Raw genomic sequence first — 144,179 nt, forward strand, 5'->3', positions numbered from 1 at the left:
AGTTTCGTAAACGATACGAACGCTGCGCAAAACACTTCACTGAAATGTATTGATCGGTGCGCGCGACGTCGCTATCCGGCAGTGTTTGCACGATTACTGGACTCCAAACAGCGCGTAGCATGCCGCCATACTCATTGCTGAGCGTGCGGTTGCTTGTAACTGACACATTATTGACTGAAAGCGTGGAGTTGGAGGGCAATTTGAATAGGAATCACAAATCTACGTTCTATAGAAGTGTTACTTCTACAGCTCATGATTTACGTCCCACGTTAAAAAAAATAAAAAATAAAAAAATAAACAACTACACCCATGTTCATTGAACAGTACCCATGTTCGTGTATATGTTAGTGTTAAGCTAGAATAAGTACTAATCTCTGTGAATTTCATTTTTTACATGTTTATCTTGCCCATGATGAGACAACAATGAAGCCCAGAAAGGACATTAGCAAAGATCCTGGTATAAAAGAGGGAGGAATTAGAGAGAATCAGCAACTACAAGGAAGAATTTCTCCCACTTAACACTCCAGACACCCTTGCAGCCATACAGTCTGGATCGATACACTAAAATATACGACTTTCTTGTAAAACTTTCTTGTTTTCAGCAAAAATGTAACTGTAGATTCATAGAAAAGACTTGTGAAATGTAATGTTATTGTCAACGTGCGATTGATGATGTTTTTTGTACGTATTGAACAATGACACCCTCAATCTTCGTCAAGAACTGAACTATAAATTTGATCTAAAAGACGATGTAATGTAATTTGCATGTATTTGATCTAAAAGACGATGTAATGTAATATCCATGTATTTGATGTAAAAGACGATGTAATATAATATCCATGTACTTGACGTAAAAAAAAGATGTAATGTAATACCAATGCATTTAATGTAAAGGACGATGTAATAATTTTTGTATCTAGTATGTAAGTATTTTGTGTGCCCTAGTGTGTACGCTTTGTTTTCCTTGCTAAGTACCAGTGCCAGCACCACAACTATATAAAGTGAGCGATGAAGAGAACTCCACTAAAGAAATGAACAATGCGATGTAAGCACATGCGTAGAGGGGTCAAGAACTACCAGTAAGTAAAGGGGTTGGGCTCACTGCTCGCAGTTTGACGTTTCTTCGGACAGTTCGCCCAAGGGGGCAACGTAAAGGAATTATATAAAAAAATTTATGAAGATATAGACACTAGTTCAACTACCAGAGATTAATGTGTAAAGCATTTGCTGATCAAAAGAGGCTTTACGCTCTTCGTTTATTAGTTTTAGAATGATTTACCTTTCGCTGTTATCCTGTCCTAGTGTTAAGACGTGTTGTTCCATTTATTACTGATAAAATTGGGTTAAATAATGAAAGTGATTTTGAAGCAGAGCGATTTCGTATTTTGTGATACCATGTGTCCCAGCTCCTGATATTCTGGAAAATTATTACTATTACTTTAATTTTATGCAGAGAATTTAGATGGAGACGACGATCTTCACGGTGACGCTGCTCAGCAATAGACGTACGTGAATGTGTTCATCTTCTTCCTTTCGTGGTCGCGACCGTCAATTTCAATATACTTGCCGCGACATTCAGAACCTGCAGTCTTTCTTTTCATTTAATTTCGAAGTCAACGCATTTACGTTCTGAGAAGAATAAATGCATTTAACTGTAATTCTCTTTATCCAGACCACGTGGGATGATTGCACTCAAAATGTAAGTGCCTCTATCCCGTTAGTATGTTCGCATTCATTTAAGTGTATACAGACGTAATTATATTTATGACTCATTTCCTACACAGTATTAACGCTTTTTTTTTTTTTTTTAACCACTCATTCGCGAATGTACGTGCCCTCCTATTTGATATACTCAGTCAGTCGTATTCTTTAATAACATTATTTGTAATATTCAGTCGCTTAGTTACCACAATTGATCTTTGCCTGTGTCGCAACAGCGCTTCACGCGAAATATTTGTTACGCGACATCCACAATAACATTTATTTCAAAATTTCGATAACCGACTGAAATAAGATTTTTCGAACAATAACACTAGCTAAACATAATAATGTAAGAGGACGTCTTACAGAACATAAGTATATAAGAAGTTATAACACAAAATAATGACAGACATATTACATTTAACACATTCGCTGCCTGTGCAATAAGTGTACGTCACTGCTTATTAGCTCTCTTTTCCTCATGAACAGACTTATTATTTCCTAAAGGTTATGGTGACTGCTTCTGGGCATTTAAATCAAAATATGCAGATGAATTGAATGAATTCGATAGAAAAAAACAGGCGCTAGTGTGAGAAGGAGACAAAGTTCTACTTCAGTTAGTTTATTTTCAAGATGGCAAAATCACAAAATAAGTCGTTTAAAGTAACCATATGATAAACCATATGATAGAGCAAAGATGTACGACATTGAATGATACTGTATATAAAACAATAACACCGAAAAATAACAATATTCATAAGAGAATACCTGAATACCTAAGTTGTTAATATAATAAATTTCATTTGGTGCCACTGTCAGAAAATCATTTCCATGTCCTATATATGCCCTCACATTTCAGTGCTGTGTAACGGATCGCATATCTTTAAGCGCCACAGTCTCGATGTGGAGAAGGTATGGTGCTGCACTTGGACCCCATCGGCACACCTGATATGATTGGCCCTAAGGTAGGTGTTTACCATGTTTTGCGTGGAACTTCCAAAGCATTTATGATTATTGATATGCATGACATGTTACAAACTAGTGATTGGGCTACTTGGGCTCGTATCTGCCTCACTCATTTACTGGATTGGCATTATTTGTTCTTATGCAGGTCTTTCTTGAGCGCAGTCTAGTTCTTTGTATGTCTCTGCTATCCGTATTCAATTATAGTTGTGGGTTTTAAAGGACCTTGTTGTACTCCATGACAATTGCAACGAGTTTTCACATCGCATAACGTGGAATACAGCTAGAACGGCTAACCAGTGGCTTGATATAGATCTAAATTTGCCGAAGATAATTAACGGCGTCTAGTGCAGTTGGGTGACAACCATTTTTATGTGAGGTCAGAGTTACACTAAAATACAAACACACAGCTAGGGAAGCTTCTTTTAAGCGATTTCATCAAAACAGGCAACTGGGCCCGATGGACATCTAACAGATTTTGACCTTCAACCTGCCTTTAAAGTAAAGAAAACATGTGAGAATGTTAAAATGCGTCAGAACCGAGAAGGAAACAAACTTGACGGGACTAGCCCAGACTGCACAGCAACAAGGACATACAAAAAACAATAAAAGAAAAATATCATCATCACATGTACAGACGCATTTAGGAACGCAATCGTGCAGAAAGAAAAAAAAAATTATTACAGTTTTAGGTCCTGTTTACAGGTCGGTCAGTACAGATGGAAAACGAATTCAGTTTGCGAAGCGAGGGGGAAAGATATCGGCCGTGCGCTTTTCAGAAGAATAATCCTAGCATTCACCTGGGGCGATTTTGGGTAAACACGGAAAATCCAAATCAGCTTGGCCAGATGGGGATTTGAACCCTCATCATCCCAAATGCAAGTGCTCAATGGTAACAACTATGTCACCTCGCTCCGCGCAAGAGCGGACTTACGAACATGTAGCATGGTAAGTACAAGGGCAGTTCAATAAGTAATGCAACACATTTTTTTTCTCGGTCAATTTTGGTTGGAAAAACCGGAAATTTCTTGTGGAATATTTTCAAACATTCCCGCTTCGTCTCGTATAGTTTCACTGACTTCCGACAGGTGGCAGCGCTGTACGGAGCTGTTAAAATGGCGTCTGTAACGGATGTGCGTTGCAAACAACGGCAGTGATCGAGTTTCTTTTGGCGGAGAACCAGGGCATCTCAGATATTCATAGGCGCTTGCAGAATGTCTACGGTGATCTGGCAGTGGACAAAAGCACGGTGAGTCGTTGGGCAAAGCGTGTGTCATCATCGCCGCAAGGTCAAGCAAGACTGTCTGATCTCCCGCGTGCGGGCCGGCCGTGCACAGCTGTGACTCCTGTAATGGCGGAGCGTGCGAACACACTCGTTCGAGATGATCGATGGATCACCATCAAACAACTCAGTGCTCAACTTGACATCTCTGTTGGTAGTGCTGTCACAATTGTTCACCAGTTGGGATTTTCAAAGGTTTGTTCCCGCTGGGTCCCTCAGTGTCTAACCGAACACCATAAAGAGCAAAGGAGAACCATCTGTGCAGAATTGCTTGCTCGTCATGTGGCTGAGGGTGACAATTTCTTGTCAAAGATTGTTACAGGCGATGAAACATGGGTTCATCACTTCGAACCTGAAACAAAACGGCAATCAATGGAGTGGCGCCACACCCACTCCCCTACCAAGAAAAAGTTTAAAGCCGTACCCTCAGCCGGTAAAGTCATGGTTACAGTCTTCTGGGACGCTGAAGGGGTTATTCTGTTCGATGTCCTTCCCCATGGTCAAACGATCAACTCTGAAGTGTATTGTGCTACTCTTCAGAAATTGAAGAAGCGACTTCAGCGTGTTCGTAGGCACAAAAATCTGAACGAACTTCTCCTTCTTCATGACAACGCAAGACCTCACACAAGTCTTCGCACCCGAGAGGAGCTCACAAAACTTCAGTGGACTGTTCTTCCTCATGCACCCTACAGCCCCGATCTCGCGCCGTCGGATTTCCATATGTTTGGCCCAATGAAGGACGCAATCCGTGGGAGGCACTACGCGGATGATGAAGAGGTTATTGATGCAGTACGACGTTGGCTCCGACATCGACCAGTGGAATGGTACCGTGCAGGCATACAGGCCCTCATTTGAAGGTGGCGTAAGGCCGTAGCATTGAATGGAGATTACATTGAAAAATAGTGTTGGGTAGCTAAAAGATTGGGGAATAAGCTGGTGTATTTCAATGCTGACTAAAACAACCCCTGTTTCAGAAAAAATTCGAGGGGAAGTCAGAGAAATTCACCAGATCAATGAACTACGCCCCTCAGACTACAGGTGAAGCCGGGATTGGGGACAATACAAGATTTTAAAAGTGCTGACACGAGAAATGTTTACTTGTATTAACTTTTATCAGAATCGCAGTTTTGTTCATCAAGTGTAAAGTATAAGTCTCACGCATGGTCAAAGATTTTGTTTCGCGATAAAATTGGTATTTTCGTTGGTGGTGGCTCCTGGCATCAGGCGGCGTTGAAGTACTACTTAGTCCATACTGAGTGTACACAACAACGATGGTAATGCGATACAAACCAGATCTTTTAACCCAATCTGCGTGTGTTCAGCGTCAATTTCGTTTTGCTGCTGTCGAATGCTAAATGACGCTAGGCTAATATCTCCATAATACGTTCGACATATATGCTCAAAAGAATTCACATAGCTATTACGGTAATTTTAAATTATTGGCCGAAGATGTATTGCAGCTTCAGTTTCTAATCGTAAATCTCACTGGAGCTACAAAAACAACTTTCTTTATTCAATTACATCTTTCATCACAGGTTAGTAAAACAGAACAACTTATACTGAATACAGGCCCAAAATAGTTTCACTAATTTGGCTATTCATGATCACACAGACTTGATCTTTAGACACTTTGCAAAACTCCACAGGTGGTTGAAATCATTAAAGTGACTAGAAAAATTAAATATGAGACACACATTCCTTTAAGTGCCAAGCTGAATTAAAGTGGGCAAACAGTTTTAATAACGCGAGGGAATGTTAAGGCCCTAGCTGTGGATCCTGCGGCACAGAAATGTATCACACTGAAAATGTGGTTCACTGAGGGTGTCAACAAAAACAAGTATTAAATGAACACATTAATTTCTTGTCGTTTCCGAGTTAATTAGCACTGATGATAGCCAGTCAGGCTCTGTGCACCTAGATTCAAGCAACTCGACAGAGAAATCGTCGCCGAGCTTGTTTTCCGTTTGATTTCTTCAACGACAATTAGAGCGATACAAAAATTGAACTTTGTGCGGTAATAGGCGTTGAACCGAGCCAAAGACTGAGCTGTCTCGTGCTCTATCACCTACGCTATGAGAAAAACTGACGCTAACTGTATCGGGCGGACCACTCAATTTGTACGGGCAACGGCCTGATTGCAGTCTTCAGTTCGCAACTCAGAAACGGCGTCAGGTATCGAACTTCGTTTTTCTTAAGGATAAACTCACAATACAATTTACCCAGCAACACACTTAAAGGCTTTTAGACTGTTACTGATCACCCTGTGTATAGTTTATACCAAGTGAACCTGCTGAGTCCGAGGGTTGCATGACGGATTTTTAGAGCTTGCCTTATATACACAACTGACGTTCTGAAATGACAGATGAGACTCTAATTCATCGATTACAGTGACTCGTTGCCTGACTGCTAGACGGAAAAACACATACATTTACCATTGCACTGGCGGACCTAGCACAGATAACAGCAATGGTATGACAAAATTTTGAACGATGATTGTCCTAAGGTGCCTGAGCTGTAAATAATGCTCACGTGAATTGTCAGTATGAGACGCGCAGATTGCTGCAGTTGCGACTGGCTCTCTAAAGTACAGACACGAACATTTGATCTGCGATCGGTTACTCAAGCGGAGACCGCAGTACACTGACGTCCATACAGCTGAATGACACGGATCGATCTCCTCAATTTTCTATCTGAATCGTACAGCCTGCTCTTTCCTTCACGTTGAACAGTCCGCCAATGAAAAGTGCTTATTCTAGAAAAGTCCCGCCAAGAAAAATGCGTCATGTTAAGACTCCAATGAGTTTTCAGTCCAACCCCGTTTGGCAAAAAGCTTTTCCTTGTGATATGTCCTCTTGATGTAACAAGCATTTTCACTAATCACACGGTTTTCTTCCAAGCAGCTATCCTGGCATCATAGGTTCTATGAAAATAAAATAAAAAATGGACTGGGATCGAGGCTAGGCTCTTATGTTGCGGCATCCCATGTTGCTTTTGGAAAAGATGACGATGCACCGGTTACCCACAATAATAGTACTATCCCGCGTCACTGTTCAGCCGTAAGGCAGAAGATGTATCGTAAATAACATTGTTTTCCGAAGAACTCTCTCAGTGATACAAGTTTCACAGCGACTACATCTACGCCACCTACTCGTTGGCTGTGAATGCCAGAATCCCTTTTGGTTGCTCAGGCCTGGTTTTACCTTTACTTCGGAAACTGCCTTTCCTGTCGCAAATACAGCGTGCATCCAGTTCCGAAGAACCCTCAGAAAACAAAGAAAATGAGAAGGCCCGCGTTGTGTTAAATATAGTTAAGACGTGAAGTTAGTGAGAGATCACTACTGTCCAATTTGCTATTATAAACTATTATTGTAATATACTGTCTCCTCACAACTACCTAGTTGAATGTAATTTCCTTATCACATGGAAACGGACAAGCCACATGACTAGCTATTCTACAACTTCAGCAGGTGTGCAGACGACAACACACGCCTACTAAAGAAACATCGTTGGACACAAGCGGATGTTTGTTCTTCCATGTGGCTAGCGTAAAATTTTCAACCGTTTTCATTCTTAAAGTTTCATTTTCAGTACCCTGTAACATGCCTCTGTCCAAATTATGACTTTTCTAAATTGATTGTCATACATGATACCTCAAATTAATTTCTTTCAGAAGATGTATAGTCCATCCACATCCATCCTGCATGATGACCATAACAAAAAGCTTTATTGCCACATCTGCAAAATTGTTAGTTGCTTTTGATATATATATATATATATATATATATATATATATATATATATCAATATAATGGAAGGAAACTTTCCACGTGGGAAAAATTATATATAAAAACAAAGATGAGGTGACTTACCGAACAAAAGCGCTGGCAGGTCGATAGACACACAAACAAACACAAACATACACACAAAATTCAAGCTTTCGCAACAAACTGTTGCCTCATCAGGAAAGAGGGAAGGAGAGGGGAAGCCGAAAGGAAGTGGGTTTTAAGGGAGAGGGTAAGGAGTCATTCCAATCCCGGGAGCGGAAAGACTTACCTTAGGGGGAAAAAAGGGACAGGTATACACTCGCACACACGCACATATCCATCCACACATACAGACACAAGCAGACATATTTAAATTGGGTACATTCTTTGATATTGCCCTGCCTAGGGAATAATAGACAGAAAACATTTGAAGGGTGACAGTGTAGGATAGAAGCGATAATGTGCACTCATAAGCCGTGGGAAGAAAGACATTCCTCTGCGACAGTCAGAATGGATATTTGGGCTCTGAGTTATTATGCTGGCAGCAGAGGCGTATCTTGCATAGGTGGACAATACATTGGTAGTTTGGGAGTTTCTGTAGCTACTGGAAACCGATGATGAGCCCTGGAACAAAAACAGCCAGGGTCGACGCGTAAGAGGTTCATTTCATTAGAAAATTTACCCCTTTGCGTAAATCGTCGTGCCAAACTTGTATGCGATGTACGTGTTACCAGCTTCCTGTCGCAATCACATGGAAGGCTGAGGACGAGTGGCTGCCAGAGGCAGTTAGATTCGCTGAAATGCAGGGTACTTTCCACGTCATTTAGTCTTCGTTTTTGGGTTTGGACTTTTATCGAGTAGTCACATTTTACTACAAAAGTTTGTGGCCAATTATGATTGTTATCGTAACTTGCCAGATTCAGACTGAAGTGATTCTTCGGATGTCTCAATAAGCTACTCGCGTAGTGTGACAAGTACCTTAGATATCTCCAAGATGGTTGAAAATTGAAGTCATCATTCATGTCCACCGTGAACGTTGACGTGTGTGACTATGAAAACGTTCAAATGGCTCTGAGCACTATGGGACTTAACATCTGAGGTCATCAGTCCCCTAGACTTAGAACTACTTAAACCTAAGCAGCCTAAGGACATCACACACACTCATGCCCGAGGGAGGATTCGAACCTGCTACCATGGCAGAAGCGCGGTTCCGGACTGAAGCGCTTATAACAGCTCGGCCACATCGGCTGGCTGTATGACTATGACCTTCAGACTACATTGATGTTTCTAGAGCTATGTACCTCTAATGCGTTCAACAAAAGATACATCTCTATACAAGACGTTTTCAAAAATTACTTGTAAATTACTAAAATATTAAGTGTTGGACTTAATAAATTTTTGAAATAATTAGTTTAAATTTTTTCTGACTGTTTCCAATTCAACATCCAGGTCAGCTATCACTGACCCATATTATGTCGTACCAGCTTGGCCAAGACAGTTATTCTCTTTGCCCGAATAGACCAGTCGTGTGAAGTTAGCACCCCTTTTTCGAGAAATATACATTTTTTTCAGAGTTTTTGATAGATATGGCATAGTTCTAGAGTTCTTTGTACAAAATTTCAATAGTTCTGCAGAATTTAGCGAAGAAAACAACAAAATTCGAAAAAAATTTCGTATCGAAGACATTCTTCGTCAATTTTCGCAAATTGTAAATAAGTACAACAGTTCTGAGCACAGTTCTTAACAGAACTCCAAGAGTTCTATCGAAAACCCAATTAACATTTTTTTGTGCAGCTAATAGTTTACGAAATAATTGCAATTTAAGGAGAAAATCTTTTCATTTACTGTGAAGTTGGCACCCTTTTCTTCAGAAATGTATATTTCTTTCTCAGTTCTTGACAGGTATGCCATAGTTCTAGAGTTCTTTGTACAAAATTTCAATAGTTCTGCAGAATTTAGGGAAGAAAACAACAATACTCGAAAAAATTTTTCTATCGAAATCATTTTTGGTCAATTATCGCAAAAATTAAACTGGTACAACAGTTCTGAGGACAGTTCTGAACAGATCCCCAAGAGCTCTATCGAAAATCCTAATAACATTTTTCTATGGCGATAATAGTTTGTGATAAATTGATTTAATGTGGGACACACTTTCTCTACAGAAAATATAAATATATTCGTACAACAGTTATGATGACAGTTCTGGACACCACTTGAAGAGTTCTATCGAAATTCCTAGTAGAATTTTTTAGTGCAGGTAATAGTTTAAGAGGTAATCACAACTTAATTAAGAACCCCATAAGAGCTCCTACTGTGAAGCTGGCACCCTTTTTTTCAGAAATATATATTTTTTTCAGAGTTCTTGATAGATAAGTCATAGTTATAGGGTTCTCGGTACAAAATTGCAATAGTTATGCAGAATTTAGCGAAGAAAACAACATTGTATAACAAAGCTGATTCAGGAACCCTTTCCTTTTGATACAATTCTTCCTGTTGCCACAATAAATCACTTGTGCATAGATTCCAACTGTACTGATCATTACAAAAATACAACCATTGACCAGCGGTGCACATTTCTTGCAGCGTTGTACAAAGCATTCGGCTTATCCGCTGTGAAAATACCACACTTAACGCTATTTTAAAATTTACGGTGGATGGCTTCCGTTTATCTACAATGTCAGCATCTATCGAATTATCTTCATGCAAACGTGATGCCTGGATCACTCATTTCCCCTTTTAGGTACGGAGGAAACTAAAGTTCAGTCTTGTGGAAGTCAAAAAAGGAAATGTGGGCAGCCCTTCTTTTACTGATAGCAAACTCTAGAGAAATCTCCACACTTGTTTTTCTTCATCATGCCAACAAAAGAAAAACTCTCCCTTCATAGCTCTATTATCATTCCAGTACTAGTAAACCAGTTGTCCGCTTTCACATTTCGACCTGACTGATATATAGGTTTACACAGTCACAGAACAACATCAAATTGTTTATTGCTCAGTTGGTAAATCCTTCTGGTTGCAACACAGCGTATATTTCCAAATTGTACAGGTAAAATACTTAAGAATCCACACTTAAGAATCCATACTCGTTTGTTTTGATTGATACATATTGGCGAAAACTGTACCTTCCACAGAATCCTTCCAGCTTCTTGCCTACTGTAACATTTTCTCCAAGGGTGTAATATTTGTGGTAGTTGCGTACAAACACAGTAAATATTTCCCGAATAGCTGTTAGCTTGTATAATTGTCTCCTTTCATCACGAATAGCGCGACTGTAAAATCTAAGTCTCTTCAGAATAAATTTGAAACGTTTTATGTTCGTTTGCGAGGTGAAATTTTTCAATGCCATCACCATCAGTTCCACACAGATCTTCCAGGCTTTATCTGTTACTTTTGTTAACAACAATTAAAAACAAGAGACTGATGAAGGCTTTCAATTCTATATCATCTATTGACTTTACCCCTCTCTCACGCTGAAATGAGGCTTTGATGCTCTCAAAATTCTGATTGGAATACAAAACTACAATAGACAAATATCGTTATCTATGAGGTAATTACAGCATCACTAATGCTGCTTTGGCTGCACCTATTGGTACAGGTAAATTTCGAATAATATTATGCTCTTCGAACAATTGCTTCGAATTTCTTCAACATTATCTAGTACTTCCCACTTAAAATAATAAAATTCCTATAAAATAACGCAACCAGGCGCAGTGTATTAATCTGATATTTGACGTTCAGACAGCGGACACTGACTATTAAACAGTTCAAACAGAATTTAAGTGCAGTTTATATTCTGGATTAGCTATGTACTACTTACTACGTTGATAAACAAATAAACTAATCGCTGAAATGAAATACGAAAGGGCACAGTGGATAAAAACGAGCAATCGGCTCATATCTCATCAAGAGAGCATTAGCGTCGATACTGAATCATACATACAACAATGAAAGGCACACATGAAGTGTATATTTTTAGAATCAGGAAGAACCAGATGAGTTTTATCACGTAAAACAGTAATTGTTTTGAACTCTCATGACATCCAGGACCCACTAACAGCTAAAAATATGCCCAGGACCCTCATGGATGAAAGTTATATTGCAACATCACCAGCCGCTAGGATACATAAAAACATGTGATGTGTGTAACGAATAACTTTGAAATTGATGTCGTTAATATTGTTGCAAACATTTGTTCTAGTTAGAAAGGAAGAGTGGAAGTTTGATGAGTTACACTACAGCGAGAGTTAAAAGTCTTTACAATGTATAGAAATGTAAGTATATTTACTGAATATATCGTACAAAACGAACTAAGTAGTATGTTTAAATCCTAATTCAATACATGACTGATAGAGGTGTTATAATGTTGAGGGGATACAGTATTAAAGTTAATAAGAAGTTCGAAATTTGTAAATAAGAACCTCGTTTATTTGGTCCTCAATAATCCGGATTTCCGGTTTATCCGGATTCATATTTTGTGTCCCTTGGTATTTTTCTCTTTTTTTTCTTATAACACGAAGATGTGTAGTCGGTGAGGTACATAGGCTGCTTATCACCAGGCCGGTAATTTAGTCTAGTACTGAGTGATAAGGAACTCGGAGTGTGTGAATGATATTGTTTCTCAAGTATTGTACATTAATATAACGGTGTACTGATGCCCATCAAGTAAGTTGCATAGTAACCACGCCAACAGCACTCCACCACAGCTCATTGTACCTCTGGTGCGATTCTCGACAGGTGTGACACCATCTGGTTAGTGGCGCGTGTGAATGTATCTGCTCTCTCAGCCATCTGTTTGTTTTGCACTGACGAGCCTTCTCTCCTTGAATCATCTAAGCGTGCACATCCCACGCTTCCACCTACAGTTAGTACAGTCAGTCTTAAGAAGGTGTACTGGCATTTGTATAGTGCTGAACATTTAGACTTTTTGTATTTAGTAGAATATACATCCGGTTTTCGATTTTCGGTTTTCCAAAATAAAAGTGAGAATTTACGATCGTACTCATAGCTGTACTTCCAGCAGTACTTCATCTCCTGCGTTCCCAATTTCGTTGAAGTTGTCCTACGAAAATTGCAGAAGAAGCACTCCTGGACGAAAGGATATTGTGACGATATTCTTTGGTCACAGCCTGGGGTTAGAGACCCGGTCCGGCACACAGTTTTTATCTGCCAGTAAGTTTCACATCGGCGCACACCCACTGCAGAGTGAACACACAATCTATTTCATAATCTACTGGCACCATAAAAATGTTATGAGGGTTTTTAAAAGAACTCTTTCGGTGCTATCCAGAACTGGCAGCAAAAGGGTTGTGCCAATTTATTATAATGTAGACCAAGTGGGTCTCTCGAAAATGCTATTATCTCATTAACTGTTATCCCCACAAAAAATGTTATTACAGTTGTCGGTAGAACTCTTAGGGTCGTATTAAGAAATGCTGTCAGATCTTTTGTACGAATTTATTACTTTTACATGACAAAAGTGAGTCCCACATTAATTATCTCAGATAATGTCATCGTCACAAATAATGTTATTATAGTTTTTGGTAGAACTCTGTGGGTGATATTCAGAACTGTCATCAGAACTATTCTACGAATTTTGCTATATTAGATAAAGTGAGTATCAGATTAAAACAATTATTGTATAAACTATTATCGCCACAAAAATGTTCTTATCATTTTCAATGCAACTCTTCCGGTGCTATCCAGAACTGCCAACAGAACTGTTATACAAATTTATTTTTTCCAAACTGACAAATAATTTTTTACCATACCAAAATTTTGCCGTGTTATTGTTTTCTTCCCGAAATTCTGTAGAACTATTCGTGTTTTGAGCAGGGAAATCTAGAACTATTGCATATATATCAAGAACTGTGAAAAAAATTTATATTTATCGTAAAAGGGGTTCAAACTTCACGGGAAATGCTCATAAGCATTCCTTAATAATGGCAGTTACTACGTAAACAATTACCTGCACAGAATATGTTACTAGTTTTTTTCGATAGAACTCTTACAATGCTATCCAGAGCTGGCATCAGAGCATACGAACAGACATAATTTCTTTTTTTTTTTTTGAGTAAGAGTGCCCCACAATTAATCAATTACCATACAAACTATTACAACCACAAAAAATGTTATTATGATTACAGATAGAAGTCTTGACGTGCTAACCAGAACTGTTCATCAAAACTGTTGAACGAATTTACTTTTTCTGTGGAGAAAGTGGGTCTAACATCAACATCATGTTATTAGGATTTTCGATAGAGCTCTTGGTGTTCTGTTCAGAACTGTTGTACGAATTTACTTTTTGCGAAAATTGACAAAGAATGTATTCGATACGAAAAATTTTTCGAGTATTGTTGTTTTTTTCGCTAAATTATGCAGGGCTATTCAAATTTTGTACAAATAACTCTAGAACTATGACATTTCTATCAAGAACTCTGAAAATATATATATATTTCTGAAGAAAAGGATTCCAACTTCACAGTAAGTGAAGAGGTTCCCTAATTAAATTGCAATTATATCGTAACGTGTTAGCTGCACAAAAAATTGTAATTATGATATTCTATAGAACTATTGGGGTTCTGTTCAGAACTGCCCTCAGAACTGTTGTCCGAATTTACTTTTTGCGAAAATTAATAGCGAATGTTTGCTATACGAAATTTTTTTCGAGTATTGTTGTTTTCTTCGTTAAATTCTGCAGAACTATTGAAATTTTGTACAAATAACTCTAGAACTATGCAATATCTATCAAAAACTCTGAAAATAATATACATTTCTGAAAAAAAGGGTGCCAACTTCACAGTAAGTGAAAAGATTTTCTGCTTAAATTGCAATTATCTCGTAAACTATTAGTTGCACAAAAAAATGTTACTTGGGTTTTCGATAGAACTCTTGGAGTTCTGTTCAGAACTGTGCTCAGAACTGTTGTACTTATTTACAATTTGCGAAAATTGACGAAGAATGTTTTCGATACGAGAATTTTTTCGAATATTGTTTTCGTCGCTAAATTCTGCAGAACTATTGAAATTTTGTACAAAGAACTCTAGAACTTCGGCATATCTATCAAGAAATCTGAAAAAAGTATACATTTGTGAAAAATAGGGGGCCAGCTTCACAGTAGGAGCTCTTATGGAATTCTTAATTAAGTTGCAATTACCTCTTAAACTATTACCTGCACAAAAAAATTTCACTAGGATTATCGATAGAACTCTTCACGTGGTGTCCAGAACTGTCATCAGAACTGTTGTACGAATATATTTATATTTTCCGTAAAGAAAGTGTGTCCCATATTAAATCAATTTATCTCAAACCATTATCGCCATAGAAAAATGTTGTTGGGATTTTCGATAGAGCTCTTGGGGTTCTGTTCAGAACTGTACTCAGAACTGTTGTACAAGTTTAATTTTTACGAAAATTGACAAAAAATGTTTTCGATACGAAAATTTTTTCGAATTTTGTTGTTTTCTTCGCTAAATTCTGCAGAACTACTGAAATTTTGTACAAAGAACTCTAGAACTATGCGATATCTATCAAGAACTCTGAAAAAAATATATATTTCTAAAAAAAAGGGTGCCAACTTCACAGTAAGTGAAAAGATTTTCTCATTAAAATGCAATTATCTCGTAAACTGTTAGCTGCACAAAAAAATGTTACTCGGCTTTTCGATAGAACTCTTGGAGTTCTGTTCAGAACTGTGCTCAGAACTGTTGTACTTATTTACAATTTGCGAAAATTGACGAAGAATGTTTCCGATACGAAAATTTTTTCGAATATTGTTTTCGTCGCTAAATTCTGTAGAACTATTGAAATTATGTACAAATAACTCTCGAACTATGGCATATCTATCAAGAAATCTGAAAAAGTATACATTTGTGAAAAAAAGGGTGCCAACTTCACAGTAAGTGAAAAGATTTTCTCCTTAAATTGCAATTATCTCGTAAACTATTAGCTGCGCAAAAAAATGTTACTTGGGTTTTCGATAGAACTCTTGGAGTTCTGTTCAGAACTGTGCTCAGAACTGTTGTACTTATTTACAATTTGCGAAAATTGACGAAGAATAATTTCGATACGAAAATTTTTTCGAATATTGTTTTCGTCGCTAAATTCTGCAGAACTATTGAAATTTTGTACAAAGAACTCTAGAACTATGGCATATCTATCAAGAAATCGGAAAAAAGTATACATTTGTGAAAAAAAGGGTGCCAGCTTCACAGTAGGAGCTCTTATGGAATTCTTAATTAAGTTGCAATTATCTCTCAAACTATTACCTGCACAAAAAAATTTCACTAGGATTTTCGATAGAACTCTTCACGTGGTGTCCAGAACTGTCATCAGAACTGTTGTACGAATATATTTATATTTTCCGTAAATAAAATGTGTCCCATATTAAATCAATTTATCTCAAACCATTATCGCCATAGAATACACCCTTCCAATGTGCCTTCCCCCCGATGTCGCCAAACAGGGATGCGACCATCATGATGCTGTAAACAGAACCTGTATTCAACCGAAAAAATGACGTTGAATCGTTGAGTACATCATCGCAGGCGCTCCTGTCTGTGATGCAGCGTCAAGGGTAACTGCAATCATGGTCTCCGAGCTGATAGTCGATGCTGCTGCAAACGTCGTCGCACTGTTCGTGCAGATGGTTGTTGTCTTGCAAACGTCCCCATCTGTACACTCAGGGATTGAGACGGGGCTGCACGATCCGTTACAGCCATGGGGATAAGATGCCTGTCATCTCGTCTGCTAGTGACACGAGGCCGTTGGGATCCAGCACGGCGTTCCGTATTACCCTCCTGAACCCTCCGATTCCATATTCTGCTAACAGTCATAGGATCTCGATCAACGCGAGCAGCAATGTGGCGATACGATAAACCGCAATCGCGATAGGCTACAATCCGACCTTAATCAGAGTCGGAAACGAAATGGTACGCATTTCTCCTCCTTACACGAGGCATCACAACATCGTTTTACCAGGCAACGTCGGTCAACTGCTGTTTGTGTATCAAAAATCGTTTGCTAACTTTCATCTTGTCAGCACGTTGTAGGTGTCGCCACCGGCGCCGACCTTGTGTGAATGCTCTGAAAAGCTAATCATTTGCACATCACAGCATCTTCCCACTGTCGGTTAAATTTCGCGACTGTAGCACGTCATGTTTGTGGTGGAGCAATTTTAATGGCCAGCAGTGTAGATGTTTTTTTTCTTTTTTTAATTAGTCGTCTGACTCGTTTGGTGGGGCTCGCCACAAATTCCTGTCATCCTGTCCCTTCTCGTTATCAGTGTATTCCACATACTCCTTTTCTCTCCGATCCTGCGTAGAACCTCCTCATCCCTTACCTTATCAGTCCACCTAATTTTCAACATTTATCCGTAGCACCACATCTCAAATGCTTCGATTCTCGTCTGTTCCGGTTTTCCCACAGACTATGTTCCACTACCATACAATGCTGTACTCCAGACGTACATTCTCAGTAATTTCTTCCTCAAATTAAGGCCGATATTTGATATTAGTAGACCTCTTGGCGAGGAAGGCCTCTTTTGCCATAGCTGGTCTGATTTTGATGTCCTCCTTGCTTCGTCCGTCATTGGTTATTTTACTATCTAGATAGCATAATTCGTTAAATTCATATACTTCTTGACCATTAATCCTGATGATAATTTTCTCGCTGTTGTCATTTCTAATACTTCTCATTACCTTCGTCTTTCTTCGATTTACACTCAATGCATACAGTACACTCGTTAGATTCTTCATTCCGTTCAGCAGATCATTTAATTCTTCTTCACTTTCACTCAGGATAGCAATGTCATCAGCGACTCGTATCATTGATATCCTTCCACCTTGAATTTTAAATCCACTTCTGAACCTTTCTTTTATTTCCATCATTGCTTCTTCGATGTTCAGATTGAACAGTAGGGGCGAAACACTTCGTTCTTGCCTTACACCCATTTTAATATGACCACTTTGTTCTTGGTCGTCCACTCTTATTATTCCCACTTGGCTGTTGTACATGTTGTATATGATCCGCCTCTCCCTATAGCTTATTCCTACTTTTTTCAGAATTTCGAAATCCTGCACCATTTTACAATGTCGAACGCTCTTTCCAGGTCGACAAATCCTATGAACGTGTCTTGATTTTTCTTTAGCCTTGCTTCCATTACTAACCGCAACGTAAGAATTGCCTCTGTCGCGCCTTTACTTTCGCTAAAGCTACACTGATCGTCATCTAGTGTATCCCCAATTCTCTTTTCACTTCTTCTGTGTATTATTCATGTAAGCAACTTGGATGCATTAGCTGGTAGGCTGATTGTGCGATTATTCTCGCACTTGTCAGCTCTTGCTGTCTTCGGAATTGTTGGATGATGCTTTTCCGAAAGTCAGATGTTATGTCGCCAGACTCATACATTCAACACACCAACGTGAATAGTCGTTTAGTTATCACTTCCCCAATGATTTTAGAAATTCTGATGAAATCTTATCTATTCCCTCTGCCTTATTTGACCTTAAGTTCTCCAAAGTTCTTTTAATTTATGATTCTAATAATGGATCCCCTATCTCTTCTAAATCGACTCCAGTTACTTCTTCTATCACATGAGACATATATTCCCCCTCATAGTTGCTTTCAGTCTATTCTTTCCACCTTTCCGCTCTCTCCCCCGCAGTGGAATTATAGTTGCACTCTTATTGTTACCATCCTTGCTTTTAATGTCACCCAAGGTTGTTTTGACTTTCCTGTTTGCTTAGTTTGCCTTTAGCGACAATCACTTCTTTTTCTATGTCTTCACATTTTTCCTGCAGCCATTTTGCCTAAGCTCCCCTCCACTTCCTATTTATTTAATTCCTCAGCGACTTGTATTTCTGTATTCCTGAGTTTCCCAAAACATTTTTGTTTTTCCTCCTTTTATCAATCAAGTGAAGTATTTCTTCTGTTACCCATGATTTCTTCGCACTTTCCTGCTTTGCACCTATGTTTCCGTTCCCAACATCTGTGATTGCCCTTTTTTCGAGATTTCCATTCCGTTTCAAGTGTTCTGCCTACTGTGCTATTCCTTATTGGTGTATCTATAGCCATAGAGAACTTCAACCGTGTGTCGTCATTCCTTAGTACTTCCGTATCCCACTTCTTTGTACATTGATTCGTTCTGACCAATGTCATAAACGTCAACCTACTCTTCAGCACTATTATATTGTGATCTGAGTCTATATGCACTCCTGGTGTAAGTAGGCTGTTTATGTTTTCTCTATGTAAGTAGGCTGTTTAGGTTTTTTATTAGTAACGCCACCTCTAGGCTGTGCTGTGGGCAGTCTGTGGCTGCTTTGCATTGTTGTAATACTCGCCATTGTAGTGTTAGGCAGCTGGCTGTGAACAGCGTGTAGCGTTGCGCAGTTGGAGGTGAGCCGCCAGCAGTGGTGGATGTGGGGAGAGAGATGGCGGAGATTTGTAATTTGTCACGAACTGCTATATTTATACATGATGATATCAAGGTAAATACATTGTTTGTTCTCTATTAATATCTTTCATTTGCTAACTATCCCTATCAGTAGTTAGTGCCTTCCATAGTTTGAATCTTTTATTTAGCTGGCAGTAGTGGCTCTTGCTGTATTGCAGTAGTGGGAGAAACGAAGATTATTGTGAGGTAAGTGATTTAGTGATTTGTGAAAGGTATAGTTTAATGTTAGTCAGGGCCATTCTTTTGTAGACATTTTTGAAAGTCAGATTGCGTTGCGCTAACAAAATATTGTGTGTCAGGTTAAGCACAGTCCCGTGCATAATTGTTTAAAGGGGACTTTCATATGTCGACCCTTAGCCTAGGATACCTCACTGGAATCTTCTGATTTTTTTCTTGTAGTTTGTGTAATTAGTGTAGATTTTGTTTATTGCTAGCGCGTAATTGTAGAGAGAATCTCCTTTGTAGTTGTAGCCTTTCATTGTTGTATAGTAAAACAGTTGTGGCATGCATGTAGATTTGCACCAAGTATTTCGCAGCTGTAATTAACTAGATATTATTTTCAGTGTTATGTTAATGTGTTCTCTTATTTTTGCTCTTCAAATTGTGTTTTTCTGTGTTATCGTGTGAAATATTGTGACAATTATGGCGTGTGAAAAACGTAACACTAGGCTCCAAAGTAAACTGAGAAATGACAGTGAAGACGAAGGCAGTGTGTTAGCGCCGCAGAGTAATGAATTAACAGACATTCAAAGTAGTAATTTGGTAACTGTTCATAGGGAAATGGAGCAGGCGGCAAACAATGGCACGGACAGTGAAACAATTAGTGAAGAGGGAAGCATTATCGATCGACCGGTCGGCAATAGCTCGCCTCAGGAAGCCGAAATGACACGACACGATCTCGCAAATACTGTAGATTCAGGTTTTGGATCCTCACCGTTTTCTCGAATAAGTCAAGACACATTTTCTGCTTGTCAAAACGTGAATGTTTCCGCTGTAAATTCACTGCCGAAAAGCACTGAGGAACATGTTTCAGACACCAATGCATTGTTATTACAATTAATACAACAAATGGGACAAACACAGCAAAAGCTTCAAAAGTTAGACACAATGGAACAATACCAGAGACAAACACAGCAACAGTTAGACACAGTGGAACAAAATCTTAAAAAGTTAGACTCATTGGAGCAAACTCTTGAACGAACACGTGAGGATTTAACTGCTGAGTTACATAACATTGAATCGAAATGTCAAAAAGTCTGTAATGACGTAAAAACACAAATTTGTGAGCATTTCCAACCTATTTTTTCGCGGCATGAAAATGCACTGCAGAATCACGAAGCAGCCATAAAAGAACTGCAAACTATTGTTCATGAAAATCACAACACCTTGCAAGCTAAAATTGACGCAGTTGCATCTACCGATTCGGTTACGCAACTTGCAAAAAGTCAAGAAAACTTAAAGGACACAGTAGATTCGATTTCAACACAAATGGACACTCTGAAACTTGGTTCAGAAAAACACACTGAGGAAATGTGTTCATTATCAGAGAAAGTAGTTGAACTTTCGGATCAGCTAAATAATTTATCTACGAAGGTAGATGATAATCTGAATGACGCAAAACCGGTAGTCTTTAATGACACAGAACAGAGCGAACAAATTAGGAAACTGAAACAAAATCTGAATCAAATTGATACGCAACACCAAAGAGAAATCCGGGAAGTACAAGATCAGCTGACACAGGTAATACAAGAATTACGTATTTCAGAAGACACTCGCGCTCCAACACGGGAAGAGGAACTTAGAAATACGCAAAAGCCACAAAATAATAACACAGGGCATTTCGGTAATTATGAAAGAAATTGGCAAGGTACACCGAATTTTGAGATGGAACGGCCGACACGACCTAACAATGACCGATATGCGACTCGCCGACATGATGATTTTGACTATAAGCTGTTCATTACTACACGTAAATTCAAAACATTTAAGAATTCTGGCAACGACATTCATCCACAAGCATGGCTCCATCAATTCTCTCATTGTTTTCCTCCCAACTGGCCATTGGAGCACAGATTAGAATTTATGTGTGGCTACTTAGAGAATGAACCAGCTGTAAGAATGCGATCGGTCATTCACGATTGCCACAGTGAAGGAGAATTTTACCATGCCTTCCTCTCAGCATATTGGTCTCAAGCCACACAAGACCGCGTAAAACATGGCATCATAATGATGAAACATTTCGAACAATCTGAATTCTCCAGTCTTGTGAAATATTTTGAAGACATGTTGCACAAGAATCAGTACCTGTCAAACCCATACAGCCCCTCAGAACTCATCCGCATTTGCTTAATCAAATTACCTGAACATTTACGACATATTATTTTGGCAGGACGTTGCAAAGACGACATTGAAGCTTTTCAGGGACTGTTACAAGAACTGGAAAGTGACACTGACAATCGCGGAACGCGAAAACAAGGACACAACAATTACAGGTCACATCCGTCGCAATTCCGCGATGAAAGAAGTAATAACTGGACACGACAAGGCTATTCTCACAACACATATCGTGACCAAAACAGACACCACCCGTATGACAAGCGTTGGCAGAGTAGTAATAGTTACAGAGAAAGATCGCATTTCCGTAGAAATGAATATGACAGAGATAACCATAGAAATAGACAATATGGTAACCAAAACAATTATTATCAAGGGAGGCAGAATAACTTCAGACGCAACAGTTCGGCGCAGAGTTACGATTCAGGGAGAAATTCTCCACCACATGACCGACAAACAAGAAACTATGTAAACTACCGACATAACGACAGACCTGAATTCCATCAGAACTGGCGAGCTTTAAACAGAGCTGGGCCCTCTCGAGGAGGTGAATTTGTGGAAGTTAGGCCTCCTAATCCCAGTAACGACGCGCGGCAACAAAGAGACAGACAATGACTCACACCGCAGGCAGCCGCGTGCGCCGGCTGGCTCAGAGAAAAATAACATTGACGCTAACCTTGAGCAAGATTCCAGCATTCTTTACGGACGAATACCGCTTGATAATTGCGTTGAAGTTGAAACTCTGCGTACTAGGAATAGTAAAGGTTTACACCACATTTCTCATGTAAAACCATTTATTGACAGATAATCTGCCTTTTAACTTTGTCTTTGCCATAAAACGTTTCACTTCACGTTACTAGTATGCTTTAGAAACTGTTACCATGCAACAATGTTTGAAGTTAAATATCCAATCAAGAACCAAGAGAACTTATTTAAACAGAAATGACGAATGCATTGTTATAGTAAACAGACGTCACAGTGTTATTGTGTGTGTACATTCTTGCTTGTTTGTTGCACGATTACGTAACGACTATAAGGCTCACATGCTAATGCTACTGCTAATGAGATTTTAATGCAACATTTTGGTTTATTTGAAAATACATTCTGAATTTAAAGTGCTTTCTGAGAGATACCAGATGACACAGAGGTTAGTTTATGTGACAGCTACACGATTTTTATCACGACGCTACTAATGAGTGACAATTTACAATGTTGCTTTTGCGGTGTATCTGTTTTATATCTGCACAGTTTTCTGAATTCTTCTGGAAATCAAAACATGTTTTATTAGTAACTTTTGTGGTATAGCTACAAGGAGACAGCCTTTTCCATAGCACAACAATACGTTACAGCACAGTACTTTCATCATCACAACAATAAGCGTAATAACTAAGATATCTCTACGCAAAGCATTTCACTTTTGTTTATCATGAGGTAAGTACATTGGCTTCTGCAGAACTTAGCTTTCGGAGGAAAATAACTACGACACTTCCACAGAGATTATCTTACAACAAGATGCACATTTAGCGCTACAGGACACGCATTTCAGTGATCAATTTTATACTTAAAACATTTATTTTTAAAGATTTTTGAATTACAAAGAAAGTTTTCCGTGATATATTTCATTCCATTGGTGTAATCTGTAACACCTGAGGGTATAATTACATTAATCCTCAGGGGGGTACACGTTTACTTTGTGTACCATGTGTGTGGCAACCACAAGGAACCCTAGCTAATATGGTATTTGCTTATACAACTTTACACATCGGTACCATATTTCTCTAACACAGAATTACACAGCTATCTGATTAGTTGACAGAGAAACAAACATTCTTTTTATTACATCAGTGACATATGTTTACGCAATTACAGAGTTGGATTACTTCACACTTATGAAATTGTATTTTGTCTGTACTGTGTGATCTGTTCATATTTTTTTGGAACCATTGTGATACTATGAGAGCTTTGAATGATGTATTTGGTATGAGATCATGATTTTTAAAGTACGTTTGAGGCAGATGACACTATTGAAATGAGCAGAGAATTTTTTTAGGCTCAGAAATTATTGGAGGAAGTTACGACGATTTTGAGATTTGACTGAAGTGTTATGATGTTATTATTACGACGACGATGTGTATCATGTTGTTGAGGAATGTTTATTATGCTACGTATTTCTCATGATGAAATATTGAAGAAGTGTCGACGAATATGTATATGTATAATGAGGTAAGGAATAATGAGTAGTGTTTAGGGACTCTGATTTATGAAAAGGTTGTTGGAAACCAAGAATCGTACTTTAAGAGTTATGAAATGTGTGACTGTATCACAATGCTGACGAATATTTTTTTTGGACACTTATATTTATAGGATTTTGTTTCTACAGATTTGCAACGCTAATTCTTGACCTGTGAATTATGTGAGACTGTTACCGTAGCGGAAGCTGGTGTCGTAAATATTTCCGTAAGAAAGTTAAGTGACCACCTGCACATAATGCGTCGCGGGCACCCACCTGGGCGACAGCCGCCCGAAAAAAAAAAAAAAAAGCCATTAGCCTTTCCGGAAGCACAGGTAGAAAAAAAAAAAGAAAAGGGAAGGCCATTATCCTCGGTATTGACATTTCCTTGTTGAAAGTATAATGTGGAGCTCGTAATTTATGATATTTACTGAAATGCCTAATGAAATGACGAGAAATATTCGTACATCTGCACACCTGATTACGACAAGCGTCTTTCTACGAGAGTTGAGAGAATTTCTACTAACTTATGAAATGTCACATGACTATTGAATGATATTTTTATGCTTTGGTTTGCGTAATTGCTTATTTCCTTTGATATCTGGTTTTCAGCTGTGTTGCAGCATTGCTTTTATAAAATAAAATGCATTTGCTAATGTGAACACTTTCTGTCAACAGATCTATTAAATAATTATTTTATGATCCAAATTCTTTAAAAAAGGAGCACTTGGAAAGGAAAGAACAATAAGAAGGAACTAGTAACTGCATTCATAATTTTCTTTTCAAGTAATTGGTAACTTTTTGGTAGAATAACTTCTTGTGGTGCACCACTTTAATTACTTAGACATTAAGATGTGATTATACATTTCCCTTATCTGCATTGTTGTTTTTACTGTAATATCTTTTTTGCTTGAGCTATGTCATGTTTTGATATAAGTTATTACATTTGCTGCTGCTAGCTTTGCCAATCTGTATTTCTTGTCATTGCTGCTTATATTAATTGTTTTATGTGCTGCTGCATTGCCTCGTCCCTTAGTTTAGCATCTGAGCTCAGTAGATTTAAGTTAGCTTAAGAGGGGGTAGACTATATAAGAAACTGACTATGGAGAATAGGTAAAGAAATGCATTGAGAAAACAGGTTTAGGTAGGATTTTCTTGAAATAAATGTTGAGGTAAGAAATGTGTGAACATATAAATACAGAAAGCATGCTTAGATAGAATTTTTTTGGTGGAAACAAAGGATGAAATAAGAGGAAAGATATATGAAGTTTTGGGTTGGACTGCAGTACCAAATGTTACACTGAAAACGAACCCTGTCCTTTCCTATTGGTGTTATCCCACTATGTGTTTGTGTACCCTTGTGTATTTGTTTTCTTCCTGTCTTTGTGCAGTTTCATAGAATTTTTTCTTCTATTAATATTAAGCTACATTCACTATGATGAGGAATACTGTTATCCTCAAATATAATTGGCATTCATAATATGTTATTTACCTTATAAATATGCTTACACATTATTTATTCTGTTTAAATGCTCATGTGTGAAGTTGATGTTTCAGTAATTATTCGGATCTTCTATGTATGTACTCATGTCATAATTCCTGTAACACTGATGTATATGTCTATATCTATTCTTTTGTAAAGCCTGTACTACAAATGTTATCCGTATTGTTATGTTCTTTAATGATGTATTTTGTACCTTTGTTATTGTATTCTTCTGTTATAAAATTGTAATTGTCACCAGTTCATGATATTATTAACTTGTAAGTTACATTTCACTGCACACGTTTCTGTTGGTCACAGTATATGGACAATATGTGAGAAGTAGGGACTGATAGTGTTTGCACGTGTGTTGGTAATTCAGCAAGGGACTGGATAACAGCATTGCTGGTTCTAAGGACAATTCCAAAAACTTTGTGAGTGCACAAGTGGTGGTTTATGGACTTGCTATATTCTCCGCAAGACTCTTCGAGGGTGATTGTGCACCTGCACAGTCGCAACAGATGGCTGCTGGCCGTCTCTACAAGGACTCCAGTGGGTCTGCACCTCTGGTGGCCCACCAATACCATTATCTCTACAAGGACTACAGTGGGTCTGCATCTATAATGACCTACCAACGCCATTATTTCTACAAGGACTGCAGTGGGTCTGCACCTCTGGTGGCCCACCAATACCACAATCTCTACCAGGACTCCAGTGGGTCTGCTCTGTGATGACCTACCTACCAATACTCTTCAAAACTTCGAATGACTCTGCTGTGGGTTTGCTCCATTGTGGCCCATTACCTGTCTGCATGTCGAGTCAGCACTGTCTTTCCATTGGAAGGACAACACTACTTCATCAAGACTGCATGGAAATCCACTACTTCCGTGTGCATTTTCTTTTACTAATGAGACTTTGTAAAAAAAAAAAAAAAAAAAAAAAAAAAAAAAAAAACCTGTGATTACCGTAATGAACAATGTGGACTGTCTTTATGGACTGTGAGAAATTTTAGCTTTTGACCAACATAATATTAATAAGTGTGTGCATTTTATATCTTTGTTACTGTAATTGTGAAATTTTTGTCAAATCTGTATTGGCCAGTGCCCAACACCATTTGTAAAAATTTTTGTGGGGAGCATGGGGGCTATGTAAGTAGGCTGTTTATGTTTTCTCTATGTAAGTAGGCTGTTTAGGTTTTTTATTAGTAACGCCACCTCTAGGCTGTGCTGTGGGCAGTCTGTGGCTGCTTTGCATTGTTGTAATACTCGCCATTGTAGTGTTAGGCAGCTGGCTGTGAACAGCGTGTAGCGTTGCGCAGTTGGAGGTGAGCCGCCAGCAGTGGTGGATGTGGGGAGAGAGATGGCGGAGATTTGTAATTTGTCACGAACTGCTATATTTATACATGATGATATCAAGGTAAATACATTGTTTGTTCTCTATTAATATCTTTCATTTGCTAACTATCCCTATCAGTAGTTAGTGCCTTCCATAGTTTGAATCTTTTATTTAGCTGGCAGTAGTGGCTCTTGCTGTATTGCAGTAGTGGGAGAAACGAAGATTATTGTGAGGTAAGTGATTTAGTGATTTGTGAAAGGTATAGTTTAATGTTAGTCAGGGCCATTCTTTTGTAGACATTTTTGAAAGTCAGATTGCGTTGCGCTAACAAAATATTGTGTGTCAGGTTAAGCACAGTCCCGTGCATAATTGTTTAAAGGGGACTTTCACTGGGTACGCCTTACAATCCAGTATCTGATTTCGGAATCTCTGTCTGACCATGATGTAATCTGCTGCTGTTAATATTAGTCTATACTCATCTGATCATAAATACTTCTTTCCACTTTACTTCACTGACCCTTACTGTATCTACACTCCTGGAAATGGAAAAAAGAACACATTGACACCGGTGTGTCAGACCCACCATACTTGCTCCGGAAACTGCGAGAGGGCTGTACAAGCAATGATCACACTCATGGCACAGCGGACACACCAGGAACCGCGGTGTAGGCCGTCGAATGGCGCTAGCTGCGCACCATTTGTGCACCGCCGCCGTCAGTGTCAGCCAGTTTGCCGTGGCATACGGAGCTCCATCGCAGTCTTTAACACTGGTAGCATGCCGCGACAGCGTGGACGTGAACCGTATGTGCAGTTGACGGACTTTGAGCGAGGGCGTATAGTGGGCATGCGGGAGGCCGGGTGGACGTACCGCCGAATTGCTCAACACGTGGGGCGTGAGGTCTCCACAGTACATCGATGTTGTCGCCAGTGGTCGGCGGAAGGTGCACGTGCCCGTCGACCTGGGACCGGACCGCAGCGACGCACGGATGCACGCCAAGACCGTAGGATACTACGCAGTGCCGTAGGGGACCGCACCGCCACTTCCCAGCAAATTAGGGACACTGTTGCTCCTGGGGTATCGGCGAGGACCATTCACAACCGTCTCCGTGAAGCTGGGCTACGGTCCCGCACACCGTTAGGCCGTCTTCCGCTCACGCCCCAACATCGTGCAGCCCGCCTCCAGTGGTGTCGCGACAGGCGTGAATGGAGGGACGAATGGAGACGTGTCGTCTTCAGCGATGAGAGTCGCTTCTGCCTTGGTGCCAATGATGGTCGTATGCGTGTTTTGCGCCGTGCAGGTGAGCGCCACAGTCAGGACTGCATACGACCGAGGCACACAGGGCCAACACCCGGCATCATGGTGTGGGGAGCGATCTCCTACACTGGCCGTACACCACTGGTGATCGTCGAGGGGACACTGAATAGTGCACGGCACATCCAAACCGTCATCGAATCCATCGTTCTACCATTCCTAGGCCGGCAAGGGAACTTGCTGTTCCAACAGGACAATGCACGTCCGCATGTATCCCGTGCCACCCAACGTGCTCTAGAAGGTGTAAGTCAACTACCCTGGCCAGCAAGATCTCCGGATCTGTCCCCCATTGAGCATGTTTGGGACTGGATGAAGCGTCGTCTCACGCGGTCTGCACGTCCAGCACGAACGCTGGTCCAACTGAGGCGCCAGGTGGAAATGGCATGGCAAGCCGTTCCACAGGACTACATCCAGCATCTCTACGATCGTCTCCATGGGAGAATAGCAGCCTGCTTTGCTGAAAAAAGTGGATATACACTGTACTAGTGCCGACATTGTGCATGCTCTGTTGCCTGTGTCTATGTGCCTGTGGTTCTGTCAGTGTGATCATGTGATGTATCTGACCCCAGGAATGTGTCAATAAAGTTTCCCCTTCCTGGGACAATGAATTCACGGTGTTCTTATTTCAATTTCCAGGAGTGTAGATTGAGCGTTTGCATTTCTCTTTTCTGTTTTTCTAGCTTCCCTACCACGTGCAAACTTCTGACATTCCACGGCCCGACTCGTAGAACGTTAGCCTCCCGTTGATTATCAGTGTTTTTCTCATGGTAACCCCCCGCCCCCCCATTGGCACTCCCCTCCCAGAGATCCGCATGGGGGACAATTCCACTTGTGCCAGTGGAGAGATCATCACGACACTTCTTCAATTAGAGGCCACTCGTCCTGTGGATACACGTCACGTTTATTTAATGCAGTGGCTTCCATTGCCTTCTGCATCCTCAAGCCGTTGATCATTGCTGATTCTTCCGTCTTGAGGGGTAGTTTCCCACCCCTAGGACAAGAGAGTGCCCTGAACCTCTGTCCATTCCTCCACCCTTTTTGACTAGGCCGTTGGCAGAATGATGGTGACTTGCTATGCCGGAGGTCTTCAGCTGCCAATGCTGATTCTTAATCAAAGATTAAGCAGCGGCGGGATTCCAACACGGGACCGAAGACTTTTTGATGATATATAAAAGACGCTAAGCCTTTTTTTACATTCTTTGTTCATCTCAATTTGTTCTATCTGGTTCGTTGTACATGTTCGGGGCGGACGTCTCATGACACCCGTTCAGGTTGTTCGTTGATCCGTTCACTCAGTTTTTTCATTACAGTGGATAGTTAATCCACTGACGGTACACGCTGAGCTACCGTGCCGGCTCCCCTAGACCACGCGTGCAAGACGCTTATGATCTCCTATGGACAGACGATTAGCCAGCTCACACTGTCCGTCTCTGCTTAAGTTAAGAGGCTTGCAGCTAATATTCATACTACATAACTTTTATTTTCCTTCTGACAACCTTTTATGATTCGGCCATTAGACTTTCCATACCGAGGTAAGATTTTGCCTCCGATCTTAGACATTAATTACATACCAGTTACATACCAGTTATGCAACTTACGTGGATATGTACTTATACACACATATATACTTAATATCTTTCTTTATTTTACATGTCCATAGACGTTTAGATTGATTCAAATAATAGGCCTACTTCCCTGTGAGAAGAGTATGTGGAACACATAATCACATCTTCTCCACTCTCCATCAGCAGTCCTTTGTGTGTGTTGACGAAGCACTGGATTAGGAATAATTTCACTCGTGAGGTGGATCACGATTGACACACACATGATTGTAGCGCTTCTCTGCTTTCCAGTTTCTGCAATAGAGGTTATGAAGTTGCTGGCCGTTACTGACGCACAGACGGAAATGCAGGTTTTCGAACTGGATCTCTCAGCCTCAGTTACCCTTTTGTGTAGTCCTAACTTATTTCCCAATTCATGCATAGTCTTCCGTACCCCATTCGTTGTCTCCTGCTGCCAGGACCAGGCTAATAGAGGCGAAATGACAGTGTGCTGGCCTGTCTTGCAGGGCTGATGAAAGTGGCTCCCTGACATATACCTTTCGAGTTCCTACATGTGTAAGGTGTCAGGCAAATCCAACACCTTCCATGAAAACGCTGACATGATAAGAAAATCCAGTAGTATGTCACATAGCTACGAATAAATCGTGACAATAAATTAACGAAAGTAATACGAGCAACGAGTGAGCAAATGGAATACCATAGACTAACACAAGAATGCCTAAATGCATGTCATACCTTCCCACCGTGAGACAGACGCAGTTCCGAGGGGAGAAACGAGAGCGGAAGCCGAGAGCAGAACCGTGTTAAGCGAGAAGGCCCTACGATGAGGGACGGACACCCACGTTGCCAGCTAACCGCTACGACCACACCACCCGCAAGTTTTTAGCGTGAGACTTTTTCGCGTCTCTGTTACGCTAGGACCACCCCCCAGCCCATGTTAAAAGCTAGAGCCCTCCAGAAGAACAGTATAGATCTTACGATAACGCTAAAAGGACCACACCAGCGGGTAAGATTTAGCGTGAGACTTTTTCGCGTCTCTGTTACGTTGCTAACTTTAAAAACATTGCCCCACCACGAAAAGTACAACGTTTCTCATTGGATAGACAGAATTCTTGTAGGCGGAGCTTAAGGTTAACATTGAGACCCTGATTGGTCAGATGAAAACACAGCCAGATAGTTTTTTTTAAACCAACTTCGGTAAATTGTAGTATGGAGAAGTTAGGAAAGAGTCGCTTCCGAGACGGCGAGGTGGCGGAGCTGTGCTGCCTGCCGCCCCCTGACGGACACCAACAAGGTAATGAACGCACGCGATGCCGCATAACAGCGCATAAGGCTTCACTGAGAACTGCAGAAGTCTCATCTGTTACATCCCTTTTTTGCGTAATACTAGTGTCGATCGTCAATTTAAGCTCATGGTGTTCACATTTGCCACTTGAAGTAAAAATCTGAAACGCGATGATTTTTCTGTTATATACTTATTGAGAAGCCACATCAGCCACTGTAATTTACGACAAGTTAGATAAGTAATTGAAGATAATTGAGGGTCACTTAATTTAAACCTAGATTATGGATCTGATATGGCATAGGTCATCCTTCGATCCATTGTAGAACTTGGAAACCCACTCAGGGAATATTAGTTCACATTTTTGTTGAACGCAGTTGGTTTTTACCATCCTGTATCAAAACATTTCCTTTTATCAATAGTGCAATTTATAAACGATGTTTTGTGAGTATAATAAAATTTCCAATGGTAAACTTAACTGCTTTTTCGACGTTATTTTACCAGCTAACTAAAAATAGGAAGCCTTGAACCCCTTCCACTAAATTTAGTTGGTATTAAGATTCTTTTACAGGGAGTGCAGTGGAGCTGACGATGAAATCATTAAGTATTTGGTTATATCATCGCTAGTCTCACTGAACTCTTCTGAATTCTACATGTCATGTGTGGTCTGACGTCTCCTTACCAGCAACAGGTCCCAGGTTCAAACAAGTCAATTCCCTAAAAAACACGCTCAGAGCGTCGTTGCGCGAAAGTGGTAGGGAGACACGATATAGAACAAACAGACACCACGCAGAATGTTTAGACATGTAACGCCCTCTTTTATCAGTTTTAAGATATAATTTAGCCTATTCTTTCTCTTTTACATTAAAAAAACAATGATTTTACCTGTACCTCAAGTAACTAACATTGAGGTAACCCTTTTAGACTGTTACGTGTACTGTATGAGCTTATTATTCTTTAACTGCAGTATTACGTTTGATCCACAAGTTCTTACGACACGGAAAGGCTTGTTAACTTATTTGGTCGCTGCCTTCTCACACTATCGTCATATAATAATATTTTGTCTTCAACCTTGAATTCCTTGCGGTTATGAATGCCATCATATGCGTAATATTCCTTATTCTTCTCCTTACATTCCTGGCTGAACCCAGTTGACGAATGCGATATGGCTTTGTATACAAAAGTGGCAAAATGCATCCATTGATCACAATTTTCCTTCTCCGTTCACACGTAATGGCGCTGCCGAGTGCGCCATTCGTTTCCGGATGGTATGCAGGAGATTGAACCGTCTCTATCTTCAGTAAGGGACAAAGGCTAAGAAAGTCTGTTCCTGGGTCACTCAGTAATACCGGCGGTATTCTCTAATAGCAAATTATTTTCTGTATTAACCGTCCCGCTAATGCGTCTACAATAGGCGCTATTACAACGTATTTCGTGAGGGCATCGTGAAACGTTAGGATGTATGTTCCCTTCCTCTGTTATCAGAAGCGATTCGACTTCGTCGATATCACAACGAATAAATACCTTCTTAGGTGTTTCAGTCAGCACTAAGAGTATCTTCACCGTATTCTTAGTAACCTTGGTGCTCTGACAACTCTCACAACTTCGAATGTACTCTTCCATGTCTTTCTACATACCTTTCCATGATCCGTACCTTTCAATACGGTAATATGTGTGGCCTCTTTCCTGTTCCTTGGTGTCCACTTATTGGCGACTCATGAAATTACTTGAGAACGGTTCGTTCCTCTTTTACAATCTTGCTGGTCGTCTTGTTCATCCTCGTCGATCTCTTCCACATTACTAATAACTGCATGCGGATCTTCTGCTATGCGTGACCCTAGTTCTTTTTCCACTCAAACTATACCACGTACGAGGTTTTCCTCGCCCTCTCCCATAACAGGTACTGCTCCTGTCTCCATTTTCGGTTATTCGAATACAGCTTCTTTGTCTGTTGTATTCAGAATACTTGTGACACAATTACCTCTCAGCACGGTCACCAACGCCGGTCTTGCTCCTTCTGCGTTATTCTTTCGGTCAGATCTGTGTTCTACACTTTAAACCTTAAGATCTTTTAACTCGTGGGCCTATTCGTATAACGTCACACAGGCTTTCCTTCCCTTCAGTCTGCTGCTCGTCTTTGTTCCTTGTTTCTCGTAGACTCGGCGCCCTATCGCCTTTTATTTCAACTGCTTCCTAAATCTGCAGGTCTCTTTCCTCTCTCGGCTCTTGTCCACAAAATCCGACGGTTCGGCTCCTTCTCCGTCTGTAAACACACTGGCCTTCCTTTGACGCACAGCGTCTTTGCTACTTAATCTATGATTATTTTTAATCTCTCGCACTAGTCTCTGCCGAAAATTTCTTTATGCGAAACAACTATTTTGTCCTCCACAATATGAAACTTGTGTTCCACATACACCTCCTCATTTATCCTCAGGGTTAACATCGCGTCTCCGCACGTCTCCGTTACTTCTGTTATAGCACACAATAATGAGTTGTACAAATACAATTTTTTTGTGAAAACTCACTCGCATTGCCTCACGCAAATTCAAGTCGTGCCAGAGACAGAGTCGGAAGCAGGAAGCGAGACAGTATGTCGCAAGTGGGTCAGGTCAACGACGGTGTTTGCTGAGTAAGGAATAAGCATTCAGGAGACAGAAAACGAAAGGAAGAGGTATAAGCCTACTCCTTAGCTGCAATTTACTAGAAGCTGCCTTTATTTAATAAGAGCACACAGCAAGCAACCGATACAGCCTTCTAAGTGAATGTAGCAAGGACACATTTAGTCACTACGAACCGAGTTTTGCATCATAGCCCCACGCCAGGTCACTTTAAATACCTCAGCTCTCCCGCGCTAGTCATGAGTTGATCAGTGGGATCGACGGCATTCACAGTAATAGCGCTTCATTATATGATTACGATACTGTAGTGAATCTACGTCCTAGACGTTCCAGCGCAGGATATGAACTAGCCGAAGGTGTGTTCAAGACGATGGCCTTCACCTGATGAACATCATGCTACTAGCCGCCTAAAGAGTATGCTGATAAAATAGCTCCATATTTAGCAATTATATACAACCACTCGCTCACAGAGAGATCCGTAACTTAAGACTGGAAAATTGCTCAAGTCACACCAATACCCAAAAAGGGAAGTAGCAGTAATCCGCTGAATTACTGGCCTATTTCACTAACGTCGATTTGCAGCAGGGTTTTGGAACATTCGAACATTAAGAAGTAGCTCGAAGAAAACGATTTATTGACACATAATCAGCACGGATTCAGAAAATAATAAATAAATGAAGTAATGAGTGCTATCTACAGTGGATGTCAAATTGATTCCATATTTTTAGATTTCCTGAAGGCTTTCGACACCGGTCCTCACAAGCGTCTTCTAACCAAACTGCGTGCCTACGGAGTACCACCTCAGTTGTGCGACTGGATTCGTGATTTCGAGTCAGAACGGTCACAGTTCGTAGTAATAGACGGAAAGGCATCGAGTAAAACAGAAGTTATATCCGGCGTTCCCCAAGGAAGTGTTACAGGCCCTCAATCGTTCCTGATCTATATTAACGACGTTGGAGACAATCTGAGTAGTTGTCTTTGATTGTTTGCCGGTTATGATGCTGTCATTTATTGTCTTGTAAAGTCATCAGATGATCCAAACGACTTGCAAACTGATTTAGAAAAGATATGTGTATGGTGCGAAAAATGGCAATTGACCCCTAATAAGGAAAAGTGTGAAGTTATTCACATGAGTACTAAAAGAAATCAGCTAAATTTCGATTACGCGATAAGTCACACAAATCTGAAGGCTGTTAATTCAGCTAAATACTTTTTACAATTACAAATAACCTAAATTGGAACAATCACATATTGTGAGTAGAGCAAACCAAAGACTGCGATTCATTGGCAGAACACTTAGAACGTGCAACAGGTCTACTAAAGAGACTGCTCACACCACGTTTGTCCGCCATATTCTGGACTATTGCTGCGCGGTGTGGGATCTGCATCAGGTGGGACTGACTGATGACATCGAAGAAGTACAAAGTCGAGCAGCTCGTATTGTATTATAGCGAAATAGGGGAGATACTGTCACAGACATGATACGTGAATTGGAGTGGTAATCATTAAAACTAAAGCGTTTTTCGTTGCAACGGTATCTTCTCATGAAATTTCAATCACCAGTTTTCTCCTCCGATTGCGAAATCATTCTGTTGGCCCCCACCTACTTAGGGAGAAATGATCATCACGATAAAATAAGAGAAATCAGGGCTCGCAGGGGAAAATTTAAATGCTCGTTTTCCCAGCGCTCCTTTCAAGAGTGGAACCGTAGAGAGACAGCTTGAAAGTGGTTCACTGAACCCTCTGCCAGGCACTCTATTACGAATAGCAGAGTAATCCCGTAGATGTAGATGCGGAGTGAAGGCAGTACTGCACTTCGACGCGGAAGGCAGCAACAGGGCCTCTTGGGGTCCACATTCCTGTTCAACATTCAGGCGCATTCGGGTGCTGAAACTTATCCGGCGTAGGGAGCAGATCAACAGATCACACGACTAGCAACACCAGGTACATGGCGAATGGGTCATCGAAGGTCACTGTAGGATTCAGAGTGGAGCCGAGCACACTCCCTACTCGTTGACGGCCGGTACGCCGCCAGGGTCGCTGACTCGACGGGCGTCAGCTAGAATCTAACACACAGCTTAATTAGCAATAGCCGAGGCTGCTACAGAACATTGTGACTAAATAACTGAACACTTATGATGTGTTACTGGTGTCGTTAATACACAATTGGCTATTTAAGTTGCTACACCAAGAAGAAATGCAAATGATAAACAGGTATTCATTGGACAAATATATGACACTACAACTGACATGTGATTACATTATCACGCAATTTGGGTGCACAGATTCTGAGAAATCAGTACCCACAAGAACCAACTCTGCCCGTAATAGCGGCCTTGATACGCCTGGGCATTGAGTCAAACAGAACTTGGATGGCGTGTACAGGTACAGCTGCCCATGCGGCTTCAACGCGATACAACAGTTCATCACGAGTAGTCATTGGCGTATTGTGACGAGCTAGTTGCTCGGCCACCATTGATCAGACGTTTTCAATTAGTGAGAAATCTGGAGAACGTGCACTCCAGGGCAGCAGTCGAGCATTTTCTGTATCCAGAAAGGCCCGTACAGGACCTGAAACATGCGGTCGTGCGTTATCCAGCCGAAATGTAGGGTATAGCAGGGATCGAATGAAGGGTAGATCCACGGGTCGTAACACATCTGAAATGTAACGTCCACTGTTCCAAGTGCCGTCAATGCGAACAAGAGGTGACCGAGACGTGTAACCAATGGCACCCTATATCATCACGCCGGGTAATACGCCACTATGGCGATGACGAATACACGCTTCCAATGTGCGATCACCGCGATATCGTCAAACACGGATGCGACCATCATGATTCTGTAAACAGAACCTGGATTCATCCGAAAAAGTGACATTTTGCGATTCGTGCACGCAGGTTCGTCGTTGAGTACACCATCACAGGCGCTCCTGTCTGTCATGCAGCACCAAGGGTAACCGCTGCCATGGTCTCCGAGTTGATAGTGCATGCTGCCGGAAACGTCATCGAACTATTCGTGTAGATGGTTGTTGTCTTGCAAACATTCTCATCTGTTGACTCAGGGATCGAGACGTGGCTGCACCGATCCGTTACAGACATGCTGATAAGATGTCTGTCATCTCGGCTGCTAGTGATACGAGGCCGTTGGGATCCAGCACGGCGTTCCGTATTACCCCCCTGAACCCACCGATTTCATATTCTGCTAACAGTTATCTCACCTCGACCAACGCGAGCAACAATGTCGCGACACGATAAACCGCAATCGCGATAGGCTACAATCCGACCTTTATCAAAGTCGGTAACGTGATGGTACGCATTTCTCCTCCTTACACGAGGCATTACAACAACGTTTCACCAGGGAACGCCGGTCAACTGCTGTTTCTGTATGAGAAATCGGTTGGAAACTTTCCTCATGTTAGGACAATTTTTTTTTTTTTTTTTTTTTAATGGTTCAAATGGCTCTGAGCACTATGGGACTTAACATCTGTGGTCATCAGTCCCCTAGAACTTAGAACTACTTAAACCTAACTAACCTATGGACATCACACACATCCATGCCTGAGGCAGGATTCGAACCTGCGACCGTAGCAGTCGCGCGGTTCCGGACTGAGCGCCTCAACCGCTAGACCACCGCGGCCGGCGCCTTCATGTTAGGACGTTGTACATGTCGCCACAAGCGCCAACCTTATGTGAACGCTCTGAAAAGCTAATCATTTGCATATCACAGCATCTTCTTCCTGTCGGTTAAATTTCGCATCTGTAGCACGTCATCATCGTGGTACAGCAATTTTAATCGCCAGTAGTGTACTTCCCAGCTTCCCTGCAGCTATCCAGATTTCACGCAGACGGTCCCTCCGTTGGCTCCTCTGTACTTCTTTAGTAGTCCGTTTAAATTTTTCTCTTTCGTCGGCGTTGCTGGATGCCGTATTATTGCGTGCAGATTCCTTTATTACGCTTACCTGAGCGCCGCTATTTACTGTGTAACTTGTGGTTCCTGTGCTTCCCTGCTCCCATCTTCGATTTACGTTATCACTGTTGCACTTGCCCCCTAGTGAGTAAATAGGTCGTCTGCATACTCATGCCGCTCTTTCGTTTCGTTGTTTCTGAATCCTAGTCTGCCATCGGCATTGCATTGTTGAACTAAGTGTTCTGTTTTTTTACATACGCGTCATCAAGTGTTTCGCCTCATCCCACGGCTATGGATGCCCTTGGTATGTTGTGATTACCTCTGCATAATGTTTCCTCTGCCTTTTCGGTAGCGCAGGATCTTCGCGTGTCCATTTCTCAGCTCGACTAAAACTCGGCTGCATGGTGTCTACTTTAGTGACGTATTTCTCAGTAATGCAATTCCTTGCATGATTGTCTCCTCTCTTGAATTTAAAACAGTACTTTCTCAGGCTACTGGGTTCACCGAACATCTCCCTGCAGGTGGCGCGGGAGGCTCCTCCAAAATGGGTGGGTGTGAAATCTTATGGGACTTAACTGCTAAGGTCATCAGTCCCTAAGCTTACACACTACTTAACCTAAATTATCCTAAGGACAAACACACACACCCATGCCCGAGGGAGGACTCGAACCCCCGCTGGGACCAGCCGCACAGTCCGTGACTGCAGCGCCCTCAGACCGCTCGGCTAATCCCGCGCGGCGAGGCTCCTTCCTTTAATGTTAGATCCACTGCTTAAGCTGTTGAATCATCTTTTCTTGCTCGCACTACCGTTTTAATCCTCTCGTCTTCGATTTTGTGAATGAGCTCAGTTCACGCCAACATCCCAATTAGAGCTAAACTTCCCGGAACGTCTGATTCCCTCATCAACCCAACTACGGCTTCTCTGAATTAGTAATGCAATGTGTCTGTGTGACTTACGATTCAGATGTACATTTGGCTCGGTTGTGTCTATTACAAAATAACAAACTTGCCTGATAATATAAAGTTTGGCAGCGCGGGGTAGCCGCGCGGTCTCGGCGCCTTGTTACGGTCCTCGCGGATCGCCCCGTCGGATGTTCGAGTCCTCCCTCGGGCTTGGGTGTGTATGTTGTCCTTATCGTAAGTTAGTTTAAGTTAGATTAAGTAGTGAGTAAGCTTAGGGACCGATGACCTCAGCAGTTTGGTCTCATAAGACCTTACGACAAATTTTCAATTTCCAAAATTCGTTTTGACTCATGATTCTCCAACAAAATTCCCTTCACATCAGCCCAAATTGCTGTCAAATCGCGTACGGGTAGTTCACCCCCAGAACCCTAGTTTTAAGGAATTTTAGTTGCCAATGGCTAGGAGATAGTTCGAATGCTGGCTCACAATTGCCCTCTAATTGTGTAAGTTCGTTTTTATTTCCAGTAAAAGTTTTTATATATAACCTAAACGTGTGAAACATGACTGTATGATGAACGGTATCATCCAGACTCTATTAGGCATGTTTTCGCCCTTGTTTCCGTACTATATTGTAATTTACTCACCACATATGCCCGTCAGGCGGCGGTTGTGCTGTGTTGACGTCTTGTGTAGTCTTAAGGACGGAATATGGTGAAGTCAGCACACCTGTGGCACTGATTCAGATGCCTGTGGCCCCTACCCCACTTATCATAACTGTGGTGTCGTAATTGTCCAACACAGTATGGAGACTTCTCCGCCTTACTTCTTTAATCCTTCCTTGGTTCTCTCCTTCTATACATTAAAACGGACTACTCTGCCTGCACGCTGTCTCTGATCTGTTTCAATGGCTCAAGCCGATTCGTCCCAAGACGCGGCTTGCTTGTTCTCCTAAGAGGAAATGCTACCTTCCGTATTGTAAGGTACCCTACTAGATAGGAAAGGTACACGCTCAGGAATCGCAGTCTGTACCCCATACATGGAAACAGTTTTTATATCTCCGAACCCAGCAAGAATTGTAATAATCTTATTTATAGGTTCACGCTCAGGTCAGAGGTAACGCCGGATATAATGTCATCTGCTTTGTTTGTTGGTGCAACATTGCGTACAAGAGTGAATGGTGACGGTGTCAAGCTGAGACTTTTCAGGTCACCCCTGCCTACAGTTTTTTTAAGTAAATGCTAGATTCTGTTGATCTAATCGAACCGTTAAGTTCAAAGTATTCGTCAGAATGAAGGTGACAGAGATGCACCATGTACAAATGTACGATGGACACCAATGATGATAGAGCGGGCAAACATCGCAAGTTCATTTTAGTGTACAAGCTTAGTTGAAGACAATGCGCATTCACGTTGGGTCCACTCTGCAGTCTGTCGGTCATGCAAGGCTGGAACTCTTCTGATCGCTGGACTCCAGCACTCTCGATTCTTTCGAACACTGCCTTGCTTGGCGTTTGTGGGCCTCTATATACGGCGTCATGAGAGAGTGCCACGAACGTGAGACGCGAGTTGGGTTGGCACTCACTAAGAAAAGGAGATTTTTGTTGCGATGACGCTATTCACGAAATTTCAACTACCAACTATCTCCTGCGAATGCGAAGATATTTTGTTGGCGCCCACGTACTCAGGGACACATGATAATTTTAGAATAAAATAGGAGATACAGAGCTCGCAAGCAAAGAGTTGCGTGTTTGTTTTTCCCGCGCGCCATTCGAAATAGCGAAATAGCTTGAGCGGGATTCGATGAACCCTGTGCCAGGCAATTAATCTTGCATTTTAGAGTAGTCATGTACGTATATTGACAGATTCTTCGCACTGAACACGATTGAGTCGTTTAATAATCGAGCGTCTTTCCGCAGTCTTCCTGATATTGAGCCAAAAAAGAAAATTTAATTACAGGCATGTCGTATACATTACCTTATCTCCATCTTCCAAGACAGATCTGAACGAGCTTTTCTATTCCTTTGACAAAATAATTGAAAAACAAGACTGCAAATAAGAATATGGAGTAAATAATGATTTCAACTTCCGCTGTCAAAAGAATAAATGCCAAACTGTAAAAATAAAATATAAACAGACTGAAGAATTTAACAGAACTGACGTATGCCGAGATCCATCAATAGGAATGTCCACCCGGAGAATTATTTACGAAATACAGTACAAATTTCCAGACGATAGTCTGGCCCACAATTAATTAGATAAGTTAAATAAGACAATACGTAACATAACGTACCACTTTCCTTCATCAATAGCTGCTGTAAAAGTGAATTTGCTGTGTTCCATGTTTGTAGATTCTCGTTTCTCTGTATCGAACTTTGTCCAAACCACGTAAATTTTCTTATGAATTGTTACAGGAGAATTATTCCAGGTGCTAAAGGTGCATGTAACTCACGCAGCAGGCTTCACTTCAGTAACATGAGAGACAGACAGAACTGTCAATGGTGTCATACGTTCCATTAATAATTAACCGACTCGTTGAGAGAGTAACACTGTATGTTATGGTTGTAATTTTCAATTAAAACGCGTTATAATATGCAGATTCGCTTATGAATCAAACAGATGCCAACTATGTATGCGGCGGGGTAATATTGTTCGCGGTGTGATAAATTATTGCAGCGCTTTTGTAGACCTGATGTTTAGTGAGCCGTGGAACTGCTACAACAAAGCCATAGCCATTTTATAAATTACTAGCAATAATATTAAAAGCTAAACAAGGAGAATGATTGTGAAAAGACTCAATCATATTTTTTTTCTTTCTTTGACAGAAAAAACTTCGTTTGAAAAGACAGTGATGTTAAACTGAAGTGACTAAAGGATCGGATGCTACTTGGACTTAAACCGTAATAACGCTGATTTATTATCTCCATGAATAACAAATGAGAATGTCTGTCAGTATAGTATCACTTGTCTTAGGTCTCTGTTTTATTCAGTTCTTATCTTTACCTTTGGCTCGTAAATAAAAGGATATGTAGTACATGTAAGTTATTTTAAATTATAAGTTGTGGTAAAAACAATGCATTGAGTTATGGTACAAACTTTTAAAGTCTTAGGAGCTCATTTCAAAGAAAAAATGGCAAGATTTTGGTGCTTACTATCTCTTTAGCAGTCATTGCAATCATCGTATTGAGGTAATAGTTACTTATATTTATCATGGTTGATATACCTATAACGAAATCCGATTTGCCTTTGCGGACAGAAATTGTGCACATATAACTCGAAATTTCACTCTCATACAATATTTTTAAACAAAACTGTTAATACAGAAAAAAATACTTCGTGTTCGGTCTACTGAGTAACAGTTTTATAAGGCGTCTCTGATGATTAATTTGAAAGTAATCCTCTGTCTCACCGATGTGACGTGCATCTTATGCAATCTGAAACAGCCATTCGTTAACGAATCAATCCGACTTCGGACACTTTTTGATCAGATCACATGCAGCGGGTGTTATACTAGAGTGTAAATGTAAAACAATGTAATCTTTTGACTGTGTAATTTTATTACCAATTGTATGTTTCATATCTGTTTACTGGTGTCCCATCTAATCATACGAAGCGCGTGAGATTTGAACCAAGTATAAATGAACGAAAAAAATACTGCAGCAACGTTTCATCGTAATTTGGATAAACAATAATATCTAATAGACTGAACGAAACTGGTAAAATATATAACAAAAAATTATTAAAATCACGAAAGCGTCATCGACAACATCACAAGATAGAGCATTTTCACACTTGTTAAGGATCGAATCGTAGCGTAGCCTCCCGTAGTAGTAAAATCTGCTCATCAGGTGCCCACCTTGTGTAGAGAATTAGTTATTATCCACAATTGTAATTATTTTTGTAATTATTGTAATATTTTTAAGTTGATCACAATATTGCAATATTTTTAAGTTGATCACAAGATGGTGGATGTTCATCATTAATTGCGCACAGTTTGTAGTAGTGATGTGCTGTTGTTTTCAGAGAAATAATTTCCATCAATATCTTTGTGCTGCACACCATCTGTGACTTGTTTACGTGGTTATCGCAATTCGATAAGCTGTAAGTTCAACCACATATCCTTTTACTTTAATATAGTTAATAGTAGACGTCAAGTTACTACGACTGAATCGTCAGACACAGGGACTGCAGATCACGTAGCAGAACTTAAGTTCGTCAGCGAAAATGTAGATGAACTTCCACTTCAGCGAGTGGGACAATGGCACCGGCTGCGAGTGAAACAATTGCTGAGTCTATTGCTACGACACCGGACCCTGTTACACAAACGCTCAAAAGACTAGAAGCTATGTTGGGTAATATGACCCAGAAACGAAATTCAATACTATTATTAAAAAGCAAGACAATTTGGCTAACGATTTATTAACATAATTCAAAAACAAGACTGTTTGCCTGGTCACGTTGCACACACGACTGAATCGGTTGAAGATCAAACTGAACAGATAACTGAAGTCGATACCAAGCAAATCATTTCAGTATAGACGGTTAAAAATGAGTTAGGACAAATACACAAGATACTAAAACAAGGTTTGCCTCTGTGGCAAGACGGTGTACAGCCTCAGCTTAGAGATCAACTAGGTCACATAGAAAAGAAATGGAATACTGTTAAGGAACAAGTAAGAAGTGGAGCAGCTCATGTGGTTGGAACTAGTGATGTCTGTCACAGTGACTGTCACAGTCCAATGTTGCCTGGAAACATGTATCCCGATGAAGTATAAAGCAGTGAACTTTTACCACGAAACCTTACAAATAGGAGAGTGGGGGGAGGGGGGGGGGGGGTGCGAGCCCGCTATTTCTTCTGGTTTGTTAGACGAAATCATACCAAAACACAAAGAGTTTCAGATATAGACAACTGTGATAAATAATAATACTAGCAAAAACTACAACAATTGCGGCGCGGCTCGTTTCTCGTAGCTGGTCTCGAAAGTTTTGTTGCCGCGGTTCGTCACAAGACGAAACCAGCACTCTGGTAACGCAACCGATAACACCACTGCTACGTTACATCCCACACACAGAGTGCACCCCGCCTTTTTTAATAAGGCACGATGTAACAGAAACCCAATCGACTGTTATCGTACCGATCTGGGACAGTGTTCCGATCATAGCACAAACATAGACAAAATTTTAAACTGTACACATTTACTCGGTGTTTCAGTACGATACAGTAATTGTAGTGTGAACTGGAAAATAAAGATCGACCCAGCAAGTAAGATGAGAGGAGTTATCCTTCAACATAGCCCACAAGCAAGAAGATCAAAGGACTTTATCTTTTAGGGATAGTAAGAGAGACCTTCACTAGTATTCGCAAATAATTATTCAGGTGGTAGGATGTATCAAGCCTTACTAACCGTAATTCTTTCTTTTGCTATGTTCATGACTAAGTATACAGCTGGGTACCACTAAATACTTTAAGACAATAAATGAATTCAAAATAAAACCAAATGAGAAGGCCGTTACTCTACTTTCATAACTGAATGAAATCCTGTCTTTTATCTGAGGGGCTATAGTTCAGCCCTTTCTTGTACAGGTTATTATTCTATCAAGCTAGTTACTAGTGGCTGTACATCAACACTTGGCCGGCCGAGGTGGCCGAGTGCTTCTAGGCGCTACAGTCTGAAACCGCGCGATCAATACGGTCGCAGGTTCGAATCCTGCCTCGGGCATGGATGTGTGTGATGTCCTTAGGTTAGTTAGGTTTAAGTAGTTCTAAGTTCCACGGGACTGATGACCACAGAAGTTAAGTCCCATAGTGCTCAGGGCCATTTGAAGCATTTGAAACCCACTTGTTTTGGTGAGTGAAAAAATGTAATACGACCACTATAGTTTTAGGTTAAGTTTATTTAATGAGACGGGATTCGGTTTACACGATGCTACTCTAGGCTTAACTTAAGTTCATTTAATGGGACCGGAGTCGCTTGGTGGTGGATAAACAAACAACTTTATAAGATTTTATGAGATATGAAATTAGTAAGGCAGATGCTGCTTCATAGGAACATTTATAGAATAAAAATCCCATTCAGCTGCCGGTAATTTCGTAATTTATACCACGACCGGTTCCGAAGTATAAAGCTTCGCCTTCAAGTGCCACCAACTGTGAAGAAGAGGTGGGGCGGCTATCGTACATGTACTATTGCGTTCACAGATGTGAAAAGTGGTGTACTTAAATATGGGGAAGTAAATGTGTGGCGGTCGGGACAATAATTCATGGCGGTCACACCCACGTCAAAGAAACGCAAGGGCATGGAACAGAAATGCTAACTTTGGGGATTGTTCCGAACAGAAATGAACTTAGTAATGGCCGGCCGAAGTGGCCATGCGGTTAAAGGCGCTGCAGTCTGGAACCACAAGACCGCTACGGTCGCAGGTTCGAATCCTGCCTCGGGCATGGATGTTTGTGATGTCCTTAGGTTAGTTAGGTTTAACTACTTCTAAGTTCTAGGGGACTAATGACCTCAGCAGTTGAGTCCCATAGTGCTCAGAGCCATTTGAACCATTTTTTTGAACTTAGTAATGATGTAAATAAGTAAGTTCCTGAAATCGCTGGTAGGACCAGCAACCACAGCGCCCGCCTGGATAGAGCGACACGGAGGTGACTGATGCAGACGGCCGGGAAGCAAGCTGACTATGGGGACAGAGGCGACTAATGCAGAAGCCATTGAGGTGGGGAACCGTAGCACGTAGTAAACTGGGGACCACTCGTCCGTCCGGTTACGTAAGTGTGGTTCACATGATCGATACAAAGTAGAAACACAAATCCTCTGACTCATACGCAGTTAAATATTTGTTTACCTTAACCGATAACTAAATAGCAGCACCATCAGAAATGTAGTTAGGTAAAGAGTATAAAGATTACTCAAGGAAATGGAAGCAGTATCCTCAGAAATGTGGTTGAATAAAGAGTGTAACGATTACTCAAGGAAGGGTAGCAAACTACTAACTACTGAAACAAAATACTATATGTGATCAAAAGTATCTGGACACCTGACTGAAAATTACTTACAAGTTCATGGCGTACTCCATCGGTAATGCCGGAATTAAATGTGCTGTTGGCCCACCCTTAGCCTTGAAGACAGCTTCCGCTCTCGCAGTGTTAGAAGGTTTCTTGGGGAATGGCAGCCCATTCATTACGGAGTGCTGCACTGAGGACTGTTATCGATGTTGGAAGTCGGCGTTCCAAAACATCCCAAAGTTGTTCTGTAGGATTCACGTCAGGACTCGGTGCAGGCCAGTCCATTACAGGGATATTTTTGTTGTCTAACAACTCCGCCACAGCACGTGCATTATGAAGATGCTATCGCCATCCCCGAATTGCTCTTCAACAATGGGAAGCAAGCAGGTGCTCTAAACATCAATGTAGGCCTGTGTTGTGATAGTGCCACACAAAATAACAAGGGGTGCAAGCCCCCTCCATGAAAAACACGACCATACCATAACACCACCGCACTCGAATTTTACTGTTGGCACTGCATACGCTAGCGGATGACCTTCAGCGGGCATCCGCCACACCCACACCCTGCCATGGGATCTTCACGTTGTGTACCTTGATTATTCACTCTACACAACATTTTTCCACTGTTCAATCGTCCAATGTCTACGCTCCTTACACCAAGCGAGGCGTCGTTTACATTTACCGGTGTGGTGCGTGGCTAATGAACAGCCGCTTGACCATGAGATCCACGTTATCTCATCTCCTGCCTAACTGTCATAGTACATGCACTGGATCCAGATGCAGTTTGGAATTCCTGTGTGATGGTCTGGATAGACATCTGCCTATTACACATTACGACCCTCTTCAACTGTTAGTGGTCTCTGTCAGTTAACAGACGAAGTTGGCCTGTACACTTCTGCACTGTACGTGTACCTTCACGTTTCCACTTCACTATCACGTCGGAAACAATGGACGTAGTGATGTTTAGGACTGTGGAAATCTCGCGTACAGACGTGTGACACCCGACCACGTTCGAAGTCCGTGAGTTCCGCGTAGCGCCCCATTCTGCTCTCTCACGATGTCTGACTGCTGAGATCGGTGATATAGAGTACCTGGCACTAAGTGGCAGCACAATGCACCTAATATGAAAAAGTATTCTTGGGGTGTTCGGATACTTTTGATCACCTAGTGTAGGTGTCATGGCTAGCAGCTTTGATAGTAGAAACTTAAGGTATTGACCACGTATGGTCGTAACAATATAGGCACTCCTCTTGTACGATGTGAGATAAAGTAATCTTGCCGTCTCGTGATCAGAAAATAATAAACTACGTCTAGTGAAATTAATATGACAAATGAGATATGAATTGATGAACGATAAGTTAATTTCATTTTAATGTAGAGGTGACATCCTCATACAAGAAGAAATAACTTATAAAAGTGCTTATTGTATAACGAGTATTACTTTTCTCCTATAACTTGTTACTTTTTTTAAATGTTAAATGGCCATTTGACAGTGTGTTACTTTATTTATCTTCTATAATACCAAGATTTCGGATTTTATGCCATTATTAAGTACAGTACAATGCTAAAGGTTGTTACACCGTTATTATTTCATATGTGTTAAGATTAAGGCAGACTTTACCTGCTCTGGACTGCCTTAACAGATAGACGTAATAATGGTCTAACAACTTTTATCATTGTACTTTATAATGGCACAGCCACGCGTAATGGCCACGTGGTTTAAGGCGGCATGTCAAGAAATGCGCGGCCCCTCCTGCCGGAGTCCTGAGTTCTCCCTCGGGCATGTGTGTGGGTGTCGTTCTTACCATAAGTTAGTTAAGTAGTGTGTAAGTCTAGGGACCGACGATGATCTCTGCAGTTTGGTTCCATAGGAATTCACACACATTTGAACACTTTATAATGGCACCAAAGCCCAAATCAAGATATTACAGAAAATAAATATAACAATACGCAGTCAAATGGCCGTTTACTCTTTTAAAAAAGTATTGCACGACTGTGGCTCAACACCATCGAGAACTTTTCTCCTTTATCTTAACGTGGAGTATTGCTTGGTTGTTACCACTGTGAACTCCACGCAAACGCTGCTGCTATCGGATGTTAACTCGGCCACTGCAGTTGTCCGTGGCGAAACTTAATACTTGAAATTTCGTATACTCCGTACACTCTTGACAATGAGGATCTCGGAATACTGAGTTCCCTGATGATTTCAGAAATGGAATGTTCCATGCGTGTTGCTCCTACTACCGCTCCACAATCATAGACAGTTAATTTCCGTCGGCGGCCATGATCACACTGAGCACCTTTTCACATGAACCACCTGCGTATCAATGACAACTCTACCACTGCACTGCCTTTTTATACCTTGTGTCAGCGATTCTATCGCTATCCGCGTATGTGGATATCACTATTCCATGTATTTTGTCAACGTTGTGTAATATACGTTAAGTTTTAACATAAGGAAAAATGTTTCTAGTTGCTTTGGACACTGAAATGTAACCGCCCCCTTCCAGAATGAAGGGAACAGTGAAGGGACTCTATGATATTTTTTTCGTTTTTTTTCGTAGTCTTCAAAAGCTAATTTAAAGACATTGATGTTTCATTGAAGTGGAAATAGTACAGTTCTCTCAACAAAACGACTCTGATGCTACTTAACCTCTGGCTTGTAATTGAATGAGCATGTAGTCCATGTAACCACAGTTAAATAATAAGTTATGACGAAAGCAGCGTATTGTTGCGGCACATCATTTTAATATAATTATTGCATTTTAACAGCTCATCTAAAGGAACAATTGGTGAACTTTTACTGAAAAGAATTAGCCAGTGTGATCACGATTTCCTCAGCCGCCAGTGAGGTCATCTTATTTATCACATAGGACCCGCATCTTTTTACGAAGTCTCATTTTCCAGAGCGATCAGAATTTGACTCCCTTGTTAATAACTTCAAGCTAATCTTTTCTCTCGCCAACGTGACATATGTCTCATGTGATGTGAAACCCCGATTCGTTAATGAATCACTCCAACTTCGGACAATACTTGATCGGAAAGATTTTTAGTAATTTTTTTCTCTGCTCGGATCGGATACAAATGGCGTTACAACTGGTGGTAAATTGAAGCGTACACTATCTGAAATTACACTGTAATCCCCGTATTCAAAATAAGACGTATCTATCGTAACGTCTGATACTGCAGTTAGATGAGCAATTCCGAAGCACTGTCGTTGCAATTGAACCAACCTACGACGAATCTTCTCCTATTGATCGTACCTCATAAGAGTCACCTGCTCATAAACAGCACTCTAGAATCAGTCGAACGAAAGATTTGTGGCCCTCTTCTTTCATGGTGAATTGCATTTCCTTAAGATACTTTGGAGAAAATACTTACGTGGCCTTCTATTTTCCGACAACTGCATTTACGTGGCAGTTTAGTTCAGGTCGCGCTGGTCGGTTCCGCGCAAATAATTTACGTTTACTGTGTCCTGTGACTTGTTGCCGAAAATAAATCTAACAGTGTACGTCATATGAAGACGTTTTGTAATTCAGTGTTGAATCTAGATGTAGTTTTAATTTTTGTGCCAGTTCATTGTTGTAAATGCGCTTGGCACATGGCCTGTGCTGGCATGGCGTGTACTTACTCCAACAAACGTAAATGGAATGAGACGCCTGTAGAGACGGATTTAACATCTCAGTGTGATTGAAAAATAAAAAAAATGTCAAAATGTATTCTAGGAGAAATATTTATGAAATATAGTACAAATCGCAAGACTGCTCTGGTGGACAATTAGTACGACTGGTTAACAAGACAATTGCAGTGGTATTAAGTATTTGCAGGGACCTTAACAGGCGACTACTTTAGTCTATTGTGTAGACAACGGCTCGTCAATAACACTAATTCTGTATGGATGGGCATTTAAACATTTACGGGGGGGGAGGTGGGGGGGGGGGGGGGAGTGGACAGAAATATGGAAAGACTCTTGACACAACACACTACCATACCTATTACGGTGTAGGGAAACTGTTGATTTCGAAACAACTTCTCGGAATAGTTACTTACAGGTCCCGAATGGTTTTCAATGAAATCTTGTGCCTTTATTACTGCAGAATAGTGGAAATTTCAAGTAACAATAATAGAGCTGAAAAGTGATTACGCATCCTCCCCTCAAAATTAGGCCACAAAAGCTGAGTTATATTGAGATCTAGTGATTGCGGTGGCTACCGGAGATGCAACAATTCATCTTCGTGCTCACAGAACCAGTCCTGGTCGATGTGAGCTGCGTGATCAGTGGTCGTTTCTGTAGTACGTGCCTATCAGTCCTCGGACACTACCACCTCCCATACTTTCAGTCCCATGTGTATGTCGAGCTTAGGTGTCCCAGGACTTGTGCTTGACATTCTTAGCCCATGAACGGCAAATATCCTGGGACTATTCCATTTACAGCAAGGGACTACGTCTTTTTCAGAGACATATTTGGATTTTATTCTTGTATCTCCTAGGAAAATTCTATTTTTAGTCTATGGACAAATTTTTTCCTCGGGCATAATTTTCAGCACCTGTCCTACCTATTTTCTGGGACACATTCGAGTTCCAATTTTATTTCAACTACTGTCAACTGGGACCTACCTATTTTCCTGGACTGACAGCCAATGCTCCAGACTTATGTGTCCTTTTAAACTGGCGAAAAGCGCCTGAGGAAGGACTTTCACATATACATATAAGCTCTGCAGTTCATCAATGTAACTAGAGTCCAAGCAACGTTGTTGTTTGAAAATACGTTTTATTTAACGACTTGCGGTCTAAATTTGTTTCTGTGCGAAAAGCGCCGGAGACCGTAATACCTAATCTGAGAAATGTGCAGCTGCGACGAAACGCTCAATTAATTCAAGTAGAGTGCACTGGTTATGTGAGAATCTGACATATACTAAAGGGAACACAAGCTTATAAGATGGATATCAACATTGTCTGTAGAGGCACAATCCGTATGGCCGGTCGCGGTGGCCGTGCGGTTCTAGGCGTTCCAGTCAGGAGCCGCGCTGTTGCTACGGTCGCAGGTTCGAATCCTGCCTTGGGCATGGGTGTATGTGATGTCCTCAGGTTAGTTAGGTTTAAGTAGTTCTAAGTTTTAGGGGACTGATGACCACAGCAGTTGTGTCCCATAGTGCCCAGAGCCATTTGAACCACAATCCGTATGAGGTGGGTACCAACATTTTCTCGAGTGGCAGAATCGACGCCAGCAGACGTAGCACCAGAGGTCGCGTGATTGGTTCCATAATAACAGTGCTTGGTGGCACAGGGTTAAAACTAAAGGTCTGTAGTAATAACCACAGAATAAATATAAAAAACAAGTATGTCTAATACACGAAATGCGTGTAGCTTAGTCTCTTATGTAATTGATAATGTTAATCAACTGTCAGTGTGGCTATGACAGATAATGCCGTCGTCGAATACGTAATACATCACAGAGGTCTTGTTGGTATCGAATTAGACAAATACACAGCTACATGTGATCAAAAACATACACACATGGAGTTTGGCTCAAGTGGCTCTGAGCACTATGGGACCATCAGTTCCCTAGAACTTAGAACTACTTAAACCTAACTAACCTAAGGACATCACACACATCCATGCCCGAGGCAGGATTCGAACCTGCGACCGTAGCGGTCACGCGGTTCCAGACCGAGGCGCCTAGAAACGCACGGCCACACCGGCCGGCTACACATGGAGTTCAAAATGTATAAAAGAAAATGTAAACAAAAACAGCAAGCGTTCTTGTCTTGCCAATGGGTGTCATAACAAATAGATGAGTATTTATTGGAAAAATGTGTTTACGAAACTAAATAAAATGAATAAGTTATTTTAGAAATATAGGTGCTTAATTTCCAATCCAATACTCATGTACTGTTACATATAAGAGACGTAACTCTAGATTGTTATAGTGTTCTATGAGAGAGATGTGCAAGACTGCTCCTTAAAAGATGCGTGCAATGAGCTAACACAAGCTTCATACATTCTAATATCTCCAACCTGTAAAAAAATAAAAAAAAATAAAAAAAGTAAATAAATAAAAAAAATCTGCTGTGTTAGTGTAACGTGCCTCAGTGCTCATACAGAAGTGCAATAAAAAATTATCTGTAATGTTGATTCAGTTAACGGTTTTCTTTTCTTTTATAGTACAATCTATGTGAGACACTCACATCTCTGTCCTATGATGAAGAAGGGTTCAGTTCGATATACACAGTTTGTTGTTATGATGCCGCTTGCCTGAGGATGACATTGGCTGTTAGCCGTGTGGAGCCCAGTGCCAGACTGGTGGTTTGGAAATCTCATTATTGCTTTCTGTTGCAATACTTCTCCACTACTAATGATCAGTGGCCACGTACCACTCCAGCGAAGCAAGCCAGCGACAGTCAGCGGATGGCTACTACCACCCCAGTGGGACAGTATTTATGTCTGCGCCCAATAATGCTGCCGTCAGGCCTGGGAAAGGAGCGGGCAGGCCGAGAATAGACCAGGGTTCTGACGTAAACGTCACTTTCCTTCTTGTTGCGTCGTCCATCTGATATAGAATGCCCATGCCCAGGCGACCCTTGCATGGCTCACATCTTTGGCAGTTATAAGGGGCATGAATTGCTGCATGCTGGCAGGAGTTCGGTAGTGGCCAGCATAAACGACAGGTCCATTGCTCTGTGGCATCAAGGTGTCCCAGAGTGGGCTTAGTGTAACAGGCTACTGCTCCACCTTGGTCTTGAACCAACGGTAGCAGCTGGCTGTGCCCAGTCATATCGTCATATAAAGCAGTTCTGACATCGTGGTAGTGCTTCTGGGCTCCCAATGCCCCTCTCTCAGAATTCACAGTTATATAAATTGCTCAGAGTTGTATTAGTTGCACTATTGCCCAGCTGCCAGTCACATAGCTCATAATATACACTTCTCGATCTGGTGTGGTGTTACAGTCCTCTCCAATCTGGCTACAACCGGAGTGAGGTGGAGGTATTACAGAACGTAGCTAGATTGTCTCGCAGTCCTTTTCCATACGTGTTGTTATAGTCAACGTGTCGCCACAGTCTACTTGATGGCCATTTATGAGGTGAGGTCGTTGTGACTTCGCTTCTGAATATCTCTGAATGCAAGTTTAAAGCTCCCATGACTGGAAAATGGACTGAAGCGTCCTATGTGGTAATAAGAATTTGCTCTTGATAGGTAGTGAAACAATTCGTTGTTGTTGTTGTTGTGGTCTTCAGTCCTGAGACTGGTTTGATGCAGCTCTCCATGCTACTCTATCCTGTGCAAGCTTTTTCATCTCCCAGTACCTACTGCAACCTACATCCTTCTGAATCTGCTTAGTGTATTCATCTCATGGTCTCCCTCTACGATTTTTACCCTCCACGCTGCCCTCCAATACTAAATTGGTGATCCCTTGATGCCTCAGAACATGTCCTACCAACCGATCCCTTCTTCTGGTCAAGTTGTGCCACAAACTTCTCTTCTCCCCAATCCTATTCAATACTTCCTCATTAGTTATGTGATCTACCCATCTATTCTTCAGCATTCTTCTGTAGCACCACATTTCGAAAGCTTCTATTCTCTTCTTGTCCAAACTATTTATCGTCCATGTTTCACTTCCATACATGGCTACACTCCATACGAATACTTTCAGAAATGACTTCCTGACACTTAAATCAATACTGCATGTTAACAGATTTCTCTTCTTCAGAAACGCTTTCTTTGCCATTGCCAGCCTACATTTTATATCCTCTCTACTTCGACCATCATCAGTTATTTTGCTCCCCAAATAGCAAAACTCCTTTACTACTTTAAGTGCCTCATTTCCTAATCTAATTCCCTCAGCATCACCCGACTTAATTCGACTACATTCCATTATCCTTGTTTTGCTTTTGTTTATGTTCATCTTATATCCTCCTTTCAAGACACTGTCCATTCCATTCAACTGCTCTTCCAAGTCCGTTGCTGTCTCTGACAGAATTACAACGTCATCGGCGAACCTCAAAGTTTTTATTTCTTCTCCATGAATTTTAATACCTACTCCGAATTTTTCTTTTGTTTCCTGTACTGCTTGCTCAATATACAGATTGAACAACATCGGGGAGAGGCTACAACCCTGTCTTACTCCCTTCCCAACCACTGCTTCCCTTTCATGTCCTTCGACTCTTATAACTGCCATCTGGTTTCTGTACAAATTGTAAATAGCCTTTCGCTCCCCGTTTTTTACCCCTGCCACCTTTAGAATTTGAAAGAGAGTATTCCAGTCAACATTGTCAAAAGCTTTCTCTAAGTCTACAAATGCTAGAAACGTACGTTTGGCTTTCCTTAATCTTTCTTCTAAGATAAGTCGTAAGGTCAGTATTGCCTCACGTGTTCCAGTGTTTCTATGGAATCCAAACTGATCTTCCCCGAGGTTGGCTTCTACCAGTTATTCCATTCGTCTGTAAAGTATTCGTGTTAGTATTTTGCAGCTGTGACTTATTTAACTGATAGATCGGTAATTTTCACATCTGTCAACACCTGCTTTCTTTGGGATTGGAATTATTATATTCTTCTTGAAGTCTGAGGATATTTCGCCTGTTTCATACATATTGCTCACCAGATGGTAGAGTTTTGTCAGGACTGGCTCTCCCAAGGCCGTCAGTAGTTCCAATGGAATGTTGTCTACTCCGGGAGCCTTGTTTCGACTCAGGTCTTTCAGTGCTCTGTCAAACTCTTCACGCAGTATCATATCTCCCGTTTCATCTTCATCTACACCCTCTTCCATTTCCATAATATTGTCCTCCAGTACATCGCCCTTGTATAGACCCTCTATATACTCCTTCCACCTCTCTGCTTTCCCTTCTTTGCTTAGAACTGGGTTTCCATCTGAGCTCTTGATATTCTTACAAGTCGTTCTCTTATCTCCAAAGGTCTCTTTACTCTTCCTGTAGGCAGTATCTATCTTGCCCCTAGTGAGATAGGCCTCTACATCCGTAAATTTGTCCTGTAGCTATCCCTGCCTAGCCATTTTGCACTTCCTGTTGATCTCATTTTTGAGACGTTTGTATTCCTTTTTGCCTGCTTCATTTACTGCATTTTTATATTTTCTCCTTTCATCAATTAAATTTAATATTTCTTCTGTTACCCAAGGATTTCTACTAGCCCTCGTCTTTTTACCTACTTGATCCTCTGCTGCCTTCGCTACTTCATCCCTCAAAGCTACCCAATCTTCTTCTACTGTAGTTCTTTCCCCCATTCCTGTCAATTGTTCCCTTATGCTCTCCCTGAAACTCTGTACAACCTCTGGTTCTTTCAGTTTATCCAGATCCCATCTCCTTAAATTCCCACCTTTTTGCAGTTTCTTCAGTTTTAACTTCAGTTTTAATCTACAGGTCATAACCAATAGATTGTGGTCAGAGTCCACATCTGCCCCTGGAAATATCTTACAATTTAAAACCTGGTTCCTAAATCTCTGTCTTACCATTACATAATCTGTCTGATACCCGTTAGTATCTCCAGGGTTTTACATGTATACAACCTTCTTTCATGATTCTTAAACTAAGTGTTAGCTATGATTATATTGTGCTCTGTGCAAAATTCTACCAGGCGGCTTCCTCTTTCATTTCTTAGGCCCAATCCATATTCACCTACAATGTTTCCATCTCTCCCTTTTCCTACACTCGAATTCCAGTCACCCATGACTATTAAATTTTTGTCTCCCTTCACAATCTGAATAATTTCTTTTATTTCATCATACATTTCTTCAATTTCTTCGTCATCTGCAGAGCTAGTTGGCATATAAATTTGTAATACTGTAGTAGGTGTGGGCTTCGTATCTATCTTGGCCACAATAATGCGTTCACTATGCTGTTTGTAGTAGCTTACCCGCATTCCTATTTTCCTATTCATTATTAAACCTACTCCTGCATTACCCCTATTTGATTTTGTGTTTATAACCCTGTAGTCACCTGACCAGAAGTCTTGTTCCTCCTGCCACCGAACTTCACTAATTCCCACTATATCTAACTTCATCCTATCCATTTCCCTTTTTAAATTTTCTAACCTACCTGCCCGATTAAGGGATCTAACATTCCACGCTCCGATCCGTAGAACGCCAGTTTTCTTTCTCCTGATAACGACATTCTCTTGAGTAGTCCCCGCCCGGAGATCCGAATGGGGGACTATTTTACCTCCGGAATATTTTACCCAAGCGGACGCCATCATCATTTAATCATACAGTAAAGCTGCATGCCCTCGGGAAAAATTACGGCTGTAGTTTCCCCCTGCTTTCAGCCGTTCGCAGTACCAGCACAGCAAGGCCGTTTTGGTTATTGTTACAAGGCCACATCAGTCAATCATCCAGACTGTAGCCCTTGCAACTACTGAAAAGGCTGCTGCCCCTCTTCAGGAACCACACGTTTGTCTGGCCTCTCAACAGATACCCCTCCGTTGTGGTTGCATCTACGGTACGGCTATCTGTATCGCAGAGGCACGCAAGCCTCCCCACCAACGGCAAGGTCCATGGTTCATGGGGGGGATTTATGAATGGATCAGTGTAAAATCGCCCAGGATATCGTCTTCAAGCTGACTCCCTGACTGAAGGCGTATGCTTCACGTCATTCACTTTTGAAAAAAGAAAAAGTTATAAAGTAATGAACAACGTGATTTTCCGACAATACTGCAGAATATTAAGAGTAGTTGCCAAATTCATCTAATCAGGATGGGTGTTTTGGCGCTGGATATTAAATCGCCATGCCAACATTTAAACGGTCAACTAACTAGACGGTAATTTGTGGCTTTCGAAATGCCTAAGTTTTCAGCGCTGTTTACGATACCTATGTATGATGGTATTGGCTTACTATATCTAGCAAAACTCCACATATGATAGTTATATTATTAATCATTTTGATGACCCGAAATTACTTTATATGGATGTGGGCTGTTTAATGTCATGTGTGAAGGGTTGGCAAATGTATGAAGTGATAAGGTGCCAATCAATATGTCTGGATATACAGCTGAACAAATGCAGAAAGTAATGATGTTGGCTTGATGAAAGAGGAGGCAAACGGACTGCAAACTGTGGAGTACGTAGGCCTGTGATCTGAAATGTAGCATTAAGTATACAAGCGGGTCACACTGTATGAGGGGTTGAGGGTGTGAGTTGTTCAACCAATATGCGTCATTCCGATTGGCGACTACCGGGAGTGCTCGTATGATGATATTAGTGCGCAACACAGAGTGCGCCAGTTTTATTTTCGATAGAAGAATCATGTGATTTGCAAACTCGTAGAACTGAGAATCAGTCTGTCACATCACGACGATCAGAAGTTCATTTGTGAAGATGGAATCGGAATCCTGCCGTGCCTAGCACAGCTGTGGCAAGCCATATCCTTTCTTGCAGTAGTGCTAGTTCTGCAAGTTTCGCAGGAGAGCTTCTGTGAACCTTACAAGGTAGGAAGGAAACTGTGAGGGGAGGTTGTGAGTCATTCTTGGGTAGCTCAGATGGTAGAGTACTTGCCCGCGTAAGGCAAAGGTCCTGACTTCGGGTGTCGGCGCGGCACACAGCTTTAATCCACCAGGAAGTTCCGTATGAGCGTACACTCCGATGTAGAGCGAAAATTACACGTTGCTATTGACCTTAGTTTCAAAGCGATAAGTGACAGATTAAATTGTAGTACAATGGACGCTCAGTAATGCTCTAATAGTGAAATACTGAACTTCCTCTCTCCCCCCTCCCATCCAACACTAGCTAAACCAGTGACTATTTTATATATTTAAGGTATACCTAGTTATTCTTACATTAGTATAAATTACTTGTCTGTTAACAAACGTCTTCCTTTCAGCATAACGTATGTAAGTGCTGCATTATGTACTTCCGGTTCATTTGTGCAACTGTTGCATGTAACCAGATTGCGATGGACTGCCTGATATCTCTTTGAGATGAAACCAGAGTATGATGAGACATCGTGGCTGCAGTCTCGCTGACCAGTCTCACTACCCGATCGCGTGCCGTACGATGGGCCCTTGTGCAGCTGTCAACCGACCCCTGCATGATGCTCTTGATTTCATCTTACCTTGCCTTTGTCAGCTGTGCTCTCCAACTGCCCCGGCACTACCGCATCTCCTAATATCCATTGCCCTAAAATATTAAGTGAAATAATATTGTCATTGCAGTTATACTGCGTGTTTTAAATCATCGCCGGCCGGAGTGGCCGAGCGCTTCTAGGCGCTTCAGCCTGGAACCGCGCGACCGCTACGGTCGCAGGTTGGAATCCTCCCTCGGGCATGGATGTGTGTGATGTCCTTAGGTTCGTTAGGTTTAAGTAGTTCTAAGTTCTAGGGGACTGATGACCTCAGAAGTTAAGTCCCATAGTGCTCAGAGCCATTTGAACCATTTTTTTATAAAATCATCAGGCCATACTACTTGTGCCAGTTAGCGAACTCAAAACGAACGAGCATATTTAAGTACCTACACATCTAAGATGGTATCGTAAAACTAAAAATGTTCAAATGAGTATAAAATGCTTGTTGTTCTTCTTCGAGCCTCGCTACCAACAGGTTGTATCATTCCTGTAACATGAACTTCATGTTAAATAATACTGCAATTTATATCATTTCTCTTTATATTTGTAGCATAATACGAAACACTGCATTCCTGTACAAATTAACTTCGTTTTGTTTAATACTTGGCCTTTAAATTAATCGGAAGTAATATGTTTGGTGATGCAAACTATCGTGCACCATAAGCGCACTATCATCTTCTTATTTCAATATTTGTTAAGTCGAAATTGCAATTTATGTTATTAAAGAAGTCCGATTGTGATCACAACTAACTTTCTGCGTTATTGATTAAAAATCACACTGTTTTCCGTTACCAGGATCGCGGCTTTCCAACGACTACTGCATGGTTTGAAGCTGAAATCACTTTATGCCACCAAAAAAGACTCTAAATACATACACTTCTTACAAGTTTTACAATTACATGATTCTTTTTCTTATGGCAATATTATGTATCCCTTCTCTCGGCAACATTGTACATCCCGCATAAATTAAAAAAAAAATTCTTTGCTGGAGGAAAGAGGTTACATTACACATAGTTCAGATATTGTTAGTTCATCTGGCAATCTAATCGTCTGTCAGGCATCGAAACCTTTGAACAGGTACAAAATGTTGCATGACACGTTCTTGTAGATTGTTAACATCCCCGTAGAGGTTGTAACTTGAGACGTCAGGTGTTCTGTCATACGATTCACTCGTTTGCGGGTCATTTGCCTCGGCGTTTCCGTTAGAAGCGCCAAAGAAACTGGTACACGCATTCGTATACCAGATACGTAAACAGATAGAATACGGTGCTGCGGTCGGCAGTGTCTATACAGGACAACAAATGTCCGGCGCAGTTGTTAGTCTGTTTACTTCTGCTACAATGGCAGGTGATCAGGATTTAAGTGAGTTTCAACGTGGTGTTACAGTCGATGCACGAGCGATGGGACACAGAATCTCCGAGGTAGCCATAAAGTGGGGATTTTCCTGTTAGACCATTTCATGAATGTCAGGAATCTGGTAAAACAGCAAATCTTCGACATCACTGGGCCGCAAAAGATCCTGCAAGAACGGGACCACCGACGATGGAAGAGAATCGTTGAATGTGATGGAAATGCAACCCCTCCGAAAAAATGGCTCTGAGCACTATGGGATTTAACGTCTGAGGTCATCATTCACCTAGAACTCAGAACTACTTCAACCTAACCAAACTAAGGACATCACACACATCACTGCCGGAGACAGGATTCGAACCTGCGACCGTAGCGGTCCCGCTGTTCCAGACTGAAGCGCCTAGAACCTCTCAGCCACACCGGCCGGACACTTCCGAAAATTGATGCAGATTTCAATGATGGGTCATCAAAAAATGTCACAGTGCGAACCGTTCATGGATATGAGCTTTCGGAGCCAAAGGCCCACTCCTGTACCCATGATCAACGCACGACACAAAGTTTTACGCCTCACCTGGGCCCGACAACAACGATATTGGACTGTTGATAACGGGAAACATGTTGCCTCGTCGGACGAGTCTCGTTTCAAATTGTACCGAGTGGATGGACGTGTACGGGTATGGAGACAACCTCAAGAATCCATGGACCCTGCATGTCAGCAAGGGACTGTTGAAGCCAGTGGAGACTTTGTAATGGTGTGGGGCGTGTGCAGTTGGAGTTATTAGGGACCCCTGCTACGTCTACATACGACTCTGACAGGTGACTCGTACGTAGGCATCCTGTCTGACCACCTGCATCCATTTGTCTCCATTTTGCATTCCGATGGACTTGGACAATTCCACGAGGACAATGCGACACCGCACGATCCAGAATTGCTACAAAGTGGCTCCAGGAACACACTTATGAGTTGAAACAATTCCGCTGGTCACCTGACTCCACACACATGAACATTATTGACCATGTCTGGGATGCCTTGTAACGAGCTGTTCAGAAAAGATCCTCGCTCCCTCGTACTTTTACGGATTTATAGACAGCCCTGCTTGATTCAAGGTGTCATTTCCCTCCAGCACTACTTCAGAGATTAGTCGAGTCCTAGCCATGTCGTGTTGTGGCACTTCTTCTTGCTCGCAGGGGCCCTACACGATATTGGACAGGTGTAACAGTTTCTTTGGCTCTTCAGGTATATACAATGGCGTGTTCTCACGGACCCCGCAGTCAAAGAACAGCAGCATGCCGATATCAGCTAGAGAATCGAGTTTGATGTTTTGTGTCCTTACCAATTTTGTACCATGAGAAGAGGAGTACTTTTGTGCCACGTAAATCAAAGCGTACTGACCTGAGATATTAAATTCCTGCCAAACACTAACCACATGCATGTATTCTGCAACCGTTGTGGTTTCAACTGTAGTCTACATCTACGTCTACATCCATACTCCGTAAGCCATCTGACGGTGTGTGGCGGAGGGCACCCAGAGTACCTCTATCGGTTCTCCCTTCTATTCCAGTCTCGTATTGTTCGTGGAAAGAAGGATTGTCGGTATGCCTCTGTGTTGGCTCTAATCTCTCTGATTTTATCCTCATGGTCTCTTCGCGAGATATACGTAGGATGGAACAATATACTGCTTGACTCTTCGGTGAAGGTATGTTCTCGAAACTTCAACAAAGCCCGTACCGAGCTACTGAGCGTCTCTTCTGCAGGGTCTTCCACTGGAGTTTATCTATCAACTCTGTAACGCTTTCGCGATTACTAAATGATCCTGTAACGAAGCGCGCTGCTCTCCGTTGGATCTTCTGGATATCTGGTACGGATCCCACACTGCTGAGCAGTATTCAAGCAGTGGGCGAATAAGCGTACTGTAACCTACTTCCTTTGTTTTCGGATTGCATTTCCTTAGGATTCTTCCAATGAATCTCAGTCTGGCATTTGCTTTACCAACGATCAACTTTATATGATCATTGCATTTTAAATCACTCCTAGTACGTACTCCCAGATAATTTATGGAATTAATTGCTTCCAGATGCTGACCTTCTATTTTGTAGCTAAATGGTAGGGGATCTATCTTTCTATGTATTCGCAGCACATTATACTTGTCTACATTGAGATTCAATTGCCATTACCTACAACATGCGTCAATTCGCTGCAGATCCTCCTGCATTTCAGTACAATTTTCCATTGTTACAACCTCTCGATATACCACAGCATCATCCGCAAAAAGCCTCAGTGAACTTCCGATGTCATCCACAAGATCATTTATGTATATTGTGAATAGCAACGGTCCTACGACACTCCCCTGTGGCACACCTGAAATCACTCTTACTTCGGAAGACTTCTCTCCATTGAGGATGACATGCTGCGTTCTGTTATCTAGGAACTCTTCAATCCAATCACACAATTGGTCTGATAGTCCATATCCTCTTACTTTGTTCATTAAACAACTGTGGGGAACTGTATCGAACACCTTGCGAAAGTCAAGAAACGCGGCATCTACCTGTGAACCTGTGTCTATGGCCCTCTGAGTCTCGTGGACGAATAGCGCGAGCTGGGTTTCACACGACCGTCTTTTTCGAAACCAATGCTGATTCCTACAGAGTAGATTTCTTGTCTCCGGAAAAGTCATTACACTCGAACCTACATCTCGCAGGAAAGTGCGGAGGTATTGGGTAGCAAAGTTTTATTTGTTCTTCTATCACATCCTTGTATTAATATAGGAATAACCTCTTCACTGTAATTAGGTGAAACCGTAAATCATGGGGATACACAGGATTCAGGATTACAGCATGCTCTATTTAGCAAGCTTCTTCGAAAATGAAATGTAGTTCTTTACGCTCACAGGCAGGAAACTAAACTGTGCACTACGAATTTTTAAACCTATTACTTCCTCAATGACAAAATGAGCATCATATTCACTCACAGTATGGAAGTAAACCGGTATTAAATTAGGGAGTCGATATTTCAGGTTACGTGAGTTGTTGTTGCCCAAAGAAACTTGCCGCTCAGCTGGAAGTGACCAAATACCCATTTTTAATCGGAACTAGATAATGACTGAATACAAGTAGAACAGCTGATATCATGTTTAAGCTGTTTCAAAAGTTTCAGAATTTTAATTAGAGGTATGTCAAAGTGATAAATCACACCGAATTACTGTGCAACTTCTTTAAGGTCAGTGGGAAACCATTTCGCAAATTCTTTTCCGGTGTATGATATACGAAAGCTGAGACTCGAATCAGATGAGCAAACAGCTTAATTCACAGGTACAAATGGTATTTACCAATCTGTGAGAATTGTAAGAGATGTGATGTGCTACTCTCACAACCCGCCACAGGAACGAGGAGCCTTATAAAATCGGCTTAAACTACAAAACGGTGCTCCATCCTTGTGTTTGAAGTTATCATGCATTTAGAACTTTTTAGCGTTGGTGGGCCTATCAAGACTTACTGACTCCTGTGAAGAGGAATCCATAAAATGCTCAGTCAATTGATCACTAATATGAAATGCTTTCAGACGCCTGTGATAAATATATTACCCAAGGCCATCTTTAGCCAACTGCGTGAAAATTATTTTGGACAGGTTTTTGATAAGTTACTAATACTGATGGTAACAGTTAGATATGAGTAGCAACCCTATACGTTTTTTCACGCTGATCCTGCTTAAATTACACTAATCGTTGAATTGTCCACAAGTCTTGTGGACTAGTCATTCTTTGAAGCCATAGATGTGAACTGAAAAAGAAATTTGGAAATTTGTGGAAAGGTCTTATTGGACCAAACTGCTAACTTAAACTAACTTACACTAAGGACGACACACACACACCCATGCCCGAGGCCGGGCTCGAACCTTCGACAGGGGGAGCCACGCGGAGTGAACTGAAAATTTTGTGGTTTGTTTGTCATACTTTGATACATCCTGAAGCTGTACAGGGAAGTCAATACCAACAAAATTGTGATATTAATGCATACGCAATAAATGATACAGACTATATCTCTCAAAATCTAGGACATTCCATTTTATACATCCTTCTCATACCAAGTAGAAATGTGATGTCCTACGATATCGCCTCACCTAAAACACGAAAATTGTAAGTATTATACAAAATTCACCTTCCTTTTATACTCTGATGAATTAACGGCAAAGGAAACTGCATCACTTAATGACAGTGAATCGCTGATCATTAAAGAACTTGGAAATCACACATTACCAAACACTTTTAACGAGACAGGATTATTTATATACCTGTCAAAGCAGGCAGTCGAGGTCCTGTCTCCAAATGCCGCTCCGACTACATACAACTGCAGGCCTGTGTTATGATGGTTGCGGAAGCGTTCATCTTCATTACTTCTAAGAGGGTGGGCTGACACACTGCTGCTAGACGAATCAAATAAATGCTAATACATCTCTATTGACATGAGTTTATTATGTCCAATGTGAACATCTAGGTGTCAGACTCTAGTCTGTTCAAAATTGCTCTAGTACTGACAACGAGGACGTAAGCGTTAGGGGGGTGGGAGGGGGGGGGGTCGGACCGGGAGATTTTCAGCCAATACCACGCTACCCTGAAGTTGCCAATCATGTACCCCAACAGACACTTCATGTTTGCAGCGGGGGTCAGTTGCAGCCATTTTTCTGTCCATGCGTGATCGTTGCGCTCTCTGAATTCTGCGTGTTCGTTGTTACCGTTATTCGTTATTACTGTTGTTCTTTGTTACCCTTACATGTTGTTACTGTTATTTGTTGTTATCGATTTCGTTGTTTTCGTTATTCCTTGTGTGGTACTGAACGGGGAGTTCGTCGAAAGTTGTAAGTGGAAAAGCTCGACGTCGTTCTCTTGGATAGGGAATTGCCACACGAGGGTAGTCAGGACAAATGGTTTGAGCGTGACGTGCCTACTTCGAGAATGAAAAACTTAATTTAGGTCCTTTGCTCTCCGTCACCAAAGTGATCGACAGAACTGCTGCAGTTCTGAATACAAACAAAAACACTGTGATGCAGATTGTGAAAGAAATGTTCGAGAAAGAAAAGGAAGCTGAAGAACCATCGAAACTTAACACCGCTGGAATAAAACGTCTTATGGATAGGCGGATTACCGATATCGATTCGTTTGCAGAGGATGCGATTCGTCGTCATGTTTAGGATTACTATTGCAGGAAGGAACATCCGACGCGCCGGCCGCGGTGGCCAAGCGGTTCTAGGCGCTTAAGTCCGGAACCGCGCGACCGCTACGGTCGCAGGTTCGAATCCTGCCACGGGCATGGATGTGTGTGATGTCCTTAGGTTAGTTAGGTTTAAGTAGTTCTACGTTCTAGGGGACTAAAGTCCTCAGATGTTAAGTCCCATAGTGCTCAGAGCCATTTTCGAACATCCGACGCCGAGGAAGTTACTGGTCACGCTTAAAGAATCAGGACTTTTCCGAGGCAGTCGCACATTCCCGTCCACCGTCTTAGACAACCTCGGCTTTCACTATCGATATTTTTGTGGCCGTAAGCTGTTGATGGAGAGGGAGCCTATAGATGCATGGCGATGCTGATTTATAACGGACGCATAATAAACATCGGCCAAGTTGTGCGTCTTGACGGAACGTGGTCGCGTTGTCAAGCAGGGCCGGGCACGTGAAACAGCTAAAGGAACAATGGCAGTACCTTCTGGTAAGAGTGGCAGGCGCACCCTTCTTCATGCAGGCATCTCGCAAGGTGTTCTTCCTAACAGTTGCCTGATTTTTAAAGCAAAGAAAACAGGAGATTATCACGAAGAAATGAACTACGTTACATTCATAAAGTGTTCCGAATATTCACATATATCAAATCTTGGAAAACAGTCAACAATTGTAGTAGATAATACTCCTTATCAATCAGTTGTTGTTGACCATGGTAAACCGAAAGGAGAAAATGACTGATTGGCTTCATCGTCATAACGTCGATGTAAGTGATGACCTTGAAAAGGTGGAGCTTATGGAAAAAAATATCTCTCTATAATCCATAGTTCTCCCTACACGAAATTGACGAACTGGCTAAAAAACATGGGCATACAGCCGCTAGGCTACCACGTAACCGCTGCCATTTAAACCCCATAGAAATAACATGGGACGAAACTAAAAGTTACGTTGCCAGAAACAAAGTGATTAGTTTCTCCTCTCCTTCCTAACTCTACCTGTTGTCCACATTAGTTTTTTATGGAGATTTGAAAGAATTAAAGATTACAATAAACTTTCTAGTGTACTTAGCTCGTCATGTAGAGTTGGCTCCAGTTCTTCTTGTCTAGAGGTCTGGTTCTTGAGGCTGAAAATTTCACATTTTAGGATCTCACGTTTGGACTGATCTGTGTAAACTTGAAATTTGTGGTTGCAGAATTTTTGTTATTACGTAAATCTCTTTCCTCTTATTTCAGTGTATCATACAGCCTCCTTATTTTTCGTATTAACGAAGCCGAAGTTACATTATTCGCACAAAATGCAAAAATACGCCCGATCACATTGGAGGTATGCTTACGAATCTCACACTCTCCGGAAGTAACCAATTCAGAAAGATTTACAATTTTTGTTAACAAATGAATTTCTACTAGCTTCTATTACATTATTACATTAGTTAATATTTCGCAAATGAATCCAGAAATAAACATAGTAAGCAGTACAGTATTGTGTAATTAATAATAGAAATTTTAAGTTTGCCATTAGTTCGTAATTTTAAATGTTTCTAGAAAAATAATTTATCTGTACATTCAGGACCAATATTTATCGAGTTGAACATCTAGAACAAAACATTTTATAATATAAATTATTTTCATAAATTTTTGCTTGAAATATGACATACTGTGTTAAAAATTATATGAAAGTTTGCAGGAAAGCAACTGAGATGATACTGACCTGTCCAGAATTGAAAAAATAATACGGTTATCGACAACTATAATTGAGAAAAAGTAATGCTAGAGGAGGATGTTACAAGTGACACCTCAAGAATCCGTCATAGCGACGAGAGCTACATTAGAGGATTTTTGCCATTATCCGCATACCAATAGAGCACAGGCGGGTCCAGCTACGTGTTCGGCGTGCGCTGTTCACATCTGTAAGTGCTCACATAACAAACGTATATCGTCCTAAGTTTTAAAATTTCAATAGCAATGCCTTAATAGTAAATAATTTTAAAGGAAGTTTATTTTAGGGATTCAGTACGCACCACACAAAATATACAGTACTGTTTACAATATAATAGCTGTAATACAAAGGCCCTGTTATTTGTATCAGTTTTGTTCTTTCTAAACAATTGATGTTGGCCTAGTTAAGATACATTTTCCAACTGAGATAACCACGCTCAATCTTATGTTAGGTTGCGTTAGAATTAAACAGGTGCATGAGAGAAGTTGATAACAGTTTCATTACAAATCTGCAGCGATCTGCTTCTCGTTCCGAAACTGTACAGGTGCCCGATTAGTAGCTGACGCGCGAGCGGATCTTTATGCGTCAGATTTAAATCAAATTGTCTTGCATTAGAGATCTCAGACACAGATCTGATTTCGAAAGTATGAAAATCATTCGCAGAATATATTCACGTAACTTCTATAACAGAAAAGTTTCTCTCACGTCGGAAATTCAGTAAGGTAGTGAGAAAACGCACTTTTAAATTATATCGCCTTAATAATTTGTTGCCGCAAACAAAAATAAAATTAAAACGCAAAGTAGCTCTTTCACAACACACTGATGCCATTTCCATATTTATAAAGAGAATAGTTTGTCTGTTAGAGCGAGCTGAATGAAATGTAAGAGAACGCGCGTGTTCCGTGCGGGACGCGACAACTCTGTTCCGAGCCTCCACGTGCTCCTGCCGAAGTGTCAATTCTAAAGTAATTTTGGACAGACTACAGGCTCCTGTTGTTAACAGGCGTTGGCAGGTGGCTGTGAAGAACTCACCTGTTGCAAAACACTGGCAGGTCGCTATGAGTGGCAAGGGGAGTTCCTGTGGCGTCTCTGGAGAAGGAAAAGATAAACAGATAAAAGGAAGTCAACAACAATTATGCATGCTTTGGGAAAAAGTCTTCAGTTTCAGGTCAACTAGGTCGATAACAGTCATTGCATGTAAATATTGAGATTGACAGTTATGTGTTGTACTTGAAGGACACTATCCTGCAGGTGCCAAAGCAGATAATTTTGAGATATAAACGTTGTCATCTTACACTTCAGGATGCTGCAGCAGCATCGCTATATCTTGCTTGATACCATTCTGATAATTGTTTCAGCACTTACACCTACAACAAGAAAGTGTTATACAGGAATTTTTTACACACACACACACACACACACACACACACACACACACACACACACACACATCGCTACTGAATACTGGACCTTCTTATTGTGGATGTTGATGATGGGCTGGTATAGTGAATAAAAGAAAACAAACTTTAGCCCATCTTTGGCTTCAAAAAAGTTTTATAGTCTAAATCCACCAATTATTCCTTTACAGACCCTTTTTGAATGGGGCTTAAGAGCCTGCCTGTGGTTTACTGGGTTGAACTTGCTTGCGTATGAGAGAAACAAATTCTCAGAGTGTGAACGGAAGAAAGAGATACATGAATTCGAAAATGATTTTACTAATCATGGCCTTTCACCATCATCGATGCTCTGTCTGCTGCAATCGTATTTTGGCCAATAGCTAATTTATGCCCACCCTTCAATGCTGTAGGCTGGTTTCTGAATTACCCTCATCCCATTACTCTGCTGAGGTTGGCCTCATTCGCCTCGTATCGTTGCTCTCTATTCGTTTTAGGGGCAGTTTCTTCAAACTCCACAACACAGCTGGCAATATGTAACTGGTAAATAATGTACTAACACATATATATTCTACACACGAATATGACAACAAAACACAAAGACAAAGTAAAACACACAACATCTACATGCCTGATCATTTGCATAGCTCCCTTTATACAGTAGTTCCTCATCAACATTATGGAGCCACAGCACAACTACCACCTATTCATGCACCTCTTCAGGTATTTTAGGGATGCATGCTGTAACATATAAAACAATATATATATATTATACTTGCACATGAGTTAATAGGCAAAAATGCTATCATTACCTTCATGGAACATCTTGAACTACTTGTGTTGAGAGAGTTGGTGGTGGAGGTCTTGGTGTTACGGCGATGAGTCGATTTCCAGAAAATGCTCTTCATTCCCATTTAGCACTTCGTCTGTAATATATATGAGATGAATAACCAGGTAATGAGTGCAAACACACACGCACATGACCTGAAAATAATATTATCGGTATTGACCTTCATGCACAACCACATTGGGAAAAGAGACCACATCATAATCATCAACTTAAAAAATTTTGTATGTAAAATAACAAGTACTAGATTCTTCAAAAATCGCAAACGTGCATCAAAATCATCACATTTGAGATAAGAAGGTTATTACCTACGTAGAATAGGACTTTCACCCTTAGCTGCTATCAGTGTTTGCAGTAGCAATTCTGTCTCGACCACTATCAGCGCTTGCAGGGGTAAAACATTTACAAACACTACAAAAAATTCACACTTATAGTCTTCTCCACCATACACTGATATCAATGGTGGGTGTTATTAAACTGACAGTGGTCTGAGTGATGCAGTGCGGACTGTTTACATCGCAGGATGATGAAACGTCGTTGGCAGTTTTATTAATCGGTGCACTCATGGATACGCTGGAAAACATAATATTTCCATTTCCTGACAATTGAAAATGTGACTTTGTAAGCAATCAGAATGTGATGTAGGTGCAGGAAAAGTGGAGGAATGATCGAACGGTGGTTCTGGCGAGTTTATTAGGATAAATTTACAAAATATATCATGTCTTCACCATGATCTTTTGACTCAGCAACATGCTGCATTTGTGACATATGATGGTTGACTTTGGTTCTCAATATATCGAGAGCAACCAGAGGAGCACATTGTCTTATACTATCCTTCAGATCAGGAAGTCTCCAGATGGATCCCTCATACACCCAGATAGAACCAGGAGTCACGTGGAGTTATGTCGAGAGATTTGAAAGGCCACATAGCTTGACATTTCTAAGACATAATGCAGTCATCATTGAAGATATCTCGAAGCGAATTTTATATCTGGCATGCGACATGATGTGTCGCCATATTTTGTATTAAATCATGGTGTGGAAACTGTTGCATTTTTGCAAAGCTGTAATTATGTGTTGTACAGGGAGGTCCTTATAATGTGCGGGTATCACTGGACACCTAATAGCCCTGTGGGATACCATCTTATCAAAACAAAATGGACTGAGGAAGGAGGAGCTTGTGAAACCTCACCACACAGTCACATAAGCTAAGACCAGTGGATGTTCCTGCTCAACTTGCGGCACAATAGAGCACCATATGCAACAGTTCTGAGGTATTTATGGCACCATTTACAGTAAAATATGCCTCGTCTGTCCACCGAATATTTCCCGGCCCAGTGTCGTTTATCTCCATGAATGCCGAGAAACGTAGTTCAAACTAATGGCGTTGTAGCCTATCTTGGGGCCTCATTTGATGCACACTCTGAATCTTGTAGGTATACCAGTATAAAATTCACAGTGAAATCTTTTGAACTGTTGGACTGGAGAGAGACATATTCCCACGACGCAGCTGAAGCATTTGCTGCCGAATTTGAGACGTGTGCTGCTCAGTCAGCTCTATTAACAGCAAATCCATCAAAAACTGCTTTCCTCTCCCTGTAGCAACACATTATTTACCATTTTCTTCAGACTTCTTGATCATATTCTTTAGTCCATTTATTAATATGAGGCCTCTGCGCAGTTGTTTCTGTCAGCGATAATCTTCCAATGCAGGGCTGCTATTGCTGCTTCGCACAGTCTTTCTGCTGATTAACCGTTGCATTTCGTACGGGAAACCTCAACCTTCGTAACCATTTACACCTTCATTAACCCCAAAAATAAAATTAACATGTGTCATCAAGCGCCAAACAGCATATTGACATCAAAACAGGACAATTCACATTCTGACTCGTTACAGCCCTGTGTTTTCAACTGGTATCGGAAAGTGAAATTATAATTTTTTTCATCATATTCGACGAATACACTGATTAATGAAAATAACAACAATGTTCCAGTGTCCTGTGATTTATGAGCCTACACTGCAGCATTCGGAACACCATAAGTTAATTATAACCACATGGTATAAATTGTAACATGCATGGTAAAGAATCAGTAGATCATGGACAAAAAAAAAAAAAAAAAAAAAACGCAGACATGATATCTCAGATGTACGATTCAAATCCTGAAGTGCCTTCTTACATTCGCTGTCACTAACACGTCAAAACGTTTCTTTACTAGTTGCTAAGTGGTTAATTGCCTGGCAGTCAAATAGGAGATGACTACCACCTGAAACCGTTACTACAGAAATAGCTTTCAGGAGGTGTATGGGTGAGGTGTTAAACAGTATAACAGGTACATATTGAAAATCATTTACTCAATTATAAAAAAAAATTCACAAACATCTAAAAATTGCGTATTACATAACGACATAAATCACTTCTTCACCATCATCCTTGGTACTAAAAGCTAGTTTTCGTTCGAATTCATGAAGTGCTTCTTTACATTTTTCTAACTGGGTATTGATGGACAACTGAAGTGTTCATGATTGGTATCGATGCGTTTCTGTAGGAGGCTCTCATCGAAGTCACTTTTTTCACCACGTTTCATATAAAAAATCGTGTTTCCATGATCATAGCTGCTAAGGGTTTTTAAAATTTCAATGTAACTTATCCCTACCTCATCCCAGTGCAAGCTGTAATAGCTTCTTCTCAATTTCAAGGCGGTTCTGCTAATTTGGGGAGATTTAATATCTCTCAACAAGACTGTCGACACAACTTTCGTACTAAAATTGGTAATAACGTGCCCAACAATCATTAATGCTACGAAGCCAATGCTTTTAATCATTAGTTCTTCATTTTTGCGACTAAACCAATTCTGTGGCAGGCATGATATTCACTTCCTGAGGTTCCGATTCCAAGTGCTTCAGAAGTTCTTTATAAATGGCCCACTGGCGATTAGTAAGTAATCAGTGATTCTCTCAAGCAAAATTCGTTTGTGGACATGTTATCAGGGAAATTCTCTTTAGATTCACATTCAGTGTAGATGTCAACTGCATCTAGCTTCATAGTCTTATTCTGCTTTGAACAGACAGTTACAATAATAAGTATAACTGTCTTAAATTCAGTCAGATGTAGTATACACCAATCACCTTTACTGCCTTCATAATACGATGTTTAAAATCTTGAATACATATAAAGAGTAGACAGCAACTGTAAATTTTAGTGTGGATGAAATTCAAAATTTAGGTACAGTTTCACATCCATTAATTTACAAATGGCAAATATTCTAGAATCATTTTTCAGGTTTGCTTCATCTCCAATGCTACAATTACGTAGTGAAATACTTTGAGATGAATCAAGTTTCCATAGTCCGTTTGTGTCGTGTAGTTGGAGGCCGTAGAAAGTTTTCATGCATCTCCCATGAACGGAGTAACTAAGGTGATCAGCCATCTCCAGCAGTCGTCTTCAATAAGGGTCTTGGCCTACTGAAATATGAGGAATTTTCCGTAGGAACTTACTGAGTGTGATTTTAATGAATTTATCATCACTATTCGCTCCTTGCGTGCGTAAATTGTTGTCCATTACACCAAGCATCAATGTCAATTCCTGCTGAGATTAACAAGCACTCTGTTCATATTTCGACGTACAAACACATGTTTTTAATACAAAATTGTTAAGTCTTTCGTGGCCACTTCTTGACAATCTGCCTATTGGCTTCTGTCTCGGGTTCTTCGGCCGACGTTCATCTAATGAATTTTCTGACGTTTCGCCAGCACGAGTGGCTGGCATTGTCAAAGCTTCGCCCTCCATTGCCGGTGGTGAACTGGAGCACTATCACACGCTCTTGTTCAGAGAAGGTGTAGAAATACAAAAACACGCGAACAGTTTGAACAAGAAAGAGGAAAGCCTTAAGGTAAATGGATCCTGGCTTCCCATACTGCAGCGAACGACCGACGCAGGTAGCAAGAGGAGAACCGCACCGGAAATTACCGCGGAGAAGCCGTCGGACGTTGGTGTGCCAGGTACATATAGTCTGCGCCCGCGAGCTCGGCTCAAGTTCACCACCGGCAATGGAGGGTGAAGCTTTGACAATGCCAGCCACTCGTGCTGGCGAAACGTCAGAAAAATCATTAGATGAACGTCGGCCGAAGAACCCGAGACAGAAGCCAATAGGCAGTTTGTCAACATGTTTTTAAGGTTGACGTAAATCCAATGTTACGTCTATGGTCTATTTAGATCCCATTCAACACATAAGTATCCTGAAACTGATATGTAAAGGCGTTATTTATGAAACGAGATGTCGTTGCCGCATTCCCAACTGATTTCACAAGTTTCCCTTCAAAAAACAGAAACAGCCTATGATCTTGGTACTGAATAAGTACATGTATCACATCGTTGAGGCTTGAGTTTTGCGTGAGGAAAACTCATGTACTGTAAGCTACTCGTCATACTCCATGGTTGATGTTAAACTGAGAATCTACATATCGTTATTTCAACCCTATAGCCATAAGAAAATAATAGTCCCGCTTTGTTAACATACTACATTTTTGCTCTGAAGTGTTGCATGGATGTGTATACTGATTTGGTACAGTACCCCCACACCAATCCCTCAGATGTAAAGGTATAATGATCACTTCACCACGAAAATCTATGAGATAGTCGACTTGGTCAATAGTCCTGAACTCAAGATTCTCCAGTGTCTGAACATTTACCAGAAGGTAAATTGTATTCGCTGGAACCTAAATGATTTTGTGTCCACCAGCCACTGAGGGGGAGAAACTAAATTCTATGGATGAGTTTATTTTTGTGAAAGTGAGTTCACTGCAAAATTTCATTCACAATTAATTCTATGATTTGGTAATATATTCACCGTCCGATCTGAGTAAAGAGCTATGTTGTCTGGAGTCACCTGTTGTCCATTAGAAGACTTAAATGTTTTCCTATTGAGCCTTCCTTTCTACAGTCAGTACTCTCAAATTCCGTTTTAAGAGTACTGACATTTGCACGTAACTGTTGTTTTAAATATGTTTTCAACTCATCAATATTGTGTACATTCTATAGTATATGTAAGGCTTTATGACATTTCATATGAAGGCTGCAGTTTGATTTTGTGATGTTTATAACTAAATTACAGGCCTCAAGCCCTACCTACGCAACACAAGAAGAAATTTTGCTGAAATCAGCTGACGGGAAATAATTTGCTCTTAAAACAAGGACTGTCCCTTTTCATGTCAGAGTGCACAACATCATACATTTGTAAAGTCTGACTGATTAACGGAAGTATAGCACTCTCTGTTTTATATATAGTTCCTCTTGTTCTTCATCACTGCAATTGTCGGAAGAGATGATAGACGTAAGTGTCCACAAAAATGTGTATCAGAGTTTTGACAGTGTAGAATATTATAAATTACGCAGTTGTAAACGAATGAACCATTGGAACTACTGACAAAACTCTACCATCTGGTGAGCAAGATGTATGAGACAGGCAAAATACCCTCAGACTTCAAGAAGAATATAATAATTACAATACCAAAGAAGGCAAGTGTTGACAGATGTGAAAATTACCGAACTATCAGTTTAATAAGTCACAGGTGCCAAATACCAACGCGAATTCTTTACAGACGGATGGAAAAACTCGTAGAAGCCGACCTTGGCGAAGATCGGTTTGGATTCCGCAGAAATGTTGGAACACGTGAGGCAATACTGACCCTACGTCTTATCTTAGAAATAGGATTAGGGAAAGGCAAACCTACATTTCTAGCGTTTGTGGACTTAGAGAAAGCTTTTGACAATGTTGACTGGAATACTCTTATTCTAATTCTAATGGTGGCAGGGGTAAAATATAGGGATCGAAAGGCTATTTACAATTTGTACAGAAACCAGATGGCAGTTATAAGAGTCGAGGGGCATGAGGGGGAGCAGCGGTTGGGAAGGGAGTGAGACAGGGATGTAGCCTGTCCCCGATGTTATTCAATCTGTATATTGAGCAATCAGTAAAGGAAACGAAAGAAACATTCGGAGTAGGTACTAAAGTCCATGGAGAAGAAATAAAAACTTTGAGGTTCGCCGATGACATTGTAATTCTGTCAGAGACAGCAAAGGACTTGGAAGAGCAGTTGAACGGAATGGACAGTGTCTTGAAAGGAGGATATAAATTGAACATCAACAAAGGCAAAATTGAGGATAATGGAATGTAGTCGATTTAAGTCGGGTGATGCTGAGGGAATTAGTTTAGGAAATGAGACACTTAATGTAGTAAAGGAGTTTTTCTATTTGGGGAGCAAAATAACTGACGATGGTCGAGGTAGAGAGGATATAAAATGCAGACTGGCAATGGCAAGGAAAGAGTTTCTGAAGAAGAGAAATATGTTAACATCGAGTATAGATTTAAGCGTCAGGAAGTCGTTTCTGAACGTATTTGTATGTAGTGTAGCCATGTATGGATGTGAAACATGGACGATAAATAGTTTAGACAAGAAGAGAATAGAAGGTTTCAAAATGTGGTGCTACAGAAGAATGCTGAAGATTAGATGGGTAGATCATATAACTAATGAGGAGGTACTGAATAGAATTGGGGAGGAGAGGAGTTTGTGGCACAACTTGAGAAGAAGAAGGGACCGGTTGGTAGGACATTTTCTGAGGCATCAAGGTATCACAAATTTAGCATTGGAGGGCAGCGTGGAGGGTAAAAATTGTAGAGGGAGACCAAGAGATGAATACACTAAGCAGTTTCAGAAGGATGAAGGTTACAGTAAGTACTGGGAGATGAAGAAGCTTGCACAGGATAGAGTAGCATGGAGAGCTGCATCAAACCAGTCTCAGGACTGAAGACCACAACAACAACAACAACAACGAATGAACTGCATAATTCTTCAACTGACTATAAATTTTCAATAGAATGAAAGTAACAAATGACTAAATGGGCTGGGACACGCAACAACCACAATTACACTGTGTTTTGGTGAAGTAAAACGTTCTTTTACGACCTTATTTTGAGAATATGAGTTATATTTTCGTGTGCATCACGACAATTCACCATGATGCTGAGAATAAAAGGGTTTGCCACACGAAAACATGACAAGCTCCCTGTAATAAATGACACACAAGTGGTCCCGAAAAATCATGCGCACCTTGCGTAAAGATTAAATGAAACAGAAACCCACTAATGATGACACAGTGCTCCTGAAACATGTTTGGGTACTTGAAAAACCAGCGGGCCTCACACCCTACAAAAAATGTTATTTCGATTTTGCCAGCCAATTAAGGCCGCGGCCTACAACAAGATAGTAATTCAGTACTCCACAGCCATTTGTTTCGCATATAGTTGTAGTCAATGTACCACACGCTGCGGAATTTTGGCATGAGGGCCTGTTTATGTATTTATGCAGTCCGGTATCGGCGCGAGGTCCACCCGTTAGAACAGTTAGTTCTCTTTTTACCCATGAACAGCCCCATTCCAACCCAGCTTGGTTTTAAATGTAAGGAGCGATCAAAAAGTTTTCATTCCAGTAATGTTTTGTCGTAAATGCAATGTAGTGCCACTCTCAAGCACTTAAGCAGGCATATAAGCATAGATATGTACACTAGGGATATGTGTGGCATTTGTGTCTTTTCAACATTTGTGCGGTAAATGTGAAAACCTGAAATGTGACGACATTATAACCAAATGAGTTCAAACAGTACCAAAACAATACCAAATAGCTCTTACTCTTTTCATGACTCCAAAGGTCAATAATCAGTAGACATTCATCGGTGGATGATGTGCTCTGCTTCATGATGCTGCTTGTCTCCACACCACAAATGTCACTACACAGAAATTTCACCATCTCAAGGGGGAGACGCACTAGCCAGATTCCTTAAGTGATTATCACGCCTTAGGTTCCTGGAAAGCGGCCTTGGAAAGGCGACGATTCCTGTAGGGCGAGGGTGTGCGGGAGACTGTTATGGACTTTAGCATGAAGTAGTACATGTGGGTCGGTAGAATGACTGCTACAATGCTCGGAACGATTTTGCTTCGATGGCATAACGATTATGGATTGTATAGCCTTCTAACAGAAACTTTTTGATCTACCTTCCCTATACCTAATGGTTCAATGGTTCGTTTATGTCTTTCGGTTTTGTCAAGTTCTTCTTGCACGTTTTCCGCGTCTTCAACTGTTCAACCTAATGCCAAGGCTCTCCCTGTTAAGGTTCCTACAGCTGATATGCCACTAATGCTGGTAATAGAAATGGGAGAATTATTTCTGATGTTTTAGGTAGAAGTAGAAAGCTTCTGCTGTCAAATATGAGGGAATGCGTGTTGTTAACAGCCTTTGGTTTATGTTGGACAATGTGTGGCATTGGCAACTCGTCAAAAACTTATTCTGTCACCTAATGTAGCTTTAGCGTCCATTGTTTCGTCAACTGCTAATGCTACAACACACTACCCATTGCCAATAGCCTTTCTTTTGCATATCTCTCTTGACCAGTCTTCCAGCACAAGCTGCGTAATGAACCTTACACACTCCATCCAATAGATAATCCCTTTATCAACTCGCAGGAATTATTTCTGAAGTTTAACACCTGGATCACAAAAATTATATGTCAAAATGTAAAATTTTGCTGATGCTTTTCAGTTAAATTCCCATTCCCACATACAATGCACTTCGTCCACTTTCTCCTATATCACAGCATGGGTTGATGTTTTATGCACCTCGTTAGATATACCATCCTAAACACCAACACCGCTGTTGTCTGATGACGGATACCTGAGGCATTTAACCAGTATCCTCTTTTCGTTTTTTCTAATAAGATGCCCTACAAGAAACATATCTATTTCCCAAATTTTCAGTAGCACTTTAATATAAAAACGGCCCGCTACTTTACTTCCTCTTCTCATCTTTGAAGACGTATGAGTGAAAATTTGTTTGCTACACGTTTTAAACTGCTAGTATCTCAGTAGAATAGTTTGGCAAATACCATTTCTGAAATGCAGCCTTTCGTTTGGAGATTCAAATGAAATCTTCAGTACCAATTTCTGTTTCTGCAGACCTATCATCCTCATATGGTTGTATGCTGTATTTAGAAGGTCATCATGAATATCGATTGGTTTCATACATGCCATCCGATGCGATGAGTGATTATATCAGGCAATAATTTATCTAACTATGTCAGTCCATTTATATTACTCACAAAGGCTGAGTTGCTACCACGCATGATTTCTTGTTGTTCTCTTAAATAATCCCATAACTAATGCTTTCATGTGCATAAAACTGGAATAATGGCCTATTCCATACATATGCATTAAACCTGGAAGTAGTGATTGTGGAATTCACCACCAAATTGGTCTGTATGTTGTATGGGATACGGTTCATAATTTTTTGAAATATTTGTTCAAATACAAGTGTGACAATTTTCCCAGGCTTTGGTTTCACAAGTACTGCCCAAGTGATCAATAAAACGTTTTTGAAACCTTTAATCATATGTACATATTGATTCAGATCTAAAAGTCCGGGTAAATCGTCCAAACCATGAATTATAACAATTGTATTGGAAAACGCTTTGTGGAAATGTGGGGAGTTCTTTGGTAACTCTTCACAGAATTATTCAATAATGTATATTTCTCCAGGTTCGGAAACCAATGACATCATCTTGTACACATACGCAGTATTTGCCACAGATGTTGAAGCCATTAAAAGTCTTAAACGATTTACAATTTCATTAGCATCACTCCTCAGTTCTACAGTTCAATTTTTCATGCTGAATGTAGATTGTGATACACTTGCTATTAGCGTAACTACCATCCAGAGAAGGGAAGATAATGCGAGTGTATTTCCACTGCGATTGTGTTTTGTGTTCCTATCACGTTGCTTGTGGAAGACTGTTAGATCAGGCAAGCCTATGTTAAGTCAAACCCTCTTCATCTAACATGTATTGTACTTCTAGTTAATTTGACTGGGCATGTACATAGTCTAAATGATCATGCACTGCTAACGCCAAATGTTCTATCTAAATCAAAATATATGTGTGTTTAAGTGAAACTGTCTGTGATACTTTCATTATCCTCTTTACCAACTGTTTGTGAGACTCGTTCAGTGACTTCAGTGACTGCTCTAAAAGTTTATTTGAGGTTATGTACCCAATTCAATTGTCTAGTTGTTAGTAACTTTAAGTTTTGACGTATTGCCTTTAGTGCTTCGAAAATTTCCTGTTTTGTCGACATGCGTACTATACACACCGTGTCTGCATGCTGCTTACATACACAACTCCAAACTAGTTACAAGATGCGACTATAGTGAGGACGTAAGTGGAGTTGGTTCTCTTTCAGGAAGCACTCTTCCAGTTTACTCTTTGCCAGTTTCCTTTGGAAGGATGGTGGCGATCTGTGGTTGCTGGTAGGCGCAGTGAAAGAAGTAACAGAATTAGTTACTTATTTCCATAAAAATACAGGTAGCGTCTGGATTCGTGGTCGGCGTCGTCCATGCCCGCTGAGGAATCGCGTCGTAAGCGGCCCTCACCCCGATCAAGGCAGTGTACACCGCACACTTCGTTCCATCAGGATGCTGCACTCGCAGTTCGCCTTTTCTGGTGGTCGCGGCATCGGCTGTACCGCGACGCCGCAGCAATGAGTGACTCTTGTTTTCATTTTTGTTATGGACTCAAACTCATCAACCTACCCACTAAATTTGCTGATTCCTCTCTCAATACAATCAACTCTTACAGCCACTGTACTGTACGAACTCAAATTAGCTTCAATGTGCATTTTAACTCTTCATGGTTTTTATTAATCAATTCAATTTTTGTATCTGCATATGGACGAATATTCTTTTGGTGGACTGCCATGGGTCTAATACTTGATGTTCCAGCAAACATGACCATCCTACCATTTTAATGATATATCTACATTACTGTATCTATACTTACATCAGCTTTGTGATATCTATGCTGTTGAGAGGTTCTGAAAAGCGTTGTCTCCAAAGCTAATATTCTTAGCCAAGTACCGTACTAACTGTAGTGTGTCATGATCTCCGGCACTCGGCAGTGTGCACTGACCACAGAGAATCTCTCAATCTTTCTCTAGTCAATATTCGTAGCCAAGACTGTATGAAAAGTAGTGTGTTACGGGTTCCAGCAGTGGGGTGTGTGTTCCACTGACTGATGTACACTATATCTCATCATAACATTTGTGTCTTATCTTTTTCCTTCTAGTATGACTATGATTACTATTTACTTTTTAGCTGCGAGCTTAGTGACTCTTTCATTCAGTGTCCTACTTTCATCAAATAACTTCGCTACGCGATTTTTTACCACGCTGATTTCTTCATACTGTTTAAGCATATAAAGTTCATACTTTTTAAAGGTATTTCTTAAATCGGCTCTGTTTATGTGGGTGTACCAATCTTCATACTTAAACATTATACATAACATGCTAAATAACGTTAACACAAAATTAGGTTTTAAATACTCTTGAAAATTCTGTCTGTACTGTCACTCAGTTTCCTAGTCTAGCGATTTCTATAAAGCTGTACTAATAGCAACTCATTCTGTCCTAACAAATACTCTTCAAGTCACTAAATTTCATATCCTTATCGACTTAAGTATGTTTCAGATTCAAGTTCAGGACAACTTGATTCTGAAACAGATGCTATAACAAGGTTGGAATCATATCATATCAACTGTATTGTGTCTGTGATATGTAGAAAATGTAAATTATTTTTTGCTGGTCAAAGCAACAGTATTGAATATGGACACCTCATTTGGTTTTGCTTTGTTGGGAGGTGCGACTTAGCTACTATGACTGTGTTTTGAATCTGTAACTTCTAGAATACCATTAAATATTTTCTGTAATAGCTCATATATACAGTGGGATAGCGTTTTGGAGTAATTTAGAAGTGTCATTATCAAACTCATTTCAGCGTAGACTGCAAGGCCTGTAGTAACTGCACTTATGTCCGCAGGTAGAAACGTTCCATTTCTATTAGTGTAAGTATCACATGACTACTCAATAACTATTAAGTCTGTGTGAAGACATTGTTCCATCAATACATACATGTATATAGAAAAATAGTAACTAAAATTGCATACATTCATAGCATAGACAAAAAGTGTAATAGTATTTACATAAATTTATTTGTTTGAGTTATCGATGTGGTACGTTTTATTTTCGCCCTTCAGTTACTGCTCTCTAACCGAAAAGTCTCCTTTGTTGTTATTATTAATAATTATAATCACATCTGTGCACTCCATCAGAATAAACTGAAACAACACGCAGCGTTGCACGTTTCGCAGTAGCGCTTTAGGGGCTTCGTCCCAGTTTCTCCGATGTTTCTGTGCTAAGTAGATTGCGTTTTTCATCGCTGTGACTGTTTCAATGTTAGAGGCCGTTTTACCGTGCTGTGTAAGATTCTATATTTTTTTATTGTGATAAAATGCATTATACAATACGAGTATGTTACACAATATATATATTGGCCACAATTAAGACTGTTATTCTCATTCTATATTAATCGTGTTCTGTTCTTTGTACCTTGCTGCGTTTTTACGCTTGCAATATATTTTGTTAATCGTACAACAACGTTCATTTCAGAATAGAGTTTTGCGCATACTGTGTCTATATAAACTACACAATTCCTCTGATACATCTGAGATCCAGTTGTGCTTACAGGCTGGTGGGATCAACTCATTTGGCTGGATCAACTCTTCAGTGCTCATTACATGATTGCTAGACTAAGTAGGTTATTGCCTAATGCTTGCTTTAATAACTGCTGCCCACAAGTCGGCGTTGTGTTAATACGGGATAGGTTTGCCATAGATTGATACTGGTAGGAGCAACTCTCGAGACCTAATTTCAGAACTACCACCATTTCTTGACCGGTAGACTGATTAGGGTACTCCACAATGCTTGTTTCAATGGCTGCCACTCAATGGTGTGGTGGTAACAGTAACTGTTCCTATCCGCAACCTGTCCGGCAGAAGAAATGCGTATTTCAGAGTGTAGCACATTTCCGTACCAATATTGTGACGTCAATGATCTGAATATATTGTTCTAAGGCATAAATAGGTCATGGGTTAAACGTAAGAGTTCTTGGGTTAAAAATATGACTGAAACCCAGATGTTGTTGTTGTTGTTGTTGTTGTGGCCTTCAGTCCTGAGACTGGTTTGATGCAGCTCTCCATGCTACTCTATCCTATGCCAGCTGGTTTATCTCCTAGTACGTACTGCAACCTACATCCTTCTCAATCTGCTTAGTGTATTCATCTCTTGGTCTCCCTCAACGATTTTTACCCTGCACGCTGCCCTCCAATACTAAACTGGTGATCCCTTGATGCCTCAGAACATGTCCTACCAACCCATCCCTTCTTCGAGTCATGTTGCACCATAAATTTCTCTTGTCTCCAATTTTATTCAATACCACTTCATTAGTTATGTGATCTACCCGTCTAATCTTCAGCATTCTTCTGTTGCACCACATTTCGAAAGCTTCTATTCTCTTCTTGTCCATACTATTTATCGTCCATGTCTCACTTCCATACTTGGCTACACTCCATACAAATACTTTCAGTAACGACTTCCCGACGCTTAAATTTATACTCGATGTTAACAAATTTCTCTTCTTCAGAAACGCTTCCCTTGCCATTGCCAGTCTACATCTTATATCCTCTCTACTTCGAACATCATCAGTCATTTTGCTCCCCAAATAGCAAAACTCATTTACTTTTTTAAGTGTCTCATTTCCTAGTCTAATTCGAGTTAACTCGACTGCATTCCATTATCCTCGTTTTGCTTTTGTTGATGTTTATCTTATATCCTCCTTTCAAGACACTGTCCATTCCGTTCAATGTCTCCTCTAAGTCCTTTGCTGTCTCTGACAGAATTACAATGTCATCAGCGAACCATAAAGTTTTTATTTGTTCTCCATGGATATTAATACCTACTACGAATTTTTCTTTCGTTTCCTTTACTGCTTGCTTAATATACACATTGACTAACATCGGGGAGAGGCTACAACCCTGTCTCACACCCTTCCCAACCACTGCTACCCTTTCATATCCCTCGACTCTTATAACTGCAATCTGGTTTATGTACAAATTGTAAATAGCCTTTCGCTCCCTATGTTTTACCCCTGGCACCTTCAGAATTTGAAAGAGAATATACCAGTCAACATTGTCAAGAGCTTTCTCTAAGTCTACGCATACTAGGAACGTAGGTTTGCCCTTTCTTAATCTAGCTTCTAAGATAAGTCGTGGAGTCAGAATTGCCTCACGTGTTCCGACATTTCTACGGAATCCAAACTGATGTTCCCCGACGTCGGCTTCTACCAGTTTTTCCATTCGTCTGTAAAGAATTCGTGTTAGTATTTTGCAGTCGTGACTTATTAAACTGATAGTTCGGTAATTTTAACATCTGTCAACACCTGCTTTCTTTGGGATTGGAATTATTATATTCTTCTTGAAGTTTGAAGGTATTTCGCCTGTATCATACATTTTGCCCACCAGATGGTAGAGTTTTGTCAGGACTGGCTCTTCCAAGGCTGTCAGTAGTTCTAATTGAATGTTGTCTACTCCCGGGGCCTTGTTTCGACTTAGGTCGAAACATTTCAATGAAAATATGTAGATCAACTGCTAAAAGTTGCACCCACGAGTTCTGGGAGACCACACACAGACCTAAAACTAGAATGAATGTACGTCAATAGGTAGTGTCTCAGGATTCAAGGCTATTGCTGCTGTCGTCTTCTAGAAACACGGATCTGCCCACTGGGCAACAAACTTTGCACCATGTGCTGGGATTCATCGCCTAAAATAGTCACATACTCCTTGGTAGGAATGCGACCTTGCATTGTAACATTCGCGCCCACGGAGCACCACGATATGGCTTGGCAGATCATCGTCGATATCCCATCACGTTTCATGTTTGAGACGTAAACTAGGCCAGAAGTTCGAAACAGCGTGAAATAAGATGGCATTGCTCCATAGACCAGGCTTATAGGCTCGCCATGCAACCTGTAGCTCCTTGATTCTGGAATTCTCTTCGTATTGTTTTGGTACTGAAAGGGTTAGCGAATTAGACGTTCAGTTCTGCAGTGAATTTTGTAGCCGTTGTCTTACACATACTTTCATCTGGGTTGTGTTCTGGTAGATGATACTCTCTGCTTTCTCCGTGTGCAGTATGAATCGTCTATACGGTGAGTACCAACGATTTATACAGGTTGGAATTCACTTACCTCCTACATAATGTGCTCACAATTAGAATGAACAGCATTATAACCATAACTGTCACTGAGGACAACTCACGTGAGCCGTTCTTCGTCAAATACAACAGTGCAACCCTCAGGCCTGGCTAAGACCTGCATTTATGTCCAAGCATTCATTTCTCGCCGTATTTGCATATTTTCGTCCGTCCCCTACACATATAGGGAGGGCTGTAGCTGCCGGAAGAACGACCTGACTAGACAGATGTTGCGCATGCTTCGTGGAACTCAAAGTGTATACTCTTTTCAAGTCGAAGAACGTTCTTGGTGCCAGATATTTAGATCAGTAGTGGCTGCATCTGTCACGTTTCATGTCTTCTGGAATTTGTCGCACAGCCGCTTGATGTGGAATTTGTTTAGTGTATCGTTGACTAACGGCTGTGAAAATTTAATCTGAGTCCCGACATAAGTTGCAAATGTAATGTACTGGATAACAACGAATATACTACGCTGTAAGAAATAATTAAACAGACATCATCACTGCAACACGAGAGGAACATTTCCCTACAAGCTTGCGTCTGTCTTTGAGCATCTTGTAATTTATGAAAAATCGAAACCCTTTAAATCCTTACATAAATCAACAAAATATAGCATTTGGTTGTACCAGTGACGCTCACTACTATAACTAACATTACTTCAATTTCTTCTTATATCATTTGCAATATTTCATGTGCTGATTCTCCAAGAGCTATGTGTACTGTCAGTTGATAGAAGAAAGCGGTTGAATGAGATATACCACTAATCCCAGGGACTCGAGTAGAAATCATTTTAAAATCCATTCATAATTGAGGCACTTATTTCGAACCTATATGAGAGTAGGGGAAATATGGAGGAATATAATAGGTCTGATACGTCTGTATATAATGCAGAATCATTTTAAAATTTTATTTTTGCGGGCATACAAAAAATCTGTATGTTTTGTGAATGAAAATGTGGCCCAGGTAGATTGCATTTTTTTTATTCTCCATTTTACATTATAATATATTGCTTAAGAAACATGCTTGAAAATGACCAAAGCGTGAAATTGTTCCAGCGCCTAGGTAATAAAAAAAAAAAAATACAGCCTACTTGGACCATGTTTTCATTCACAAAAGATACTGATGCTTTGTATGCCCACAAAAATAAAATTTTAATACGATTCTGCATTAAATGCAGAACCGGGCACTGTGTGGAACTTCGTTCTTCAAAGTTCTCCCTGATATTAATATCGAAGTATTTTTTCTCCAATTTACCAGGGCCAGTTCGTTCAGTGCCCCGACATAAGTATTAGAAACTGTTCAAATGTTGTTCTAATTAGCCTACAATGAATTCATTTCACCTGAAAAACTGATAGATATTAATGATTTTATTATACATCTTACATAAATGGCACATTATTTTAAATTTTTATGTAAATATGTTTGTTTATGTGTTTATGCATGCCAGTATTATGCGATTAAAGAATGAAACATACTGTAATTCTCTTATATACTACGAAAAAGACCATAGTATTGAATATACTGATACATAAGAAAATATTCTAAATATCGGTGCAACACCAGATGAGCGAACAGTGGGGAAGGAATGAGTTGTACGTGAGACGAAACAGCTGTGGCAGCGCACGTATCCTTCTTGGTGGCCATTTATCCGTGGAGGAGCAAGTATGTCGGAGAGATTACGCGAAGAAATAGAAACTGGGTCACCTGTATTTTCCCATTGGAATGAACCTAGAGAGATGAAGAAGCAGAGGCCGAGGAAAGTGTAATAGGAAACTTGTATCTAGAGACTGAAGGAAACAAGAAATGACTCAATAGGAGACGGAAATGAAAACTAAACAAGAAAGAACAATTACGTAATGAAAATTATATCCAGGATGACAGAGAGGCGTAGCAGGTATCACCCATTAACAACTTGAGTAGCAAATATTCCGATTTTTAAATAGGTTTCACGTTGAATTATTATGAACTTTGCTTATTATGGCCTTTGTGTGACATTAAGGACAACCATCTCCACATAAAGAAATGAAAAAGATGCGGAGACTACTCGCATTTGGTAGAAACTCAGTAACAGTGGACGAACAGTTTCCTACCGATGTAGGCAGTGTCAGGTGAATACGACTAATGTCGAAACCATTTACAGAAATAGCGCCTTATAAATATAATTTCACCAGTGGAAGGAACGAACTCAGGCATGTGTGAGTGAAAAGTGACCAACATTATGTTAACTCCATATTGATGCTCCCAGCTCTCCGGCTTAAAATAATAATCTTTCCAACCACACAACTTCCGGGATCGCATACTTAAGTCATGATTGCAACTAAGTTTCAAACAGTTCCGTGCTGCTGCAAGAAAATTGCTATATGCGGCACCAGGAATTAATATTATTTACAGTTACACAGAATTTGGTCTGCGTATTGTATATACAGTAGAAGTATTACGTCCACCACGTGGGTAGGGTAATGGAACTACGTCATATGTAGAATGACAATTTTCGTATGTGTTGCGCTATGGACTGAAGAAACTCTGCTTATATTGTAGGATGAGTACATCATTTTGGTTTTTGTGAGTTACTAATATGCATCCCAGAGAGAGAACAAGATGTGTTACTGTTAAGCAATCTTTGGTTTTGTTATGGCACATTCTCTGGCGCTGTGCAGTCTAATTAGTTGATTTGTGATTGGTGACGGACGTTTTCAGTAAATGTGAGTTTACTTCCGTGAGTCTTGCATTAAGATATCAACCGATTAAGACGTTTGACTTTTTGAGAAATTGCTCATTAACATTGCACCCTTTTCAAATCATAGATCACTTTGTTAGGGATACCATTTTTCAGACCAATGTTATGGTTGAGGATCATGCAAGTATTTTACTCAGTCGTTTTGAATAAATACTTCATTTTAAAATATCGGAATATCATTTCGTAGGAATATTTACCCTCCCGATCCCACTGATTAAATTAGGTTTATCATTACACGTTACACAATGTGGCATACAACAGTGTGACTATTCTTTCGAAATTTTATTTATAAAATAGAAATCTATCTTAGTCACTGCCTACTTCCTGTTAATATTGTTCTTTCGATAAATCTGCAACAGTGTTTTCAAGGTGCGACGTAAGTGGAAATTTTGATTAGAGCCAGATATCTACCTTACTTCCATTGTGCGTTTAATATGAAGACAAGTTATATTCCGACCCGTTACAGTTCAATTCAAATTAGGTTCTGTTTAGTCAAAGGTTAGCATACCAGATGAAGTAGGATAACCGATTGTGGGCACATAGTTTTGGTAATACATAAAATTTTTATAGAATGGGAGGTTTTTCTGGGCTAAGTTCCATACAGAAACTCATAGTGGGGAGTTTCTGTGTGTGTGTGTGTTTGAGACAGAGAAAGAGAGAGGGAGGGAGAAAGAGAGAGAGAGAGAGATCTGAAATAGAGAAATCAACCATATACATTCCAGCTAAGGACGCAATATAAATAGTTACACAATTACAAACTATATTTTGTTAGCAGCACACATGTTGCTATACGTACAAGTTCTAACAGCTATGGAATAATTGCTTATAGATTTCTCCAAAATATATTATATGAAAATGAAGCATTCGATAACTGAATGAAAATCTGTAATCGTGCATTTGGAGAAGGGGAAGTAACTGTAAATGAAAGAAAAGTGTATGAAGAGAGAACCATTCGAAGAAAGAGTGTCTACATTTTCAGAACTTCACAAAATCTTATTACATGACTGTATGAACTTTCTGTGTAACGGTAAAAAAATTAGCCTTTTTTTTATAAACGTTCTAAGAACTGTATCTCCTAGGAATTAGGAGGCAAATATTTATCTGACAAATATTCATCGTCGTGGACAACGTCCATTAAAGAAACAGTACAGTAATGTTTCAGAAGAATAATACGAAATACACGTAGCTCAAACGGCTGATTGCAATTCATTCATAGGAAGAATGGGGACTGTCTAACAGTGTATGATCTGATATCAGGGATGTCACAGGGTTAAATAAATCACAGGCACGTTACATCTCAGCAACTATCGCAAACACTATCTCCAGATTTATGATGAGATACTCATTTCCAGTTCAGATGAAACATTCTCTTTTTTGAGAGAAATTGCACATCACGAATCAAATTTTCCCAGTATTGTGGTCGTCTGTCATAAACTCTGTACATGAATTTCGTCCATTGTCCTATTATCTGTCAGTATGTATCGACTATGGATTATTACTTACTTTATCAACGCTGCAAAACAAAAGCACTACTATTGCGAACCTGTCGCAACGCAGTTTGTAAGTCCCATTACTCTTTCACTGCTTAATTACATCAATAAAATATCGTTTCAACAGTACACGGTAACGATCAAGTACTGTTCGTTTTTAAATCAGATTTTATCAGCTCACAAGCAGGTACTTTTTCTCCCCTCCGTAGTTTACAGTAGGAATGAGAATTGTGGTAATGAAACACTAAACATTGCGCGGTTATTTACATGTTCCACGGGTCACTACCACACTATCAGCATATATGAAAAAGACGTAGATTAAGTCAGCTTACGACTTTCAATTTAATTTACATTTAAATAAAAGTACATTCTTACCACTTACAGAAAAGTATACGCACATAAATCATATAAGTGTACAGTAATTCAACACTAAATAGGCTAGAAAGTTTTACAGAGATAAGCTTTTCGGGAATGGAAGGATTTTCAAATTAGCGTTCCTAGTTGTCAGACAAATTGGGTAAATGATCAAAGATTTTGGTAGCATCACTGTTCATTCATATCTCAATCAAAGTTAGCTTTAAGAAGTGATAGGAAAGATATATTTTCTTGTATTATCTTTTTATTACAGATTTCATTGTTCTTGTTGTTGTGGCTTTCACCACAAAGACTGGTCTGATGTCTCCGCTCTGGTCTGTTATCTGCAAGCCTCGTCATCCCTGAATAACTATTGCAAACTACATCCATATGTCTTATATCCTCTGTACGTCGACCACCATCTGTTATTTCGCTGCCCAAATACCAAAACGCCGGACGCGGTGGCCGAATGGTTCTAGGAGCTTCAGTCCGGAACCGCGCGACTGCTACGGTCGCAGGATCGAATCTTGCCTCGGCCATGGATGTGTGTGATGTTCTTAGGTTAGTCAGGTTTAAGTAGTTCTAAGCTATAGGGGACTGATGACCTCAGATGTTAAGTCCCATAGTGCTCAGAGCTATTTGAACCAAATACCAAAACCCAACTACCACTTACAGTGTATTATCTCCTAATCTAATTTCCTCAGCATCGCCTTATTTAATTCGATAACCTTCCACTTGCCTTCCTTTGTTTTTGTTGATGTTCATCTTATAACCTTATTTCGAGACACTACCCATTCCGTTCACGTGCTCTTCCTAGCATTTTGCTATTTCTCACAGAACTAAAGTGTCATTGGCAAACTTTTAAGCTATTGCTTCTTGTCCCTGAACTCTCCCATTCCAAATGTATCCTTGATTTCCTTTAGAGTTTGCTAAGAGTGCAGGTTGAGGAACATGTGGGACATACTACAACCTAACCTCACTCCCACCTCTACTATCGCTTCCTTCGACGCTTATAACTTATTTTTTCTATACAAGTTGTAATAGCCTTTCGCTTCTTATATTTTATCACCAGTACCTTCAGAATTTCAAAGAATTTACTCTAGTCACCATTGTCAAAAACTTTCTCTAAATCTACAAATGCTATTGATGTATGTTTACCTTTCTTCAACTTATCTTCTAGAATAAGTCGTGAGGGCGGTATTGCCTGTTGTGTTCCTACATTTTCCGGAACCCAAGGTCATCTTCCACAAGCTCAGGTTCTACCAGGCTTTCTGTACTTCTTTAAATGGTTTGTGCAGATCTTTATAAACTATAACTTATTTAACTGGTAGTCTTTAACTGGTATTATTCACACCTACCTTCGTTTCTATCCGAGCTGTTACATTCCTCTTGAACTCTGAGAGCATTTCCTTTGTATCATGCGTCAGACGGACTAGTTGTTTCGTGACTGGTTCTTCCAAGGGTCCTAATAATTCTTAGGAAACGTCTTCCACCCTAGGGATCATCCCTTCCACTGAGGTCGTTCGGTACTCTGTCAAATGCGTCTCGCAGTATCGCATCTTCCATCTTCTACTACTTTCTCTCCTCTTTCTGTAATATTCCTCTAAGTTTGTTTCCCTTACATGGACCATCTACATATTCCTCCCTTCTCACATCTTTCCCTTCTTTGCCAGATGAGCTCTGTCTTTCATCTGGTCGTGAATATTTCTGCAAGCTTGCATCTGTCTATCCATTCCTTCATAATCATTTTGAATATTGTGTCGATATCATTTTAGACGTCTATTTCTTTTCGTCTGTTTCATTTGCTGCTTTCTTCATATTTTCTGCTTCCGTCAATCACATGCAATGTCTCCTGCTTTACCCAATATTTCTACGAGGCCTGTCTTTTTGAGTATGTTTTCTTCCTTGCCTTTTTCGTGGAATAGGATCTGTACCAAATACCGACAACTTTTTACGCTATTATTTAAATATCCCAACGATAGTTTATTTCGTAACAGCTGTATTCCTTAGTTTATAAAATAAAAGGCTGCCAATTAATCTACAGATCGTATAAACGTTCGTTTATATTTTTTAACCTGTCTTCCAAGATAAGATTTTATAAAACGGAAGGAATAGCTGTGAAGAAATTCACTTTAATTGAGGTTAAAAAACATATCTTTGTGTTCCTCCATTTCCGTCACTATTTCTTCTGTCGAAGGAAGTTATTTGTTTTTTATTGCATTCCTTTCCCAAGACACATTCTTAAAATTTCATTATTCTGTCATAATTCTAGATGCTTATTTGTAAGGAAATGCGTAACGTGATTCCGTAGTTGAAACACATAACCCTGTAGTATTTGTCTGCTGAACGATAGTGAACAATATTTTTCTCAAATCAGAATTATCCCTGGGTATGTATCTAAATGAAACTAGTGAAAGAGGTGGCTTTTAAATGAACTGATTTTTGGTGCAAAATCGTGTGGAGATTCCAAATCTGGGGGTGGAAAACTGCCCCTAAAGGCGGAAGAATCGGCACTGACTACAGGAATGAGGTTGCAGAAGGCAATGGAAACCACTGCATTAAAGACACGTAACGTGTATCCACAGGACATGTGGCCTGTAATTGAAGAAGTGTCATGATGATCTCTCCATTGGCAAAAGATTTCCGAATAGTCCCCCATTCGGATCTCCGGTTGGGGACTGCCAGAGGGGAGGTGACCATGGGAAAAAGATTGAATAACCAAAGAAAAGATAACATTTCATTAGTCGGGGCATGGAATGTCAGAGCTTTGAGCGTGGTAAAAAAGCTATAAAATCTGGAAAGGGTATTGCAAAGGCTCAATATAAATATAGTAGTGGTGAGAGAAGTGAAATGGAAGCAAGACACGGATTTCTGGTTAGATACGTATAGAGTAATATCCACAGTAGCAGAAAATGGTAGAACGGGAGTAGGATTCGTTATGAATAAGAAGGCAGGGCAGAGAGAATGCTACTGTGACAGTACAGTGGTAGAGTTGTTTTTATCAGAATTGCCAGTAAACCAAAACCGACAACGACAATTCGGGGATACATGCCGACGTCGTAAGCTGGAGGTGAAGAGACAGATTATGCATATGAAAATACTGAAAGAGTAATACAGTACGTAACGGGAGATGAAACCAAGGTAATGGGGGACTGGAACGCAGTTGTAGGGGAAGGAGCAGAAGAAAATGTTACAGGAAAATATGGGCTGGGGACATGGAATGAGAAAGGAGAAAGAGCAATTGAGTTTTGTAATAAAGTTCAGCTAGGAAAAGCGAATAAAATGCCGAGTGATACCGGGCATGTCACTTAGATTAGACAGAGATTGCGAAATCAGGTACTGGATTGCAAGGCGTACCCAGGACCAGATATAGACTCCGTTCAAAATGTAGTAGTGATGAAGAGTATGCTGAAGATTGAGAGATTAGTCAGGAAAAATCAATGTGCAAAGATGTAGGATTCAGAAATAATAAAGCCTGACGTGACATGCTTGAAGTTATCTGTTGTTGTTGTGGTCTTCAGTCCTGAGACTGGTTTGATGCAGCTCTCCATGCTACTCTATCCTGTGCAAGCTTTTTCATCTCCCAGTACCTACTGCAACCTACATCCTTCTGAATCTGCTTAGTGTATTCATCTCTTGGTCTCCCTCTACGATTTTTACCCTCCACGCTGCCCTCCAATACTAAATTGGTGATCCCTTGATGCCTCAGAACATGTCCTACCAACCGATCCCTTCTTCTGGTCAAGTTGTGTCACAAACTTCTCTTCTCCCCAATCCTATTCAATACTTCCTCATTAGTTATGTGATCTACCCATCTAATCTTCAACATTCTTCTGTAGCACCACATTTCGAAAGCTTCTATTCTCTTCTTGTCCAAACTGTTTATCGTCCATGTTTCACTTCCATACACGGCTACACTCCATACGAATACTTTCAGAAATGACTTCCTGACACTTAAATCTATACTGGATGTTAACAAATTTCTCTTCTTCAGAAACGCTTTCCTTGCCATTGCCAGCCTACATTTTATATCCTCTCTACTTCGACCATCATCAGTTATTTTGCTCCCCAAATAGCAAAACTCCTTTACTACTTTAAGTGCCTCATTTCCTAATCTAATTCCCTCAGCATCACCCGACTTAATTAGACTACATTCCATTATCCTTGTTTTGCTTTTGTTGATGTTCATCTTATATCCTCCTTTCAAGACACTGTCCATTCCATTCAACTGCTCTTCCAAGTCCTTTGCTGTCTCTGACAGAATTACAATGTCATCGGCGAACCTCAAAGTTTTTATTTCTTCTCCATGAATTTTAATACCTACTCCGAATTTTTCTTTTGTTTCCTTTACTGCTTGCTCAATATACAGATTGAACAACATCGGGGAGAGGCTACAACCCTGTCTTACTCCCTTCCCAACCACTGCTTCCCTTTCATGTCCCTCGACTCTTATAACTGCCATCTGGTTTCTGTACAAATTGTAAATAGCCTTTCGCTCCCTGTATTTTACCCCTGCCACCTTTAGAATTTGAAAGAGAGTATTCCAGTCAACATTGTCAAAAGCTTTCTCTTATCTAAGGCTGTATATACTGCAATAAGGAATAGCTCAGTAGTCTGTACAGTTGAGGAGGAATGGAAATCTTTAACAAGGGCAATAACGGAAGCAGGAAAGAAAAATATAGGTACAATGAAGGTATTGTACTGTATTGTAAATTAACCAGGGACCTAGAAACGACGGAGATGCTCTGTCCCTGCCGCAGCCGCAGTGGTCCACAACCCCACGACTACTACGGCAGTCCACTTCATCGCTCCGCCACCCCTCACCGAACCCATAGTTACTGTGCGGTTTGGCCCCAGGTGGACCCCCGGACCCCCCCCCCCCCCCCCCCCCCCCAGGGAACGTCTCACACCAGACGAGTGTAACCCCTGTTTGCGTGGTAGAGCAATGGTGGAGTACGCGTACGTGGAGAACTTGTTTGCACAGCAATCGCCGACATGTGTAGCTGAGGCGGAATAAGGGGAACCAGCCCGAATTCGCCGAGGTAGATGGAAAACCGCCTAAAAACCATCTACAGACTAACCGACTCACCGGACTTAGACACAAGTCCGCCAGGCGGATTCATGCCGGGTATCAAGCGCACCTTCCCACTATGGAAAGCCGTGCGTTAGATCTCTCGGCTAACCAGGCGGGCCCACAATGAAGGTGTAAAAAAACTGGTTCTCCTAAAAAACCTTTTAAATTATAAAACATGACCTATAAAAGGAATCTGATTACCCCTCTTAGACATGAACGAAAGAAAAAAATAAATAAATTAGGGAATTCAGTACAATTATTATATAGATGCGATAAATCACTTAAGCTGGGGCCAAATAAACAATTAAAGACAATATAATTCCAGTAAACCTCCAAAAGTAAAAAGAAATAATTGTAGGGGCCTACATAGACATCGTGCATCTGCTAGATGACTACGAAATATGAAATTTTGTTTTGAAGCTGACAGCCATTGAGGAAATACACTCCTGGAAATGGAAAAAGGAACACATTGACACTGGTGTGTCAGACCCACCATACTTGCTCCGGACACTGCGAGAGGGCTGTACTAGCAATGATCACACGCACGGCACAGCGGACACACCAGGAACCACGGTGTTGGCCGTCGAATGGCGCTAGCTGCGCAGCATTTGTGCACCGCCGCCGTCAGTGTCAGCCAGTTTGCCGTGGCATACGGAGCTCCATCGCAGTCTTTAACACTGGTAGCATGCCGCGACAGCGTGGACGTGAACCGTATGTGCAGTTGACGGACTTTGAGCGAGGGCGTATAGTGGGCATGGGGGAGGCCGGGTGGACGTACCGCCGAATTGCTCAACACGTGGGGCGTGAGGTCTCCACAGTACATCGATGTTGTCGCCAGTGGTCGGCGGAAGGTGCACGTGCCCATCGACCTGGGACCGGACCGCAGCGACGCACGGATGCACGCCAAGACCGTAGGATCCTACGCAGTGCCGTAGGGGACCGCACCGCCACTTCCCAGCAAATTAGGGACACTGTTGCTCCTGGGGTATCGGCGAGGACCATTCGCAACCGTCTCCATGAAGCTGGGCTACGGTCCCGCACACCGTTAGGCCGTCTTCCGCTCACGCCCCAACATCGTGCAGCCCGCCTCCAGTGGTGTCGCGACAGGCGTGAATGGAGGGACGAATGGAGACGTGTCGTCTTCAGCGATGAGAGTCGCTTCTGCCTTGGTGCCAATGATGGTCGTATGCGTTTTTGGCGCCGTGCAGGTGAGCGCCACAATCAGGACTGCATACGACCGAGGTACACAGGGCCAACACCCGGCATCATGGTGTGGGGAGCGATCTCCTACACTGGCCGTACACCACTGGTGATCGTCGAGGGGACACTGAATAGTGCACGGTACATCCAAACCGTCATCGAACCCATCGTTCTACCATTCCTAGACCGGCAAGGGAACTTGCTGTTCCAACAGGACAATGCACGTCCGCATGTATCGCGTGCCACCCAACGTGCTCTAGAAGGTGTAAGTCAACTACCCTGGCCAGCAAGATCTCCGGATCTGTCCCCCATTGAGCATGTTTGGGACTGGATGAAGCGTCGTCTCACGCGGTCTGCACGTCCAGCACGAACGCTGGTCCAACTGAGGCGCCAGGTGGAAATGGCATGGCAAGCCGTTCCACAGGACTACATCCAGCATCTCTACGATCGTCTCCATGGGAGAATAGCAGCCTGCATTGCTGCGAAAGGTGGATATACACTGTACTAGTGCCGACATTGTGCATGCTCTGTTGCCTGTGTCTATGTGCCTGTGGTTCTGTCAGTGTGATCATGTGATGTATCTGACCCCAGGAATGTGCCAATAAAGTTTCCACTTCCTGGGACAATGAATTCACGGTGTTCTTATTTCAATTTCCAGGAGTGTAGGTGCAGTTTTCAAGCAGTAATGGCAGACAGCATCAGCTGGTAACATACGTAATTTTATGGTAGCTAATTTTACTACACAAAAAATAAAATATGTACTCCCTCCAAAAAAAGTTACAAAAAAACATTAAAATAAAATTATAATGAGCAGCAAAATGTCTGAGAAGAATTTTGAAAGGAAATTATTAATTGAACTTTAATTTGGTTGGCTTTCAACACTGTCAACAAGACGAAATAATGGAAAGAATATTTATTGTAACAAAACAAAATTATGATATAGTGACAGTGTTTTGTAAAATAGTTAATTTATCTGCAATTATCTTTAATTTTGAAAAGAGAGAGAGCGTAATAATTTTCTTTTAATGTCTTAACTGTTGGTGCAGGCAGTGCGATGACGACAGTGGTGGTCCGCGCGGACGATGTGTGAAGTGAATCCTGGTTCGTAGCGTGAAGATAATTATGGATACCCATGTTTCCTTAATATTCCAGTTACGGCGGTGGTCTACGTCTCCGTTGCAGTCGAATCAGCTGGCATCACTGGCGCGATAATAATAGTTCCAGTGTGCGCGTTGTCGTTACGCGCGCGACGTTATATTGTTAAAAGTTTATTAATCACGCGCTGCAGGTAGGTCGGAATTATGTAATGTCTTTAGCATTACATACATATGTCCGCTTAATGCCGATACTTCCCACAGTTCTTTCACCGTGTTGCCACAGGAAAACAGTCACATGTGTTTATCACTGTAACAGTCCGTTAAACATCAGTTGAATTTACGTCGTCGTCTTAAAACAGTTTGGACGATATAGTAAATGTTTCTTGATCAAATCACAACATCATTCTTTTACTAAACATTTTGGTTTGTTTCACTTTCACGCATGCCCCTGCGCATGCCAATGCGGCTTTTCGCGGGTGATGCTGTAGTATACAGAGAAGTTGCAGCATTAGAAAATTGTAGCGAAATGCAGGAAGATCTGCAGCGGATAGGCACTTGGTGCAGAGAGTGGCAACTGACCCTTAACATAGACAAATGTAATGTATTGCGAATACATAGAAAGAAGGATCCTTTATTGTATGATTATATGATAGCGGAACAAACACTGGTAGCAGTTACTTCTGTAAAATGTCTGGGAGTATGCGTGCGGAACGATTTGAAGTGGAACGATAATATAAAATTAATTGTTGGTAAGGCGGGTACCAGGTTGAGATTCATTGGGAGAGTCCTTAGAAAATGTAGTCCACCAACAAACGAGGTGGCTTATAAAACACTCGTTCGACCTATAATTGAGTACTGCTCATCAGTGTGGGATCCGTACCAGATCGGGTTGACGGAGGAGTTAGAGAAGATCCAAAGAAGAGCGGCGCGTTTCGTCAGAGTGTTATTTGGTAATTTATTATATTTATTTATTGCCAAATTATAGATCTGTTACCTGATGTTTAAAACAGGTCGTACATCTTACAACTTTCGTTTTTCATCTTTTTACAGTTTTCTTTCCTTTTGTTTTATCTACAAAAATTTACAAAGAATGATTCAAAATAACAATAATTTGAGGTTGAAATATAAATCAAATTTTGTTGTTTTTAAGAAGACTATAAAAAGAAGATAGGATAGATGAGAGATTTGGTAGTACCATCACCGAGTGTGACTGACGGTGAATACCTCGGAATGGTTTCATCGAGCCGTTGACCGCCAGTCACACACACACACACACACACACACACACACACACACACACACACACACACACACAAATGGTTATTAGTACATAAATGTTTCTTATCCTATTTGTTACTAATCCTATGTATTAACTACATTAGGTGCGCATCCATGTACAGCATTTGGTGTTTTCTTGGCTAGATTGCCAGCAATTTGCTTATTTACTGTCACATCTCAGCTTACTCCTCCTGTTCCTCCTCATTGCCACTATTTTCGTTGTCACTGTGGGTATCGCTGTCCATTCTCTGGAGATTTCTGTTACGCTGCACATAGGCATGTCTGTGACGTCGTGTCCGCATATACTCTTCCTGTGTTGTTTTTGAAATACTGTTTGTCAGTGCGTTTAATTGTGCCCGTTGTTCTTCGTTTCTTTTTGCTGTGTATATATCTACGTCTGTATCTGTGTAATCTAAGTGTAGTGTATGTCTATTGTTCGCGTATTGCCCGCAGAAAAAGACAGTGTGTTCTGGGGAACCTTCTTCCCCGCATGTGCATGTAGGTGTCTGCCTCAGACTCACGCGGTTTAAGTGCGTGGGATAAGGTCCGTGCCCGGTTAAGAAATGTACCACACCGCGGCTGGGATCGATATGTCTCATTCTCAACCGCTCCCTTATGTCAGGGAGGAAGTTGTGCAGTCTACGTCCCTTATCACTTACATCCCACTCACCTTGCCATGTATCCAGACGCCAACTTTTAAGGTGACGTATCGTCTCTATGGGCACACCGGTTATTGTGTGTACCTTATCTAGTCTCCCCACCTTTAACTAGTACTTTGCAGCTCTGTATTTGATCGTGATATCTATGGGGCATATTCCCAGCACCACACACAGTGCATCCGCTGAGGTGGTACCGAAGGCTCCAGATAGCCTAAGTGGGACACTTGTGTGCCCTCGTCTGACGGATGCTTATTTGGTAACCGTGATAGCGTTACGGAGATGTTTAGCAAACTCAAGTGGCAGACTCTGCAAGAGAGGCGCTCTGCATCGCGGTGTAGCTTGCTCGCCAGGTTTCGAGATGGTGCGTTTCTGGATGAGGTATCGAATATATTGCTTTCCCCTATTTATACCTCCCGAGGAGATCACGAATGTAAAATTAGAGAGATTAGAGCGCGCACGGAGGCTTTCAGAACGTCGTTCTTCCCGCGAACCATACGCGACTGGAACAGGAAAGGGAGGTAATGACAGTGGCACGTAAAGTGCCCTCCGCCACACACCGTTGGGTGGCTTGCGGAGTATAAATGTAGATGTAGATGTAGAATTCTAACAGTTAGTGTCTCCACCCGACAATGGTGTCTGATTCATGGTTAATTGTCACAATTTCACACTGTTTGTAAAATCGTCACCACAAACACCCAATATGTTTTTCAGGTACTGTTCACTTAATAATGCACGGTCTCCTATTAACACAGCGGACGCACTGTAATTCATTGTTCCTCCGCGTATCACCGTCTTTCACGCCGAACTTTGCAACGTTTCTCCATCCGCGAACCGGCCGCGTACCACAACAACTCGCACGCTCTCTATCTATAGCCGTTCGCTCTCTATCTGACACAGTACTTCTCCTAGCCTTGTAAGTAGGCTGTTTAGGTTTTTATATTGGCAACGTTACGTAGCGCTCTGTATGAAAGTCACTGGCTGTGCTGTGTGCAGTCTGTGGCTAGTTTGCATTGTTGTCTGCCATTGTAGTGTTGGGCAGTTGGCAGTGAACAGCGCGTAGTGTTGCGCAGTTGGAGGTGAGCCGCCAGCAGTGGTGGATGTGGGGAGAGAAATGGCGGAGTTTTGAAATTTGTAAGACTGGATGTGATGAACTGCTATGTATATTATGATTTTTCAACACTATTAAGGTAAATACATTGTTTGTTCTCTATTAAAATCATTCATTTGCTAACTATGCCTATCAGTAGTTACTGCCTACCGTAGTTTGAATCTTTTATTTAGCTGGCAGTGGTGGCGCTCGCTGTATTGCAGTAGTTCGAGTAACCAAGACTTTTGTGAGGTAAGTGATTTGTGAAACGTGTAGGTTAATGTTAGTCAGCGCCATTCTTTTGTAGGGATTATTAAAAGTCAGATTGCGTTGCGCAAAAATTATTGAGGGTCAGTTTAAGTACAGTCATGTACAATTTTTCTAAGGGGACGTTTCATATGTCGACCCTTAGCTGAGGATACCTCACTAGAATCTTCTGATTTTTTTTTTTTTTGTTGTTTGTGTAATTAGTGTAGCTATAGTTTATTACTAGCGCGTAATCGTAGAGAGAATCTCCTTTGTAGTTGCAGTCTTTCATTGTTGTACAGTAAAACAGTTGTGGCACGCATGTAGATTTGCACCAAGTATTTCGCAGCTGCGCTTGCAAATAACTAGATATTATTTTGAGTGCTATGTTAATGTGTCCTCTTATTTTTGCTCTTCAAATTGTGTTTTTCTGTGTTGTCGTGTGAAATATTGTGACAATAATGGCGTGTGAAAAACGTAATACTAGGCTCCAAAGTAAACTGAGAAATGATAGTGAAGACGAAAGCAGTGTGTTAGCGCCACTATGTAATGAATTAACTAATGTTCAAAGTAGTAATTTGGTAACTGTGCATAGGGAAATGGAACGGGCTGCAAATAATGGTGTAGGCAGTGAAACAATTAGTGAGCAGGGAAGCATTATCGATCGATCGGTCGGCAACAGCTGGCCTCAGGATTCCGAAATGACAGGACACAAACTTGCAAATACTGTAGATTCAGGTTTTGCGTCCTTACCGTTTTCTCAAATAAGTCAAGACACATTTTCTGCTTTTCAAAATGCGAATATTGCCGGTTCAAATGCACTGCCGAATATCACTGAAGAACGTGTTTCAGATACCAGTGCACTGTTATTACAGATAATGCAACAAATGGAACAAAGGCTACAAAACTTAGCCACAACGCTTGAACAAAATCAGAAAAAAATGGGACAAAATCTTCAAACGTTAGACACAATGGAACAAAATGTTCAAAAGTTAGACACAATGGAACAACACCAGAGACAATCACAGCAACAGTTAGACACAATGGAACAAAATCAGAGACAAACACAGCAAAAGCTTCAAAAGTTAGACACAATGGATCAAAATCTTCGGAAGTTAGACACCACTCTTGAACAAACACGTGAAGATTTAACTACTGAGTTACATAACATTGAATCGAAATGTCAAAAAGTCTGTAATGACGTACAAAAACCAATTTGTGAGCATTTCCAACCTATTTTTTCGCGTCATGAAAATGCATTACATAATCACGAAGGGCCATAAAAGAACTGCAAACTATTGTTCATGAAAATCACGACACCTTGCAAGCTAAAATTGACTCGGTTGCGTCTACCGATTCGTTTACGCAGCTTGCAAAAACTCAGGAAAACTTAAAGGACACAGCAGATACGATTTCAACACAAATGGACACTCTGAAACTTGGTTCAGAAAAACACACAGAGGAAATAATTTCACTATCGGATAAAGTAGCAGAACTTTCAGATCAGTTTGTAACAACCACAACGCTGTACTATTGTATAAATAAATAATTTTTTTTTCCATCTGATTTTTCGATAAATTAGTGTAATTAATGTTCTGACTTCATTTCTTTTTTGTGTCATGTCATTATGTTAAGGGAACTGTAAACAATTTTCAATGTGAATATTAAAGTTTATGTCAAATGTCAAGCAATATTGTAATAGAATTGAAGTGTAACAAATGTTGAGAATGTTGTAAGATGTTAAAATTGTAATTGTGCGTCTGGTCCATACGTAGGCAATGTGTTAGGATATGTAGAATGCAAAACCTCGGGTGAATACCCTGTCTGTAGGGGAGTGCTAAAAGGTGGATGGCAGGCGAGCGCGGGAAATGCACACGGGCACTGCACGGCATAACGGGCTCAGCAGTAGTGGTCGGAGTTGGGCATTGGTCTGAGCAACACGTTCTGGAGCGAGGAGGCTCTCCTGGAAGACGTAGTTTCATTGAGCCTCTGGTATGCCGTTCCAACGCCCATACAGCATGGCAAAATTACATAGGCACTAAACGGAAAAGTATTGCAACGCTATGAAGAAATAAAGTGCCGTTACGTCATGAGCCATAGCTGTGGTTGTATGTGTGCTCTGTGCCTCGCCATCTCGTCGCCTGCCAACCGCCGCATCGATACAAACAGGTTGAAACTTTTAGTACTGTATTCGTATGGACCAGTGTTACTTTTGTTCCATACTGTTCAATAACAACTTAAATTTTACCAGAACTTTCCTATCATTTAATTATCCTTACAGCTAACCTAGACAGGGTCCTTTCCAAATGTTGTGCAATCGAAGTGTCCTCAGATGAAAAATTAAAATGTGTGTTAATAATAATTACTTGCAGACCTAACTATGTTAGAATGGTGTTTAAAGAACTGATTTGTTAATGAACCAGTAAATGAATATCGAAGGTCTGATAAAGTTGCAAGATAACTGTAATATTGATTTAGTAATGAAGTTTAATTATATCGAGACAGATATCGAGATATTTAAATGAGTAGGAAATAAGATAAAGAGAGTAGTAACTCTTATATAGGAAATCTTGAGCGCAGAATGGTGTCAGTAATTAATTTTTTTAATACAGTGATCATAACATTTTTATGGTCCCCCCCCCCTCCCCCTTTTTATTCATTTGAATTCTGAAGTGTTCTAGATTGATTTGACCAGCAAAAGTTAAAGTCAATATATATATGTCAAAAGTTCTGAGTGTTTTACCCTTATCAAAACTAACAATTTGTGTGTGTCCCCAAAGTGCTATTTCTAGGGTAACCTATGCCCGATTTTAATCAGATCAATAGACAGTACGAAGTTTGGTAGTATACATTATAGTGTAGTGTTATGTATTCATGGTTTTTCCATATCAGTACAGAAAGTGAAACTATCAGTTCAATAGATTTACTAAATTATGCAGTGTTACTACGTGTTTTTTTGCATGAATGTACATCAACTAGTACAGGGAAGAAACTAAGTTAATGCCTAATTAGGCTGGCGACCGTATTATTAACAAATTGGTAGCATCTGCTGTGTTGCCTTTTGTCTGTACTGACGTGTAGTTGCATTTCGGACTTATTTGACGTATCATTGTTATTACAGAGTGGGTGTAAGTCTGATTTGCCTCCATTCAGGTACACGCGGTCAATATCTATACAAAAATCCTGTCTCGTAAAGTAAACCCCACTCACTTACCATAGTACAGGCTTTAATGAGTATTGTGTGTCCCGGTGACAGGACATCCAGTTGTTGTCGGTCACAAATTAACGTGAATACCGAACAGTGGATGATCAATGGCACGAATTGCAATATTATTCAGTAAAGTAAATAGCAGTGAACGTCAAGTACGGTAGTGAGGTGTAATTTGCGTTCGGTATGGACAAGAATGTAGACACAGTAGATGGTACGAGCATAATGGAAAATGCGGCTGGCAATGACAGGAGTTTACACGGCCAGATAACAGATAGCGTTAGTGGTAGTCAATTGGCGTACATACAATACTACGAACATGTTAACAAACAGATTGAAATGTCGAGATTGCCTAGAACACAGCAAGGAATAAAACAGGAAGTAGAGGGTGACTTTGTAGATGATAGTGGGTATGTGAATGAATCCACTGACATGTTTGATTCACCACAAATAAAGAAAGAACCGAAAGACAGTTTTGAAGTAGGATCGGAACACACCGATTCCGTGGAACCAAACAGTGTGAAAATTTTAAGCATGAACGATTTATTTGAACGATTAATCAAACAAATTGCAGGACAGGGTGAGCAGCTCAAAACACAGAATGATCAGCTTAAAAGACACGTTGATGAGCAGCTCAACACACAGATTGATCAGCTTAAAACACACGTTGACGAGCAGCTTAAAACACAAAGTAAGCAGCTCAAAACACAGATTGATCAGGTTAAAACACACGTTGACGAGCAGCTTAAAACACAGGTTGGTCAGCTTAAAGCACAGGACGAAGAACAAGGAATTAAAATTAGTAAACAAATAGAACAGGTAGAACAAAAAGTGGGTAATTTAAATTTTGTAGTAAATACTATAAAGTCTGATATTGACGCAATTAATAAAAATATGAATACTATGCATGGGGAAATTGATAACATTAACAGTAGGTTTGATGTTGAAATACTCAACATCGAAGAGAAAGTAGAGCCTCTAGTTGAAACAAAAGTAGACGAAAAAGTTTTCGGTCTTAAAACTGAGATCGTAAACGAATGTCAACACGGAATCTCACAGTTGAAAAAGGCAGTTTCAGATACTGAAAGAAATTTAGGCGAAAATGTTATCGGATGTGTGCAAAAGTGTGAACAAAATACATCGAAAATTCAAGGCAAAATTTTCGATCTCGTGAGTAAAATCAAAGATAGGCCTGGTGTTGTCTGTAATGACGCGCCACTTACGAAGCTGTTGGAAGGTGAGGAGCGCTTCGATCCCGCCAAGAAACATAATGGATGGCATCCGTTGGATTTCATCAAAAATTGCGAGAGGATGTTTCCTGAACACTTGTCTGGTCAGGATAAGATAAACGTAGTAATTAGCGCCTTAGCAGGTGATGCTGAGCGCTGGGGAATTAACTTGAATACCGAACTAATGACGTTCGAAGAGTTTGAACAAAACTTTACTTAAGAATACTGGACCAAACATAGACAGGATCATTTGTGGTGCGAATTTATCATGGCCAAACTTCATGATAACAGGGGCAGGAATTCTTTGAAAGATTTCTGCGAATATTGGTACCGAAAGTTGACACATTTAAGAGAGAGAAGATCCGATTGGGAAATCATATGGGAGCTATATAAAAAGCTTCCAGAAGATTCAATGAGATACGTGGGAAGCAATCATCGTAGCTTCCAAGCGTTTCTCGAAAGGGTCGAAGACGAAGATCACTGGCGCGAAAGTCGTGCCATTTATCAGAATTTTGGTAACATAAATAATCGCAATAATGACGAGAGAAATGACGGCGATGGGTTTCGCGTCAACATGATATGGAGAGGTAGAGGCAGAGGATGAGGAAGAGGGGGTTATCCTGGTTGCGGTAGAGGGTACACCGCGCAAAATAATAACGATGCGGGAAACTGATTTCCGCGAACGTTGCGGGCCAAACGGAAGTGGACAGAACATACCGGCCCCGATTTAAGAAATGTTACCGGACTGACAGTAAAGTTATGAGACAGGTTAGAAACAGGCGTGGAACGACGCAACGTGTCGTTGCGAAGCAAGTGTCAGGTGCGAGCGCAGATGACTCATCTTCGCCACGCAGAGCGCTATATGTTAACAGGCGAGTGGAGCATCAGAGGGCAACGGCCCAGCCTAGCAGAACAGCTGTTCAGAGAGAAGCTGCTACCAAGGCGGCATAATTAGGTACAAACATTGCCGTAAGAGCTGGTGAATACATTACATGTGGTAATTCCGTGGCGAAGGAAATAATAGATGGAACAGTGGATACACAGAGAGGTGCGGTTAGCAGTGTTAGTAATGAAGTAAATGGCGAGAATGAATTAGCAGAAGTAACTGATTGACGTGTGCAGATCGACGATCAGTACAAGGGCCTCAACCAATATGAGTGGGAGGATTTTAAGAATCAGTATGAGGCAAGGAGGTTAATTAGTGAAAAAGGAAATAGTAGGGACACAATAAGGTGATGTGGCCCAAATTTAAAGAGGAGAGAGTAAATAGCGCCGCGCAAAGTACGTGTGCTGCCTATAGGACGATGGTTAAAGATAGGAACGAATTGGAGGGTGAAATCCTAAGCATTGACGAAGAAGTAACTTCTGTTAACGATCCGCCAACAGTACAAGTTGTTACCGAAAGGTACCATGGGGAAGAGGCAGGAAATTACCTAAGAGTAACTGAAGTCCACGAGGATTACACTATATATGAAGTAACAGTGGATGTGAGTAAAGCTGATAATGAGGCCGTTTTGCCAAAAGAGGATATTGAGCTAAAATCAAAGTCTGACGAAAATACAGTGGAAGAACTTAGTGCCTGTCTCAGAAAAGCTTTTATGTTGGAACCTGAAAGCGATCCAGAATGGTTGGATTCTGACGATAGTTTAGATGACGAGTATTTCGGTGCTAGTGAAAATAATGGGAATAGAGCTAACAGCGATATTGTACCTACTGATGACGAAGTTTCAAACCAAAACCCAGATGTTGAGACTGAACACAGAAAGAAAGAGCCACCAGATGACTCAGTGTTTATTTTGCAAAGAGTTCAAGTAAGCAAAGACTTTAAACTCCAGAAACCTAGAGAGCCACCAGATATAAATGGTTCACAGGTCAGGAACGTATCTTGGGACGATGTCACAGTCGACCAAGGTGCGTTGTGGAAAAGACAGGAAGGGGCATGATTTAGAGTCTGGGGCAGATTTATATTGGACTTTGAGAATGCCATGAACACAGTACATCATGAAACTACTGGGTTCCCACCGGAAGAAATTTTGTTAGGCAGCAGAAGTAAAAGTTTAATTGAGGAAAAACTAGAGTTTCCACCTTGTACAAGCTTGGGGTTGAGTCAAAAGAAAGAATTAGTCAGAAAAAGGGCAAAACAAAAAGCTGAATCTAGATCTAAAAGACACGATAAAAACCTGAAAGTTTCAAAATTTAAAATTGGGGATTATGTACTTTTAAAACCCCACGAAAAATCTAGAAAACTGAACCATGAAATTTCCTAATTTAAATATATTTATAATGGACCGTATATAATACAGAACATTCCACACAATAATGCTTACTACCTGATCTACCCAAAATCCAAGAGACCTTTAGGTGTAAGAAACGTTGTGGACCTGAAACTGTATGTTCCTAGGAGTGAGTGACCTAAGTACACTCAGAAAGCAATCTGCAGTAAATGTGCTGTATCTAACGATGAAATTAATTTCTTCTAAATGTAACAAGTATTTGTAAATATATGTATACCAATGTCAGTGTGCTAATGTACTTATGAGAGTTTCACATTACCAAATGTACTATAAATGTAAAGATGTATGGAGAAAAGGGCTGAAAAGAAAGAGTAAATGCTGCAAGCTAAATAAAAGGTGGGACTGCCAAAAACCAAAGAGGGCAGATAAATAGTCATAGGAGAATTGTAAGTGTGGTGCAGGTGATGTGATAAAATGATGTGAAATGGACTGCCCAAATCTGAATAATAGGCAGCAAATATATGTAGTGATTTTTCTAAATAATATTGTGTGTTTATTGGTAAATAAGGAAATGACTGCCATTCAATGCAAGCAGCAACAAATTGTCTTATAGTGTATATAGGTATTTGTATATGCTTTGTAGTTAAGTGTTTGTGTTTCAGCTTTTGAATTAATTTTTCTGAGAAATTTAATAATAAGTAATTTGCTATTTAAATCATGTTCTGATGGGAGGTTGGACTGTGCCAAAGGCACTTAAGTAAATGATAGGTAAATGTTTTCGATATATTAAAAGGGTATAGACCCCTATAATGTGCGAGAAAGGAAGCTTAGTGATACAAAAATTTATGATGGTACATTCACTCAAAGATTCAGAACCACTGTATAAATATAAAGTTTAGTGTTCACATCAAATTTGCACTTAGTGAAATTTACTGGAAACAAGGGCATGTGTAACAAAGACAAAACCTGTACTATTGTATATATAAATAATATTTTCTTCCATCTGATTTTTCGATAAATTAGTGTAATTAATGTTCTAATTTCATTTCTTTTTTGTTTCATGTCATTATGTTAAGGGAACTGTAAACAATTTTCAATGTGAATATTAAAGTTTATGTCAAATGTCAAGCAATATTGTAATAGAATTGAAGTGTAACAAATGTTGAGACTGTTGTAAGATGTTAAAATTGTAATTGTGCGTCTGGTCCATACGTAGGCAATGTGTTAGGATATGTAGAATGCAAAACCTCGGGTGAATACCCTGTCTGTAAGGGAGTGGTAAAAAGTGGATGGCAGGCGAGCACGGGAAAATGCGCACGGGCACTGCACGGCACAACGGGCTCAGCAGTAGTGGTCGGAGCTGGGCATTGGTCTGAGCAACACGTTCTGGAGTGAGGAGGCTCTCCTGGAAGACGTAGTTTCATTGAGCCTCGGGTATGCCGTTCCAACGCCCATACAGCATGGCAAAATTACATAGGCACTAAACGGAAAAGTATTGCGACGCTATGAAGAAATAAAGTGCCGTTACGTCATGAGCCATAGCTGTGGTTGTATGTGTGCTCTGTGCCTCGCCATCTCGTCGCCTGCCAACCGCCGCATCGATGCAAACAGGTTGAAACTTTTAGTACTGTATTTGTATGGACCAGTGTTACTTTTGTTCCATACTGTTCAATAACAACTTAAATTTTACCAGAACTTTCCTATCATTTAATTATCCTTACAACTAACCTAGACAGGGTCCTTTCCAAATGTTGTGCAATCGAAGTGTCCCGAGATGAAAAATTAAAATGTGTGTTAATAGTAATTACTTGCAGACCTAAATATGTTAGAATGGTGTTTAAAGAACTGTTTTGTTAATGAACCAGTGAATGAATAACGAAGTTCTGATAAAGTTGCAAGATAACTTTAATATTGATTTAGTAATGAAGTTTAATTATTTCTAGACAGATATAAAGATATTTAGATGAGTAGGAAATAAGATAAAGAGAGTAGTAACTCATATATCGGAAATCTTGAGCGCAGAATGGTGTCAGTAATTAATTTTTTTAATACAGTGATCATAACATTTTCAGGGTCCCCCTCCTCCCCCTTATTATTCATTTGAATTATGAAGTGTTCTAAATTGATTTGACCAGCAAAAGTTAAAGTCAATATATATATGTCAAAAGTTCTGAGTGTTTTACCTTTATCAAAACTAACAATTTGTGTGTGGCACCAAAGTGCTATTTCTAGGGTAACCTATGCCCGATTTTAATCAGATCAATAGACAGTACGAAGTTTGGTAGTATACATTATAGTGTAGTGTTATGTATTCATGGTTTTTCCATATCAGTACAGAAAGTGAAACTATCAGTTCAATAGATTTAGTACATTATGCAGTGTTACTACGTGTTGTTTTGCATGAATGTACATCAACTAGCACAGGGAAGAAACTCAGTTAATGCCTAATTAGGCTGGCGACCGTATTATTAACAAATTGGTAGCAACTGCAACATGTAGTTGCATTTCGGACCTATTTGACGTATCATTGTTATTTCAGAGTGGGTGTAAGTCTGATTTGCCTCCATTCAGGTACACGCGGTCAATATCTATACAAAAATCCTGTCTCGTAAAGTAAACCCCACTCACTTACCATAGATGATGATCTGAATGACACAAGACCTATAGCCAACACTGACACAGAAGAATATGAACAAATTAAGAAATTCAAACAAAATCAGAATCAAATTAATACACAATACAAAAGAGAAATCCGGGAAGTACAAGATCAGTTGGCACAAGTAATACCAAAATTACATATTTCAGAGGATAATTGCGCTCCAACACGGGAAGAGGAACTCAGAAATACGGATAAGCCACAAAATAATAACACGGGGCATTTCGGAAATTATGAAAGAAATTGGCAAGGTGCACCGAATTTTGAGATGGAACCGCCGACACGACGTAACAATGACCGATATGCTACTCGTCGACACGATGATTTTGACTATAAGCAGTTCATTACTACACGTAAATTCTAAACATTAAAAAATTCTGGCAACGACTTTCATCCACAAGCGTGTCTCCATCAATTCTCTCATTGTTTTCCTCCCAACTGGTCATTAGAGCACAGATTACAATTTATGTGTGGCAATTTAGAGAATGAACCAGCTGTAAGAATGCGATCGGTCATTCACGATTGCCACAGTAAAGGAGAATTTCATCATATTGGTCTCAAGCTACACAAGACCGAGTAAAACATAGCATCATAATGATGAAACATTTCGAACAATCTGAATTTTCCAGTCTTGTGAAATATTTTGAAGACATGTTGCACAAGAATAAATACTTGTCAAACCCATACAGCCCCTCAGAACTCATCCACATTTGCTTAATCAAATTACCTGAACATTTACTACATATTATTTTGGCCGGACGTTGCAAAGACGACATTGAAACTTTTCAGGGAATCTTACAAGAATTAGAAATTGACACGGACAGTCTCAGGATGTGAAAACAGGAAAACAATCACTACAGGTCACATCCGTCACAATTTCGTAACGACAGAAACAATAACTGGACACGACAAGTCTATTCTTACAACGCAAATCGTGACCAAGACAGACACCACCCATATGACAACCACTGGCAGAGTAATAATAGTTACAGAGAATGATCGCATTTCCGTAGTAATGAATGTGACAGAGATTACCATAGACACAGACAATATGGGAACGAAAACAATTATTATTAAGGGAGATAGAATAATTACGGACGCAACAGTTCAGCGCGCAGTTACGATTCAGGGAGAAATTCTCCCCCACGTGACCGACATAAAAGAAACTGTGGAATCTACCAACATGACGACAGACGATATAATCATAATTAAAGACCCGAATTTTATCAGAACTGGAGGGATTCAAACAGAGCAGGGCACTCTCGACAAGGTGAATTTGTAGAAGTTAGGTCTCCTAATCCCAATAACGACGCGCGTCAACAAAGAGACAGACAATGACTCGCACCGCAGGCAGCCGCGTTCGCCTGCTGGCTCCGAGAAAAATAACATAAGACGCTAGCCTTGAGAAAAATTTTAGCATTCTTTACCGACGTATAGAACATGATAATTGCTTTGAAGTTGAAACTCTGCGTACTAGGAAGAGTAAAGGTTTACACCACATTTCACATGTAAAACCGGTTATTGAAAGATAATCTGCTTTTTAACTTTGTCTTTGCCATATAACTTTTCACTTTACATTACTAGTACTCTTTGTCAGACTTAGAATCTGTTAACATGCAACAATGTTTGAAGTTAAATATCCAGTCTATAACCTAGGGAACATATTTAGACAATAATTATGAATGCATTGTTATAGTGAACAGACGACACAGTGTTATTGTGTGTGTACATTCTTGCTTGTTAGTGGCATGATTACGTAACGACCATAAGGCTTACATACTTGGTACTTATACTGGTACTGCTAATGAGATGTTAATGCAACATTTTGGTTTACTTGAGAATACATTCTTTATTTAAAGTACTTTCTGTGAGATACCAGATGATGCAGTGGGTAGTTTATGTGACAGCTACTAATGAGTGACATTTTACAATGTTGCTTTTGTGGTGTTTCTGTTTCATATCTGCACAGTTTTTCTGAACTATTCTGGAAAGTAAAGCATGTTTTAGTAGTAACTTTGTGGTATAGCTACAATAAGACAGCCTTTTTTGTAGCACAACAATACGTTACAGTGTAGTATTTTCTTAATCACGGTACTGTACGTAATAACTACGATATCCATATGCATAGCATTTCGCTTTTGTGTATTACGAGGTAAGTACATTGACTTCCACAGAGATTATCTTACAACAAGACGCACAGTTTAGCGCCACAGTACACGTATTTGAGTGAGTAATTTTGTTCTTAAAACATTTATTTTTAAAGATATTTGAAGTACAATGATACAAAGTTTTCCGTGATACATTTCATTCCATTGCTGCAATCTGTAACATCTGAGGATATAATTACATTAATCCTCAGGGGGGTACACGCTTACTTTGTGTACCATGTGTTTGGCAAGCACAAGGAGCCCTAGCTAATATGGTATTTGCTTATAAACTTTACACGTGGATACCATATTGGGAGAATTATCGCACAATCAGCTTTAAATTCATGCACCGTGCGGGCTGTGAGGTGACTGCCTTCTTACAATTTCTCGCCTCAATAACTCCACTAAGGTAAGAAGGCGGTGGGACGCTCATGTATTCTCTAGCTTTACTCTTTTCCGAGAAAACGTGCTCAAAGTTCACAGAAATGACTCCTCTTAGCCTCCCAGTACAAGTCTCAACAGGTCGGGCTGTCATTTGACCGCCTAGCTAGCACATACAACACAGGGACTATGGTCGGTTCACAGCCTTGCGAGCGCGTACGTGACTTTTTTTTCTACTCGTCTACTTCAGAATGTAAGTATTTATTTTTGTTATTCCTCTACAAGTTCCCACTTTTATGGACTCTTTCCGTACTCTAATGTCTACGCATTGCTTTAAATAAATTTTTGTTTCAATATTTCTACTTTTCTTCTTGGTTTTGCATATTTTCATTTAAAGAACTTTATTTAGTACAAAATAACAATTACTATTATTATTTACAGGGGACGTGGGTGCCTTACGTCTGATGGCAAACACTGAATTTTTGATGAACTAGATAGGGAGGTAGCAGTGGAGAAACTCCATGAGTAATATATAGAATGTGAAATTTCTGATGACACACATTATGAACAAGTTTGGATTGAAGAGGAGATACGTCTAAGTGACTTAGAGATTGATCTGGATATCGCTGAAGACATCAAGAGTTAACAGCAAGTGATTTGAGATTTTATGTTGTCGGGAAGGCTAACCAGAGACTGCGTTTGATTGACAGGACACTTAGAAAATCTAACAGATCTGCTAAAGAGACTGCCTACACTTGGCTTGTCCGTCTTCTTTTAGAATACTGCTACGCGGAGTGGGATCCTTACCTGATAGGACTGACAGAGTATATCGAAAATGTTCAAAGTATCATCGCGAAATAGTGGACTGAGTGACACTGAACTAATACAAGATTTGGGGTGGGCACTTTAAAATAAAGGCGTCTTTCTTTGCAGCGGAATCTTCTCACGAAATTCCAATCACCAACTTTCTCCTCCGAATGCTAAAATATTTTTTGACTCTGACCTACATAGTGAGAAACGATCACTATGATAAAATAAGGGATAGGTGTTGATTCTATCCGCGCACTGTACGAAATTGGAATAATAGAGAATTGCGAAGGTGGTTCGGTGAACCATCTGCCAGGCACTTACATGTGATTTGCAAAGTATTCACATAGACCTAGATGTAGATATATAGGTAAGCATATTAAAACTATATGGATGATCACTGCCAGTTTTGCTGGCAAAATAATAATAATAATAATAATAATAATAAAATCAAAACATACCAGGCCATAGATGAAATGCTAGACAACTTAAAACTCGGCTGGCATGATTTCAGTGTATAATAACTCAAGAAATGGTAGAAGGAATCGTAAGATGGACGAATACTTGTATCGAAAGGAAAACACTGGCACGTCAAAGCCTAGCGGGAGGAAGCAATAACTTAAGAGGTACGCGGTAGGGATTGTAGACCAAGAAGAGTGGCTGAAAATATTATCGTTATTTGGTTCCATGTTTTTCATTGGGATGAAAAGGTGGAACCGTGTCAGTTTTGCCGAATTTTTGAATAGTGATGAAATAGGTCTGACGATTTTGTGAGTCAATTTCAGCCTTAATCGAATTAAATCTTTGCTACGGGCTGTGAGATTTGATGACTTAAGCACGAGGTTGGAACGTCAAGCAACGCACGAACTTGCTCCTATCCGAGAAGTGTTCTCGTCTTTTATTGCAAACAGCAAAAGATCGTTCAATTTAGGAGAATTTGTTACTATTCTTGAGATGTTCGTCGCTTATAGAGGATACCGTTCATTCGTCCAGTGTATGTTCAAAAAACGAGACAAATATGGATTAAAATGTAGTTCATTGTTTGACACACGCATTTTTTATACATGCTATTTATACGTTTACTGAGAAAAACAAACTCGAGGCTCTAACGCACTATCCGACAAACCGCATGACGTGTTGGGTAGATTAATTGAATGTATACAAGGGACAAATAGAAATATAACAACTGGTAATTAGTTTCCAGTTAACCGTTGGATGAATACCGCCTTAGCAAGGGCCTAATACTTTAGGTACAATGAGAAAAAATAAAACAGAAATTATCCCCGAATTCGTGGCAGTAAATAGAAATGCAGTGGCAGGGGATGTCAAGATGTTAAAACTCTAATGTCTATGATTACAAAAGAAAGGATAACTTTAGTAGTCCTGTCAACCATGCATGATAAGCACGCCATTGATGAAGTTACCAAAAGCCTGTAGAAATCACTGACTATAATTCAAGCGAAGGTGGAGTTGATACTGTCGAAATCAGTGCTCTCGAATTTCCGCATCAAGAAAGACGCAAAGGTGGCCTGCGTTTATATTTTTCCTCTTACTGGACTTGGCAGGAATAAATTAGTTACGGATTTTCCAATTCAATACAGGTACTACGCAAGACATAACGAGAAGGCCATTCTTATGCGAGTTACCTTTGAAATTGATCAGCGAAAACCTGAAGAAAGAGCTAAATTAAAGCATCTACCAAAAGATTTGTTGGTATTTTTAGGAAAGTACAGAGCTCGATCGTTTTGCGTCCGTATATTCTCATCACCACCGGTACCAGTACTCATGGACAGTGGCTGCATTCCTGCCAAGTCTTTCTGCAGTTTCGCTGAAGAAACAGCCAGCCTCTGGTAGCCCTATTACACGATCTCGTTCAAACGCAGTGAGGTATTAACAACGGCGTCTATTTCGCGTTAAAGGCATTCTTGACGAACATCAACTCATCACGTCGATATTAGGAGGTAATTAACGCCCACGACCGTTACAGCGTGTATTTAAAGCTAATCTGATTTGCATCCTCACATTAGCGCTACTATTGCCACTATTCTGTGACTAGAGTAATACCAGAACAGACATAATCTTACAGATATAGGAACACGCCTACCTACTTTCACTTACGTAGCACAACTCCTTCTTTGTGTTGCGATTTCTTTCGTCAGTGTATGTAAATGATCTAGTAGAAAGCCTCGGAAGCTCTTTCAGACTGTTAGGAGATGATACGATTGTCTATACGAACGTGGTAGTGTCAGAAGACAGTATCGATTTGCACAATAATCTGCTGAGGATCGATGAATTGCGTGGCCCTGAACGAAAATAAATTTTGGAAATTTGTGGTAAGTCCCTACGGGACCAAACTGCTGAGGTCATAGTTCCCTACGCTTACACACTATTTAATCTAACTAACTTACGCTAAGAACAACGCACACATTCATGCCCTAGAGAGGACTCGAACGTCCAACTGGGGGAGTCGCGTGGAGCGTGACACCATCCCCTAGACCTCTCGGCTACCCCGCAAGGCAGGAAAATAAATGTGGCATATCGCGCATACGTCGCAAAAGATAGCCACTACTGTGCAGCTATACTATTGATGCCAAACTTCTGGAAACGTTATCTCTAGGAGTAACTAACTATCCGCCGGCCGGAGTGGCCGAGCGGTTCTAGGCGCTACAGTTTGGAAGTGGGCGACCACTACGGTCGCAGGTTCGAATCCCGCCTCGGCCATGGATGTATGTGATGTCCTTAGGTTAGTTAGATTTAAGTAGTTCTGAGTTCTAGGGGACTGATGACCTCAGAAGTTAAGTCCCACTGTGCTCAGAGCCGTATGAACCATTTTTATGAATAACTATCCACATAAGGTGGAAGGAGTACATAGAGGGTTCATACAAGGGCGATGAACTTGAGGACGATATTATGGAAATGGAAGAGGATTTAGATGAAGACGAAATGGGAGATATTATACTGCGTGAAGAGTTTGACAGAGCACTGAAAGACCTGAGTCGAAACAAGGCCCCGGGAGTAGACAACATTCCATTAGAACTACTGACGGCCTTGGGAGAGCCATTCCTGACAAAACTCTACCATCTGGTGAGCAAGATGTATGAGACAGGCGAAATACCCTCAGACTTCAAGAAGAATATAATAATTCCAATCCCAAAGAAAGCGGTGTTGAGAGATGTGAAAATTACCGAACTATCAGTTTAATAAGTCACAGCTGCAAAATACTAACGCGAATTCTTTACAGACGAATGGAAAAACTGGTAGAAGCGGACCACGGGGAAGATCAGTTTGGATTCCGTAGAAATGTTGGAACACGTGAGGCAGTACTGACCTTACGACTTATCTTAGAAGAAAGATTAAGAAAAGGCAAACCTACGTTTCTAGCATTTGTAGACTTAGAGAAAGCTTTTGACAATGTTAACCGGAGTAATCTCTTTCAAATTCTGAAGGTGGCAGGGTTAAAATACAGGGAGCGAAAGGCTACTTACAATTTGTACAGAAACCAGGTGGCAGTTATAAGAGTCGAGGGGCATGAAAGGGAAGCAGTGGTTGGGAAAGGAGTGAGACAGGGTTGTAGCCTCTCCCCGATGTTATTCAATCTGTATATTGAGCAAGCAGTGAAGGAAACATAAGAAAAATTCGGAGTAGGTATTAAAATTCATGGAGAAGAAGTAAAAACTTTGAGGTTCGCCGATGACATTGTAATTCTGTCAGAGACAGCAAAGGACTTGGAGGAGCAGTTGCACGGAATGGACAGTGTCTTGAAAGGAGGATATAAGATGAACATCAACAAAAGCAAAACGAGGTTAATGGAATGTAGTCGAATGAAGTCGGGTGATGCTGAAGGAATCATATTAGGAAATGAGACACTTAAAGTAGTAAAGGAGTTTTGCTATTTAGGGAGTAAAATAACTGATGATGGTCGAAGTAGAGAGGATATAAAATGTAGGCTGGCAATGGCAAGGAAAGCGTTTCTGAAGAAGAGAAATTTGTTAACATCGAGTATAGATTTAAGTGTCAGGAAGTCGTTTCTGAAAGTATTTGTATGGAGTGTAGCCATGTATGGAAGTGAAACATGGACGATAACTTGTTTGGACAAGTAGAGAATAGAAGCTTTCGAAATGTGGTGCTACAGAAGAATGCTGAAGATAAGGTGGGTAGATCACGTAACTAATGAGGAGGTATTGAATAGGATAGGGGAGAAGAGAAGTTTGTGGCATAACATGACTAGAAGAAGGGATCGGTTGGTAGGACATGTTTTGAGGCATCAAGGGATCACAAATTTAGCATTGGAGGGCACCGTGGAGGGGAAAAATCGTAGAGGGAGACCAAGAGATGAATACACTAAACAGATTCAGAAGGATGTAGGTTGCAGTAGGTACTGGGAGGTGAAGAAGCTTGCACAGGATAGAGTAGCATGGAGAGCTGCATCAAACCAGTCTCAGGACTGAAGACCACAACAACAACATCCATTGCTATATAAAATATAGAAGGGGCTATATAGTAAATACAAGGGAAGCAGATACCTGACTGAAATTCGTAAGTAGAATGTTAAGGAAAAATTAATTCATCCACGAAGGAAGCGGTTTGCGAGCCCCTTGTTCGATCGATTCTGAAGTACTGTTGATTAATCTGGGACTTTTACATGGTCGGACTGATAAAGGAGATAGAGAGTATCCAACGAAGAGAGGCGGGTTTCGTCACAAGATAGTTCAGCCATGCGACAGCGTTGCAAAGAATCTCAACTGCCCTCTGCGGCAGGCGCTACATGTGATACATTCGATCATGGAGAGGTTTACCACAGAAATTTCGAGAGAGGACTTCCTTGGAAGAGTTGAACAATGTATTACTTTCTGCCACATACATCTGTTGAAATGACCAATATGAGAAAATTCGAGAAATTGAAGCTGAGACGGAGGTCTACCGTCAATCGTTCTGCCCATGCGCCATTCCCTTGTTGACCGTGGTAGGGGGGATCTGTTAAGGCCAGTAGAACTATCCTTATATTAGGAGGCTTACGGAGGATGATGCAGATGGAGATAGCTGCAGATATAAGAACTAACTTCCCTGTAGAGTAGTTCATGGTGGCTTTGCAACCAATCCATGGTACACATTTCAAAGAAAGGATATGTCAAGGGTGATGAACAGCGTACGAATATTGGTAACGTCGACAGCAAGAAGTTTCAATATTATAACTCAGCCTTCGGGTTCTGAAGTACGATTCATCCTCATCTGTGTAGCGAATCGGAACGGAAATCATAGTTCTCGTATTAAACATTTCCCGCCTGAAAAACGTCCGTGAAGGGCCGTCCTCCTGTGTCGCGATGCTTGGATTTTCTGGTTGCTAAAAGAAACTAGTCCTATAGAAAACTGTTGCATCGAACGGAACAATGGATAAATGTTTTGATCTAATAACGTTCGTACTTCGCGTTAGTGTACGACTGAACTGATGTGCAAAGTAATGGAATTCCAAAATCTAACTTATTAAACTAACGAGAAAAAAAGGAAAAGAGAAAATGCAGCATACATTCAAATGACGTTGAGCGTTATTAGATCCCCGATATAAGAAGAACTGATGAATCAGAGGCAATTACGAATTACATTAAGTGTTGAGGCGTCAGTGGTTGACATACCTCGTTGTCACAGCAATAAAACATATCAATGCCTAAATGTTTCTTCTACATAAAATTCCATGAACCTCGTTAGGCAGTACAACTGTTAATGGGAAGGAAAGCAACCACGAAGAGAATAACCAAGTAGTAGGATGCACGTGTTATTTAAAAAACCGACAGAGGTGTCTCAAAGAATTCTCAGATCCGTTCACTCGTCTTCAAAAAGCTGCGAGCTGCATTTTGATCGTTGTTACAACCTTGCAGTGCCGGTGTTGTTCACAAGTACACACTGAGGAAAGTCATTTAAATTTAATACTCCCAATAGTTTTTATTGTTGTTTATGAGCAGGCAAAGTTGTTACTGATATATTCTTGCCGCGTCAATTACACATTAAACAGCGTTGTCTAAAATATGTTCTTGTATCCACCCACGGCCAGTCTACACGAGAATGTGAAAGTAAATGTGAAGATATTGTCTCTGATTTATAATAATCGGCCGGCCGGAGTGGCCGTGCGGTTCTAGGCGCTACAGTCTGTAACTGAGCGACCGCTACGGTTGCAGGTTCGAATCCTGCCTCGGGCATGGATGTATGTTATGTCCTTAGGTTAGCTAGGTTTAATTAATTCTACGTTCTAGGCGACTGATGACCTCAGAAGTTAAGTCGCATAGTGCTCAGAGCCATTTGAATCATTTTTTATAATTATCGAATAAAAACAAGCCGTCAGCCGGTTTCCTACATGCTAAAAGAACTAAATTTATGTTTAATAATATTAAGTGATTTAAATAACGTACCCATATTCAACAGTTCAAGTTCCTAGGCGTTCGGATGGATAGTAAGCTGTTGTGGAAAGCTCATGTCCAGGATTTTGTTCAGAAACTAAATCTTGCTTTATTTACCATTATAACAGTATCTGAAATAAGTGACACTTCAACACGAAAAGTAGTCTACTTCGCATATTTTCATACGCTTATGTCATATGGAGTTATTTTTTGGGGTAATTCTTCTTATTCAAAGAGGGTATATTTGGCTCAGAAACGGGCTGTTCGAGCTATAAGTGGTGTAAGTTCGAGAACCTCTTGTCGACCCCTATTCAATAGTCTGGGAATTCTGACATTGCCCTTACAGCATATATTTTCTTTAATGTCGTTTCTTGTTAGCAATATTAGCCCATTCCCAAGAGTTAGCAGCTTTCACACAGTTAATACTAGGCAGAAATCAAATCTGCATGTGGAATGCGCCTCCTTGACTCTTGTGCAGAAAGGAGTGCAGTATTCTGCTGCATCCATTTTCAATAAGCTACTACAAGAACTCAAAAATTTTAGCAGTAGCCCAAACTCTTTTAAGTCTAAACTGAAGAGTTTCCTCATGGCTCACTCCTTCTATTCTGTCGAGGAGCTCCTGGAAGAGCTAAAAAATTAAGCAAATTACACTGTTACATTGTTGATTTTCTTTATTTAAACTTACGACTTGTCACCTGAATATGTTTTTTTACATTTCATTTTATCTGTTTCTAATATCGTGTTATAATTTCATGTATTGACTCGTTCCATGACCATGGAGACTTCTCCTTAATTTCGTCCCACGGAACAATAGTTAAAAAAAAACACTGTCTTTCGTAATTGATTCAGTAATGGTTATTATAAAGACTTGATTAAAGTAAAGGAGGATTCCTAAGTAAAGGAATTTACTACGATCCGCCATCGGTAAATACTGTAATTACTATATCGTCTCATAAGTGGCTTTACAGGCAAAGACCAACCTAAAGATATATCTCGTGATGCCGAACTTCAATACAGCATTTCTCAAGCACTTCGTATCAAACTGAAACAGGTGATAGCGGGACCACATCCGATTTTATTGAGATAGGGAAGCGACGGTCGGAAATGTATAATTATTGTGTTATGGACGTAAACAGCGTACCCCGCTTAACAACGTAGCTCATATTAACTGTTCAAAGCGACGGTCAACAGTCTCACTGCTTGTAATGCAACGGCGCATGCGGTTCTTGAAGACCGTACCCCTTGTTGTTCGCGAAAGGATGTGGTTTCTGCACGATAGTGCACCAGGCCACCTCAGTGTTAATGTCCACTTGCACCTGAACAACATGTACCCCATCTTTGAATTGGAAAGGGAAGTTCTGCTCCATGGCCAGCGCCATCGCTTCATCTCACACCTCTGGACTTTGTCTTCTGGGGTTAGGTCAAGACTTTGGTGTATAAAACCCCCGTACTTACGGATGAAGACCTGGTTGTGTACGACATCCCCGTAGTTAATCGATGAAGACCAGGTTTCTAGGGTCGAAGTTGCCTATATCTTGGTACAAAAGATACCAGGGATTTTTCAGACAGTGCGACAGAACCTCATGCGCCGCTGCCATGCCTCCACTGAGTCCGTCGGTCGTCACTTTGAACAGTTACTATTACCTACGTTGTTGTTTGGCGGTGTAGGCCGTGTGTGTGTCCATAATCAATTGTGGACCCACTATTGCCTGTCTCAGTTTGACCCACAAGGTTGGAGACACAGTGTATAACAGGTTTGTCACGTTCAGTAGAAAGTGACTATTGCTTCTGAATCCTAAATGAAAATTGTGGTCTTATCATCCACACCGGGAAATTTAGCCTTCTACTTATGGTATACTGGCCGTCGAAACTGCAACGCTTGGAAGAGGTTTGAACGAAACTTCAAATTGTCATGAAGTGTCCAAGAGGATTAGATGCGAATTAGCGTTTCAGCACAACAGCACAAAAAGGTAGGAGTGATGTCATCCACAAGCTGCACACGAGAAAGTGTTATACAGCGGGCTTTTGACTGAGAAATAGCTTTTGAATGTTGTTTGTTTGTGAAGATCGCATTCGGAAGAAGAGGAACATGTGTAAGTAGGCTGTATAGGTTTTTTAATTGGTAACGCCACGTAGCGCTCTGTATGAAAATCAGTGACTGTGCTGTGTGCAGTCTGAGGCTGGTCGGCATTGTTGCAATAGTCGCTATTGTAGTGTTGGGCTGTTGGCTGTTAACAGCACGTAGCGTTGCGCGGTTGGAGGTGAGCCGCCAGCAGTGGTGGATGTGGGGAAGTGAGATGGCGGATTTTTGAGAGCGGATGATCTGGACGTGTGTCCATCAGAAACAGTACATTTGTAAGAATGGATGTCATGAACTGCTATATATATTATGACTTTTGAACACTATTAAGGTAAATACATTCTTTGTTCTCTATCAAAATCTTTCATTTGCTAACTATGCCTATCGGTAGTTAGTGCCTTCAGTGGTTTGAATATTTTATTTAGCTGGCAGTAGTGGCGCTCGCTGTATTGCAGTAGTTTGAATAACGAAGATTTTTGTGAGGTAAGTGATTTGTGAAAGGTATAGGTTACTGTTAGTCAGGGCGATTCTTTTGTAGGGATTTTTGAAAGTCAGATTGCATTGCGCTAAAAAATATTGTGTGTCAGTTTAGTGTTGATCAGAATAGGTAAAGAGCGAAATGTCTGAGTAAGTTCAGTTTTGCTCAGCTGTTTGAAAATCAAATAACGTAAGGGATATACCAGCACAGGAATTCACTAATTTTTCTAAGGGGACGTTTCACATGTTTCTACATCAGCTGGAATTACACAGCGACAGGAAGTGCGATATGAAGACTGAGGTTTATTGCCCCGCGTTATTGCTGCGCGCATTGGTCGGGATCCCACGACTGTAAATCTAATATCATGTCAATGGGTTATGGACTGCGACACAAAATGCTATACCGACCTTCAACCGACTACTTCCCGAGCGTATAGATGTCCATAATTATAATGTTCCAGTTTCAATACATTGTAGGATGAAAACCAATACTCAAAATGACGTCAAATGTTAACAGCATATTATTGTTATGACGCAGAGCGAACAGTCATGGAACAAAAGGATTAACGAACATTTTACAAGTAGCTGGTGCTCTAAGTTTCGGAATATGCACTCAAACAGACGTGCGGCGTACGGCTCTTCCTTAGTTTGCGTCATAGGTTTCAAACATGCTGTCTGCATGAAGGATCGTGCATAAAGGTAGACTGTGCGCCAGTAGCCCACCAGAACTTCCGGACTCTCAGAGATACGAAAAAAGGCACTAATCCGATGTCTGCTAAGGTTATGGAGAAAATTATTACAAAATTCGAAAAGACTGGTTCTTTTTAAGTGTCATGTGGCATGGGGAGGAAAGCAGTTGATCCGATGTCTGTCGAAGATGTTGCTACAGCACTGCAGGTGGGGTTGGAGATGCTGTGCACACATGCAGTGCATGGGGAATTGCCCGATTTTTGGACGTGACTGCGAGCACACTGTATAAAATCCTGCGAAACATCCTGCATTGCTATCCACACGGAATTGTCCATATTGAGGAGTTCTTCCTGCTGACCTGCCGCCAAGACAAGGGTTAGCTCTGAAATTTCTTGCTAGCATGGAAGTGGACAGTGGATCATTCTGTGGACAGACGAGGCCCATTTCTAATGACATGACAATACGCAGGATTGCAGAATACGGGGAGAGGAAAATTCGCACACACATCAACCGGTATTACTTCAGTCTGCCAAAGTGACTCCTGAGGCGGGTTGATGGTAGCATTTATCGTGGGGACGTTTATCCTTTCAGAAGAGTTGAGTTCTACTGTCAGTGTTACCTATACCGTCGCTAGTAGACACCAAGCCTTCAACAGCTTGGATGTGTGGGTAGAATCATTTTTGTGCAAGTTGGCGCTTCCTCGTGCATTGCACAGCAAGAAAAGTGGCTACTGCAGAGGCATTTCGGAAATTCTAGAATTATCAGGCGTCATCTCCATACAATCTGGCCGTCAATATGACAAGTTCTTAATCAGTGTAACTTGTAACTTTTGGGTTATCTGGAAGAAGTTATGCTCAGTGCTCCAGTTACGAACGTAGTTGAATCGAAGGCACACATTGCGCAACGCTTCCCAAACTTGACCCCAGGAACAAAAAATGGCTTTGAGCACTATGGGACTTAACATCTAAGGTCATCAGTCCCCTAGAACTTAGAACTAATTAAACCTAACTAACCCAAGGACATCACACACATCCATGCCCGAGGCAGGATTCGAACCTGCGATCGTAGCGGTCGCGCGGTTCCAGACTTAAGCGCCTAGAACCGCTCGGCCACACTGGCCGGGTGACCCCAGGAACAGTCAGATCTCTTATGGGACATACAGTTCCTCGAGTTCAGCTTGTGGAAGAAAACAATGGACAGCATATTTAATATGTCTTGCGGCAGTCTCACGACCATTAGAAATCGATATAGTTTTCCTTTTTAAACCGTTTTTTGCAATAGGTCAGTTAAAATCGTTTTATCTCATCCGATGTGGTACGAACTTGCCATGGATTATCGACGTCCCTAACAGTGCCACAGCTGTCTACTACCGAACTGGTGCCGTCATGCAAACGGAGCAATACGGATGGTGTAAAATGCTACTCAAACTACAGCTGTCGTATTGCGATTCGTCTGTTATTTGTAGCCGACCTCATTTCAGTTCATGAATTAATATCTCTTCAAATTTGACGTCACCGGAGTAGCGGTTCTGCGTCAACAGATTTCTGAAACTGGAGTCTTAGTTATGGACACTATGAAAACTCATAGTTTCTGAAATAGAGGAAGGTGGAAGAAAGGGTAAGGGGGAGGTTGGCTATCACGACTCCCAGCCACAGAGGGGCGGTATGATATTTCATTGGTGAAATGCTGGAAATTTGTGCTGGTCCGGTGTTCCAACTTGGATGCTCCACTTCTCTACAACGATTCCCACCACCGTCTCGCGCACCAGGACACACCTGGCTCCGATCCATTTCCTCATTTTTATCAGACGCCACAATGCAGCGTCCCACCTCCGTAACACCACCTAGTCACAAATTCCATATTGCTGTAGTGGTTGGACCGATGATTGTGCATGCGCAACGAAATCGTATGTCGTAGAACTATTATGTAAGCATAACTTACCCTGTTCTGTTGGATATGTCCGACAGAACACGTAAAACTCAGGAAGGAAAGAAGGAAACTAGGAGGGAAGGAAGGTTGGTTTCAACGTCCCGTCGACATCGTCGTCGTCGTAGAGGCAGGGCGCACGCTCGGATTGTGTTAAGGCTGGAGAAGGAAATCGGCCCTGCCCTTGCGAAGGAAACATCCTGGCGTTTGTCTAGAATGATTGAGAGAAATCACGGAAAGCTAAATCTGGATGGCTGGAAGTGGGTATGAATCATCGTCCTCCCGACTGCGACTCCAGTGTGCTAGCCACTGCGAGGTAACACACAGTTACAACTATACACACATACTGTTCGCTCAGAGGCGTCACCTACCTTGAGGCAGGATACAGAACTTCTTACAGGATGACAAGTATCCATAAGTGTATTTCCACATCTCGAGCGCAGCGGACTGTTATCACAGTGACACTTCGCTGGACGAGTAAGAAGAGAGAGCTGGCCGGTATTGCTGATCGGTTCTAGGCGCTTCAGTCTGGAACCGCGCAACCACTACGGTAGCAGGTTTGAATCCTGCCTCGGGCATGGATGTGTGTGATGTCCTTAGGTTAGTTAGGTTTACAATATGTACAAAGCCGCGCGGGATGAGCCGAGCGGTCTAGGGCGCTGCAGTCATGGACTGTGCGGCTGGTCCCGGCGGAGGTTCGAGTCCTCCCTCGGGCATGGGTGTGTGTGTTTGCCTTAGGATAATTTAGGTTAAGTAGTGTGTAAGCGTAGGGACTGATGACCTTAGCAGTTAAGTCCCATAAGATATCACACACATTTCAAATATGTACAACAGCGAAGAGGGAATAATAAGAGTGGACGACCAAGAACGAAATGCTCGTATTAGAAAGGGTGTACGACAACCTTACTGTTGAGTCTGTACATCGAGGAAGCAATGATGGTAATAAAAGAAAGGTTCAGGAGTGGAATCAAAATTCAAGGTGAAATGATATCAATGATACGATTCGCTGATGAAATTGCTATCTTGAGTGAAAGTGAAGAAGAATTAAATGATCTGATGAACGGAACCAACAGTCTAGTGAGTGCAAAGTATGGATAGAGAGTAAATCGAAGAAAGACGAAGGTAATGAGAAGTAGTAGAAATGAGAACAGCAAGCCACTTAATATCAGGATTGATGGTCAAGAAGTAGCTGCAGTTAAGGAATTTTGCTACCTAGACAGTAAAATAACCAATCACAGTCGGAGCAAGCAGAACATCAAAAGCAGGCAAGCAATGTCAAAAAGGACATTCCCGGCCAAGAGAAGTCTACTGATACCAAATATCGGCCATAATTTGAGGAAGAAATTACTGAGAATGTACGTGTGGAGTGCAGTATTGTGTGGTAGTGAAACATGGACTAAGGGAAAATCGGAACAGAAGGGATTCGAAGCATTTGAGATGTGGTGCTACAGACTAATATTGAAAATAAGGTGGACTGCTAAGGTAAGAAATGAAGAGGTTCTGCGCAGAATCGGAGAGGAAAGGAACACATACGAAGCACTGTTAAAGGGAAGGGACAGAATGATAGGACATTTGTTGAGACGTGATGGAAAGACTTCCATGGTACTAGAGGGAGCTATAGAGGGCAAAAACTGTAGAGGAAGACAGATATTGCAATACATCCAGCAAATAATTGAGCACGTAGTTGCAAGTGCTACTCTGAGATGAAGAGGTTAGCACATGAGAGGAATTCGTGGCGGGCAGCATCAAACCAGTCAGAAAAAATAAATAAATAAAATGCTGTCCTAGCGATTCTTGACGAAAATGGTTCAACAGTAACGCTGCTTGCCCGTTCTCCAAGTATGTGACGTAACCGATTGAAAACTTTTTTCTTACATTGACGAGAGACACGCATTTCACCACTTGCCAGCCACTACGATTTGTGAAGTAGGGCATAGAACTGAAGTACCATGGATTAAAGCACCTCTGTTTGTCTTACACGCAGTACACGCACAATAAGTGATACCAAAATTTGGTTACTTTCTTTCTTTCAGAGTCTTGAAATTTTGATGTAATTGTATTGAAAATTTCTGCCACGATGAGTCATGTGCTCTATCGGCAACTACAAATATTTAATGTGTGAATACAGTTATAAGTTTATGGATGTCTTGTACTTTACTGTGATAATAATCAATAGATGTGAGGGGCATGCGTCGTAATGTACTGAGCGTACTGAAAGTTACCCTGATTTGTTTAATATTTTTGAATAATTTAATCGTCCCGCTAAGAACCACGGGAAAGCGTATCACCCTAATTTTTACTTATGTCGCGTAAGTTACCAAGCCAGCCAACAAATATAGACGTGCTCAACTTTTTGTCACCTAGGCGCAGACGCGAACAACGGGAATTTTCGGTCTGAACGCCTATTAACTTAACAATAGCTTTGGAATAATGTATTACGTGACCTTAGCATCAATGACGGAATTTTGCCTGGAAAATTCAGATAATACTTCACTCATACAGCAATAAAATTTATATGCGATTTTAACGCTGACGAATGTAAGCCACCACACTCGAAAATTGCCATTGGCCGTAAATTATTCAGCAACGTAAAATGTGTTTCAATATTTACTAATTCCATCAGTCGCTGTATTAACGTGGCTCGTGATGAAAAAATTTGTTCGCAGTTTATATTCGTTTAAAGAAATGTCCTTACGGAGCAACATCGAATTTGTGAGCAATTTAAACAGGAATACAGAAAACGCAAAATAATGTACACTAACTATGTGTATTGTAGTTGGCCATGTAACATTTAAATTTGTTACACAGCGAAGTCGGCAGAATATATTCGTTTGGTGTCAAGCTAAGTGGTTTGCTATATGTACAGTCGTGCTCAAAAGTATCCGAACGACCTGAATTGCATTTCGCCTGATTCGCATACAACCGGCATAACGCAGCTGTCTAGCTGGTCCTCTAATCGCTCCTTGGTACAGTCGTTTGACTATTGAAAATGGTTCCAACAAGTCACCACTAGAAAACACTGCTGTGTATCGCACCAACTCAAGGTGTAAAATAATACCACGATACTACAATTATCAGGGAACACCTTATCACAGATAAGACTGTCCGTAAGGCTTATAAACTCACATTTATTACAATAAATGACATACTTGAAACTTTAGCACTCTCATTATTACGTCAGATAGGTAATGCATGAAGTAAGTTCGTCGTATTCGTGATTTACTCCTGGAAGTAACAAACCGTACTTATTATTTAACACAAACTGACATTAAAAATTTAAGTTATTCACCACCAGCTAGTTGAGAATATGTATGTACTTCAAATGACACGAGGAACCGTCTCGTTGTGCATATGGATTCAAACCCAGGTCATGCAGACTAAGCAAAGATTTCGTCACTGACGGAATCCAACAGTCATACCTGATTAGGCATACAGAGAGTGATATACCTCGATTTTACACAGTATCAGTAAACAAATATCAGCTTTAAATCACACAACGCAGACATTTTTAACGGACGCGAATTCCTACCCAGCATCTACTGCCCCTGTTAACGAACTACGAGAGATGTTAGATATTGCTTCTTCACAAGTAACTTACTTGAAATGCCGTGAGGTAAAGCTTTATGTTGAACAGGGATTCGAACCAATTCAGGCGCAATATGTGGAGATGTTGAGGAATCTGCAGTTTTGAACAAACAACAAATTGCAGCCGAGCTCTATTGTCACGCACGGATCAAATTCCGCGTTAAGGGCGGTCTGAATTGCATTCCCAGTTCAGAACCAATTTTATCGACATACAGAAGCTCAAATGAAAAATGGAATAAGTGTCCTGTGACCCTACATAACGTTTGTCTCGTCACTAGAAGTAAATAACTAGTATTAGAAAGGTTACTGGTGATAGAGTTTCTACATGTCGCCACTCCAGACTTTGTTGTGGTTCAAACTAACGTCTACTTGGTAGAGAAGAAATATCATTTTTAATGCGAATTTCAGACCACAGTGCCATTATATCTTCTTCACTTGGTGTAGACAGAAGACAAAGGAATCTGTCTCTTCCCATATAAAATAGTTGACAAGAGTTGGAATCGAACGCAGACCGTATGTATATGAATCTATCATCAGTCCAACAGACTACCAAATCCACTTCTCTGTGGCTCATTTTTCTATCGTAACGCCGTTGCGCCACACTGGATGAGAATTCTTACACACAGGCTCCCTGTAGTAATTTGCAGCATGTTCAATAAATTCATTTACTTGATTGACCAATTCACCATGAACTAGCTGCCTCGGCTACCCAGTGCATACATTGGACTCTATTTTATAATCACCGAAATAAAGTCACGTAACTTCCACCTTCACAGAACAGCCAACAATGTAGGATGCAGAAATTTAAATAGAAGTGTTCCTTTCCACTTGAGCTACTGTACTGCACTTTCTGTTAGTTGAAAACGTCGTGCAGTGCAAAAGAAAAGCTGCAACTCTTTGTCTCTCAGAAGTGTAGACCCGGCCGTATGCATTATATCACAGTGCGGTGGAATGTAGAAATTCTGGAGGAATTTTTGAGTTCATGGTAAGTGTCACGCACTGTAGATAAGATGTCGCGAGTTCGAGTACATTCACTTCTACGTTTTTTAAAACGCAATTCAGCTGCCTGCCTGGCTGCCTATTAAACCTGAAAAGAACAAAATGACGCAGAAGTTAGCTCTTTTTTCACATGTGACTATTTTGTGTTGAGAAGTGAAGGTAATTATGTTCATAGTTCCATTAGATTGTCAACACGTTACCAAAGAGCTGGCGAAGATGTATGTTTCTTAGCTTTATATAACGAGGCGAATGGGTACTAGAACTGGTAAACCGCTACTTAAAGGACGAGATTAGTTGCGATTTCCACGTGCAACGACTTTTCTGGGCTGAAAACCGTAAATTTTCAATCTTTTATTACACCTCAAGCGATAATAACTCAGATTATTCAATGAAAATGACAGGTAAAATGATGTGCAGTTTGAGGCTTATTTCCGCGCACACCAGGAAGTAACTCGTCGATTACAAAGTTGCCAAACATAACCTGCCTTGTTGCCAAATCTCAGTTACAGTACCAGCAGGAAGAAGACGAACCGATGAGATCCTACAGCGGGCTGGGAAATGACCATAGATGGCGTCTCCACGTCGTGGCTGCTATGGCCTGGAATACGTAATGCGTCTGATTCGCATTTCTGTAACTAGGTTTACGGACTGGAGCGCAGTTACTAATAACACTCAGAACTGACTGCAAACTAAGCGTCATAAATCAGTAACTCTCATAGTTATACTTCTTTCGTAAGTGTACTCAGAACTAAGAACTTATTCACAGGCATTTTCATGCCTCGCTGTTAGTCGAGCACAACAAACAATTAAAAATAAAAACAATAGTGTGTGTGTGTGTGTGTGTGTGTGTGTGTGTGTGTGTGTGTGTGTGTGTGTGTGACAGAGCGAGAGAGGGAGAGAAAGAGAGAGAGATAGAGAGAGAGAGAGAGAGATATATCAAAAAGAATGAGAGAGAGAGTAAAAAATTGTTGTAAAGAAATTAAATCATGGTATGTAAAGAAATGGTAACCTCAAAAGAAAGACGTTATAATCCAGAATCCGCATTAAACATTACATTCCTTCATTACCAACTGTACAGAGCCGGTTTACGTTGGGAAATGACATAGCGGAAGTCATGGTAAACAGAAATACAGTCGCCAGTAAGGTTACTTACATTATAAAATTTTATTTTATTTGTTGAACCGATAGCCATTTAAATGAACAGGTCTCTTATTTTACTAATACTTGATTGAATTAGAGACGTTGAAAATTTGGTGCTGGACTGTGATTCGAATTTGTATCTCCTCTTTCAAGGATCTGAATCTCTCGGAATAGTATGGTTCAATCATTTCGTTCCTTTTCCCAAGACTGCAATGTTCTCTAGGTCTTCTCCAAAGGTAAGCACGTGGGTCCGAATACTGATCCAACACAAAAATATTCATAATTTCATTTCAAGTTCTACCACGTGCTTACCTTCCTGCCAATGAAATTTAACGTGCATTTTCAATGTCTGTTTATGTGTTGCTAACAATCGCATTAGGTGCCTTTATTTCTGGTCAAACACGCACACATCTTACTGTTGGTGAGTAAGCAGCTGATACTTAAGGTATATTCGTGGATGCACGATAGGTGTGCAGTTCGATTGTCGCTTAGGCACGAAAGTCTGTATCCTTATTTTAGATTCAAACACCTAGCAGCTGGTAAGAAAAACCTATACGTAACATTTGATTTTACTTAGTTAAGAATCCGATTATGTGTTGGGTTCGTATCTCCAACACAGAACTCCACATCATGCACTTCATCTTTAAATGCATGCACACTTTGTTACCTCAGAATGGAGGTATATCAGACTTCTTCCGTGGTTAGTTAACAGGTACGAATGGTCTTGATAGGAGTCCCGGTTTATTACAAAAATTGTCGTCTTTGATTGTCAAGTTTAGATTTGGTTACCGGAATTGGAAAAAGTTTCGGTAATTCATGACTCTTCATTGCTATTTGTCAATACGATATGATTAGATTAGATTACATTAGACTAATTATTGTTCCATAGATCATGAATACATTTCGTAATGATGTGGAACGTATTATTTTAATGAAAGAGTTCTTTTCATACCATGATTTAATTTCTTTACAACAATCTTTTACTCTCTCTCTCTCTCAATCTTTTTGATTTCTCTCTCTCTCTCTCTTTCTCTCCCTCTCTCTCTGTGTCACAAACATACACACACACGCACACACACACACACACACACACACACACACACACACACACATACACACACACATTATTTTGTTAATTTTTATTTGTTTGTTGTGCTCGACAATCAGCGAGGCACGAAAATTTCTGTGAAAGAGTTCTTAGTTCTGAGTACACTTACGAAAGAAATATAAACACAACTATGAGAGTTACTGATTTATGATGCTTAGTTTGCAGTCAGTTCTAAGTATTATTAGTAACTACGCTCCAGTCCCTAAACCTAGTTACAGAAATGCGAATCAGACGCATTACGTATTCCAGGCCGTAGCAGCCACGACTTGGAGACGTCAGCTATGGCCATTTCCCAGCCCGCTGTAGGATCTCATCGGCTCATCTTCTTCCTGCTGGTACTATACTGAGATTTGGCAACAAGGCAGGGTATGTTTGGCAACTCTGTAATCGACGAGTTACTTCCTGATGTGCACGGAAATAAGCCTCAAACTTCACCTGATTTTACCTGTCATTTCCATTGAATTATCTGAGTTATTTTCGCTTGAGGTGTAATAACAGATTGAAAATTTACGATTTTCAGCCCAGAAAAGTCGTTGCACGGGGAAATCGCAACCAATCTCGTCCATTAAGTAGCGATTTACGAGTTCTGGTAACCATTGGCCTCGTTAGACCAAGCTAAGACACATACATCTTCGCCAGCTCTTTGGTGATGTGCTGACCTGTGAAAAAGCGTCCGTTATGGTTCGCAGTTCCAGTCTCACTAACTGTAACGTTTTTATTCCTTCTGCGGAAGAGCTTCAAGCAGTCAGGTCAAACATCGATAAAGAAATCGCAAGAAAATACTTTCGGGTAATAGTGCAATGGTGAAAAACTTAGAATGCTGCACAACAGGTAACGCCTCTTTCCGCTGCTGGCAAGCAAATTTTGGGTTCTAGGAATATGTAACATTATCTATGAAATGCCACATTTGTACACCCCTTGAGTATGTCACAGCATACCAATTAAACACAGACCCAATCTAAATGAGTAGTATTTTACTATTCGTGTCCATAGAGGCACGCTTGTGTACAGATACTCAGTTTTTTTTATAACAGACTTTCGTCGTAAGGTTGTCGTGGGTAGTTTTATTTCATTTCTTATAACACAGTGCACAATTTTCGTAAATTTATTTCTTTATTTATTTATTTATTGTTCCGTGGGACCACATTTAGGAGAAGTCTCCATGGTCATGGAACGAGTCAATACATGAAATTATGACACGATTGTAGAAACAGATAAAATGAAATATAAGAAACATATTCAGGCGACAAGTCGTTAGTTTAAATAAAGAAAATCAATAATGTAACACTGGAATTTGTTAATTTTTTAGTTCTTCCAGGAGCTCCTCGACAGAATAGAAGGAGTGAGCCATGAGGAAACTCTTCAGTTTAGACTTAAAAGTGTTTGGGCTACTGCTAGGATTCTTGAGTTCTTTTGGTAGCTTATTGAAAATGGATGCAGCAGAATATTGCACTCCTTTCCGCACAAGAGTCAAGGAAGTGCATTCCACATGCAGATTTGATTTCTGCCTTGTATTAACTAAGTGAAAGCTGCTAACTCTTGGGAATTATCTAATATTGCTAACAACAAACGACATTAAAGAAAATACATACAGTGAGGACAATGTCGAAATTCCCAGACTATTGAATAGGGGTCGACAAGAGCTTTTCGAACTTACACCATACATAGCTCGAACAGCCCGTTTTTGAGCCAAAAATACCCTTTCTGAATCAGAAGAATTACCCCAAAAAATAACACCATATGACATAAGCGTATTCGAAGTATACTACTTTTCGTGTTGAAATGTCACTTATTTCAGATACTGTTCTAATGGTAAACAAAGCGGCATTTAGTTTCTGAACAAGATCCTGAACATGGGCTTTCCACAACAGCTTACTATCTATCCGTACGCCTAGGAACTTGAACTGTTCCGTCTCGCTTATAACATGCCCATTCTGTCTGATTAAAATGTCAGTTCTTGCTGAATTGTGAGTTAGAAACTGTAAAAACTGAGTCTTACTGTGATTTAGCATCAAATTATTTTCCACAAGCCACGAACTTATATCATGAACTACATTATTTGATAATGTTTCAATATTACACACAAGATCCTTCACTACCAAGGTGGTGTCATCAGCAAACAGAAATATTTTTGAATCACCTGTAATACTAGAAGGCATATCATTTATATAAATAAGAAACAGCAGTGGCCCCAGCACCGACCCTTGGGGAACGCCCCATTTAACAGTGCCCCATTGGGACTGAACATCATTACCACTCTCAGTATTGCGAAGGATTACCTTCTGCTTTCTGTTCTTAAAGTAGGAGGCGAACCAACTGTAAGCTACTCCCCTTACTCCATAATGTTCCCACTTCTGCAGTGATATTTTGTTGTCAACACAGTCAAAAGCCTTCGTTAAATCAAAGAAAACACCTAACGTTCGCAACCTTTTATTTAATCCGTCCAAAACCTCACAGAGAAAAGAGACTATAGCATTTTCAGTTGTTAACCCATTTCTAAAACCAAACTGTACATTTGACAGTAAATTATGTGAATTTAAATACTGCAGTAACCTTGTATATACAACCCTCTCGATAACTTTAGCGAACACCGATAGCATAGAAATAGGTCTATAATTGTCAACATTATCCCTGTCTCCCTTTTTATAAAGTGGCTTCACTACCGAGTACTTTAATCGGTCAGGAAACCGACCACTCCTAAAGGAAAAGTTACAGATATGGCTAAGTACTGAGCTAACATACGTGGAACAATACTTCAGTATTCTGCTAGATACCCCGTCATAACCATGAGAGTTCTTGGTCTTTAGTGATTTAATTATTAACTCAATCTCCCTCTTGTCAGTATCATGGAGGAGCATTTCAGGTAACAGTCTCGGAACACTTTTTCTAAGAGCGCTATATGATTCCCTGTTGGGACTAGGTTTCTATTTAGTTCACCTGCTATATTCAGAAAGTGATTATTAAGTACTGTACATATATGCGACTTATCAGTAACACGGACATCCCCAATACGCACTGATTCTATATTCTCGACCTGTCTCTGCAGACCAGCCACTTCCTTTACGACTGACCATATGGTTTTAATTTTATCCTGAGACTTAGCTATTCTATCTGCATACCACATACTTTTTGCCTTCCTAATAACTTTTTTAAGCACCTTACAATACTGTTTGTAATGGGCTTCTGCATTTAGATTGTGACTATTTCTAACGTTTTGATATAATTGCCACTTCGTTCTACAAGATATTCTTATCCCTTTAGTCAGCCACCCAGGCTGCCTGTTTGTGCTAGTACCCTGTTTTGAACGTTCTAACGGAAAGCAACTTTCAAAGAGCACGAGAAAAGTCTTGAGGAAAGCATTATATTTATCATCTACTGTATCAGCACTATAAACATCTAGCCACTCTTGTTCCTTGATAAGGTTTACAAAAGTCTGTACAGCAACTGGATCAGCTATCCTAAAAAGTTGGTAACTATATTTAACATGTGTTGCAGCACAAAAATCTTTTAGACTTAAAATTTGTGCATCATGATCTGAAAGGCCATTCACCTTTTTGCTAACAGAATGCCCTACTAATGATGACGAATGAACAAAAATATTGTCTATGGTTGTTCTACTGTTCCCTTGCACTCTCGATGGAAAAGATACGGTTTGCATAAGATTATATGAATTAAGGAGGTCTACCAGCATCCTTTTCCTTGCACAATCACTTACACAATTAATATTGAAATCACCACATATAACTAACTTTTTTTATTTCCTATAAAGTGAACCAAGAACCTCCTCTAGCTTTAGCAAAAATGTTGTGAAATCGGAGTCTGGGGATCTATAAATAACAACAGTAGGAAGTTTAGCTCCACTAAATCTAACCACACCTGCACAACATTCAAACACCTTTTCAGTGCAGTACTTTGAAACATCAATTGACTCAAATGGGATACCGTTTTTCACATACATGGCTACTCCCCCACACCGCAAAGAGCTCCTAGAAAAGCTGCCAGCCAATCTGTATCCTGGTAAAGGAAGCCTCTGAATTATCTCCTTATTTAAGAAGTGTTCAGATATACCAATAATTTCAGTGTCAACATCTATAAGTAGTTCACTAACTTTATCTCTAATACCTTGTATATTTTGATGAAATATACTAATTCCCTCATTAATCGGATACCGAAGATTTGTAGAAAGTGGTTTCTTTGTTAGAGAGACTTCCCTTAAGCAGGAATACCTATCAGCTGACTTCAATCTAAAAAAGGTACAGCTCTAACACCCACAACTACCGGAATTTTCCCATGAGTGATCCCACCACTCCCACCTATGCTGTCACCTATAAGTTTTGCCAACCTCCCCTTCCCATACCTGTTGAGGTGCAGGCCATGACTAGTGAAACCCATCCTGCTGATAGACTCCACCGACACCACTGAAATGTGACTCATGTCTTCTGTCATCAGCGCACCCCCAAGTCTCATGTTATTACGCCTGACGGCTGTATTAAGATGAGGCCGATCGTGACGCTGAAATAGTTCCACGAAATGCACATTCGTGTTGCCAGTTTGAGTGGCTATTTTTTCCAGGTCACCATCTATGTCATACTCCCCATCCCTATCAATACTATTACCAGCCCCACCCACAATCACTACCTGATCCTCTTTAGTAAAATCCCTACATAACCCCCCTATGTTAAAAGTCACCTTAGCCAATCCTGCATTAGGCTTCACAATGCTGGTGACCTGGTACTCACTCCCCAAAACTTCCTGCAACTGGTGGCCTACACCTCTACCATGAGAACTACCTAACAGCTGAACCTTCTTCTTTCTCTTAGACTTTGCAACTGTCCTAGCCACCGTAACTGGTGAGGCCTGCTGCATACTTCCTACATCTACAGCTACTAGAGATTCCTTTCCACTAGACTCTGACAGTTGGTCATATCTATTACAAACACCAATAGTAAAACTATCTGAAAATCTCCTTCTCCTAGCAGATCTCTTGCCAACAGCCAGCTCCCATTCCCCAACCCCCTTCTCCCTCCTCATCCTATCTAGATCCTCCTGTGCGTGTTTCAACTGCACCTGAAGGGCACAGATCTTACGCTCCTGCTCCTCTATCAGCTTACTCTTGCTACATAACCTGCAGTTCCAGGAGAGGATCTCACCAGAATGCCCACTGGCTTCCCCACTGCATTCCCCCCAGTGAAAATACTTCGAACAAGTCTCACACCGCAATCCACTACTCACGAACCTACGGCAAAACCCACACTTCTCACTCATGGTAAAATTTTACAATTATTGAAACAAGAAAACAACTTTATCTAAGTTCCGCTACTACAATAAGAAGATGATAAAAACTGACTACAATAATCACAAACTTGCTCTACAAGGGACGTAACTACTATTATTGACAGTATTAATCAACAACAAATGAGAATATAACAAAATACTAACACAGAAAGAAAATCAAACGTCTAATGACAGTAACGAAACTGAAAGCAGTTCGCAAAAATTTCTTCTGAAGTTATTTCACCGGAAAACACCAAGAACACCGGTTGAAGACTACTAAAGTTCCTAAATAAACTACTATACACAAACAATTAATTAGTACTTAGCTTTCGATGCGCCGCTACAGCTGCAACTGGTCAGCGCGGAATGTAAACACGGGTAAGAGGTTAAGTTGCTCGATACGAAACACTCACAAATATCACCCCACAACACAAGAAATCCAGAGGTGAATGAAGAAACCACTAATAAATCAGTTATATAGTAAATATTATCACAAAAACAGTTAAAATATATATCTGAAACCTAAAAATGGATGAAAACTTAGAGAGCGATCTCACACGCAGTCACGCGCTTATTTTCCTTTAGTGTTGTTAAAACAATAGTAAAACATTAGAGAGATATTAATAATCAAGGATATATGCGAATTCTCTGATGTTATCTACAACAGTCTGACAATGCACATGCAGTTTGTTGATTACATCATGTAGAAAACATGTTATGAGTTAAAGCTGTCAAACAAGGTTTGAAGAAGAATAAAATGCCACTACCACACGACTGCTAATGTAGAAAATACTTTTCTGACGTGTTTTGGCACGTTTTAAAAAACGTAGAAGTGAATATATTCGAACTCGCGACATCTTAATGAGCCACAGAGAAGAGGATTTGGTGGTCTGTTGGACTGATGATAGGTTCATATACCTACGGTCTGGGTTCGATTCCAACTCTTGTCAACGACTTTATATAGGAAGAGACAGATTCCTTTGTCTTCTGTCTACACCAAGTGAAGAAGATATAATGGCACTGTCGTCTGATATTCGCATTGAAAATGATATTCCTTCTCTACCAAGTAGACGTTAGTTTGAACCACAACAAAGTCTGGAGTGGCGACATGTAGAAACTCTATCACCAGTAACCTTTCTTATACTAGTTATTTATTACCAATGACGAAACAAACGTTATCTAGGGTCACAGGACACTTATTCCATTTTTCATTTGAGCTTCTGTATGTCGATAAAATTGGTTCTGAACTAGGAATGCAATTGAGACCGCTCTTAACGCGGAATTTAATCCCTTCGTGACAATAGAGCTCGGCTGCAATTTGTTATTTGTTCAAAACCGCAGATTCCTCAACATCTCCACATGTTGCGCCTGAATGGGATCGAATCCTGGTCCGGTACTACTGATTTCATTATGTATTACCAAGCTCTAGCATGAGAACACCTACCTGCTGGTGGATAATAATTTTGATGTTCAATGTATTTTCATTCATTGTCAACACTATCGATATTTCACGTTTTTGACTCCCAGTGAGACACAGACCTATTTGCGAGATCACTGTAAGTTCAAGATGTTATTCCGAGCTGCTGGTGGAGAAAAATTCGGTAGCTGACGTCTTTTTGTGTGTAGTGAACAACGATATGTGTGGGGCTCTATTCCCAGTCAGCACTGAACACTTCGTCATATTATTTCTAGTTCAAACTTGCTCACATGTCGCTGCTGTTGCAACAAACCCATATTTAACTTTCGTTTTCTCTAGAATATTACAGCGATAGGTGCCAGGTTGGAGTCCTGTTTCGTCTCGTCATTTCAGTTAAAACATCTAGCTACTGCCGAGAAAATCCGATATGTCACAGATGATTGTGCTTCCAAATCAATCCTATTAGGTTATGGGTTCGAATCCCTGTCCTGCACCAAGCTATACCTCACGGCATTTCAAGTAAGTTACTTGTGAAGAAGCAATATTTAACATTTCTCGTAGTTCGTTAACAGGGACAGTAGATGCTGGGTAGGAATTCACGTCCGTTAAAAATGCCTGCGTTGGTGTAATTTAAAGTTTGTACACTCCTGGAAATGGAAAAAAGAACACATTGACACCGGTGTGTCAGACCCACCATACTTGCTCCGGACACTGCGAGAGGGCTGTACAAGCAATGATCACACGCACGGCACAGCGGACACACCAGGAACCGCGGTGTTGGCCGTCGAATGGCGCTAGCTGCGCAGCATTTGTGCACCGCCGCCGTCAGTGTCAGCCAGTTTGCCGTGGCATACGGAGCTCCATCGCAGTCTTTAACACTGATAGCATGCCGCGACAGCGTGGACGTGAACCGTATGTGCAGTTGACGGACTTTGAGCGAGGGCGTATAGTGGGCATGCGGGAGGCCGGGTGGACGTACCGCCGAATTGCTCAACACGTGGGGCGTGAGGTCTCCACAGTACATCGATGTTGTCGCCAGTGGTCGGCGGAAGGGGCACGTGCCCGTCGACCTGGGACCGGACCGCAGCGACGCACGGATGCACGCCAAGACCGTAGGATCCTACGCAGTGCCGTAGGGGACCGCACCGCCACTTCCCAGCAAATTAGGGACACTGTTGCTCCTGGGGTATCGGCGAGGACCATTCGCAACCGTCTCCATGAAGCTGGGCTACGGTCCCGCACACCGTTAGGCCGTCTTCCGCTCACGCCCCAACATCGTGCAGCCCGCCTCCAGTGGTGTCGCGACAGGCGTGAATGGAGGGACGAATGGAGACGTGTCGTCTTCAGCGATGAGAGTCGCTTCTGCCTTGGTGCCAATGATGGTCGTATGCGTGTTTGGCGCCGTGCAGGTGAGCGCCACAATCAGGACTGCATACGACCGAGGCACACAGGGCCAACACCCGGCATCATGGTGTGGGGAGCGATCTCCTACACTGGCCGTACACCACTGGTGATCGTCGAGGGGACACTGAATAGTGCACGGTACATTCAAACCGTCATCGAACCCATCGTTCTACCATTCCTAGACCGGCAAGGGAACTTGCTGTTCCAACAGGACAATGCACGTCCGCGTGTATCCCGTGCCACCCAACGTGCTCTAGAAGGTGTAAGTCAACTACCCTGGCCAGCAAGATCTCCGGATCTGTCCCCCATTGAGCATGTTTGGGACTGGATGAAGCGTCGTCTCACGCGGTCTGCACGTCCAGCATGAACTTAGGTCCAACTGAGGCGCCAGGTGGAAATGGCATGGCAAGCCGTTCCACAGGACTACATCCAGCATCTCTACGATCGTCTCCATGGGAGAATAGCAGCCTGCATTGCTGCGAAAGGTGGATATACACTGTACTAGTGCCGACATTGTGCATGCTCTGTTGCCTGTGTCTATGTGCCTGTGGTTCTGTCAGTGTGATCATGTGATGTATCTGACCCCAGGAATGTGTCAATAAAGTTTCCCCTTCCTGGGACAATGAATTCACGGTGTTCTTATTTCAATTTCCAGGAGTGTATTTGTTAACTGATACTGTCTACAATCGAGGTATATCACTCTCTGTATGCCTAATCAGCAATGACTGTTGGTTTCCGTCAGTGACGAAATCTTTGCTTAGTCTGCATGACCTGGGTTTGAATCCATTTGCAGAACGAGACGGTTCCTCGTGTCATTTGAAGTACATACATATTCTCAACTAGCTGGTGGTGAATAACTTAAATTTTTAATGTCAGTTTGTGTTAAATAATAAGTACGGTTTGTTACTTCCAAGAGTAAATCATGAATACGACGAACTTACTACATGCATTACCTATTTGACGTAATAATGAGAGTGCTAAAGTTTCAGGTATGTCATTAATAGTAATAACTGTGAGCTTACAAGCCTTAAGGACAGTCTTATCTGTGATAAGGTGTTCCCTGATATTTGTTGTATCGTGGTATTACTTTACACCTTGAGTTGGTGCGATACAGAGGAGTGTTTTCTAGTGGTGACTTGTTGGAACCATTTTCAATAGTCAATCGACTGTACCAAGGAGCGACTAGAGGACCTGCTAGACAGCTGCGTTATGTCGGTTGTATGCGAATCAGGCGAAATGCAATTCACGTCGTTCGGATACTTTTGAGCACGACTGTACATGGATTCATGGCTCTGTCATATGTCTCATTTATCAGACTCTATTTTGAGTTATTGTTCTTATTTTCCCACGTTCCTCATCTGACGATACTGTTTTATTACTGTGGAAGAAATTAAATTTTATGTCCCAGTTCGATATGTTTATGTTTGAATAAGGGAAGAAGGAATGGCGTTACTGGGCATATTTTATGTGTAATTTTAAGTGTTACCTCGGTGTTTTACGTAGATTTTATGACAGGGTAAAAATGTACCTGCAGTTCGCAGTATGTTTTGACTCGATTGTAGTATTAGAAGGTAGGGTGTAGCTAGCGATGTTCAGAAGCAGATAAGGTTTCTGATCGAAGCCCGATAGTGATGAACAAATTGAAATTTGGTAAAAAAAAAAGTGAAACGAGCATACGACGAGACGGAACTCTGAAAATTGAAATAATAATGAAATCAATGCGATATCGTTCGATGGAATGACAGGTGAGCTAAGTATCGACGGTAGTTGTGAAGCAGAAAGATGTAATAATTATGTAGTAAAGTATAAGTTTCCTTTAATTTACATATACGGTCGCAAACTTTTTGTTAACAGATTACCGGTTTTGGTCTTTAATGACCATCATCAGATCTGTTTTATAAAAACAAAGTCCTAATGTACTGCAGCCGTAGTGGCACAGTCAAATGTGAAATACAAAATCAGCACCAACATCGTCAAATATGTGTAACTAACATCATATGCACGAGTCATGTTGTATCTGTAATAAAGTATACAGATACAACAGGATGAAAAATGGGGTAAAGTGGGAGGGGTAGGGTGCATCTTCGACTATACTGGCGCTGTAGATGAATTGCATCAGCAGCAAAATGTATCACGTGCCCCATACAGTTTGCATTTCAAATAAATTTGTACAAACGAGGAAAGTACTTCATACTGAAGTTAGCAGTGGCCCATAGCAACAATTTCGCTATCATCTCACTAACGCCAAGTTTGTACACCTACGTTTGCTGTATAGTCTTTGTTTCTACTATCATGTATTTCCAAACGTGTCAGTTTTCGCTGATGTCTATGGTACACTACATATAATTATCGTCTCGTTTAATGCACCCAGTTAAAACGGCTATTAGTTAATGCTACACTAACTGTCCCATTAAGAGTACGTGTCTAAGTTTCAAGAATGTAAATGTAATTCTAATGCTACACTAACTGTCTTATCGAGAGCATGTGTCTAAGTTTCAACAATCTAAATATAATTGTAAAAATTAGTTCAAATGGCTCTGAGCACTATGGGACTTAACTGCTAATGTCATCAGTCCCCTAGAACTTAGAACTACTTAAACCTAACTAACCAAAGGACATCACACACATCCATGCCCGAGGCAGGATTCGAACCAGCGACCGTATCGGTCGCGCGGTTCAAGACTGTAGCGCCTAGAACCACCCGGCCACCCCGGCCGGCATATATAATTGTACATCATGACGTTGGAATGAAATTCTCCGCAGACAGAGGGAAGTTGAGTTTGGAAATGAATTACATTATTTTGTAACTATGTTGAATTTCAGCATTCGAAACCGTTAGACTGCGAGAACACTGAAGATCAGAAAGCAAAGTTTTTGCCCTGGAACAAGAATGAGGTTGGAAAGTAAAGATTTTGACCATAGATTTAAAGGTAGCAAAGTTCTGGTTGACAAACAAGAACTGAGAGAAGTCAAAATGAGTAGGGCCATTCGTAACTTTCCGACGCATTAAAATGTAACGTTCTGCATACAGATCTGACAGGAAATGCAAAGAAGAACTTGGATTACGTCAATGCACTAAGCACAGCCTGCTATCCAGCCGGTAGCTGATCGTAGTGTAACTGAAACAGAGAACTCCAGAAAGAAGGCCGAAAATCGAAATTTCACTTTCCACAATCACTTCATTGAAGAAGGTTATAATGCAGTTCTTCCTGTCAGTTATCATACCAACGTCACAATGATAAATATTAAAATAAGTAGCCACAGGACAGAAAACTGAACCTGAAGGAATATCTATACGTTTCTGTATATGTTATGTAAAAGTAATCTGTCGGGTTCTAGTAGCTGTCTATCGTGGGGGCTGTTGAAATGAAGCTTCCCACAAATTGGCGGGATATACTCGCTTTCATGAATAGGCGTCCAACATGGTAAGCTACAGTAAGCCTACATCGGTGACATCAAGCAATAGTATAGTTTTGAAATACTTTTTCTACTAACGTATTATGAGTTCTCTGGTGGCAGAATATCTCCTCTGTAGCAATTAAGATGGATTCCGGAAAAATCGGCCGTCAGAAACGCAGCTAGCCATTAATGTAGACGAGGCCCAGTAAGCAACTTGTGCCCAGATTGATGCTGTGTATCTAGACGCCCAACATAAGTTCCATACGATTCTTTGTAGTCCCCTGGTGAACAAGATCTGACCGTACAGAATATATGAACATCTCTGTTTTTGCACTGAAGAACTGCTAGGAAATAGAATGTCGTTGTTAAAGAAGAGATATACTCGGACGTAGATGCAGGTTTACTTATTACTAGGGAAACTGTATTAATGTTCACAGTGTATGGAAACGACGTCCTGGATAGTGTTGGACCCTCCGTGAGGCTGTTACTATATGCTGCTCTTGCATGTAGAGACGTCAAGATTGCAGCGAAGTACGCGAAGACCTGTAGAGAATCGACCGTTAGCCCAGCGACTGACATCTGATGAAATATAAACAAATGTAATATATTGTGTATAAAAAACTGAGACACTCTTTATTGTTTCATTACATGGTTGCCGGCGACTCAGTGGAAAATATAACACACCCGATTCATATCTGGAACTATACCTTATGTTATGTTGGCAGAAGAGCCAACACCGTGTTGCTAGAGGAGGCCGAAATGCACGCGTTTTAACTCACGCAGGCTGGCGTGAGGTCTGGAAAATGACAAGGAAATAAGAACTTAGAAAAACGGACGCAGATGGTGTAATACTTAACTTTAATCCATAATTGGTGAACATCGCTCTTGAGGATACATGAATTACAAGATCAATAGCAAATGATAATGGCGCCTTGCTAGGTCGTAGCAAATGACGTAGCTGAAGGCTATGCTAACTATCGTCTCGGCAAATGAGAGCGTATTGTCAGTGAACCATCGATAGCAAAGTCGGCTGTACAACTGGGACGAGTGCTAGGTAGTCTCTCTAGACCTGCCGTGTGGCGGCGCTCGGTCTGCAATCACTGATAGTGGCGACACGGGTCCGACGTATACTACCGGACCGAGGCCGATTTAAAGGCTACCACCTAGCAAGTGTGGTGTCTGGCGGTGACACCACATTCCTCCCCCGCAAATCGGCGTACGGTTGTGTGACAAGGCTTCCGCCCGCCGTGGGGAGGACCCCATGTTGACGTATGCGACGAGGTGGGGATCCTAACAACAGGCGAGGCTGTGCCACCCGCACCCGGCCATTCGGTCCGAGGGGAGCTAGGAAACGCCTGAAAACCTACTCCAGGGTGCACGCCAACATGCGGCGTATGCGACCGTAGAGAAACAGGAGGGGCCGAAGGGTCGACCTCCATCGGGGCGGGGCACCCGACGGGCGAAGACGCCATGTGGTCCGGAGCGGGCAAGAGTTCCATGTCGGAGGACAGCTGGTCACGGGAAGCGATCGGCGACGCGTGACCCAGGGAGGCGCCCGTCTGTTGCAGCGACGCGTCCACTGCGGGCGGCGCCGGCGGGAGAACAGGCGGCGGCGGCGGCGGCGCGTCGCCATGGGGCAAAATGGAAGGCAGCTTCGGTAACACCTGGGGATGAGGCGAGCCAGTAGATGGGTCCCCAGGGCGCTGACCGGACGGCACCGTCGCTGAAAGCAGACGGGGGCGGCAGAACCCGTGTGACGACAGAGGCGCAGCTGATTGAGATGCCGACGCACCTCACCAGAGGCCCCCAAAACCAGATACATAGCGCGGCCGAGGCAGCGAGGAATGCGCCCTGCGAGTCAACGCCGTGAACCTCGATATTTGCGATAGTGTACAACGTCGCCTGGGGCAAAAGCAGGCGTCTGCCGCTGCACAGGAACCTGATGCGGCGGATGAAGCAAAGACATCAAGGTTCGATGAGGACGACCGTGGAGCAACTCAGCCGGCGAGCGACCATCTCGGGGCTGAGAGCGATACGAGGACAAAAAGAGCAATAACGTGGCCTCCCGAGAATGCGACTCTTTTAACTTCAACATCCGTGACTTGAAAGTCCTGACCAATCGTTCAGCGGCACCGTTTGAGTGTGGCGAAAACGACGCGGACGTCAGATGTTGAATACCATTGGCCTTACAGAATGACTGAATTTCTGCAGACATGGAAAATGGAAATGGAAGTGAGCGTTTGGCGTCATTGGCCGGGAGGCCCCTCGCGGGGCAGGTCCGGCCGCCATATCGCAGGTCTTATTACATTCGGCGCCACATTGGGCGACCTGCACGCCGGATGGGGATGAAATGATGATGGACACAACACAACACCCAGTCCCTGAGCGGAGAAAATCTCCGACCCAGCCGGGAATCGAACCCGGGCCCAGAGGACGGCAATCCGTCACGCTGACCACTCAGCTACTGGGGCGGACTCTGCAGACATGAATTGTGGGCCATTTTCGGAAACAATAGTCTGTGGTAGACCTTCAATGCAAAAGATAGCAGATAACGCTTGAATGGTGGCAGATGACGTCGTGGAAGACATCCTGACAACAAAAGGAAAATTACTGAATTAATCTACCACAACCAACCATAGAGCATTCCAGAATGGACCAGCAAAATCGATGTGTAAGCGTTGCCAAGGGGAAGTGGCTTTTGGCCATGCAAAGAATTTCCGCGGTGGTGCGGATTGTTGTTCGGCACACGCCATGCAAGAAGAGCACATATTCGTAATCGCAGCATCGATTCCGAAACAAGTGCAGTGCTGACGAGGAAGTTGTTTCGTTCTCACGATACCCCAATGTCCTTGGTGGAGAAGCTGTAAGACAGAAGACTGTAACGAACGTGGGACCACGACCCTGGACTGATCATTATCAGAACGCAACAGGAAAACACCACGTCATACAAAAAGTCTCTCCTTGTGAGCAAAAAATCGGCGAACCAACGGATCCGCGATCCGTGACTTTGACAAGGGCCATTGCGTGGCAACAAAACGCAAAACGGTAGCAAGGACAGGGTCAGCAGCTGTGGCTATAGCTACACGACGAAAATCAATCGGAAACGATTCGACCACGTCATCGGTTTCCGCATCAATGAACATGCAAGCAAGTTCGGAAGAATCTTATGCTGTATCCTCAGCAACAGGCAAACGGGGCAACGCATCGGCGTTTCCGTGCTTAGCAGTGGACCGATATAAGATATCGTAGCGGTACTGCGAGAGGAAAATTGACCAGCGAATGAATTTCTGCGCTGTACGTGGAGGTACAGGCTTGTTCGGATGAAAAAGCGATGTTAAAGGTTAGTGGTCTGTGATGATGGTAAAGTGACGACCATACAAGAAATCATGAAACTTAGTAACACCAAAGACGATAGCCAAAGCTTCTTTCTTTCTCGATCTGTGAATAATTTCGTTGCGCAGACGAGAGCAATTTAGACACAAAGGCAATAGAGCGATCGTGCGAACCATCTTTGTGCGCAAGCACGGC

Source organism: Schistocerca serialis, chromosome 6 (genome assembly GCF_023864345.2).
Source record: "Schistocerca serialis cubense isolate TAMUIC-IGC-003099 chromosome 6, iqSchSeri2.2, whole genome shotgun sequence".
In the NCBI taxonomy this organism is placed as follows: domain Eukaryota; kingdom Metazoa; phylum Arthropoda; class Insecta; order Orthoptera; family Acrididae; genus Schistocerca; species Schistocerca serialis.